This window comes from Lepidochelys kempii, chromosome 1, assembly GCF_965140285.1.
Source record: "Lepidochelys kempii isolate rLepKem1 chromosome 1, rLepKem1.hap1, whole genome shotgun sequence".
In the NCBI taxonomy this organism is placed as follows: Eukaryota; Metazoa; Chordata; order Testudines; family Cheloniidae; genus Lepidochelys; species Lepidochelys kempii.
Window position 1 is genome coordinate 326,032,409 of NC_136380.1, and position 144,179 is coordinate 326,176,587.

At 43.3% G+C, this 144,179-nt stretch overlaps 1 protein-coding gene across 4 annotated transcripts; it reads left to right on the forward strand.

The window, feature by feature from the left end:
* The first annotated feature begins 55,346 nt into the window (after positions 1-55,346).
* NAMPT (nicotinamide phosphoribosyltransferase) lies at positions 55,347-118,093 on the forward strand. 4 transcript variants are annotated; one of them, XM_073328476.2, is made up of 12 exons: positions 82,633-82,855; positions 82,977-83,079; positions 83,471-83,627; positions 85,303-85,406; positions 87,677-87,805; positions 88,456-88,614; positions 89,032-89,168; positions 92,460-92,685; positions 97,602-97,721; positions 109,818-109,958; positions 110,619-110,753; positions 115,120-118,090. In XM_073328476.2, exons 1-12 carry the CDS (start codon positions 82,839-82,841, stop codon positions 115,231-115,233), a joined length of 1,542 nt encoding a protein of 513 aa, XP_073184577.1. In that variant the 5' UTR covers positions 82,633-82,838; the 3' UTR covers positions 115,234-118,090. The 4 variants fall into 4 exon arrangements, with proteins under 4 accessions (XP_073184579.2, XP_078707276.1, XP_073184578.1 ...); XM_073328478.2 differs by lacking the exons at positions 82,633-82,855; positions 82,977-83,079 and adding an exon at positions 55,347-55,544; XM_073328477.2 differs by lacking the exons at positions 82,633-82,855; positions 82,977-83,079 and adding an exon at positions 74,646-74,804 and having other exon boundaries at positions 115,120-118,089.
* The last annotated feature ends 26,086 nt before the right edge of the window (positions 118,094-144,179 follow it).

Genomic DNA, 144,179 nt, shown 5'->3' on the forward strand with positions numbered 1-144,179 from the left:
GACCTAGCTCACCTCTACCTCCCTGGGCCTGAGTGCGAAGCCGCCGCTTGCTTCTCAGCCCCCCTGCCCCCCTCCAGCTTCCTGCGTGAACAGCTGATTTGCGGGAAGCCGGGGGGTGGGGCGGAGAAGCAGAGCAGGGAGGCGCGTTCAGGGGAGGAGGCGAAGCGGAGGTGAGCTGGGACTGAGCGCAGAGCAGGGCGGGGAGCTGCCAGTAGGTGCTCTGCACCCAACAAATTTTCCCTTTGGGTGCTCCAGCTCCGGAGCATCCACAGAGTCAGCGCCTAACGTGCCACTTTTGGCCAGTTGTTAAATTTAGAAGCCCTTTTAGAACCGGTTGTCCCTCGCAGGACAACCAGTTCTAAAAGGGCTTCTAAATTTAACAAGTTTCAGAGTAACAGCCATGTTAGTCTGTATTCGCAGAAAGAAAAGGAGTACTTGTGGCACCTTAGAGACTAACCAATTTATTTGAGCATAAGCTTTCGTGAGCTACAGCTCACTTCAGCGGATGCATACTGTGGAAAGTGTAGAAGATCTTTTTATACACACAAAACATGAAAAAATACCTCCCCCCACCCCACTCTCCTACTGGTAATCTTCATGATAACACCATCCTGGCCACTAGGGATGTAGAAGCCCTCTACACCAACATTCCACACAGAGATGGACTACAAGCCATCAAGAACACTATCCCCGATAATGTCATGGCTAACCTGGTGGCTGAACTTTGTGACTTTGTCCTTACCCATAACTATTTTACATTTGGGGACAATGTATACCTTCAAATCAGCGGCACTGCTATGGGTACCCGCATGGCCCCACAGTATGCCAACATTTTTATGGCTGACTTAGAACAACGCTTTCTCAGCTCTCGTCCCCTAATGCCCCTACTCTACTTGCGCTACATTGATGACATCTTCATCATCTGGACCCATGGAAAAGAAGCCCTTGAGGAATTCCACCATGATTTCAACAATTTCCATCCCACCATCAACCTCAGCCTGGTCCAGTCCACACAAGAGATCCACTTCCTGGACACTACAGTGCTAATAAACGATGGTCACATAAACACCACCCTATACCGGAAACCTACTGACCACTTTTCCTCACTACATGCCTCCAGCTTTCACCCTGACCACACCATACGTCTACAGCCAAGCTCTGTGATACAACTGCATTTGCTCCAACCCCTCAGACAGAAACAAACACCTACAAGATCTCTATCAAGCATTCTTACAACTACAATACCCACCTGCGGAAGTCAAGAAACAGATTGATAGAGCCAGAAGAGTTCCCAGAAGTCTCCTACTACAGGACAGGCCTAACAAAGAAAATAACAGAACGCCACTAGCCATCACCTTCAGCCCGCAACTAAAACCCCTCCAGCGCATTATTAAGGATCTACAACCTATCCTGAAGGATGACCCAACACTCTCACAAATCTTGGGAGACAGGCCAGTCCTTGCCTACAGACAGCCCCCCAACCTGAAGCAAATACTCACCAGCAACCACATACCACACAACAGAACCACTAACCCAGGAACCTCTCCTTGCAACAAAGCCCGTTGCCAACTGTGCCCACATATCTATTCAGGGGACACCATCACAGGGCCTAATAACATCCGCCACACTATCAGAGGCTTGTTCACCTGCACATCCACCAATGTGATATGTGCCATCCTGTGCCAGCAATGCCCCTCTGCCATGTACATTGGTCAAACTGGACAGTCTCTACGTAAAAGAATAAATGGACACAAATCAGATGTCAAGAATTATAACATTCATAAACCAGTCGGAGAACACTTCAATCTCTCTGGTCACGCAATTACAGACATGAAAGTTGTGATATTACAACAAAAAAACTTCAAATCCAGACTCCAGCGAGAAACTGCTGAATTGGAATTCATTTGCAAATTGGATACAATTAACTTAGGCTTGAATAGAGACTGGGAGTGGCTAAGTCATTATGCAAGGTAGCCTGTTTCCTCTTGTTTTTTCCTACCCCCCCCCCAGGATGTTCTGGTTTAACTTGGATTTAAACTTGAAGAGTGGTCAGTTTGGATGAGCTATTACCAGCAGGAGAGTGAGTTTGTGTGTGTATGGGGGTGGGGGGGATGTGAGAAAACCTGGATTTGTGCAGGAAATAGCCCAACTTGATTATCATGCACATTGTGTAAAGAGTTGTCACTTTGGATGGGCTATCACCAGCAGGAGAGTGAGTTTGTGTGGGGGGGTGGAGGGTGAGAAAACCTGGATTTGTGCTGGAAATGGCCCACCTGATGATCACTTTAGATAAGCTATTACCAGCAGGACAGTGGGTTGGGAGGAGGTATTGTTTCATATTCTCTGTGTGTATATAAAGTCTGCTGCAGTTTCCACAGTATGCATCCGATGAAGTGAGCTGTAGCTCCCGAAAGCTCATGCTCCAATAAATTGGTTAGTCTCTAAGGTGCCACAAGTACTCCTTTTCTTTCTGCGAATCCAGACTAACACGGCTGCTACTCTGCAACCTGGAATTATGATTATGTGTTGTACCTGCACAAGCAGCAGCAATCTAAGTCCTCGGACTTCTCAAAAGCGTAACTACTAGATGTGTGTTAGTTTTGTGGTATGAATACCACACGTGTGTATAATCAGTCCAGTTATGGTGTTGGCCTTATTTCTTTTGTGAAGCCTCTAAGACACACCAAAAGTGAGAGAGCAATGTGGAGAAAAAGTGGGGGGAGCCAAATAACTGGCAGGAGCAGCTGGCAAACAATCCTTCAGCCATAAAATTCCACCTGTTTTGTAAGGGTTTCATGCCCTGCAGGGTGAATTCCAATAAATATGTGGAAGAGGTGGAATTTCAAGGAAGCAGAAGTATGTGTGGCAGCCAGGCATATGAAAACCATCTACCACACTGTCAACAGCTATTCAGATTTTGTCCAAAACGGAGGTACAATCTTAGAGAATTAGGAAGAGGGCCAGAAATGCTGATAGGAGAAAATGCATTGATCCACTCATAAGCCAAGGTTCCTGCAGAATTTCTACATGGTGGTCATTTTTGAAGAAATAACTATGGCTTGTTATACCGTAGAGACCAATGTTGATTAGAGAAATTAACTCGTCTCTGCCCTGGGCACCCATTGATGATATAATTATTTAAATAGCAGGTGGTCATGTAATTAAAGACTGTATCATAATGCATATGACCAAAGGGGCCAAATAAAGATTTGCATGTGCACAAGAGGGCCACATTAAGGTTGCACAGACAACCTTAATTCTGCTATTTCCTAACTCTTGAGTGCTTGACTTTGCCACCTTAATAACGTTCTTTTAATGTAGTTTTGTGTGTAATTTCATAGGGTTTTTTTAAAATGAAAAAACAGAAATTCCATCATGCTACACATCATAGCTCAGTGGTTTGAACATTTGGCCTGTCAATCCGAGGGTTGTGAGTTCGATCCTTGAGGGGACCATTTAGGGATCTGGAGCAAAAATTGGGGATTGGTCCTGCTTTGAGCAGGGGGTTGGACTAGATGACCTCCTGAGGTGCCTTCCAATCCTGATAGTCTATGATTGACACCCACGTGGTTCATCAACAGGATTGGAAGCTTTAGACACTCTGCACAAACCTCTGCCACTTGAGAAAAGGGAGCAACTGATAGCAGTAGTAGTTGTTATCCTCTATGAAGGATCAGCAATAGAGGAGGATGGAACATTTTGCCAGTGGGTTTCACAGATATTTGTTGACAGCCCACTGAGCACAGGAATGTTGAGAATCAGAAATCTTGGGCTCCATTCAAGGCTCTGGAGAGCAGTGTGCTCAGGTGGGCACAGACTCTTTTGCCCATTTCCCACCCCTAAATATGACCTATTCTGCCCCACCCCTGGAACCTGTCCCTTTCCCAGTCCTGTCTCTTCTCCACCCCATGCCCATTGTCCCAGTCCTGTTCTCCTCATTGAGCCAGTCCTCAGATTTTTCATCCCAGTCACAGTCTCCTTGCACAGGTAGTCCCAGTTCCTCTCCTGCACTTCAGCTCCTCATCAGAGCTGTCTCCCCTTCCCCCTGCCCCACAGATTCTTGTCAATCTTCTTTCCCAGCCAGTCACAGTTGTCCCCCTGCTCCAGCTCTCAGTCCCACTGGTTCCTGGTCTCAGTATTATTGCCCAGCCAGTCTCCATCTCTGTCTCCACCCCTGGCTCCCAGTCCAGTCTCTGTCCCCACCACAACTCTCACTCCCAGTTTTCTTCTTTCATTCCCCAAACTGCCAGTCCCCAGTTTCACCCCAATCCAGGGAGCTCATTCACCCAGTCTACTGCTCCCAGGTCTGGCTTTTGTCCTCTTTGCACTTGTCTGGGCCAACCAAGGAGGACACAGAGTATAGGAGAGACAGGCTTCTTGCTCTCAATTTGCATGCGCCACCCTAGTCTGGAACTGCCAGTAGCAGCCCTGAATTGCAATTGTAGGGAAAGTCCTGCTCAGCTCCGGGCTGGCACATGCCCAGTGCAGATGGAGTCGTTGGGGAATTTAGCTGGAGCCTGCAAAGTTCCAGTAACTCTCTACTGAGCATGTGCCGATTGCAATTTTTTCCAAAGGCTTATAACCTGGCCGTATTTTGGCAGATTTTCACAGGGATAGCAAAAGGCACATCCCTGATACAAAGGTTACCCCCTTGCCAGATTTCAAGTCCAAGCTCCAAACCATGGGAGCATTAGAGCGTCTCAAAGAAAGGTCACCTGACCTTTAATGAGGGCAATACAAAATATTTTCCCCAAACCTTGTGTTTTGAAATTGCTGGACTATTTTGGCTGAAATAAAAAAACCTCACAAACCTCAGCCAGAGGCAGACACCCAGAATGGAAAACATCAGCCCAAATAGTTAAAGTTTGGTGAAGTTACAAATGACTGTAAACAATGGCTTATAATGGAAAGGAGTACTTGTGGCACCTTGTGTATTTTCCACTGCATGCATCTGATGAAGTGAGCTGTAACTCACGAAAGCTTATGCTCAAATAAATTGGTTAGTCTCTAAGGTGCCACAAGTCCTCCTTTTCTTTTTGCGAATACAGACTAACAGGGCTCCGACTCTGACACCTGTTATAAAGGAAAGTGTCGGGCATCCTTAATTGGCGGTGCCTCCATGCCTGCTGCCATGCCTGCCTATAAAAGCAATAAAGAGAGCGCTGAGAGCTTAAGCCCTGACTTTTGGTTTTGCCAGTGGGTGCTTTGAAGAAGTGTGTGTGTTTGGAGGGGAGGCACTCTGCCACTTTTGGGGGGAGGCTATTTTCAGCATATTTATACATTTCTTTCATATTCTAGTTATTGAATGTGTCTATCATTGGTATCTTTACTATTTTAATAATGATTCAGTTGTTATGAACTACATAATTACATTATCATGAAATACAGTATATTAAGATCACTGCAATCACCTACAGGCTATCTTCACTAACGCACCAGTTTAAAGACAGGTTTCAGAATAGCAGCCGTGTTAGTTTGTATCCACAAAAAGAAAAGGAGGACTTGTGGCACCTTAGAGACTAACCAATTTATTTGAGCATAAGCTTTCGTGAGCTACAGCTAACTTAATCGGAAACATTCAGTGGAAAATACAATGGGGAGATTTATATACACAGAGAACATGAAACAACGGGTGTCTCCATACACACTGTAAGGAGAGTGATCAGGTAAGGTGAGCTATTACCAGCAGGAGAGAGAGGGGGAAAAAAAAAACCTTTTGTAGTGATAATCAAGGTGGGCCATTTCCAGCAGTTGACAAGAACCTCTGAGGAAGCGCCGGGGAGGGGGGGGAGGAGGAATAAACATGGGGAAATAGTTTTACTTTGTGTAATGACCCATCTACTCCCAGTCTCTATTCAAGCCTAAGTTAATTGTATCCAGTTTGCAAATTAATTCCAATTAAGCAGTCTCTCATTGGAGCCTGTTTTGAAGTTCTTTTGTTGAAGAATTGCCACTTTTAGGTCTGTAATCGAGTAACCAAAGAAATTGAAGTGTTCTCCAACTGATTTTTGAATGTTATAATTCTTGACGTCTGATTTGTGTCCATTTATCCTTTTACGTAGAGATTGTTCAGTTTGGCCACTGTACATGGCAGAGGGGCATTGCTGGCACATGATGGCGTATATCACATTGGTAGATCTGCAGGTGAACAAGCCTGATAGTGTGGCTGATGTGATTAGGCCCTATGATGGTGTCCCCTGAATAGATATGTGGACACAGTTGGCAACGTGCTTTGTTGCAAGGAGAGGTTCCTGGGTTAGTGGTTCTGTTGTGTGGTGTGTGGTTGCTGGTGAGTATTTGCTTCAGGTTGGGGGGCTATCTGTAAGCAAGGACTGGCCTGTCTCCCAAGATCTGTGAGAGTGATGGGTCGTCCTTCAGGATAGGTTGTAGATCCTTGATGATGCGTTGGAGAGGTTTTAGTTGGGGGCTGAAGGTGATGGCTAGTGGTGTTCTTTATTTTCTTGGTTGTGCTTGTCCTGTAGTAGATGACTTCTGGGAACTCTTCGGGCTTTGTCAATCTGTTTCTTCACTTCAGCAGGTGGATACTGTAGTTGTAAGAACGCTTGATAGAGATCTTGTAGGTGTTTGTCTCTGTCTGAGGGGTTGGAGCAAATGCGGTTGTATCGTAGAACTTGGCCGTAGAAAACGGATCGTGTGGTATGGTCTGGATGAAAGCTGGAGGCATGAAGGTAGGCATAGTGGTCAGTATGTTTCCGGTGTAGGATGGTGTTTGTGACCATCGCTTATTAGCACCATAGTGTCCAGGAAGTGGATCTCTTGTGTGGACTGGACCAGGCTGAGGTTGATGGTGGGATGGAAATTGTTGAAATCATGGTGGAATACCTCAAGGGCTTCTTTTTCATGGGTCCAGATGATGAAGATGTCATCAATGTAGCGCAAGTAGAGTAGGGGCATTAGGGGACGAGAGCTGAGAAAGCATTGTTCTAAGTCAGCCATAAAAATGTTGGCATACTGTGGGGCCATGCGGGTACCCATAGCAGTGCTGCTGATTTGAAGGTATACATTGTCCCCAAACGTGAAACAGTTGTGGGTGAGGACAAAGTTCAGCCACCATGTTTGCCGTGACATTATCAGGGATAGTGTTCCTGACGGCTTGTAGTCCATCTTTGTGTGGAATGTTGGTGTAGAGGGCTTCTACATCCATAGTGGCCAGGATGGTGTTTTCAGGAAGATCACCGATGGACTGTAGTTTCCAGAAGGAAGTCAGTGGTGTCTCGAAGATAGCTGGGAGTGCTGGTAGCATAGGACCTGAGGAGGGAGTCTACATAGCCAGACAATCCTCCTGTAAGGGTGCCAATGCCTGAGATGATGGGGGCGTCCAGGATTTCCAGGTTTATGGAACAACTCTGACATCATAATGAAAGGCTGACAAAGGAGGTGCTGTCATCATCATGAATAGGTCGGAATATGAACAAGAGGCTGCTAGGCAGCTCTCCAACACCACTTTCTACAAGCCATTACCCTCTGATCCCACTGAGGGTTACCAAAAGGAACTACAGCATTTGCTCAAGAAACTCCCTGAAAAAGCACAAGATCAAATCTGCACAGACACACCCCTGGAACCCCGACCAGGGATATTCTATCTGCTACCCAAGATCCATAAACCTGGAAATCCTGGATGCCCCAACATTTCAGGCATTGGCACCCTGACAGCAGGATTGTCTGGCTATGTACACTACTAGCACTCCCAGCTATATTTGAGACACCACTGACCTCCTGAGGAAACTACAATCCATTGGTGATCTTCCTGAAAACACCATCCTAGCCACTATGGACGTAGAAGCCCTCTGCACCAACATTCCACACAAAGATGGACTACAAGCCGTCAGGAACACTATCCCTGATAATGTCACGGCAAACCTGGTGGCTGAACTTTGTCCTCACCCACAACTGTTTCACGTTTGGGGACAATGTATACCTTCAAGTCAGCGGCACTGCTATGGGTACCCGCATGGCCCCACAGTATGCCAACATTTTTATGGCTGACTTAGAACAACGCTTCCTCAGCTCTCGTCCCCTAATGCCCCTACTCTACTTGCGCTACATTGACGACATCTTCATCATCTGGACCCATGGAAAAAATTTGCAAACTGGGTACAATTAACTTAGGCTTGAGTAAAGACCTGGAAGTGGATGGGTCATTAACACAAAGTAAAACTATTTCCCCATGTTTATTCCTTCCCCTCCCGCCCTCCCTGCCCCTTCCCCGGTTCCTCAGACGTTCTTGTCAACTGCTGGAAATGGCCCACCTTGATTTTACGGTAAGAAAAGGAGTACTTGTGGCACCTTAGAGACTAACAAATTTTATTGGAGCATAAGCTTTCATGAGCTACAGCTCACTTCATCGGATGCTGTAGCTCATGAAAGCTTATGCTCAAATAACAGGTTTCAGAGTAGCAGCCATGTTAGTCTGCATTCGCAAAAAGAAAAGGAGGACTTGTGGCACCTTAGAGACTAACTAATTGATTTGAGCATAAGCTTTCGTGAGCTGTAGCTTATGCTCAAATAAATTGGTTAGTCTCTAAGGTGCCACAAGTACTCCTTTTCTTTTTGCGAATACAGAGTAACACGGCTGCTACTCTGAAACCTCTCCTTACAGTGTCTATGGTAACACCCATTGTTTCATGTTCTCTGTGTGTATAAATCTCCCCACTGTATTTTCCACTGAATGCATCCGATGAAGTGAGCTGTAGCCCACGAAATCTTATGCTCAAATAAATCTGTTAGTCTCAAAGGTGCCACAAGTCCTCCTTTTCTTTTTGCAGTTTAAAGACATTATGTCTGACTGTAGCTTTCTGGATGAAACTGTCAGTAATCTTATTTACATCTATGTTCCCTGGTATTGTTTTGATGCAGGTTAAGGACAGCTACATTATTCAGTTGTGTCTGTCCCATTGATGATTGGAGATAAGTTTTAAGTCTTCTGAAGCAGGAGAATGAGCATACCACAGTTCAGGATGATACAAGCACAGAGAGAAGGAATCTTATGAATTTGCAGTGCTGTGGAAACGTAGTGCTTCCAGAGTACTGCAAATGACTCCAAGATCTCTTTCTTGATTTAGGCACCATCATTTTGTATGTATAGTTGGGATTATATTTTGCCATGTGCATTACTTTGCATTTAACATTGAATTTCATCTCCCATTTGGTTGCCAAGTCACCCAGTTTTGTGAGATCCCTTTGTAACTCTTTGCAGTCTGTACTGGACTTAACTGTCTTGAATAATTTTGTATCATCTGCAGAATTTGCCACCTCACCGTTTACCCCATTTTGCAGATCATTTATGAATATGTTGAACTGCTCTGATCCCAGACCACTACAAGCCCCGCGGGGGACACCTCTATTTACTTCTCTCCATTCTGAAAATGGGCCATTTATTCCTACTCTTTGTTTCCTCTCTTAACTGGAGTGCCTGGGAATGCTTTCAGGATCATCTAACAATCCTTAATTTAATTTAATGAGAAGCCTTTTGTTATCTTAATCACCCTGCCTCTGTTCATAAACAAGTTTCAGAGTAACAGCTGTGTTAGTCTGTCTTTGCAAAAAGAAAAGGAGTACTTGTGGCACCTTAGAGACTAACCAATTCATTTGAGCATGAGCTTTCATGAGCTACAGCTCACTTCATCGGATGCATACCGTGGAAACTGCAGTAGACATTATACACACAGAGACCATGAAACAATACCCCCTCCCACCCCACTGTCCTGCTGGTAATAGCTTATCTAAAGTGATCATCAAGTTGGGCCATTTCCAGCACAAATCCAGGTTTTCTCACCCTCCGCCGCGCCCCCCCCCCAAACTCACTCTCCTGCTGGTAATAGCCCATCCAAAGTGACCACCCTCTTCACAATGTGCATGATAATCAAGTTGGGCCATTTCCTGCACAAACCCAGGTTCTCTCACCCCCTCACCCCCCTCCAAAAACCGCACACACAAACTCAATCTCCTGCTGGTAATAGTTTATCCAAAGTGACCACTCTCCCTACAATGTGTATGATAATCAAGGTGGGCCATTTCCAGCACAAATCCAGGGTTTAACAAGAACGTCTGGGGGGGGGGAGGGGAGGAGAATGTTAGGAAAACAAGGGGAAATAGGTTACTTTGCATAATGACTTAGCCACTCCCAGTCTCTATTCAAGCCTAAGTTAATTGTATCCAAGATCACCGATGGATTGTAGTTTCCTCAGGAGGTCAGTGGTGTCTCGAAGGTAGCTGGGAGTGCTGGTAGTGTACATAGCCAGACAATCCTGCTGTCAGGGTGCCAATGCCTGAGATGATAGGGCGCCCAGGATTTCCAGGTATATGGATCTTGGGTAGTAGATAGAATATCCCAGGTCAAGGTTCCAGGGGTGTGTCTGTGCAGATTTGATCTTGTGCTTTTTCAGGGAGACTCTTGAGCAAATGCTGTAGTTTCTTTTGGTAACTCTCAGTGGGATCATAGGGTAATGGCTTGTAGAAAGTGGTGTTGGAGAGCTGCCTAGCAGCCTCTTGTTCATATTCCGACCTATTCATGATGACAACAGCACCTCCTTTGTCAGCCTTTTTGATTATGATGTCAGAGTTGTTTCTGAGGCTGTGGATGGCATTGTGTTTTGCACGGCTGAGGTTGTAGGGAAAGAATAAGCTTTCGTGAGCTACAGCTATAGCTCATGAAAGCTTATGCTCAAATAAATTTGAGCGACACACATGGAGTCCCAAAATAATAATAATTTTAAGCCTGTATCTACACTACAAGAACTGAGAACTGCTAAAATTTTCTGAAACAAATCTTACATTTTGGGCCAAAACTACTTGACAATGCTGTCTAAGATTATAAATGTACAGGTGCTCTGCCATTTGTTGTGGATGAAAAAAGGGAATACGTATTATGCAGCTATAACGGGACAACGGGATGAATCCAACAGATGGCACAATGGTGAGGATTAGCCAGCTCCACTCTGAGGCACAAAATCCCATATGGCCAAGCGGAAATGCTTTCTACCATGAATCTATGTATAAAAAGCATTGTGGAGTTTGTGTGCTGTGATTAGTTTGGTTCAAAAATCTTGCAAAGTTTTAGCACCAAAATCAAGATATTGGCAATTAATCCATCCCTCTCCACTACAATCTATCTTCCTCTCAACCTCTGACCTCTTCCAGTGCTTAGTGGGGCTTCTGGGCACTGCATACATACTACAAAATTGAAAACTTTCTTATCTATGAAATGTTGAGCTGCAGTAGGGGGGACAGTGCTGTTGGCAGGTCTCTGCACATGTGCAAAACAGCACAGTGAAGTATCTCAATGCAGCAGGTCTGGTGGATGCTCCTAGCTGCTGCTGCTGAGGGGAGGCAGTGGTGGGTGGGTGCTGGTGGAGGGGCAGCATAATATCATCCCCATGCCACACATGCACCTGGACTCAGCTTGAGGGACTCTAAGCAGCTTCTTAGTCTTCCTGACACACCTGGTAAAGGGTTGGAGGTAAAGCACTGGGAAGGGATGGGGAAGAGGAAGAAAACAGGTCTGAAGTGGAAGGAGGAAAAAGGGAGGGGCAATGACAAAGTGAGAGGATGGGCCCTCTGGAGGCATGGGGGTGGGATTGAAAAAAACAACCCAAACAATACAAGTCCACTGCCCATGCTTGTCCCTGTGGTGAAGATGAGCAAACAAACACATGACAGACATTAGTCATATCACTTAATGCACTAGTGGAACATGCTGACATAGTACAGTGGTGAGTGTGCATAGCATAGAGTGCAGGGGGTGATGTGGGGCTGTGACAGAGCTCATGGAACCCAAGGTGCCCTGTTTCTACTTGTCCTGGGGCTGGTTTAAAAGGTATCCCAAAATGTTGCTGCCAATATAAGCCCAGGCCCTGGGTCAGGGTGGGCAGCAAGCAGCGGCAGAAGACCCACTACTGTGTCAGTGAGGATCCTGGCCGCAACACACTGACATTGACTCTGGCAATGATCAGCCAGACTAGGGTCAGCTGCTCCCAGGCTACTTCCAGACTCCCCCTTGTAGGGTTCCTGGGTCAGGGTGGTGTCCTCGGAGGGTTCCAGCACCATGGGTTCCTCCGGGTAGCTGGCAAGGGGTAGGCTTGGCAGCTCCTCTGGGTAGCTGGCGACAGGTAGGCTTGGCAGCTCCTCTGGGTAGCTGGCGATGCGTAAACTTGGCTGTTCCTCCATGCACTGGTCGGCATTAGGCGTTGGCTGGTCGGTTCAGCCAGTCCTCGGGTCGGCTGCGGATTGCCGGGGTCTCTCAAGCCAGAGCTAGGCCAGAGGCGTCTGGCGGCTGCGGCCCAAGTGAGCTCTGGGGTCGAGCTTTTATACTTCCTGTCCTGCGCCTTGACCTCTGGGGAGCGGGCGCAGGATCCACTGGCTCTGCCCACTTTGGTGTCTGGGGAGGTTCTTCCCTCTGCGAGGTGGTGGGACACCACACCGCCTCGCTACAGTCCCATTGTTTTTCTTTTCACACTCTCTGCTACACACTTTGTCATGCTGACCTTAGTACTTGGAACAATCTCCACTTCCATCTGCTAAGCCCTTCCCCTCATTCTGAAACCCCAGCTGCTAGCAATCCATCCTTCCTTCTCCTTCCCAGTAATCTCCCCTTCCTGCCCCACCTGTCAATTGTAGCCCTGTGTCTTGTCTTGTGATGTGTTTTTAGACTGCAAGCTCTTTGTGGACAAGAAAGGTGTTATAATTGGTTTGTAAAGTGCAGTATATCTGGGGTGACTGTAAATTATTTGTAATAATTTTTAAGTACCTTGAGGCAGGGACTGAGGTAGGTTGGGCTGAACACATGCCCAGCACTTGGATAATAATTACACTCACATTTCATAGCCAGTGATTTAGCACTTTGGGGAAACGACCCTCTGAGAGGGCCCAAGGACAAGAACTCAGCAGCTCCTTCTAATCCACAGACAAATGGTTCCTTCCCTTCCTGAAGCTAGTTCATCAGAAGCTGCTGCTGCTGCCACCTCAGTCTCTGCTACCCTTCAGGCTTGGATGACATCCCAAGGATCAAACTGTGATTCTGTGCATGCCAGGAAGAGGAAGTCTAATTTTAGTCTCTAAGACAGTAAAATGCTGAATCAAAAGTTCAGCAAACATTTGTGGATTTTGAAAGGGCATCCCATCAAGACATGAAATGAGATCCAGCAATATTTTTGTTGATAGGGATTTCTCACCCGGGAGGGGGGGGGGGGCAGAGGAGTGCTCCAGATAGTGTAAAACCAGCTAAGGCTAAACCATATGGAAGGGAACCATGACAAGGAGATGGGATTACACTAAGTTAAAGGAGATAAGTATTTAAGTATCTTTCTCTCATACACCACCTGCAGACAAATCTTCACTCCCTCTTAAAGCTATCTGATTATGTGTGGATACTGGAAAAAGAATAATACTGAAACCTAGATAGAAAAAACCCTCTATTTTTAGCAGTTTATGCTGATATCTTCCCATCTCAGCATAGCCTGCGGTGTCTGAAAAGCACTAAAAAGTAAATTGTCGCTCACACATTCCCTGTTCCTTTCCTAGTGGGGACATGAAGAAAAGTTATTCTGTGTGTGGTTTCAGACATGTATTCCACAAGTCTGCATGCATCCAGAGCAGTGAAGCTGGAGAACTTTGCCTAGCAGTAGTTGTAGGGGCAGTGCTCATACCCAGTGGCTCTAGTCCCTCCCCTGGTTATGTAAGGGCAATGCCCAGTTCACCAGAAGTCAGTCTCCCTCAGCTGGTATAGCCTTACACTGTATATAGAAGTTGCCCATCTCTCTGCTTCTTTTCTCTGAGCCCCATCTGACATTGTTCCCCCAATATACTGTCTCCAGTGAATGTTCCTGAAGTATGTTTAGAGCTTGTTCCATCTAGCCCCACTTGCTCAGGGAGTCATTCTGTGTACAAAACCTGTAGCTTTTCCCCTGGCAGGGCTTATACATATTATATTTCATCTTGATTCTAAGGCCTGGTCTACACCTCAAAATTAGGTTGACCTCATTACACTGCTTAGGACTATGAAAATTTTCATGTCTTGTGCGATATAGTTAGGTCAACCTAATCCTCACTATGGACACAAATAGGTCAGAAAAATTCTTCAATTGATCTAGCTACTGCCTCTCGAAGAGGTGGATTACCTATATCAGTGGAAATCCCCCTTACGTCAGTAATGGAAGTGTCTACACTACAGTGGTAGAGCAGCACAGTAGTATAGACATGGCCTAAAATGGTAGCAATGCTAAATGACCTGTTCAGGGATAGCCATTCATTATACGAGGTTAGCAAGAATGAACATAATTTAATAGTTGGACAAAATTCTTTTTCTGTTACTGCCAGAACCCAAAGAATATGGATGAGAGATTGTCAGGACTTAGAATGATCTAGCCTCAGTTCTATGTATAATAATAGACCAGATCTTAGGGGCATTACTGGAAAGAAAGATTGAAATATGATGGAGCACTATTTTTTTTTAGAGTTACTGTTATTTACTGAAACTTTTGGGTCAGACTCTCTGTTTTTATGCAAATAAAGAAAGCTCTTAGCTCAGACCCAATGTTACTAAACAGTTGAACAAAGTTGAACAAAGGCAAATAACACTGCAGCTTGTAATTATCGTCATATGTTAGCGTTACCTCTCTTGACTTGAGCAATGAGCTAAAGTTCAGTGCCCAGTGGGTTGTTCCTAATAGCAGGAGAAGTTGATGATGGGATCAGGTGTCTTTGGTGTAATCCTGTTTATTTATAGAGAATGTACGAAGTCCTGTTTCTCTAAACAGATCAGGAATCAAACCACAGGAGGCAGTCTCTTCACTTGCAGCTCCAAATCGCTTTTGCCCAGCACTCAGCCCAAAAGAACACTCTCTAGGCTTTTCTCAGTGCTTTTTCAGGCTGGGTCTGGCTTTCTGATGCTTCTCTGTATCTGTTTTGAGGGGTTTCACTCTCTCACTCACACACCTCTCTACTCAAAACAATACTCAGCAGAAACCCTCTTCCCACGTGTGCCTTTGGGCGCTCTCCTGAATGAATTGGCTCTGAGATAGCTTCCCTCTCCATACAGAACTGTGGAGGGACTATAGAATGCAATATTTGTTAACAAAAGTGTTCCTCTGAGGCAATCCTCAACAGATCTGCTCATCTGCTTGAATTTGGTGAGTTAAAAATAGTGGATGGCAAATGCTGTGGCAGAGCGATGCTTAGAAACACCTCAGGAGCTGAGGTTTAACTGCTACAGTGCTTGTAAACCAGGCAGGGACTTTTCTGTCCTGGGATGGAAGGGAGCCTCACTCCTGCAGCGCTCAAAAGATCTTCAGGAAGTCTCTCCTGCACTTTCCTGTGGAACTCGAGCTGACAAGGAGGGAGCCAAAATTTCACCCTACCTTACTTCTGAAAAAGAAATAAGCCCTGCATGATTCATCAAGAGTTTTGTGAGGTCAAAAATGCTTCCTCTGTTTACTGTAACTAACTGGTGTAGTGGAGACACCAGCTGCATTCCAACAAAGTACCAACATACCTGATTTAAATACATTGATTCATTTGGATTGCCAACTGTCAACATCAAAAGAAGCCTAAAGCTAACGTTAGTAATGTCAGAATAACTTAAAGACAAACATTTGATTATAAATTGGTCCTGTTGTTGCCGGCACAGAGTGCCCGAGGCAAGCAACAATTGGGTTTGTTGCCCGGTATGCGTCGTGCCAATGACCACAACACGGTGGAGAAGCAAAGAGATTTATTTGAAGCTTCAGATAGGGTACAGGGAGACTGAGCTGTCTCAAATCCTGCAGCCCCGCATGCAGATTCCAGTATACATTTTATACCTTTGCCTACTTCACTACACAAGCTTATGCAACCAATTACCTGTTGCCCCGTACAATACCGTAGCCAATCAGCTAAAGCAGCCGGTTGTGTTTTTCCTCAGTAGCATTGCCCGAGCCTTGCCTTATTTGGGTCTATTTGTTACTGGTTTTTGCTAAACATTTCTGCCTTATCTATACGTTTCCCAGGCCGAAGCTGGCCTTGGCTGGCGAGCCCTGTGCAAACCTGTCTGTTTGTGTGCTAGCTTCCCAATAGTCGTGCAGAGTCACAGAAAGTTCAAGGAGCAGAGAGGCTTTGTCTGGGCCTAGAGCAAGAGGGCTTCATCGACACTCGTGGTCTTCCACCTCACCGAGTTACCTAGAGTAGTGTCCAGTGTCACCAACACTGTGATACATGCTGCAGTTACAGACTAACCAATTTATTTGAGCATAAGCTTTCGTGAGCTGCAGCTCACTTCATCGGATGCATTCTGAATTGGAATTAATTATCAAATTGGATACAATTAACTTGGGCTTGAATAGAGACTGGGAGTGGTTGAGTCATTACACAAAATAAAACTATTTCCCCTTGTTTATTCCCCCCCACACACTGTTCCTCAGACATTCTTGTTAATTGCTGGAAATGGCCCACCTTGATTATCACTACAAAAGGTTTTCTTCCCCCCACCCCACTCTCCTGCTGGTCATAGCTCATCTTAAGTGATAACTCTCCTTACAGTGTGCATGATAAACACCCATTTTTTCATGTTCTGTGTGTATATAAATCTCCTCACTGTATTTTCCACTGAATGCATCCAATGAAGTGAGCTGTAGCTCACGAAAGCTTATGCTCAAATAAATTGGTTAGTCTCTAAGGTGCCACAAGTCCTCCTTTTCTTTTTGCGAATACAGACTAACACGGCTGCTACTCTGAAATGCTGCAGTTAGAGATTAGTGGCATAACTATGCCACTACGGATTATATCTGAGTAAATCAAAGGTTTGGCTAATTAACATAAATGTAATTTTAAGTGTGACAGTTTGGGAAATCGGTCTATGTACAATTTATGAATGGTTGATTGTATGAAACAGCTGTATCACGGAATGCCTCACGGCATGTGGAGTCAATCTCATGCTCCCCAGATTATATCAATATCTCTCAGACCAGGAACAATGGGGGGTTGTTAAACTTTGATGGCTCCCATTCAAGTGGCACCAATTTAAGACAGTCGAATGGCTGAGGTCTAGGGAAACCAGTTGATCCAGTTTGTCAGCAGGATTGGGGTTTAGAGCAGTGGAATTTCCCAGAAGCAGAACAAAGAGATCTGGTGTTCACAATGGGTCTTAAAATCCACAGAGCCCGGGAGACTCAAAGATACACAGAAAGCTTGGGCGCAGCAGGACTCAGAGAGCGGAAGAGAGGAGCATGCTTTCATAGCAGGGGGTTAATCCTGTTTAGCTGCTGGACCAGCCAAAGAAGAAGGAAATTGGCTGCCAGGTAGGGTTACCATACTTCAGGTTCCCCAAAAGAGGACTCTACTGGATGGGGGGATCTGGAGTGGGGAGGGAGAGCTGGAGGGGGGACATTTGGGGGTGCTGGAGAGGGTACCTGCAGCAGGAGTACTCACTAGTGGTGCAGAGCAGTGTTGCTCCCTGTCACAGTGACAGCTGTCAGTCTGTGTCTCCCTGCGGGACACCTTCCCCAAGGCTGAGAGCCAGACTCTGGGTGGGTAGGATCCTGTGGCTTGCAGGAGAATTGACCAATGAGCTGCAAATGCATGGGAGGAACCAATAAGGAAGTGGACCAATCAGGGCTCTTTCTGAGCCGCAACGTCTGCTCTGCAAAAACCCGGGACATTTGCTGTTATTTGAAAACTTCACCTGGATAGAGAAAAGAGGCTCAAAAAAGAAGCTGTGCCCAGAAAAACTGGACATATGGTAACCCTCTGCACAGACAGTGAGACACACTTCCTGATTTGGAGAAGCCATGTGCAGTGATGTGGAGATCCTGGTCTCCTTAGTGGATTATGACCTAAGCCCAAAGAATGCTCCAGGGTGGTGAGGACACTGAGGCAGGGAGAGGTCCACAGGTGCTTTTATTGTTTTGTCTAGATCTGTCTTTCTTGTGCTAGCTAAAGAGTGGTGGCTGGATTTTGGAACCCTTACATAGCCTGTGCATCTGTTTGCTTTCACTGTCCTATGTCTCTGAAGAGGTAAACTGTAAACCTAGAGTGCCCAGAAGGCTGGATTTCTGGGAAAGGGTGTTGCTTAAACTAGTGTGGAGACTGGAGGAGGAGGAGAGGGTCAGCACTGGTCCTGGGGCTTAGGGCAGCTGGGCCACAAGGTCTAATTTCTGTGAAGGGATAACAGATAGAGAACCTGTGTCCAGGAAGTGTGCCTCTTACTATTGACTGGTGGTTAACTCCATCCCACCCAAGGGGGTCAGAGCCCCCCCAAACTGCTATTGTTTGCCCCAACCAGGAGGCTCAGGGGCTATAGACCGCTTGTTTGCTCTGCCTCGCCCAGAGGGCTAGACCCCCCCGACCCAACAGCTATTGCTTGCTCCAGCCAGGAGGCTGAGCAGGGAATCTATCAATGCTGCACTGGGCCAATGGAGGCGACCCCTGCTGGACTGACTGAGCCCTCTGACATGTGGTGGAAATGCAGGCAACAGTCAGATCCTGATAAGAGAGCCAAAAGGGGAAGGTACAGACGATAAAGCTTTACGATTGGCATGGATACCAAAAGGGTACTAAAATGGATGCTGGAAAGCCAGCAGCAGCAGGCAGCTCAACAACAACAACAGGACCAGTTGCTGCAGCAAATGCCCATGCAACAATAGCAACAGATGTGCCAGCACCAAGAACAGCAACAGCAGCTGATCAGGGAGTTAGCAGCACAACATCAAGTCCAACAAGAGCGCGTGGTTCAGCATATGGCAGCATTCCTACAACCATCTGGATGACCTGGCACCGTTATGATGGGCTGGGGAACAGAGAACAACACCTCGATGGGGTCACCAGTGAGGCTTGCCAAGATGGCTCCCAGGGATGACTCAGAGGCCTTCTTGGTCATATTTGAGCAGGCCGCCACTGCGGCCCACTGGCCTCCAGAGCATTGGGCTACCATAGTGGCCCCATACGTGACTGTGCCTGGACAGACTACCTACTGGAACTTAGACCCCACTGGGACACTAGATTATGCCAAAGTGAAGGCAGCCATCTTTTAATCCTTAGATATTCCATCAGTGATTTCAATGACAGAGAGACCCATGGAGTCCAACCCTGAACAGTGGCTCAGCGACTCCAGGACTACTGCTTGCCATGATTGGACCCTGAGAAACTGACAGGAATATATGTGGCGGAGGCTGTTATATTAGAGCAGTTTATGCAAATCCTTTCCCCAGAGAGGAAGAAGTGGGTGCATCAACACCATCCAATGACTCTCATGGAGGAGGTATCTCTGATGGAAGATTACTTAGCCACAGAGGGTCCCAAACTACAGACACCTAAACCTGGGAGTCCCAGTAGCCATAGGCAGGACTCACCCAGGAGACAGTACAAATTCAAAGAAGGGGGACCCCAGATTAGATCCATACCATGTATAGTAGCCCCAGTACCGAAAGCTGCTGGAACTCCAGCATGAGATCCTGGGTGGGGGAAACCATAGAATCATAGAATAGAATATCAGGGTTGGAAGGGACCTCAGTAGGTCATCTAGTCCAACCCCCTGCTCAAAAGCAGGACCCATCCCCAATTAAATCATCCCAGCCAGGGCTTTGTCAAGCCTGATCTTAAAAGCTTCTAAGGAAGGAGATTCCACCACCTCCCTAGGCAACGCATTCCAGTGTTTCACCACCCTCCTAGTGAAAAAGTTTTTCCTAATATCCAACCTAAACCTCCCCCACTGCAACTTGAGACCATTACTCCTTGTCCTGTCCTCTTCCACCACTGAGAATAGTCTAGAACCATCCTCTCTGGAACCACCTCTTAGGTAGTTGAAAGCAGCTATCAAATCCCCCCTCATTCTTCTCTTCTGCAGACTAAACAATCCCAGTTCCCTCAGCCTCTCCTCATAAGTCATGTGTTCCAGACCCCTAATCATTTTTGTTGCCCTTCGCTGGACTCTCTCCAATTTATCCACATCCTTCTTGTAGTGTGGGGCCCAAAACTGGACACAGTACTCCAGATGAGGCCTCACCAATGTCGAATAGAGGGGAACGATCACGTCCCTCGATCTGCTCACTATGCCCCTACTTATACATCCCAAAATGCCATTTGCCTTCTTGGCAACAAGGGCACACTGCTGACTCATATCCAGCTTCTCGTCCACTGTCACCCCTAGGTCCTTTTCCGCAGAACTGCTGCCTAGCAATTCGGTCCCTAGTCTGTAGCTGTGCATTGGGTTCTTCCGTCCTAAGTGCAGGACCCTGCACTTATCCTTATTGAACCTCATCAGATTTCTTTTGGCCCAATCCTCCAATTTGTCTAGGTCGCTCTGTATCCTATCCCTGCCCTCCAGCGTATCTACCACTCCTCCCAATTTAGTATCATCTGCAAATTTGCTGAGAGTGCAATCCACACCATCCTCCAGATCATTTATGAAGATATTGAAGAAAACCGGCTGCAGGACCAACCCCTGGGGCACTCCACTTGACATCGGCTGCCAACTAGACATGGAGCCATTGATCAATACCCGTTGAGCCCAACAATCTAGCCAACTTTCTACCCACCTTATAGTGCATTCATCCAGCCCATACTTCCTTAACTTGCTGACAAGAATACTGTGGGAGACCGTGTCAAAAGCTTTGCTAAAGTCAAGATACAATACACCCACTGCTTTCCCTTCATCCACAGTACCAGTAATCTAATCATAGAAGGCGATTAGATTAGTCAGGCATGACCTTCCCTTGGTGAATCTATGCTGACTGTTCCTGATCACTTTCCTCTCATGTAAGTGCTTCAGGATTGATTCTTTGAGGACCTGCTCCATGATTTTTCCGGGGACTGAGGTGAGGCTGACTGGCCTGTAGTTCCCAGGATCCTCCTTCTTCCCTTTTTTAAAGATTGGCACTACATTAGCCTTTTTCCAGTCATCCGGGACTTCCACCGTTCGCCACGAGTTTTCAAAGATAATGTCCAATGGCTCTGCAATCACAGCCGCCAGTTCCTTTAGCACTCTCGGATGCAACTCGTCCGGCCCCATGGACTTGTGCACGTCCAGCTTTTCTAAATAGTCCCTAACCACCTCTTTCTCCACAGAGGGCTGGCCATCTAGTCCCCATGTTGTGATGCCCAGCACAGCAGTCTGGGAGCTGACCTTGTTCGTGAAGACAGAGGCAAAAAAAGCATTGAGTACATTAGCTTTTTCCACATCCTCTGTCACTAGGTTGCCTCCCTCATTCATTAAGGGGCCCACACTTTCCTTGGCTTTCTTCTTGTTGCCAACATACCTGAAGAAATCCTTCTTGTTACTCTTAACATCTCTCGCTAGCTGCAGCTCCAGGTGCGATTTGGCCCTCCTAATTTCATTCTTACATGCCCGAGCAATATTTTTATACTCTTCCCTGGTCATATGTCCAACCTTCCACTTCTTGTAAGCTTCTTTTTTATGCTTAAGATCCGCTAGGATTTCACCGTTAAGCCAAGCTGGTCGCCTGCCATATTTACTATTCTTTCGACACATCGGGATGGTTTGTCCCTGTAACCTCAACAGGGATTCCTTGAAATACAGCCAGCTCTCCTGGACTCCTTTCCCCTTCATGTTAGTCCCCCAGGGGATCCTACCCATCCGTTCCCTGAGGGAGTCGAAGTCTGCTTTCCTGAAGTCCAGGGTCCGTATCCTGCTGCTTACCTTTCTTCCCTGTGTCCGGATCCTGGACTTAACCAACTCATGATCCCTGCCTCCCAGATTCCCATCCACTTTTGCTTCCCCTACTAATTCTTCCCGGTTTGTGAGCAGCAGGTCAAGAAACTCCACCCAGCAGCCCTGCAACATAGACTCCATGGGGCAGATGTTATGAGTGTGGCCAAGAGGGGTACTTCAGATGATATTGCCCTTTTATGGATTGTAACTATAGCCAAGTGTGGGTGACAGGCCTACAGGCTTGGAAAAGGAGCCTGCCAAAACTCCTGATCACTTTACAGGTCAACAGTATAGAGATATGTTTATGAAAGATTGTAATTTGGTGATGCTCCCTCATAAGGGACAGTGTTGTGTGGGAATTTGGAGATGTGCCCTGGAGGTGAGGGTTGGGAACACTGCATGGCTGTGTGCAGCAACTCACTACAGAAGCGCTCCAGTTTGTTTTATTAAAGTTTTATTCCTTTCTTATTCACTGGTTTGTTATTTAATGAACCCCAAGATTGTTACAAATGGCATCCAAGTGACTACTCTGGTTGACTTGGGGTGCAGCCAGACACTTGTCCAGGTCACCCTTATGAAGTCACCAAATGGGACAGAGGCACCTACATATGTCCAGTGCATCCATGGGGATCTACAGCCATACCCAGTTGCCACAGTAAAGCTGGAGGTAGGCTGTCACAAGGAAACGTGCTGAGTCAGTTTGGCCAAGACACTAGTATACCCCATGATCCTGGGACTTGACTGGCAATGGTTTGGGGAGGTCATGCATGAGTGGGGAGACCAACTGACGATGGAAACAAATCTGAGACCATGTTTGAGTCAGCTCCTAAGTCAAAAGGAGGATGAAGGGCCAGAGGAAAAAGCTCCTGACCACTCAGAAGACCCTGAATCACACTCTGTAGAGACAGAGGCACCAGCCAAAGCCAGGCACGAGTGGCTAACAGTCAATGGAGATTTCACGAGAGAGAAGAGAGAAGACCCAGCATTGAGTCAGTCATTGGAATAAGTGACCAACACTGAGGAGGAGGGGGGCGCCAACCAATGGGTACCTTAGGGGACCTGCTTTGCCCATTTATACTGGGTAACCATGGATCCGCAAACCCAAGAGGTACTTCAACAACTGCTGGTGCCATGGGGGATCTGACGGGATCTGCTCTATCTAGCTCACTCAGTGCCCTGAGGTGGATACCTGGGATGAGAGAAGACTTAGTGGCACTTAGATTCTTATGGCCCAGCATTCACAAGGAAGTGAGTGATTTTTGTGCCCCATGTCCAGAATGTCAACATGCCAGCCCTAAAGGAAGATCCAAGGCTCCGCGATCTCCCTCCCAGTGGTGGGAATGCCTTTTGAGAGGATCAGTATGGACCTGGTGGGTCCCTTAGAGAAAAGCAGGTCAGGTTCCATCACATACTGGTAGGGGTAGACTATGTGATCCTCTATCCCGAAGTCGTTCTGCTGCATTTGTCTACCGCACCTGCCATAACAATGGAACTCCTGAAAATACTTACACAAGTTGGGATACCGAAGGAGATACTAATGGAATGGGGAACCAACTTTTCATCCCAAGTTGTGCAGACTGTTGAACAGTTATGCCCTAAAGACCTCAGTCTACCACCCACAAAATGACAGCCTATGATGGGGTGTATCAACCCCACATTGGGCCAACGGGGGCTGACCAATCACTGTGGATATCGATTTAGCAGGTCTAGTAAAGAAACGCTAAGTTGATGGGCAAGTGCTCTCTCATTGATGTGTGCACTCCGCTTCCCCAAGAGGCAGAAGTTATGTCAATGGGAGACCATCTCCCATTGATATAGCGCAGTGTAGACCCTGCTCTAAGTCAACCTAAGTTACATTGACTTCAGTTACATAACTTATGTAACTGACCTAGTGTAACTTAGATCGATGTACAGCGTTAATGTAGACCAGCCCTGACAGGGACACTGAGCCATTGCCAGCGAGATGCCCAAGATGGGCTTTATGGTAGGAAGTGAGCTCGTGCAGGGGTTCTCTACCTTTTTTTCAGAGCCCCCCTCAACATGCTATAAAAACTCCATGGCCCACCTGTGCCACAACAACTGGCTTTCTGCATATAAAAGTCAGGGCCGACCTTAGGGGGTGGCAAGACGGGCAATTGCCTAGGGCCCTCATGAAGCTACATTGCTCAGGCTTTGGCTTCAGCTCTGGGTGGCAGGGCTCAGGGCCCTGGGCTTCAGCCCCATGCAGTGGAGCTTCAGCTTTCTGCCCTGGGCCCCAGTGAGTCTAATGCTGGCCCTGCTTGGCGGCCCCCCTGAAACCTGCTTGCAGCCCCCCAGGGGACCCTGGTTGAGAACCACCAGGGAATGTGTTAGGAGCCAATGCTTGAACCCTTAGTAGGAAGTTTACTGGCTTCACAGGGCTCTGAGTTGGAACCTGGGGGAGTAGGGTGAGCCTATCCCAGCCCAGCACTTGCCCCTAGGCATGGCTGTCAGGGACTCTTGCTGTAGTCTGGTGGTTTACTCCGCCCCACCCAAGGGGGTCAGAGCCCCCAAACTGCTATTGTTTGCCCCAGCCAGGAGGCCCAGTGACTATAGACAGCTTGTTTGCTCTGCCCTACCCAGAGGGTTAGAGCCCCCCAAATGGCTATTGCTTGCCCCCACCAGGAGGCTGAGGGGCTATAGATTGATCGTTTGCTCTGCTCTACCCAGGGGTCCAGAGTTTCTGATTGTGATAACTTGACTCTGCAGGGAATCTTGATGACTGTGTGACTGGGTGTATCAACCCCGCACTGGGCCAATGGGGTTGACCCCTGCTGGACAGACCGAGCCCCCATGACACAGCTGCATTTGTACTTATCTAAATATATAAGGAACAATGTCAAACCTTACACTGCTTAAAAGCCACAAAATATACCGAGTTGTTACAGTATATAGCTATTATCCTTAGCTAGCTCATTGTGTAAAGTATGGGCTTGATTCAGAAGCTGCTTTTACAAAGAGAGATCTGTGGCAGCCTCTCACAGAATGCTGTTCGGAGGGAGTAGGGACTTAATTTTTAATGATCATCCCCTAATCCTACTTACAGTAAATCAAAATTAGAAATAAAGTTACACTAGTACATAATTGTGAAGACAGTTAATTCTGTTTTCAGCAGATGTGGCTAACGGTCCATTTAATCATAGACACACAATGTCTCAGCAACATGCTCAAGGACAAGAATACAAAACACAAATATGCACACAAATATTGGCATACCCATCACATAAAATGTACCTTTTGGCAGTTATTGGGTGGCATGGAAGAGGATTTGAGTGTTAAATACATATATGATAACTTTAGATGTTACAGAATGTGAATGTGACAATTCATCTGCAAGAAGATAACCGCTGCCAGGAAGAAATACCACTTAAAGGTCAATCCACGCTACAGCATTGTGCATCTGTTGACTATTATGGCAATTAGAACTCTGTTGAATCCCTGGGTCTACATCTAAACTGTTTCAGTACTGGCAGTTTGGCAGGTGGACAAATACAGTTTCATATATAGATCTTACTAGCTAGGGACAATCACAGGCTTCTGCAGTTGTGATCTCTCCCTAAAGGTTTCTCACACTGAACCACAAACCATTGAAATAGATATTGTATCCCTTTATCTGGGTAATTTCTGTTCCCCGAGTGCGCCTTTTATCCATTGGGTATGATGCATTAGGAAATATTCTGCCAGCTGAAGGGTTTATGCTTTTTACATTTCCTCTAAGAAGCTTCGCCAGTAACTATTCTTCTCAGATACTAAACAAAAGCAATATTCAGCAAAACTTCAACCTATTGCTGTATCTGCCGTCACAGGTTCAAGAGGGTGGATTTTCCCTGAGGATACATTAAGGTACTCTCTGAGCACAGATCCCTAGCTGCAGGATTTTGTAGAGGTCATGGGAAATCCTAGCACTACTAGGCACTAGGAACAAATCCAGCAACTGTTCTGAATTTGGATTTGACTTTGAACAAATTTGATTCAGAAACTCTATACAAGTACTGATACTTAAAATGGTATGAGGTCATTTTAAATATGGTCTGGCTTTCTCGCACCTCCCCAACACTGTGTTGATGTCTTCCTCCTTTATTCTGCCTTTGACTTTATATAGTCCCTATCACATGTTCTCTGCACAGTGTTACAGACTTAATCCAGAAACTAATGTGTTAACTAGTTTAAATGCATGCACATGGACAACACGGAAGTCCATGTGAGCTACTGTGTACCTGTTGATAAGACGTGCCTGGGGACACCAAAAGGTGACACACTTGCAACTTGTGTAAGGCTGCAGCTGTCTATTTAATTATTCTGAGTTTGGATTAGTCTGGAGACAGTTGTGCTGAGAAAATGCAAGAAAGTGGAGAGTGTTGGCTTCTTACCTAGTTACAATGTTCTATTATTGACCTCCAGCTACTTGGGATCTTCTAGGTTTTAAATAAAAGTTGAGCATTCTATTAAGGCTATCTAAGCAGGTGTCTTGTCATGCTGCAGTATGTAACACAGTGCAGTCTGGCTTCCATCTCTCTACTTCATTGCAAATTTCACAGAATTCCTGTCAGTTTCACAGGAATCCATATCTAGCCATATCCAGGATCATTCAGATACTGATGGTCAGTATTCGGTACCTGATAGATATAAACTACAGTATACAGATTGGTCGTATACCTATTAGACAGATATTTGCATCATGTCATCTAGTTAAATTTTTGCTGACTGCATAATTTAACCATCACAGAGAGAGATGTAGTTCAAAGCAGGCCTCTTAGACATTTTCAGATATCTCCAAGTTGTGGAGAACAAATACTATTCCAAATACAGCTGTCTCTCTCTGAGTTATTCTTCTAGCTGTCCATCTGGAATGGAGGTTAGGAGTAAGCAAAGTTAAATGCTGTAAATACCTGGATCGAGGACATGGCATGAAATTAATGGGAGTATTGCCATTGACTTCAATGGCATTAAGACTTCAGGTATGGTATACAACACAAGGTCTTTGGTGGAAATTATCTCTAAATGTTGACCCTGCACTGTCATCCTGTTGAGAAACATAGGATGTTGTGTCGAGACTATTTAGGAATAATGAAAATCGGGCTCACAGGGTCTCAAGTTGGGTTCTCAAAATCAAAGGACAATTTTGTAAACTTCTGACCTTAAATTCTCTGTGCCTTAGTTTCTCAGTTTTAAATGAGACTAACTTAACTACCTCATTCACTGATTTTACAGGTGTAGTGTATTGATATTTGTAAAGTGCCTTGAGATCTGAGGGGCGGTACTAGAGAAGTGCAAAAATATATTAAACAAGAAGATGATAATTAATACTAATTCCCATGTACGTACAGAATACTTTGTCCCCAAGTGAATTACAGTCCCTCTGAAACATTACACAACAGTTTAGCACAAGTGAAGAAAAAGTCATCCATTTGACATTGGAGGAGGAAAATTAGGTTGGCAGAAGGTAAATATCTTGGGCATTTGTCCAGAACACTGTGACTGAATGCTCAGTGGTTTGAGCATTGGCCTGCTAAACCCAGGGTTGTGAGTTCAATCCTTGAGGGGGGCATTTAGAGATCTGGGGCAAAAATTGGGGATTGGTCCTGCTTTGAGCAGGGGGTTGGACTAGATGACCTCCTGAGGTCCCTTCCACCCCTGATATTCTATGCAACTCCTACTCCTGTAAAAATTCCATGCATCCGATGAAGTGAGCTGTAGCTCACGAAAGCTCATACTCAAATAAATTGGTTAGTCTCTAAGGTGCCACAAGTACTCCTTTTCTTCATGGTATCTTTGTTGAACACAGATAATAAGTACCCTAGCTTTGTCTTATCTAAACTCTCTCTCTGACTTTGAGGCAGCAACAGCGATAGAGATATAAACAGTTACATGTGGGTCACTGAGGACACAAACTATTTTTAAAAAAATCTATGTTGAATATATTAAAAAAGGCATTCTTCAGAGACTGGGCATGTGTTCTGCTTTCTATTAAAGGAGGGTATATTTTCAAGTCCTAAATGTGCTGATAGTGTTCTTTAACATTAAAACCTTCCAACTATTTCTACCTTTTTGCTTTCTGATTTTGTGCCTGCAACTAGATCAAATTAAGTAAATAGAAAAGACTGTTTGCAATGGTGCATATGATGCCACTGTGCAAACACCAACATAAATCTCAAACATTTCCCCTTTAATCTTGATTAGAACCTGTAACATAAGAGAATTTAAAAACTCAAGTCAAACTACATAAAATGTGCAGCAAGTGGTTTCAGAGGATACACACTGAGAAAAATCAGTCATTTTCAGAAATAGGGGTCATGCTCTTATATACCAAAACATGGACTGTATCTGTTTGTCTGTATAGCGCCTAGCATAGTGGGGACTTACTGCCAATCAGGGTTTCTGAGCCCTACCATAATACAAGTGGTAAACAACAGTAGTCAAATGTTTATCCATTCCAATGTTTATCCAATGATACAATACTGCCAACCCCAAAATTGTGTCAGGCTCCAAAATATCATGAGAATGGCTTAAAAATCCTTGAGATTTTAAAATAGTACATTTGCAGTGTTTTTTTTTAAATGTGTCTTTGGGCTTTGAAACCTTTAGGGTCCATGTTCTCAAGCTTTTCTTGGAAACCATCAGGGCTAGAAACCTACTTAAAAAAATAAAAGAAAGCTGGCATGCTGGTGTGTTCACATGACACCAGGTTCTCAGGCTTTAAGAAAGTTTAATTATAACTGTGTTCTTGTAACAAGTCCCACTTGGGCTGAGACCTTCAATATTAAAAGCATGAGTCTTGACTGCTTGAGCTGAGGAGTAACATAACAGAGGCAGAATCACTAAAATTTACATAGAATTACAATTTGGTGAAATGTTATTACACCATCCTATTTGGTAATAAAAACACTTGATTGTATTCTACATTGGAGCCCTGTTTATAATGACATAAATAATGCCAGTGATTGGCAGTCTGTTATGTAAAGTAAAAATATAGTCTATTCTAATAAGAGAATGCATGTTTGTGCCCCTATAGTGACTAGCCCACAGAAGAGGATAAAAGTCTACAACAGCTGCATTCTAAAGGAGTTACTCCTGAGTTCAAGCAGTCAAGACTCATGCTTTTAATACTGAAGGTCCCATCCCAAGTTGGGCTTGTTACAAGAACATAGTTATACTCAAACAATTACAATGCAACATTAGAGGTTACACATTGACATAATGTACTGCAGCTTAATTAATTGCTCACATTTAACAGAAGACAATTTTTATCATTCAAATGTATAAACAAAAAAATTAATACTAGTGCTGTGATAATGGTACGGTTCTGTATTGATCTTTGCGACAGTAGATTGTGATTTCACCACCTCCTGTGTGAAGTTGATCACATGATCAGAGGAGCTTCTGGCATAATCGCAATAGCTCCTCCTGCAGCTGCCAAAATCCTGTGACTCAGGAGCAATTTGTTAGCGTTCCCTTGGATGCTCAGAGGTCACTCCCCTTCCACACCACTACCCTTAGGCTGGGGGAGCTGCTATCCTATCCCTTCCATCGCCTATCTTCTTCACCCTCCTCTGTCTCCCTCTTGCCCCCCATCCCTTTGGAACTCCTAAATCTGCCCCCGGCTCTCCCTCAACTCCCCATCAACTTTTGAGCGTCTCTGCTGCTCCTCCAGCTCCCTGAACCATGAGAGGAAGCCATTTTGCCTGTGGGCATGGCTTCAATCTAATTGAAAACAATGGGTAGTGGCAGCCAACTTTATTAAGGGCAACCTCATTGCCACATGTAGTTAAACTGTAGGGAAATGGTGGCCAGCTTGCTGGCTTCAGCCCCATTGACAGTAATAGGAGATGGTGGCCATTTTGAATATGGGAAAATTCATGAGTTGGCACCTTTCATAATGTTTTCATGGGACAGGCAAAAAAACTCCACCCCAAAATCACTCAAGTCACTATAAAACTGCAAGAGTTGGCACTACTGCATTAGTGTAAGTGAGACTGGAATAAAGCCCAGTGAGTTTTACTGGACTTTTCTTAACTCCCACTAGTTCACTCAACAAAAATGCATGTAATTATGGATGAGAGGAGTCAGGACCGGCTCTAGGCACCAGCAAAGCAAGCACGTTCTTGTAGCGGCACAGTTCCAGGGGTGGCATTCTGGCCACACGTTTTTTTGTTTTTTTTTTGCTTGGGCAGTTGCGCTCTTGGAGCTTGGGGCGGCAATTTTTTGCTTGGGGTGGCAAAAAACCTGGAGCCGGCCCTGAGAGGAGTAAGAGTTTATGCTTCAGAAGGGCCGTCATAAATTGAAAAGCCTGCGCTTGTATGATTTAGGGTTGCCAGGCGTCTGTTTTTTGACTGGAACGCCTGGTCAAAAGGGGACCCTGGTGGCTCCAAACGGCACTGCCGACCGGCCCATTAAAAGTCTGGTCGGTAGCGCAGCAGAGGCCTGAGGCTAAGGCAGGCTCCCTGCCTGCCCAGGCTCTGCACGACTCCTGGAAGTGGCCACCAGGTCCCTGTGGCTCCTAGGCGCATGGGCGGCCAGGGAGGCTCTGTGTGCTGCCCCTGCCCCGAGTTCAGGTAGCAAGCAAGCAATCCACACTTCAGGAGCCTCCTGGTAAATAGTTTCTAGTGTATTTGGTAAGGTCAGTAATTACCCTATACAATTACATAGTGCCAGGTTAAAGTGGCAACTATCCTTAACCCCTGTTAATTTTTCTGAGTTAAATCAGCCTCTTCCATGTGTTTTCCTTTTTAGTTTTATTCTTGTCCCATTCCCCCTCTTTCTTTCAGACTAGGAACTTGGCCCCGAGGACTCTGATCCCCCAACACTGCCCCACATCACAAGTCCCCACTGTAGGCCTGTCAGTGACACAGAACACACTAAAATAAAAAAAACCACCATCAGCTGATCAGATGAAACCCACAAAGGCTCCAATAGGGAAATCTTGACACTGTAGAAATCAATGAGAGTTTTGCCATTGACTTCAGTGGGTCCAGGACTTCACCCCAGGATTCCAGTCCACAGGCTGGTGTTCTCTTGCCCTTAGAGGCAGCTTCTCTCTGCTCCTTGGTAGCAGAAACAAAGGGAGTGTTGTCCTTTGTTCTCTGCAAACAGCATCTCCTCAGTGTAGAGACAAAAGCAAAATAAATATTTAAAATACTGTCAAAAGCAAAAACATTTACACATTCCCCCCATTAATTTTCTAGTCAAATATATAAAATATATTCCAGAATATCCCAGTGCAGACAGATGCCTTTCCCAAGCCTCCCTTTCAGTCTTTTGCATTCTAGTGTCCATGAACTGCTGTTTACCAAAGTGACTAATACCTGATTATGAAAAATGTTTTCGAAAAAATGGATCTGTTTCAAAATCAATAAAAGTACATGATAAAGTACTCTAACATAAAAGTCAAATCCATGGTTATGTTAAATGACTATGCTAATGCCATTTAATTTTGAAAGTCAATAGTTTATACTAGTTATCAAAGTTCAGGGTTGCTTAGGTACTATGGGAATGGGGCTCATGTAAGTACTTTAGATAGATAGTTGAAGGTCTATAGATTGAGAACTGGGATCCTAGATCTTTTTAAGTCTCTTGATATTGTTGTGAACAACTATTAATGAACAAGAGACCACATCATATTTTCCCATTTTATCTTTCAGAAAAGTGATGATTATATACAAACAAGCTACTGGAAAACCACAATGAACTACTCAACATATTTTCTAAGACTTGGATATAATTGTTTGTGGTAAACCTGGGCTTCAGTTAACATTTCAGTTAACATTCAGTTAACATAACACTCCAGCCCTCTGTGGAGATAGAGGTGGTTAGGGACTATTTAGAAAAGCTGGACGTGCACAAGTCCATGGGGCCGAACGAGTTGCATCCGAGAGTGCTGAAGGAATTTGCGGCTGTGATTGCAGAGCCATTGGCCATTATCTTTGAAAACTCGTGGCGAACGGGGGAAGTCCCGGATGACTGGAAAAAGGCTAATGTAGTGCCAATCTTTAAAAAAGGGAAGAAGGAGGATCCTGGGAACTACAGGCCAGTCAGCCTCACCTCAGTCCCTGGAAAAATCATGGAGCAGGTCCTCAAAGAATCAATCCTGAAGCACTTGCATGAGAGGAAAGTGATCAGGAACAGCCAGCATGGATTCACCAAGGGAAGGTCATGCCTGACTAATCTAATCGCCTTTTATGATGAGATTACTGGTTCTGTGGATGAAGGGAAAGCAGTGGATGTATTGTTTCTTGACTTTAGCAAAGCTTTTGACACGGTCTCCCACAGTATTCTTGTCAGCAAGTTAAGGAAGTATGGGCTGGATGAATGCACTATAAGGTGGGTAGAAAGCTGGCTAGATTGTCGGGCTCAACGGGTAGTGATCAATGGCTCCATGTCTAGTTGGCAGCCGGTGTCAAGTGGAGTGCCCCAGGGGTCGGTCCTGGGGCCGGTTTTGTTCAATATCTTCATAAATGATCTGGAGGATGGTGTGGATTGCACTCTCAGCAAATTTGCAGATGATACTAAACTGGGAGGAGTGGTAGATATGCTGGAGGGGAGGGATAGGATACAGAAGGACCTAGACAAATTGGAGGATTGGGCCAAAAGAAATCTGATGAGGTTCAATAAGGATAAGTGCAGAGTCCTGCACTTAGGATGGAAGAATCCAATGCACCGCTACAGACTAGGGGCCGAATGGCTAGGCAGCAGTTCTGCGGAAAAGGACCTAGGGGTGACAGTGGATGAGAAGCTGGATATGAGTCAGCAGTGTGCCCTTGTTGCCAAGAAGGCCAATGGCATTTTGGGATGTATAAGTAGGGCATAGCGAGCAGATCGAGGGACGTGATCGTTCCCCTCTATTCGACATTGGTGAGGCCTCATCTGGAGTACTGTGTCCAGTTTTGGGCCCCACACTACAAGAAGGATGTGGATAAATTGGAGAGAGTCCAGCGAAGGGCAACAAAAATGATTAGGGGTCTAGAACACATGACTTATGAGGAGAGGCTGAGGGAGCTGGGATTGTTTAGCCTGCAGAAGAGAAGAATGAGGGGGGATTTGATAGCTGCTTTCAACTACCTGAAAGGGGGTTCCAAAGAGGATGGCTCTAGACTGTTCTCAATGGTAGCAGATGACAGAACGAGGAGTAATGGTCTCAAGTTGCAGTGGGGGAGGTTTAGATTGGATATTAGGAAAAACTTTTTCACTATGAGGGTGGTGAAACACTGGAATGTGTTACCTAGGGAGGTGGTAGAATCTCCTTCCTTAGAGGTTTTTAAGGTCAGGCTTGACAAAGCCCTGGCTGGGATGATTTAACTGGGAATTGGTCCTGCTTCGAGCAGGGGGTTGGACTAGATGACCTTCTGGGGTCCCTTTCAACCCTGATATTCTATGATTTGCTGAGTAGTACTTAGAAGTTAGTGCAGATGCCGTTAGTGTGAAGTACAGTAGATCCCCAATTTTATGAACATCAGTCTTGTGAACCACCAGTTATATGCATGATTTTTCTGCTGCTGAAGTCATCTTTCTGCTTCCAAAAGTGACTTCAGTCCTTCAGCCAGCATTCAAGGGTCTGTCCAGGTTTGAAAAGACAGAGATTTGGTGACAAAGTCCTCTCAAACAAAGGAAAATCAGGCACATAGGAAATATGAGTTACCATTAGTTCTGTACACTATCATCGAATGATTAATAAATTCACTTATGCACCATATCTACTGTAATTTTGAAATGTTCAGTGTTATGAACTCCTGAATTCCCAATTAATTCATAAAATAGGGGTTCTACTGTACTTTAATCTACTACTATTCAAGTTTGTCTTAGGTCACCTGACACTCACTGGGAATCATACGAGGGTTGCCAGCTTTCTAATCTCACAAAACCGAACACCCCTGCCCCTCCCCCACCCCTTCTCCAAGGCCCGACCCTCCGCTCACTCCATCCCTCCCCCATTGCTCGCTCTCACCCACCCTCACTCACTTTCACCAGGCCGGGGCAGGGGGTTGAAGTGCGGGGGGAGGTATGAGCGTTGGGCTGGTGGTGTGGGCTCCGGGTGGAACCAGAAAAGAGGGATTAAGGGTGCGGGAGAGGGTTCTGGGCTGGGGAGGGCTCTGGGGTGTGTGTTGGGGGGTGAGGGCTCCACCTGGGGGTGTGGGTTCTGGGGTGGGACCGTGGATGAGGGGTTTGGAGTGCAGGAGGGGCCTCCAGGCTGGGGCGGGGGTTTGGGGTGCGGGAGGGTGCTCAAGGCACAATCAGCCTCAGCCCAGCACACCTGTAAGAGTCAATCGGGAACAGACGGAGGAATTGAAAGCCAAAGAAAAGCTGCTGGAAAGAAATCAGAAAAGCTGCCGCAGAGAGAGAGAAAAAAACTGGAGCAGAGCAAAGGTGACTGACCAGGAGCTAAACAGCAACAGTAATTTTAAAGAGATACCGATGAATTTATAAAGTAAGCCTGCCAGTTTTTAATGTAAAGGTGCACCCCATAAAGCTTTATGGAAATATACTTATGAATATATATATATGACATAACTGGAGTATGTTTTATGCTACATATGCCATGTAACATATGTCTGTAAAGGTTATGATCTACTGAATCTATTCCTCCTATTTGTATGCATGTATCATTTTTGTATTTGAAGTTATGGATATTGGCTGTGTACTTGCTTGATTTTTAAGTAGCCTTAGTAAAGCATTTGGTCAGCTTCTTGAGAAAGGAATGTGCAAATTAAGTGCCCAATCAAGAAAAACTTAACAAACAATGGTTTCAGAGTAGCAGCCGTGTTAGTCTGTATCCGCAAAAAGAAAAGGAGGACTTGTGGCACCTTAGCGACTAACAAATTTATTTGAGCATAAGCTTTCTGTAGCTCACGAAAGCTTATGCTCACATAAATTTGTTAGTCTCTAAGGTGCCCCAAGTCCTCCTTTTCTTTTAACAAACAATGGATCTTGCAAGGCTCCAGTCCACAGAAGAAGTCTTCCTGGAGACATTCAAGATAGCATGTGGGCGATGGCTGCTGCCTGTAAAAACTGAGTCATGCATGGACATGTGACTCCAAAACTCCATCTTGGAGCTGGACTTTGCATAGGAGAGAGGAGGGGGTCTCCACTCACAAGAGAAAGTATATTTAAGCATGTGGGAGACCCCTCCATTTTGTCTTCAGCTGGTTCAAGAGATAGCCTCTCCACCCCAAAGGATACCTGAAAGAAACTGGAACAAAAGACAGTAACCACAGGGGGTGTGAGTGACTGCTGGATCCAGACTAGAAGGAGACTAGTTTGTAAAAGGAAGCTTACTGGAACACCTCTGAGGGTGAGGTTTTATCTGTATTCAGTTTTCTTACTGTATTAGGCATAGACCTGCATGTTTTATTTTATTTAGTTTGGTAATTTACTTTGTTCTGTCTGTTACTCCTTGGAACCACTTAAATCCTATTTTCTGTATTTAATAAAATCACTTTTTACTTATTAATTAACCAGGAGTATGTATTAATACGGGGGCAGGGGGGGAGCAGCTGTGTACATCTCTCTATCAGTGTTATAGAGGGTGAACAATTTATGAATTTACCCTGTATAAGCTTTATACAGGGTAAAATGGATTTATTTGGGGTTTGGACCCCATTGGGAGTTGGGCATCTGAGTGTTAAAGACAGGAACACTTCTTAAGCTGCTTTCAATTAAGCTTGCAGTTTGTGGGATGTGGTTCAGACCTGGATCTGTGTTTGTGGCGAGTAAGCGTGTCTGGCACAGCCAGGCGGGGCTCTGGAGTCCCAAACTGGCAGGGAAACCAGGGGCAGAAGTAGTCTTGGCACATCAGTTGGCAGCCCCAAGGGGGTTTCTGTGATCCAACCCGTCACAGTATAGTTTAGCTTAAGTATTCTATATATGCTTGAAGTGTGCATGTGTGTTTTAATTGTATCTTACTTATGTAAAACTTAAATGAAAATTTAAGATCTGCTGTCAGTGATTTATTGCAAACTGGCCATTTGTAACAAATCATTTCGCTTAGAATCATTTAAAATATATGCCATAGTAGTTTGAATGCTCTTTAACTTGCAATAGGGATTTTTGACGGGAATGTTGTGTTTTGTTTAGGATTTTAGGATTAGTAAGGATTATTAGTTACAGTCATAAGATACTTTGTTTTGGAAAATAATACTGCCTGTGCCAGTTACTTTTTTGGAAGGTTATAGCTGTGTCCTTTAATGTTTCTTTAACAACCCTGGAAACTTATACCTCGGGAAGAATAGACTAGGGCGGAGTAGGCAGACTATTATAGTAGTGTCCCAAAATCCATTTTTCAGAGTAACACTAGCCCTCTGGTTTGTTATAAAGAGGACAGATCAATTGTTCTCCATGTCCACTGAAGGTAATACAAGAAGTTAGTGGCTACAAGCAAGGGAGATTTAGGTTTGATGTTGGGGTGGGGGAACTTGCTTAACTATCTTCATAGCTGAGAACTGGAATAGGCTTCCAAGGGAGGCTGTAGAATCCCTGTCACTGGAGGGTTTTAAGGACAGTTTAGACAAGCATCTCTTAGGGAGGTGCACAGGCAGCTGCACCAGATTACCTCTCAAGATCTCTGCCAACCCTACATTCCCATGATTGTCTCGCTGTCATTGGATTAATTGATCAAACTCGGACTATTTCAGAAATCTTGCCACAAGAGTTACTGTTAATGTCAAATTTCCCATTCTTAAATATGAAAACTCATTTGTTATGTTAAATAATCAAGCCCTGAGTCAGCATCCATTCAAAATAAACTGTGCTGACTATAGAGGGCATCTTTTTAATCTGAAAAGTTAATGTGAGTCAGGGTTTTTTCCAGAAGTATTAACAGAACTTGAGAATCACAAGGATTGTAATAATACAAAAGGTATATCACAGTAGTCAGACTTCTTACCAGAAGTTTCCCTCATGATTGAACATAATATCACGATGGCAGAGTCCTCCCTGAAGGTGATGATATCAACACCCTGGGAGAGATTGACACAGGAATCTGTATGCCTCATAAGTGCCGCTCACAATACAGGAAGACAGATGGAGGCAGAGCCATCAATCCTGTGAGAGAAAGTGGTGTGTGGTGGTATGAAAATGAAGCCTTGGAAAGCATGAGAAGTTGATAACACAGACCAAGATTAAAGAATTTTGGAGCCCTATGCACTATGGAAATAGGGACCTTCACTTTAAAGCAGCCCTGCCCCATACTTACCCCATCCCACACAGATCCCAGAATGTTCCTTTCTGCACCCCACACAATGACCCCTAAATGCCTCTTCCACCCCACATATACCCCAACAACCTTCCACCAGCCCCTACTTCTCCTGGTAGCCAGCACACACATACCAGCAGCCCTGACATATCCTAACCCCCAAACCAACCTCCCACGCTCACCCCATAAACCCCCAACAGCTCATCCACAGTCCCTCACCCATTGCCCCTGAAACCTTCCTGACCACTCACACACCCCCAGCCTAGCACTCTGCTCCTATCCTGGAGTAGCGCAACTCATCCCAATCCTGGATACCTAGCTCCATTTGTACCCCTTGCCTGCCTGTAGTGGGGCAGTCACCCCGCTCTGGTATGGAAGGGGTAAAAAACAGTCCTGGGAAAGGGCGGCCCCAGGGAGCCAATCAGCACCGGACTGGGAGTATAAGAAGGCCTAAGCTGGGTCACGGTCTCTCTCCAGCCTTGGAGGGAGAAAGACTTAGCTGCCTGGGAATAGGGTACTTGAAGCAGAGTAGGGTTGGGGAAAGGCAAGAAGAGTGGGGGAGCTCCAGCCTGGCAACTCCCCAGGCTGAGGCCTTTATAAAGGCCTGTGCAGGTACTGGGGCTGGGAGGTGCAGGCCGGGGTTAGGCAGAGATGACTGGTCCAATCCCCTTGCTGATGATGAGTGGCCATTACCGACTGCAGTTTGCCCCAGTGAGAGGAGGCTAGATGATGACTGGCACTAGCCACTGAGGCAAGGTGGGTGTAGAGGGTTTGGGGTTCCCTTGGGAGGGGAGACCCAGAGTGTGTGGGTACTGCTGGGGGCAGAACCCCGAGGAAAGGGGCACCAGGTCCAGGAGGGACATGGGGGCCTGAGGCAGGTGAGAAACTGGCCAGCAAAGGGTGCTCTGAGGCTGAAAAGAGCTAATTCCCAGAAGACCAGCAGGAGGCACCATGGCAGTGAGTGCTCGATCTGTTACACTGCCCCATATTCATGCAGCTCTGCACTGCTCAAGTTTGGCCTAGCCATCCCACTTTCCAAAAGAGCATACACATGCTAGGTCCCCATTCTGCAATAATTTACATGTATGCTTAACTTTAATCATGTTAGTAGCCCCTCTGAAGTTAACAGGACTCCTCCCATGGTTAAGTTTAAGCATATGAGTAAATGTTTGCTGGATCAGGGCCTACGTTAGCATCCAAAACGCATCCTCTTTACCTTTATTATGAATGTCGATAACAACAAAACATAACCTTGGCCTGAATCTCCTCCTGAGTTTGCTGTGTTGCTAGTCTCCTCTCCCTGCTGGGCCCTATTTTCCACCCCTCTAGAGAGGGCCTACGAATCCTCTCATATCCGGTGGGGGTTTAACATAACCCACCCATTTCTGAGTCCCTAGTCAGAGTTCTAGCAACTGAAAACAGGATGACTCTGCAGTACCACCCTCAATCCCTGTGAAGGATTGTAGCTCTTGTCACACTGTTACAAAGGCCGCTTGCTGAGTGACTAAAGGAGTTTGGCTTTGCAGGTTATGATTTTACTACATGGCAATGGGCATGATGCAGCACTACACATAAAGCTAAGGTTGCCAGTTTTGGTTGGACATATTCATGGAGGTTTCATCACGACATAATCTTTATTCCTAGAGACTCCGGAACAGTCCTGGAGGGTTGGCAACCCCATGTAAAGTCTTATCCTGCTTCCTGTGAAGGTAGTGGAAAAAATTTCATAATCTTCAATGTGAGCATTGTCTGATACACCTCTTGGCTCACTTTTAAATCTGGCACAATTGAAAATCAGACATTTCTTTAAACTTACATGGAGAGAAATGTTACAGCCCAATAACAGCTAACCCGAATACAATCTGTTCTAAATACTTCACCTCAGTACTGTTCCTGAGAAAACAGATGAAATAGTTCAGACTTTGCCTTTGTGAGGTACAATCCTGCAAGGTACTAAGCATCCTGAAGTCAATAGTAGCTCCGGCTGCTGAGCATGTATGTGGAGAGACTCAGGACCTTGCAGGACATAACATGCTCCAGCACTTTTGGCTACCATAGCTGCAGAGTAAATACAGTTCAAGGCTGCGGTTCATCTGAGGGGCTCTGCTGATTTCATAAACTATGAGACTGCAACTCAGAAAATTGGCAGGTACAAGCAAAATGCTGAGAGTCAAGGCCATGTACTGTTTTTTCAATATGCTGATGTAGTGTTTTATTTTTCCTTTAAAACCTTTTCCTGGGTAACATTGGTGGATGTTATAGGTCTGATCCATCACAAAATAATGAACGCCTTCCATATTACCAGGATGTTAAAACAAAGTTTCCGTCAGAAATCTGATGATTGTCTAGCAGTCCCCAGCCTGCTAGTGAAATTTATGTTTGCTTTGGAGGAGTTTCATTGAAGAGAACATGACAAATAGCCTAGCTTTCACTGGAAAGTGCCTCTGACTTACCATGAGTCCTACTATATGTTGCCTATGCTGAGCCTCAGGCTGGTGTATTTTTAATTTTGGGGGGTGGAGGGGTTCATTTGAGGCAAGGAAAGAGACAAATATTTCTGCTTTATTTCAAAGAGAAAATGCCAGCTGTGTGAAGCTGTTTATAAACTTGGGAATTTTAATTGCTGATGGGAGATGGATTAGGGGGCAAAGTGCAGGTGAGGCAAACAAAGGCTCATATTGGCTGCAGATGATCACATCTTCTACCTCATTATTATTAATTATTGTATTATGGTACAATCTAGATGCCCCAAACAGGGTTTGTATGCAAGACACATATTAGGGAATATATGTTGATGTAGTGTGGTGCAAAGCCATTATATCGAAACTCACCAACCAACCCCCCATTTCCACCCTCCTCCTGTTCTGTTCTAAAAAGCCAGTGAAGAAAGGACAGTTTTGTAGTGTGTCCAGAAGATTAACAAATCCACAGTCTGGCATGAATATATACATTTACATCTAAAGACAGAGGCTGGCTTTCAGACACTGTCCCTAGGAGGTAGACAGTCAAAGTGAGTTCTGATGATGGCTCAGGCTCTAGAGCTCTGTAGATATTCAGGCCTGTCTGCAAAGGCCTGTACTCTAAGAATTTAGGTGTATTCTTATCACTTGGCTAGTGATAGAGGTATAAAAGAAAGAATCAAAATCACTGTCTGCTGGTGTAAGGGCCTTCTCTTACTGTGACAGTCTGAGGCCCTGTTCTTAGGCTAAGGCCTTTGGCTAAGCAGCAGAGGCAGCCATAAGCTGGGAAGCGAACGGTCACATCCTCACATTCCAAACTAGTCACATTGAAATAAGGTGCTATTGGGCTGTTAGGCACTATCAGGACAGGATTGTATTCCTATCACCTCCAGAGAAAGGAAAGTGCCTAGAAAATGTAAAAGGAAACTTAGTTTGATAGCATCCTGTCTGGCAAGAACTCACTTATCAATAGCTGGGATGTGAAATCCTCACTTCTGTATTGTTTTGTCATTATAGTTCCCACTTTGCTGCTGTTTGTCTGTATAATCTCTGTCTGGTTCTGTGATTGTTCCTGTCTGCTGTATAATTAATTTTGCTGGCTGTAAACTAATTAAGGTGGTGGGATATAATTGGTTACATAATCATGTTACAATATGTTAGGATTGGTTAGTTAAATTTCAGGAAAATGATTGGTTAAGGTATAGCTAAGCAGAACTCAAGTTTTACTATATAATCTGTAGTCAATGAGGAAGTGACTGGGGTGGGGGTGTGGGGGTGTGAGATGGGAACAGGGGTAAGAAAATTGGAATCATGTTTTGCTAAAGGGGGAAATGGGAACAGGGAATGGGAGTAAGGAAGTTGGAATCATGTTTGGCTAAGGGCAGGAATGGGAACAGGGACACAGGTGTAAGGCTTTGTGGTGTCAGAGCTGGGAAGGAGGATACTAAGGAAGGAAACTGGAATCATGCTTGCTGGAAGTTCACCCCAATAAACATCGAATTGTTTGCACCTTTGGACTTCGGGTATTGTTGCTCTCTGTTCATGTGAGAAGGACCAGGGAAGTAAGTGGGTGAAGGAATAAGCCCCCTAACATCTTGGTGCCGGTGACTCGGATGCATCGCATTGGATAGGTGAGTGGCAGCCTGTAAGTCCCCCTCCCCAACAGTCCGCGCAGCTGCTTGGAGGGGGTATCGCGAACTCTCGTGATGGTAGTTGCGGGTTCTGGCAAGCCAGGGTAAAGGATTTTTTGGATAAATGGATAAGGAAGGACCAGGGCCCATACCAGGTACAGGGGTCAACCTGGGATAAGATTAAAAAGGAAATGGAGGAAGTGTTAGGGGACCCAGAGGTATGGGGGGTGGCTGAGGAGCCCACCCTCCTTGGTATATGGGTAGGGGAAGAAGGTCCCTGCCCATGGGGACTGAATGCCTCCCAGGGAAAAGAGGCACTTCAGTCTGCTTGAGAGGTTTGAAGTAAGGGCAGCATTATGGGAAGCTGCCAGAAATCTTTCAAGTTTGGTGCTGCTTCAGCAAGGGCTGCTGAAGGGTTGTAAATTAGTTAGGGGTAGTGAAAGATGATTTGGCACAAAAGGGTTTAAGGTCAAAAGCAGAGTTAACAGACCACCTTTAGAGACTGGATCTGAGACTTGGTCCTGGGGGAGTGGAGGAAAAAAATAAAATAAAATAAAAGTTTCAAAGTGCAACCTGCCTTTCCACACTCTTTTGTTTTTCTGAAGTTTTAATGGAGGGTACTTTGGATACTTATGTGAGATGTCAAGAAGGAAGTTTTTGTTTAATGATAAAACCCAGTTATATACATGTAACTGTATGTGCAACTCTGTGCAGTCACATTGGATGGAAGCTTGGTAATTAAATTATCCAAGGGGGTCAGGTAGAGTGGCTACTATCACCATTATGCTTCTGTCCACAGAAGCCTTTATAGCTATTCTGAGGGAAAATGGGCCCTTTTCCCACAGAAATGGTCTATAGGGACTGCTGCAGGCAGCAGGCAGAGAGAGAATCTGAGCAAAATTATTTGACTATTGGGTAATGTAATCAAAATCACTAAAGGATGGAAGAGGTTTCTTTTGGAACTTAACTTGGCTGCCCCTAGTTGTGTCTAGTTGTACAAGATGGAAGTGTAATCGGGGTACAGTTGTGTAAAAAAGAGTAATCACAGTGCAAGGGATGTTAGGCAAAACAGAATTTTGTGTGTGTGCGCACAGGTAAAAGAAAAGGAAAAGGGGAGGAATGATGGGAACACTGAGCCTTCAGATGGCTCTGGGGGATCAGATTGTTGCTTTGGTGGGTTCTGCATGAAAACTCTGTAGGCATGGGGGAGGCAGTTATACCTTGTGTAAAATTAATTTTGCTAATATGATGTTATGGAGGTTAAACTATATGGAAGGAATTTGCATTTTCCCAGGACATGTGCAGTGTATATTGGAAAAGGAGTAAAAGAAATGCAAATAAAACATGGTACTTCATTAAAATCCTAATAGGGCTCCAAAAGGAGCCACAATAGGTTGTGCTTTCTTTTTCAGATCGCTGTGTTTTGGAGCAGGAGATGAAAGTGGAAAGTGATCAGAACTCTGGTGGAAGTAAAATGCTTCCCTTTTAAGACAGTGTCTGAGCTGCTAACAGCTTTGGATCCAAAAGCAAGCTAGTAAGCCTCTGTGTGTAAATGCAAATTACCTAGCTGATGGGCACAAAGGAGCTGCAAATAACTGAATACATCTGGTCAGCAAACAAGCTACTAGAAGACTCCGATTATGGCCCTTCAGGAAAGGGAGGTGAAAAAAACAAGTCAAGCCTGAAAATAAGGGGGACAGGTTAACCTTAAGGGGTGTGTGTGTGTGTGTGTGTGTACAGTGCTAAAATCTGAAGCTGTGTCTCAGCTATTACCTGAGAATAAACTTAAAGCTTGGTACAGCAGAGAAACTATTGCAAACTTGGTCTGTTGTACAAGAGGGGAAACTGAGGTACACCATCTCATGAATTTCATAAATGACCAGTGAGTGAGGTAATTCACTAGCCTGACTATAGAACAAAATAAGGACAGTCTGGAGGTAATTCTTCTGTTTTTTCCTGCAAGTAGCAAGGACATTTGTAAAAGAAAGTGGTATTATTATTAAGCAATAATCTGTCCCCACCAGGGGGGTGGAAATTGTTTCTTTTGTTTTTCAGATACTCTACAAACAAGCTGGCGCCAGTGGAAAAATAACCCAGAATACGATGGATCTATGTTTTGTGTTGTTTGTCTGTGGTGTTTGTCTTGTTGCTAGCATTGTTGTGTTTTAATGAACAGAAAACCTCATGATGTGGGTGGGGGATGGCTTCCAAAGGCTGGCCTTGGGGGGGAAGATGTGTATGGGAATGCAAATTCTCAACTAGGAGGCCAGCACCTGTGTAATAGCTACCATGGTACCTGGAAATGGAATGGCAACTAAGGTGGCCCCCACAAGCCCTACGGAAATAATGAAAAGGGGAGGAGCTCACTGGGAGTTAATGGGGTGTGTGTAAAATAGTGTAAATTAATAGAAGATGTTTGGATGTGCCCCTCTCCTATGACTATAGAGGAGCGGGATCAATGGCCTATGCAAGGGGTGGACAATTGGGTGTACTGTGTATAAGGTGTTTTGCTGGGAATGTACATATTACTGGGGGCACAATTACACCAGCCCATAACCAAACTACACCCATCTACATGCTGCTATATGGACTTTGGTGCACAAATGGATCTGTGAATCTTATTGCTGTGAATAAGCCAGGGCTTACTGCCTGATTCCATACCAAGTGGTCAAGCTGGTTTGGACAATATCCCATTTCTCTGTGAACATTCAATGGACTTGTGATATGGACAAAAGCATACAAAACTTGAAGGAGCAGCTTGTTGCAACTGCCAGCAACTGGACACAAGATCGTGACCCCATCGAAGGAGGAGAGGCAGTATTTTGGGGGTGTCTCGGATGTTGGACCATACTGCAGTGGTCAGGACTCAGTGTTGCTGTGGATTTTGTATTGTTAACTGTACTTGTGTTACGTTGCATAGGGAGATAACCTATTAGGAATGTAATAAGCCCTCCAAACCCTGCAGTGTACTAGACAACCCGGACCCAACCTTCTCAGGCCCACTCTAATGGGAAGTCTGGAACACTAATTGGAATAGGTGTGGTATGCCCGTATGAGAGAAGGTGCAGGGCACGATACTACACAAGGGGCAGTGGGACAAATGGAATATCGACACCTTCCACCTTGATGCCTGGCCCTATCAGGAAATGTGTCGCCATATGTCCTATGCTTTTCCAGGGATACCTGGGCAGGAGGATCCCAAAAGAAAAAAAAGGGGTGGAGTGTTAGGATATAGATATTCAGGCCTGTCTGCAAAGGCCTGTACTCTAAGAATTTAGGTGTATTCTTATCACTTGGCTAGTGATAGAGGTATAAAAGAAAGAATCAAAATCACTGTCTGCTGGTGCAAGGGCCTTCTCTTACTGTGACAGTCTGAGGCCCTGTTCTTAGGCTAAGGCCTTTGGCTAAGCAGCAGAGGCAGCCATAAGCTGGGAAGCGAACGGTCACATCCTCACATTCCAAACTAGTCACATTGAAATAAGGTGCTATTGGGCTGTTAGGCACTATCAGGACAGGATTGTATTCCTATCACCTCCAGAGAAAGGGAAGTGCCTAGAAAATGTAAAAGGAAACTTAGTTTGATAGCATCCTGTCTGGCAAGAACTCACTTATCAATAGCTGGGATGTGAAATCCTCACTTCTGTATTGTTTTGTCATTATAGTTCCCACTTTGCTGCTGTTTGTCTGTATAATCTCTGTCTGGTTCTGTGATTGTTCCTGTCTGCTGTATAATTAATTTTGCTGGCTGTAAACTAATTAAGGTGGTGGGATATAATTGGTTACATAATCATGTTACAATATGTTAGGATTGGTTAGTTAAATTTCAGGAAAATGATTGGTTAAGGTATAGCTAAGCAGAACTCAAGTTTTACTATATAATCTGTAGTCAATGAGGAAGTGACTGGGGTGGGGGTGGGGGTGTGGGTGTGGGTGTGGGTGGGCATGTGGGTGTGTGAGATGGGAACAGGGAATGGGGGTAAGAAAATTGGAATCATGTTTTGCTAAAGGGGGAAATGGGAACAGGGAATGGGAGTAAGGAAGTTGGAATCATGTTTGGCTCAGGGCAGGAATGGGAACAGGGACACAGGTGTAAGGCTTTGTGGTGTCAGAGCTGGGAAGGAGGATACTAAGGAAGGAAACTGGAATCATGCTTGCTGGAAGTTCACCCCAATAAACATCGAATTGTTTGCACCTTTGGACTTCGGGTATTGTTGCTCTCTGTTCATGTGAGAAGGACCAGGGAAGTAAGTGGGTGAAGGAATAAGCCCCCTAACATAAAAAGCCAGTGAAGAAAGGACAGTTTTGTAGTGTGTCCAGAAGATTAACAAATCCACAGTCTGGCATGAATATATACATTTACATCTAAAGACAGAGGCTGGCTTTCAGACACTGTCCCTAGGAGGTAGACAGTCTAAGTGAGTTCTGATGATGGCTCAGGCTCTAGAGCTCTGGAGCCCTGCTGAATATCCATGGGCTAGCAGTAATGAAATCTGATTCCTGCTGGTTTGGATCCTACATACACAACATAAATAGATAGCCAGGGATATTGAAAGTAATACTGAATGATGTATAGAGCAGAAGGCTCAGTGGACAAGCAAACATGACACTATATGTTGGTAAAATATAAACTGAAATATCTCAATTATTAACTGCATATATTTTAACAATACCATTAGTATCTGGTATCTAGTCTTTTAGAAATAAAATCTTGTGCTGGGCTTGGCCTTTCCCTGGCTATTGTATGAACTAGGTCTTGATGTTTCATCTTCATTATATAGTGTATTCAGTTTCTTTTTACAACTGACATAACATCACTTTTAAACAACTTTTTGAGTTATGGTTTAAACAGCCATCTACACATTACTTTTAGAGGAACTAAACGAGAGAGCACACTGTTCAATTAAAAAAACAACACTCCTTTGTTCATTGAAGATGACTTAAAATGACATGTCAGGGATTTCTTGTTCATTTCCATGTAAGATGATCTCCTTCTCGCTGAGTTCATGCAAGTGTTTGGGATGCTGTTCAGCAGGAAGTCTGACTGAGGAGGTCATGCTCATGAATACCTCAGAAGTACCTTAGTTGATGAGAATGTAGACCCAAATCCCCAAAGGCATTTATCTGTCTCTTTAGGCACTTAAAGCCACCATTGAGGCACCACTGACATTTTCAAAACCACCACTATGCATGTGGCCAGCTAACCCTATAGGTCCTCTGAATTGCCTATGTTTCTGCAGGTTGGCATTCACAAAGCTGCCTAGTTCCTATTTGCCACCTCTCAGCTAATGAGCAGCTCAGAGCCCTAGCTCAAGCCAAAGTCCCAGGGGCTCCAAAGCAGGATTCTCAAATTAGGCAGGGGGATGCCAATCTTGCCAGCGGGGCCTGATCCTGTAGGCATGCTCTGAGCACTCTTGAGACCGGTCAGACCCTACAGCAGAAGAACTGGATGCAGACCACTGATATTGGGGTGGAGACAGCACAGCCTCTGCACAAAAGATAACAAGGGCACAGAGAAATGTGGGGTGAGCTTGAGAGAGGAATGGAGCATGAGCAGGAGAGTGAGGTGTTTTCAACTGCTAGGGTTGGGCTACCTAAGCACCTAAGCCAGGTCAGTCACTTAACTCTAGGAGAGGGTTTGTGGCTGAGGATCCCAAGCCAAGGGAGATGGCCCATTAGCCAGGCACAGCAAGTCAGCCACTTAGGAGCCAAAGCCCCTCTCCTCCCCACTTCCCCTTTCAGCATTTCATGCCTGGCTAGCTTAGGCCTCTCCCGACCCAACTTGCTGACTTCCATGGATCCCTTCCTCCAGCACCTAATTCTTCCCATGCATTGTATAGAGAGCCTTGGCAGCAGGCTGCCATGAGGAAAGGTTTTGCAATACTGAGCAGAGCACCCTTTAAGTACTGTTGAGAATCTGGGCCCCTAGTTCTCAAGTTCACCAAAATGTACATTTAGGTAATACTGAGGTCCTAAAATAATAAGTACATCCCATAGTCCTTACATACCCTGCAGCAGAATTGATGAGCTCCAGAGACTCATCTAGATGTCCTACCACAAGGAAGGCCACTGCAGCATTGAAATGGGGCTAGAACAGGTGCTGTAGGATGGTGCAGGGCAGGCGAGTTTTGAAATTTGGGGAGTACAGGAAACCTTGAGCAGTTGTGGGCCCTGTCCTATGGAGTATACAGAGGTTAATTTGGAATGACACTTTTTCTTAGTGGCTGCCATCTTGTGCTCAAAAATATAAGTTTTCTTTACATAAGTAGAATAATTGTCTCTACCCTTTGTGGTTCCAAAGGGAAACTTCTGCCTGAAATATTGTATACCAATGTAACAATATCTGCTTGGGTCTGCACACAGCTCATACCAGGGATGTATGGTTCCTATTTATTTCCACAAGGTATTGACTCTGAGGTCTAATAATGATCATTTAAATTATAGCATCACTAACTATTTCACTGCTGATCAAAGCACACAAAATAGAGGGATAATCGTATTATGGAGGCTGACATAATCTAATGCGAATCTGCACATCCCCTTTTGGTGTCACATACGGGTGTAGTATGGACAGTACTTAGGAGGATACCATGTAATGGGCTCTATAAACCCTGCACTAGCATGGAAGGAGTCAGGGGGCTGCTTTGGGTTGGAGAGGCTCTGCGCCTCCACACCTGCAAATCATGCAAAGACTGGAGGTCATTAAAGGAGAGAACTCCACTCAGAGGGGGGAAACCCTGCGAAGGGAACAGGCTGTTTGAGCTTCTCCAGCACAAAGAGGGGGCTGACAACCAGAGAAGTCTCTGCCATCATAGAAGGAGGGTGTGTATCCCCTGGGCTAAAAAGGGGGAAAAGACTGAGACTTGCACTAGAGACCCAGTGAACGCAGGGTCCTCTGAAGTAAGAGAGGCCTAGATGTTGGAGGGAGCTGCCTACAGCTTTTTCTTTTCCTTTAGGCCTTTTTATAACCTTGTTTACTGACTGTGAGCTGTCTTGTTGTTTCACTTGGGACCTCAAGAGGGGAAGAAACAGCCAGGAGGCCTTGACTGGAGGTTTAGGTGCTGGCCCACTAGTAAAATAGACCCCACAGCACCCACTGGGATGGGGATAATTGAACTCGCATACACTTGATGATCAGCATTAATATTGACTTAACAATAGGCTTCAGAGTCAACACAGAGATGAACAGGGCAGGACACATCTGAGTGATTGTTTCAGGCTGACAGTTGTATCTGTTTGTCCGTAGACAGACGTACAACCAGAACAATGTGAAACTTTCCAGATGAAACTTAAATTCTGCATGGTCTGTGCTGAAATTTCACTCAGATGAGTTTCCTGTGCTCCTGCAATGTCATTCCTGTGACTATGTAAAGTAAGTTTGGAGCTCTGATATATCTGGATTAGTGACCTGTATAGTGGAGAGATGGTTTCATTGTCTATCTTAGTTTGACTGTCCCTGGACAGCTCACAAGGCATTAGACTGAAAATATTTTTGTGGGATTCACTTTCTACAGTAAATTGTTAAATTCTACATGCAAAATGCTGATAGGACACTTCTGCTAAATAGAAAATCACTTGTTAGCAGAAGTCCCTGGAAAGCAAGGTGGTTCCTAGCCTAATTTGAATCCATTCATTACTGTCAGAGAGAGAGAGAGTTAAAGATACCTATAATGAACAAATTTTAAAATCTCTTACTTGCAAGAGTAAAATGCTAAAAGATGATCACTGACCAGCCCTGACCATGCCAAATAATGTTAGAAATAATGTATCTGCAATCATGTTTAAACTGACTATAAATAAATAAACCTTAACTTGGTTCCCTGCCTACTTTAGACAGAGATTCAGGCCTTGTCTGTGCTACAGATGCAACTTGATTACATCATAGTTGTCCCCTAACCAAGTTACAATCCTGATTCCAGTTTGTAGTGTAGACTGAAGTCTACTTATACCCACAATGGAGGCAATGACAGGTAATAATAGACTATCTGAGTGCATTTCTATACCTGAGTAGAGTTCTGTGTTCCTGGATTCACCCCTCTTCCCCCTTGTAAACATGCTCCCTCCAGTTACTTCTGCACCAGTGACTAGTATTTAATCTTTGCCACTGTTTAATCTTTGCCTTTTGTCCTTTTCCCCAGCAAACTGTAATTTAGCATAATTTCATTTACCCTGGTCCCATTTTCTATTAACGCTCCACAGTATGCTAACATTCCAATATTTCATTACTGATACAGTTTGATTCTTTCACCTAAACTAAATTAAGCCATTATTCAAGCTCTGACATGTTGTCAGATACGACTGAAGAGCTAAGAGGGGGAAAGATGCTGAGGATTAAAGATCTTGTGTGAACAAATCAGCATTAATCATACTACTGAAAGCTTGAAAATACATCAGCAGAGCCTTATACAGAGAAATGTCATGACTTTTTAAAAAACTGGACACTGAAGGATTTCTGCTCCCCCGTCTTCACTAATTAAATAGCTAGTTTGCAAATTTTCTGCAACTGTGGTTTCAGGCAAAGGATTTTTCATCATTCAGTCATTTAACTATTAGTAACTCTTGTTTCTGATAATGGCTGCACTATAATGTGCATTTTCCAAACACAAAAACAGATACAGACCCTGCCTCAAAGAGCTGGCATTCTAAAAGAAAATAGAGGAGCAGGACAGGGGAAAGAAGAACTGCAAACAAGCCAGACAGTGATTGGGCCCCATCCTGATAATACAAAGTTTGAAGGACATACTACTTTAAAATGATGATATATCAAGTAAAAATTATCCCAATTTACCCTACAACTATACTGTTATAGTTACTGAATGCATCACAGTAGAAGTAGATCTTCAGAAGGGGGTTGAGGTTACAGTCCAGACCAGCTCAGGAAAGCCATTCCATGCTTGGGGGTGATGGGCAGAAGGTGCAGAAAAGTTCACTGGAAAAGTAGGCAAATGGTATTTGGAAACTGGCATTGTTGGAGGAGCAGAGTGGGTGGGTGGGGGAGGCACAACAAGGACAGATAAGCAGGAAGCTAGGTTCCCTGTAAGCTGCACGGCCACGCAGCAGCCTATTTAGTGCCATGCAGGCGCTCAGAGAACCCGCCCGGGGACCTGCCGTGGCCAGGACGCCCCTCCCCTGGTCCTCACCTAGCCCGGCCCCAAACTGCTGCAGCCGCGGATGCCCCTACCCTGGTCCCAACTCCGCTGCAGTGCAGTCTGGGCCGGCCCCATGCGCGGTCCTCCTCTGGCCTGGACCTGCTTGGGCTGGGGGAGGGGTGCCTCTCCCTCCCAGCCCAGGTGCTGCTGTGGGGAGAGAGCTGGGGGGAGTCCTCTCTCCCCGCTGTAGCCCCTGAGTACCCTCCTGCACCCCAAACCCCTCACCCCTTGCCCCACCCCAGAACCTGCACCCCCAGCCCCTCCACACTCCAAAACCTTTGGCCCCACCACACATCACCTCCATATTGGTGCACATAACAAAATTTCTTCCACACATAGGTGGGAAAAATTAAGAGGGAACACTAGGAAGGCGGCAGAGTTATGCAGTACTGGCTTGAAAATAAGGGCAAGATCATTGAACTTCATGTTGTGGAAGAGGGCGAGCCAGTGAAAGCATTCAAGGCAGCGAGAAAGGTGACTTTATCAACAGTGATATGGACTGGAGGAAAGCGGGTGGGAAACTTCAATGTCAGTCACAGGGGAGGAGGATGTCAGAGGTCATGGCAAATTAATCCTACATTCAGCTCCTTGATCCTCAAATGGCAGCAGCCACTTGAGTTTGGTTGGTTCTCATAACTGCTGCTGCCAGGTGTTCTGTTTGCTAAGTGGCACATATACTGCCTAAAAAAAAAAAGAAATGTGTAGGAATCTCTGCTCTACAATTTATTTTAACCCTATCCAGCTGCTACCACTCTGTCAAAGAGCTTCCTCCTGTTATGGAATGCTAAGCTGTATTATGCTGTCCTATCACTAGATACTGCCATATGTAACATACCTTCTCTCACTTACTCCAGTGTACCTTTATTGACTTCAGTGCAGTTATTCCTGATTTACACCAATTTAAGCAAGAGGACAATCAGGCCCTAAGTTTAGTAATGTCTTTCACTCATTAATTCTAAACAGAAGCAAAACATTGACACTCACGAAGAATAATCAAGTTATATGAAACCATTTCGTGAGAAGACAAAGGATTCCCTAGTATAGGAGGTGTCATGGATACCTTGTATACAATAGGTTGCAGGATTGCTACAAGTAGGTCAGGCTTTTCTGCAAGATATGAACTGGCTACAGAGCTTGCTTCCAAGAAAGTATAGCAGGTTTGTTCACTAGATCCTTTAACGTACTGCCAAGAATGGCTGTTGTATGCTCAGCTAATCAGGCCTATTGTGTGATTACGGAATTAACAGGACTACTGTACTTGCATGAGTTCTATAGGATTAGGCCCTAAATATTTAATTCATGATGTTACAAGAAAAAGGATCTATGTATTGATTACCTCAGTTGATTACTTTGTGTAATTTACTCAGTCTTTTCACATATTTAATAGTATTAGTAAAGTGTGGAAACCAAGATTCCAGCTGCTATGGCTCATTTTCTTAAGCAGTAACCATTTGTGAAACTTTCTTTTAGATACGTATATTGGACGGTGAACACTTATACCAGGTATTAGTTCATACAAGGTCCTTGTTTTATGAAAAGGCTTGTTTTTTTTATCACTTGTTTATATAGAGAGTAACCGTTTTTTCCTGTACTATTCATTGGTAGGCTGGTCAATAGTTAAATGATGGACTCCTTTCTGCACATCCTATGGTTTACCCTAACTTATGTTTGTGTAAATGAAATCAAGGATTTCTCAGTTGCAGTTTACCCCAGGGATCAAAAAGGACTTCTCACAGCCATATCTGTCTCCTGCTTCAAGGTGCATATGGTTCCACAAAACGGTATTTTGACCAGCATGATTCATTGTGTACACTAGAGAACTGCATACTTGAAACTTGCACTGGTGAACTGAAGCAAAATTAGCCGTTCTGTATACATGGTGCACCACATCCCCACACAGCACTCCCTGCAAACATTGCTACACCTGTCACCTAATTCCAGGCATATTGTCCCCCGCCCCACTCACTGGAGCAGAGTCATACTATGTATGGTGCACACTATATCTTTGCACTGGTTCACATTTGTTTCAATGGAGGATTTGTTCTCCCATGTGTGAGGATTTGCCTATATACCATGAATTGGTGGGGCTATAACTTTACTTTATGTACTCAGCTGCAATGGTGAAGGATCACCATTTTCCCCTACAGCCTTGCTGGATAGTCCCTGGGCATGCTGGCCCACAGGTACTCTGATGAGCACTGTCAGCTTTGGCTGGTGGTATTTCTGGAGGATTTTGTTCTTGTGTATTATTCAATAACTAGTACCTGAAAGCCTGTGTTGTTGTATAGATGTAGCAGTTCAGCCAAGTTCTACCATCTGTGTAATCTCCCTCATACTCTACACTAATATGCATACAACAGTTTCATTGTAAGGGTGTAATTTGTAAAGTCAAAATGGCAGAGATCCCAAAAATTCGACAATAATAGTCTGAATCACAGTGACTGAACGTGGTGATATTTTAGTGAAAAAAGGCTCCCTACTATGCTTGTAGCTGTTTCTCCCTCTTTACACTGACTAAAGCCATCCTAGGATTGAGAGTGACAAGCCTATATAACTGGAAACCTATACAGAACAGAGTAACATTTAGTATTTTAATGTTCAAGGCAGAGGAGGAATCTTCCCAAGTGGAGGCCATTGCCTCCTGCATATTAAAAGCTAGTGGCTAAAAGCCCATGCTCTCACACAGATTACTCCTGGGGGCATTCTGCACCAAAAAAAAAAAAAAAAAAAAAAAAATCTGCAAATTTTGTCAAAATAACAATACATAATCACAACAGTTTCAATTATTTTTGTAATTTATTTCAAAATACCTGTCAGCAAGTATGTCTGTAACAATACAGACACACACAAAAATTCCTCCAGGAGTAGAGAGTTAAAGAAACTCCTATGACAACCCAGTTCCTGTTTTTCTGCCCCCTTTCCCCACCCCCAGATCCCAGCTGGGGGCCAGACACCTGCACCCCCCCCAGCCCAGCCACAGAGCCTCCCTCCCCCTTGCCCAGCCACCCGCCCCCTCCTCCCTCAGAGATCCAGAGGGAGAAACAGCCTGATGCTTGGTCCCAGGCTTGCAGAGTTTCCTGCACCGCACCTTCTCCTTCCCTCAGGGCATGTTGGGAACTGCAGCTGCCAGGTACCCTCTAGCTCAGAGCTGGGCAATCTATGGCCCACATCTGGCCCGCAGGAACGTCCTGCCTGGCCCCTGAGCTCCTAGCTGGGGAGGCTAGTCCCCGGCCCCTCCCCTGCTGTTCCCTCTTCCCTGCAGTGATGCTGCCACGTGGGTAGCAGGGCTGCAAGCTCCTGCTGCTCTGAGCGGCATGGTAAGGGGGCAGCAGCAGGGTAGGGGGTTCCAGGGGCAGTCAGGGGACAGGGAGCGGTCGGATGGGGCAGAGGTTCTGGGGGTGGTCGGGGAACAGGGTGGGTTAGATGGGGGTAGGGTCCCGGGGGGCCTGTCAGGGGGTGGATAGGGGTGGGGAGGCAGTCGGGGACAGGGGGGTTAGATGGGTTGGGGGTTCTGAGGGGGGCAGTCAGGGGGCAGGAAGTGGGTGGGGGCAGATAGGGGGTGGGGGCCAGGCTGTTTGGGGGGCACAGTCTTCCCTACCCGGCCCTCCATACAGTTTCACACTATGATGTGGCCCAGGGGCCAAAAAGTTTGCCCACCCCTGCTCTAGCTCCCTTCCACTCCCCCCAGCAGTGTCTTATGTGCAAACTGGGCTCTGCTGGGTCCAGTGGCCCCTAGTGGTAACTAGCACCACTGCAGCCCATTTCTGTAGGGGAAAGTAAATTCTGAACCCACATTAATTTCTGCAAAATTCTGCATTACACAGTGGCACAGAATTCCCACAGGAGTAACAGACATAATTTGTACAGTTGTGTGTGTGGAAAAAAAAATTAAAAGCTAAACAGTAGACAGTGAATACCAGTGAAGATTGAATCTGGTGATATTCAATACAAAACGACCTCTCACCCATGCCTGTAGGTGTTCCTATTGCTTCACACTGACTCAGACTTTCCAGACTTCAGAGTGAAGCTTGGGGTTAGTGTGTGTGTGCTGGCTGTGGTGTCTGTACTGACCATCTCCCACTCTGTCAAAGAGGCTCCTGTTTACATCCCAAAAGCTCCTGATTTATCTCCTGGAGAAGGGGCAGCTGGGCTAACTCTGAACGCCACATGCCAGGCAGGCCAATCACGCAAATTTGGCCTGGCTGCCATGACGAAGGAGCTCTACAGAGCATTTGCCCCTCAGGAGGTAAACCAGCGAGGGGGGCGCAGAGGAGTTGGTCGTGCTAGGCTTGTGTGTGCAGAACTCAGCCCCACCGCTCAGGAGAGATGTGGCAGCAGCTGCCTCCCCTGGGGAAGAGAGACCACCCTGCAGGGACCGCTCCGGAGTAGGAGCAGTGTCCCAGGCGTAGCTGGGGGGCGGGCCGGGGCACGTAGGCTCTGTCCCGCGGCGGTGCAGGAGCCGTGGCGTTCTTGACGAGGGATGAGCCGAAGTGTCTCCAAACAACTTTCTCCTGCAGGCCGTCGTAGAGGACCAGTAACTTCTGCGGCAGCCCTGAGCCCTCTTCATGCGGGGTTCAGACGGGATTCCGGGCCGGCCTGCGCGCCCTGCTCCCCTTCGGCAAGCCCCAGCCAGCCCGGCAGCTACCGCGGGGCTCCCAGCAGCGCTGAGGGGAGCTGGTGCTGCTGCTCTACAGAGCGGGGCTCTCGGCCGCGCTGGCCCCACAGACGATCCGGACCCACCCCTGCTCCGGACACTCCTCCGCTGCGAAACAGCTGTCCTCGGGGCCGGCCTCCCGCCGTGGGCGGGAACCCCGGAGCGGCCCAGCGCACGGGGCTTCCGCGGCCCCGCAGCCAAGGGCGGGGCGGGCTTAGCAGAAACCGGCCAGGGCCAGGCCTGAGCCACTTCCCCGCACCCACCGCAGCTCCGGAGAATCGAAAGCAGCGAGCTCTGCGCCAGCGCGCATGCGCAAACACTCCTTCTCCTCTCCCCGCTAGGTCACCGGCTCTCCTGACTGAGCATCTTTCCCTCTCCGGCCGCCCAGCTCAGGGGACCGACTCCAGCCAATAGAAAGAGAGAGTAGAGCGGCTACCCTTGTGGCGTCACCGCCTCGGCTCCGCCTCCTTCCTGCAGCCGGGCGATCGAGTCCTACGACAGAGAACGTGAAGTGCTGACTCCGCCCCGCTCACTTCGAGAATGCGTGGACGCGCAGGCCCCGCCCTCCTCTGCGTGACGTCATAGCCCCGCCTCCTCCCGTCGCAGGTCGAAATCTAATGGGGGGGAGGTGGAGCAGTAGCTCCACCCCTCAGGGAGGCTCTTGGCAGCGAGGGGAGGCGGCGGCGGCGGCACAGCCCGTTGGTGATTGTCCCTGCTCGCGGCGGCTCGTGCTCGGCAAGATGGAACGTGCAGCGGCAGGCGCAGAGTTCAACATCCTGCTCGCCACCGACTCCTACAAGGTAGGGGGGCGGCGGGCCGGGCCGGGGTCACCTCTGCGTGCGTGGGCTCGGCCGGCGCATGGCGCGCAGGGCACCGGGCTCCCGACGACGCCCGGCCAGGGGCTAGCGGGGCACGGGGGGCGCCGCGCACGGCACCGGCGGGACCTGCGGCCGCTGCCTGTCGGGCTGGGCAGGGGCCGCAGAGCGGCACGGGGCCGGGACTGGAGGGGAGCTGCCCCGGGGGGAGGCTGGCGGAGGGTCCCGCTGGTGGCATGAGGCCGGGATACCCAGTGGAGGGGGTTGGGTTTCCCCCGGGGCTCCCCCGAGCTGCAGGGAGGGCTGGGAGGCTGCCCTGTGGTCCCGGTGGCATGAGAGCGGGGTGCCCGGTGGAGGGGCTGGGCGAGCGGGCTGGGGGCTGCGCCGGGCCGGGCCGGGCCTGGCAGGGTATCCCGGGTGCGGGGGTGGTGACCTCTTTAAGCGGGGGGGGGGGGGGGGCTGCCGGGAACCGGAGAGTGGAAGCGAGCTGGAAAGTGAAACCGGCGCCGGGGGACGCTCAGCGCTGGCGGGCGTTGGCGGCGCCCGCGGCAGGTTTGTGGGGGCCTGAGGCCCGAGAGGGTCAGTGGTACCGCGGGGCCCGCTGGCTGCGCACGGGCAGTTGCCAAGCGCTCAGCGGCAGAGTCTCACTTGGGGCGTACTGAGAAAAAACCTCGCGTTTGGAGAGCGACTCCCCGGGTGGTGTGGCAGCAAAGGGGAGATGCTGCTGCCTGGCTCGCCTTGCTCTTAAAAAAAATCCTCTTGCCACCTATAACGATGGTGTTTTGAGGGATCCCAAAGAAGGGTGGGGCGGGTTGTGTTGAGAAAATTGTAAAGTGAATGTTGTTGAAAACCCCTTGTCCCTGTTTCTTTCAGTTGTTTTTAAGAAGCTGTTAATATGTTCCATGTCTAGCGTTCCTCAATGAGGGCTCCCCCGCCCCCCCACCCCCCCACTCAACTTTGGACAGTGAAGCTGTGCTGGTTGGCGTCACGTTTGTTTCGTTTTAGTTGTGACTTCACAGTGCTGTAAAGGGAACAATCAATGCTAATATTGGGTGTCAGATCCTCCAGGTAAAACTTCCAGATCCGCTCCTTAGCTGCTCACCTTCCACGGAAATGAATCGGAGTTATGACTAAATCCCCTAATTGGCTTTGAATATTCCAACCTTTGTGTATTTTCCCTCCCAAATCCAAATTGGGAGTGTAAGTTAGTTTAACAGTGCCCTTAAATTTTACTATTCTTGCTAATATGTTTGTAATTTATAATATACTTACCATATTATTTTTTCTAAAGCTTTGTTCAGTCTCACTGTAGAAGTTGTTTGAGAAATGTATTGCTTAGGATCTGGAGGGAAGGGTCTCATTCTAGGGTAGTGAAGAAAAAAAGTATTTTTAATGGTTAAACTATGTTTAGGCCTGGTCTCCACTAGAAAATTAGATCAGTTTAACCAAGTCAGTCAGGGGTTAGGGCTGGTCTACCCTTAAAGTGCTGCTGGAGTGCTTCAGTATAGACATCTACACCAACAGAAGGGGTTCTTTCGTCAGCATAGGTAATCCACTTCCCCGAGAGGCGGTAGTCAGGTCGACGGGAGAATTCTTCAGTCAACTGAGTGCTGTCTACATGGGGACTTAGGTCGGTTTAATTACTCCACTCGGGTATGGATTTTTCTCATCTTTGATGGATGTAGTTAAACCTACCTAATTTTATAATGTAGACCAGTCCTTAGTGAAACTGCTTTCAAAACTGGTTTAACCCATGTACATTACCCTTTTAGGAACTATGTCAATGAATTTACCATGGCTCTTTTGGGGAGAGGAGAGGGTGTAAGTAGGGTGTCCAGATGTCCCGATTTTATAGGGACAGTCCCAATATTCGGAGCTTTTTCTTATATAGGTGCCTATTACCCCTCACACCCTGTCCCAATTTTTCATACTTGCTGTCTGGACATCCTAAGTGTAAGTGAACCTTCCAAGTTGGAACCATGTTTAAGGTTAACCACCAGCAGGTCTCAAATACTGCTCTGTAATAAATTTAAAATACTGTTCAGAATCTTCGTGGTATGGATGTAAATTGTGCTGCATGTTCTTAAACTCAATCTATACTAAATGTTTTTTCTTAGATTTCCACTAGTGTAGCTCCACTGGTGGTAGCAATAGTAGGAGTGCCAGTATAATAGATCAGTTTGCCAGTGTTTAACTGCTGCTGTGTTTAAAACGCTGCCGACTGCCTAGGGATTCCACTGCAAACTCTCAGAAAAGGCTAGAGTAGGCCTGATACTCCTTAAGATTGTCCAAACTACCAGCTTTAAACTGAGTTAATGCTACGGTTAGTTTCCTTCAGTGTATGCTAGATACAATTGGAAACCTCTACTTTTTTTTTAATGTGATGTAAGTTTTACTTCTCGTTATATGCCTATCTCTAATAATAAAAAATCCTGTAAGAGCTGTTGCACACATATATAACGTCCTTTACCGTATGGACACCTTATAAAAACAGATGCATAATTCAGCCTCTGAGGAAGAAGCCACCTCTGGTTTAAGCTGCTTACTTAGTGTTCCAGTCCCAGTGGATGACTTCCAAGCAACCATTGTCAGTGACACATGATTATTTAGCAAAATCCAGCATGAACAGAATTTATAATCTGTCCTAAGTGGGGCAAGACTGTTACTGAACTCCTTTCTAGTGGAGAGCAGACTTGGCAACTATCAGCCCTCCACAAGTACTCCTGTTGTTTTTGCAGATACAGACTAACACGGCTGCTACTCCTGACAGCCCTCCGCTCTACCCACCCATGAATTTGAATCTGAGTTTCATTAGCTTTAGTGTCATTGCCGAATGTAATGTGAAGGGGTTGGGGAGGGAGGGAGAGGGACTTAGTAGCTGGCCCTCTGCCCATGTAGGACTTTAAAAATAAGTACTGTGAACTGGACTCTGATCTTTTGGTTAAGGAATACCATGTGAACAATCAGCATGTTGTCACCATTTCCTCGAAAAACATCTCCCTATCTCATACAGTATGGCAAGAAAGTCCTGTTGGGTCACTGGGCCAATCTATCAAAAACTAGGGGTGGCAGGGTATTAAAAAGCTTGTTTTGGCATTCCTTTTCTAGATAAGAGTTAATATTTGATGGATGGATTTCAGAGCTTTGCTGCAGGCTAGGCACAATTTTCTGCAGTGCTGAGTTGCAAGGTCAATTTAGCATTATAAATTGGACCCCCCAGAATTATGCAGCAAGTGCTTCTAGTTTTTTGAAGCAGGAAACTAAGTTATACTGTCCTTTTTCTGGACCAATACTAAGGTAAATATTTTTATAACACTTTACACTGTATGACACTAAAAACAATTATCAGAAATAAATTAAATTTTACTTTTACAAATTGTTTCCTTGCACACCTATATGTGTTTTGCCTTCTTGCAGTTAGTCTAGTGTATAGTCCAGCTCTGCCTGCGTCATTCTCAGTATTGGGCAACCTGTTAGATGAACTGTGGAGACATGCACTGTGTACAGGGACCAAGATCAAGAAGGTAGCACATGCAGGCTTATAGGAAAGTGGGTTTTATTATTTATTTATTTATTTATTTTTGTATAAGGTATCACGTTTGGTTCCTGTCAGTAATTGCTATTTCACTAAATGAGATGTTTAGTTAATGTTGGGGCATATGTGTCTTGCAGAGTGAAAATATGCCCTTTTAGTCCTTGGTTTATCATTGTTAAATAAAGCTTTCAATAGTTATTAAGGTGGTATTATTTTTTAAACATCTCTAAACGAATCTTTGGTGTAGGGAAGAAATCTTAATTTGACAAACTGAATAAACAAATTCATATCTGGGAAAGCCAAAAGCAGTTTCTGAAAACTAAACTTTTTAGTTAGCTAGTGTTCTCATGGATGTGCTAAAGCATTTTGTAATATCTTAAAGGTGAAGATACATTGCTATGGTTTTACTAGGAAACAACATAGCTGAAAAAGGGAAAAGTTCTTCTGATTTAAAATGCTAGCAGTTTTTAACTAGAGGGTCACATACCCTGTTGCTTTCTCTAGGCTGACCACAATGTATGGAGCCGCTGGTGTGTGTCCATTCCTCCATTCTACCTCACAAACTCTCTGTGCCTCCCTCCTTCCCCTTTTTATTTCAAGGACTCCCTGCAGCTCCCTCTAATCTGTGCCTGGGGCTCTGTGCCCCTTTGTTTTCCCCATGCTCACCGTGGCAGAGGCTCTGTGTGACTGTAATTGTAATATATCAGGGACTATTGTTGGGGGGCCCACAGAACCCTTGTGTGGCACTCTGGAACCTGCATATTCACCACTGTCATATAATTGATATGTTTCATACAAAGTATGCCTTGTGAGGTATTATTTTAAAAGTCTTGATCTGTTGAACACTAATATCCTCCTGTTGGGTTGTATGTACTGTCTTTGTATGTGAAGTTATGAAATTTTGTTGTGTGTTACTGAAATATGTTGTGAGGCTGGGAACACCCACAACTAGCCTTTCAGGTACAAAAGTGGAGTAGCAAGACCCACTGATGGCCCATTGAAGGGAATCCACTCTCCCAACAACCATCTTAGAGCATGTATACAATAGAGACAGCTTGACTCACCTCATATCAAAAGATTTTTTCAGCAAGTTGGAAGAAACTGTAAAAGAAGGGGAAGTGACCTCATGACTTGCTCTCACTCCCCTCACAACTCAACGCCTGGAAACATGTCTGAAGGACAAAGATTTTGAACTGGGAGGGTGGTCCTGGGCTGGAAGGCAGTTCCAGTCTGTGCCTTGAAGATCTGTAGTCTGTTTGCACCATCTATCAGGGTGAGATACTGATTGATTCAAATCCTGTTTAATTTATAGAACTCAGACTGCAAATTTAGTTTTATTTTTTAGGTAACCTACTTTGACCGTTATGCTTACTACCTATAATCACTTAAAGTCTATTTTTCTGTAGTTAATAAATCTGTTTTATATTTTACCTAAACTAACGTGTTTTGATTAAAGTGCTTGGGAAATCTCAGGTCAGTTTACAAAGGCTAGTGCGTGTCCTCGTCACATCGAGGTGGGGGTGGACTGGGTAATGAACTTACACTGGCCAGGCTTCTAACCAGGGCAAGACGGTATACTAGGGTGCAAGGCTGGGGAGATGGGGGGAATTGGCCGGAGCCTCTCCATTGTTCATTAGTGGCTGGGAGAAGCATTCATGTAACTCAGTTGGATGTGTCCCTGCCTGTGGATGTCTGTGTAAGGGCAGTACCTGCCAGTGATTTGTAGCTTGCCAACAGCATCACAGTGTGAGAGGGAGACCCCCCAGGTTGGTGGGACAGTTAGCTCAGCAGTCCTACGTCCAGGTTGCACTCTGGGAACTCCTTAGTGGGCAGATTAATGGGGGAAGACCGAACTCCTGACATGGGTGTGTCAGAACCCCTAGCATAGAGGTGGGGGTAGGATGAGGACATGGAATGGAGACCCCTAGTTTAACATGTTACTTCAAAGGTGTATTGCCTTGCATTTGGTAACAGTGAATTGCACTGCTAGGCATTGTTGCCTGCTCACCTGGCTTTGTTAGACCATCTGAAGTTTGTCTTATCTGTTCTTAATTATTCAAAATAACTTTTGTCATCAGTAAATTTTTCTACCTTGCTGCTTATCTCCTTTTCCAGATTGTTAATATATTAACACTACTAATTCTTGTACACAACTATGGCCATGTATACACTACAAACTTAGACAAACATAAAGTATGTTGGCATAAAGCCACTGCAGTTAGTGTATCACTCATGCGTGTGCATACTTGGCTTCTTGTGTCAGTGCTGCACATGCTCACCAGGATTGCTTGTGTCAATGCACAGTGTGATACAGCGTGAGTAGGTATCCTAGTGTACCAATCACCTTCTTTGGGTCATTGGCTTTTGGGACATTTTGACAATGGAGGGAGCAGCAGAACAAATCGTGATTGGGAGCAAGGGGATCAAATCCCCATAATGCCATCCATATCCCATATTTTTTCATCTTTAAAATCCCACACACCCTGCAGCATTTTTCAGTATCTACATGGGCTCCATGCTTCTGTCAGAGATAGCAGATATGCACTGTGGTCATAAGTGTTGGAAACACAGGACGCACACTCCTTCAGTATGTGTAGAGCCTTAGGAAGAACAGCATTGGGGGACATGATAATTTTGTGGAGGACCATTTCCTGTGGGACACATCGTGAAAACCAATTCAAGGCTTTTGGTGGCATTCATTGAGCAGCAGAAGATGGTGGAGTGATGCTTTTGGGTCTAAGAAACAAGCACTGATTGGTTGGATCACATTACTCATTGTCCCAAACCTACATTATAGTAGGTGCCAAACTTTCAGATGCAAAAGGCCACATTCCTGCATCTGTGTGCTGAGCTCACACCAGCCCGCCAGCTCAGACGCCAGAATGAGAGTTTCGCTGACAGTTGAGAAACGAATGGTGATCGTATTGTGGAAGCTTGCAGTGCCGGCTTGCTGCCAGTCAGTGGGCAGTCATGGAAAATCCACAATGGGGGCTGTTGTCATGCAGAGCTATTAGTTGTCATCTGCTTTGTAGGCCTGTGACTTGGTAACAAGCAGGATGTAGTAGATAGCTTTGCAGTAGTGGAGTTCCTGGACTGCAGTGGGGGATAGATGGCATGCGTATTCCTATTTTGGCCCCAGCTTATTTTGCCACATAGTACATCAACGGAAGAGGCTAGTTTTCTGTGATTATAAAAATGTTGGTGGATCACTAGGGACTCTTCGCCAGTAACGTTATGGGTTGTCAGTGAAGGTGCATGACATGCATCTTTAAGAACACAGGATTGCTCAGAAAGCTGAAGCAGGTACTCTCTTCTCCCCCCCCCCCACCAGCAGTGGATTACCACTGGTGAGGTCGAAATGCCAATAATGATGCTGGGGAATCCTGCATACCCCTTGCTCCCCTAGCTAATGAAGCTGTACACTGGCCACCTTTCAGAGTAACAGCTGTGTTAGTCTGTATTCGCAAAAAGAAAAGGAGTACTTGTGGCACCTTAGAGACTAACCAATTTATTAGAGCATAAGCTTTCGTGAGCTACAGCTCACTTCCTCAGATGCATATCGTGGAAACTGCAGCAGACTTTATATATACACAGAGAATATGAAACAATACCTCCTCCCACCCCACTGTCCTGCTGACAGCACCAAGGAGAAATTCAGCTACCAGCTCAGCAGGTGTAGAATGACAGTTGAATGTGCTTTTGGTAGATTGAAGAGATGCTGGTGGCAGTGTTTACTTACAGGATTGGATCTCAGTGGGGAAAAATATCCCAATGGCTTTAGCTTGTTGTGTCCTGCATAATATCTGTGAAACAATGGGGGAAAATGGCTGCTGTGATGGAGAGAGAAGTGGCAGTCATCTGAATTTGAACAGCCAGACACAAGGGCTATTAGAAGAGCTCAAGGCGGAGCTGTGTGGCTGAGGAATGCATTGAAAGAGCACTTTAACAGTCAACCACAGTAATGTGGTGTGTTGGTGCTCTACCTGGCCCTGAAGTTTCAGGGTCTGTAAGGGATTGTGTAGTACTTGGTGTACACTTACAATTATTACAGTGTTTGTCACTGATCCTATGAGTGCTGTCACCCTGTACAATAAACAAGTTGTGGGTGTTTTGAGTAGTGCTAGGCATTCTACAACACATCTCCTGAAATAACACATTAACTTCCAAAAAAAATTTGTTCATACCAAAACTGAAAAATACAATAAAAACCTCTGAAAAAAATTAATGGAACAGAACTTAACAAGGGGAAAGAACATTTGTCTATTTTACCCCACTTTGGCTACCATACACTGATCTGTGAAAGCCACTGTTGGTTCATCTGAAGCTGTGGTGTCCTTACTAACCTCGGTGTGAAATGGGAAGTATAGAGATGTGGCCCATCATGGCACGTGGAATTTTGAGGGGTGTAGGAAGCTGTTGAAATGGATTTCTCCATTGACTGCAACAGGAGGGGAACCTGTGTTTGTTGAACTTGTAGGTCAACGAGAATCATAGAATATCAGGGTTGGAAGGGACCTCAGGAGGTCATCTAGTCCAACCCCCTGCTCAAAGCAGGACCAATCCCCAATTAAATCATCCCAGCCAGGGCTTTTACAGGGAGAGTCTGTAGCATTTGTGTTTGCTGCTGGATAAGCCCCATTATGTCCTGGTACAGCTCCCTCTCTGTTTCCTGCTGTGACTCTTGGGCCTTTCTCCTGTACGCTTTTTCCTTCTCCATATTGTCTGAAATATTCACCATCTAGCTCCCTCTGTTCGTGATTTGGTGTAACGCTGACTTGCAAGGTCTCGGTAAACATATCCTCCTGAGTCCTGTTCGTTCTCTTCCTTATCATGGTCAAGTGTTCAAAGCAGCAACAGGAGCAGCTACAGATAAAACAGAGTTATCATTTATAGTAACAACAGAAAGCAAAAGTTAAGGGTCAGAACTCCTTCCCTTGCTCCCCTAAAATTTTAAATAAGACATGCTTATGAGATTTCCGCTTTGGAGCACCTCAACACTGCACTGCTGTCCAGTCCCATGTCCCGGTCCAGTCCCATGCCCAGTCTCAGTATGGCTGAGGAAGGAATTGTTCAGTCACATGAAGCAGTACAATTTCTGCCTGTTTCCATTGGGTTGAGTACATGGACATGTCACGGAGTACTGGCACTGTTTTCCACGTGCATTGGTAATTTTTCTGATCTCTTGCTCCCAAGGGTATCACAGGCAGAAAATGCATAGCTGCTGCTGGTGTTCTGGAGCCACCTGGGCCTGTATGCTGCTAGCTTGTTTACTGCAGTGGTGCCTGCTGAAGTCAGCACAGACTGGCATGGAAAAGTGCCCTATCATGGAGGAAGAAATAAGGCTGCCATTCCTAGAAACTGGGAGAGGACTTTCTGTGAAAGTTTCATTGAGATCTCTCAGGCAGATACAAGGTACCTCAATATGCACATAAGTTGTTCTGCAAGTCCTGTCCCATCCCCCAACCCCCCAGTCCAGTCTCGCCCAACAAGGGTATGAATAGCGGATGCTAACTCTACCTATTTGTTTTACGACCTCTTCTCGTACAAATAAAATCATGAAAAATCGATACCTGTGTCCTGCTAAGTTGGGCGGGGTAGCATCTGTACATTTAAATATAGTAATGAAAAACAGATTCTCACGCTTACCCAAGATTCCTTCCCCTGCATCAAGCTCAGCCGGTGGGACTGATTAGAGTGCAGTGGAGTCTCAAATGGTCCTAGCTCGTGGCATAGGTGGACCCCACCAGTTGCATGTGCCCCATCTTTCTCCTCTTTGCTGTTCACAGAAGGGGTCTTTTGGCTCTGGCTCCTCCAAGGTATCCATAGTGCTCTGCAGAGCGTTGGTGGAGTCTGTCAACTATGGCATTTAGCTCTTGTAAAAGCAGTAGGCCTGCGGCTCGGGAGCAGATCTGTTGGTCTCCCTTTGTAGTTTAGACCAGGCCAGTGAGGGACCCATATGTTAATTTCTTTACCATAATAAAGATCAGCCATTTATTCCTATTGTTTTTAATCTCTTAACCAGTTTCTGATTCATGATGGTGTATAACTTCCCACCCGATGGCTACTCTAGTTTCCTTAATAGCCTCTTGTGAGAATCACTGTGAAAGCTTATCTGGAATTTCAAAAAAAATTATCTGTTCTTTTATTTAGCCATTATTTTGACAATTTTTAAAAGAATTCTAATCCATTGAAAGAGAAGAAAAAAATCATTGTTACAGAAGCTTGGTTTGTCCCTATCATCACATTAAATACTAAAATTTAATTCTTAATGATTATTCCAACCAATTTACATGATACTGAAGTAAAACTCACTAAATTAACTGTAACTACTCAGAAAAGCCTGATCTCAAACAATAAACAAAAAAACATGAGGAGTGATCCTGGGAATTAAAGATTCACATTTGCCTCACTTGTCCTCCAGTGTAGTAAAAGGTTTTGATTGGGAAATTGAGGGAGAAGTCCGGGCTCTGTTGAAATCAGTGATAAAATTCTTACTGACTTCAGTGTGGCCAGGATTTCTCTCTGAATATTTTTCTTTAGCAGTTTAGCCACATCATTTTTAAGTCCTTTTGGAATGGTGGTCCTGGTGACTTGGCTTTTAATGTGTTACTTTGTTCTAGCACCTTTTTTACACCTCAATTTCTGCCAGTATCCCGTCTTCATTATATAGAAAGAGTTAGGTGTCTCCCAACTAGAGCTGGGTGAAATTTTCTCAAGAAATAGATTTTTTTCACACAATTATTTATTTTTGATGCACCAAAACTATGTGTCAAATTTGACAAATAGTTTCACCCAACAAAAAAGCTGGAGGGAAAACTTCAGTCAAAATGTTTCTTTTCTAAATGATGTTTTAGTTCAAAATTGACCAATTAAAAATGAGAGAGAGGGAGAACCTGAAAATGTCTTGTTTGAAATCTTAAGTTTTTCATCTAAACAAAACATTTAAGGAAAAAAATTGGTTTTGTTTAGAATCCAGAATCCAAGCCAGATTTTTTTCTGGATTTTTCCATTTGGTCCCTGAATGATAAAATCCATTATTAGCTCAGATCTACTTCCGGCATCTTTACTTAGTGTCTATGCAATGTCCTTATCCTCAATCTTCCTTAACTGTACACTTTATGCTGTTAGTCTACCAGTCCTGCTGACTCTTTTTCAGGCTACCTGTTTTCTTATGTACTTGGAGATTTCTGTTTACTTCTGTGTCCTTGGCTACTTGATCTTCAAACTCTGTAAACCCTATTAGGCTTCCTAATTTTCATCTTACACTCTATCTGCCAGAGGTGCTGGAACAGTTTTTATAGCGGGTGTGTTTAGAGCCATTGAACCAAACTGTAAACCCCATAAATAATGGAAACCTTTTCAAGCCATGGGGTGCTACAGCACCTCCTCCTCCCCCCCCGCACCCGTAGTTCCAGCACCTGTGTTACCTGTTGTAGTTTGATGCTGTTGTCTATTGACTTCACAAGAATTGGATCCCCTTTTCTGAAGGATTCCTGTTTGGCTCAAATAACTTCTTAAAACCTTGTCACTTAACCTTATTGGCTTTTTCCCCCTTAACTTCCTGTTTCCATTTAACGATGAGTTATTAACCATTGGAACAATTCACCAAGGGCCGGGCCTGCCGCCCGGAGGTGGGGGGATGGCACAAAGGGGTTAATTGCCCAGGGGCCTGGTGATTTAAAAGGGCCCAGGATGGGCTAGATACTTTTAAAAATTAAAAAAAAACCCAGTTTCCTGCTGCTCTGTACAGAGCGCCATCCCTCATTGTGACAGTAACAGTTTGCCAGAACGCTGCTGCACCCTGCTTGCCTGGCAGAGCATCAGCAACAGCAACCTGGGAACTGCGGAGCTTGCTGCCCCCTCTGGCTGCTTGGGAGCCGCTGTGCCTGCTGTGCTGGCTCTCAGGCTGCAGGGCTGATGACAGGGAGACGTTGAAGAGGAACAAGGTCCCTCTGCGGTACCAGATTTTCTCCCCCAGGGCTGCAGCTCCTGACCAAGCACAAGCCAGCAAGTTCAGCCACCCAATCCAGCTGTCCTAAGTTTACCAAGAGGCAGCCGGGGCTAGTTTCCCCTTCACTGCCGCTAGCACTGGCTCACGAGCTGCTATCATGAACCCAGGATGATGGACCACCTCTGCAGCTCAGCCAGGGAACGAGGTGCAGGTTTTCCCTCGGCCTTTGCCTCAGATCGCCGCCTCTAAGATCTCTGGGTAGATTTGGCACACCATGCTTGCTGTCTCCTCATTGCTCTAGGTGTTGATGTCCCGCAGCACAAGTATTGTATATTTTAACTTTGGTCCTGTTCAGTTACATCTTGTATATCAGTTTTTTCCTTGTCTTTAGATTACACATGAATCACAATTAGGCGTTTAATTAGCCTACTTGATACTTTAGGTTTTTCTTACTTTGTGCTTCTTTAAATGTTTTTTTATATATTTCATTCCATAATGTATGTATTTAATATAAATGTATAATTCAAAACAACAAATTCTACATCTTATAGTTAGGCTCACAATTTGTTTAACACTGGTGCTGTAACTGGCAGGGGGGAAAGGGAAGGTTAACTAGAGCAAGCAACACCATGACTTACGCATAATGGGTTCTAATGTGTTATCAATAGGATAAAAAGTAGTCATAAACCTCAGCCATCCATTTTTAGGGGGGGCAATTGACTGTTCTGCCCTGGGGCCCGAAATTGCTGATGGCGGGCCTGCCAAGGGTTGTGGTGGATTTTCTATCACTGACAATTTTTAAATCAAGATAGGATTTATTTTCTAAGAATTATTTTGGGGAAGTTCTGTAGCCTGCGATATACAGACTAGTTGACCATAATGGTCCTTTCTGGCCTTAGAATCTATGAATCTGTGTTCAGCAGCTTAAGTAGCCTCCATGCTGAATCTAACTGCTTGTTTTTGGCACACACTCTTTCCCTAGTTATTACTGTTACTTATATTTCCACTGCACACGGGTCATTTTGCAAAGATTTCCCGCTGTTGCTAACATTGCTAAATCATGGTTAGGAGACCTAGTGTAGACAGGCCTCATCATTTTAAAATGCCTTGTTGATTAGATCTGTTAACCTGCAGGGTTAGATAATACAGTGCTCAAAATGGCGACAGCTTTTTCATACAGGGCCTCCCAATGTTTACTTTGGTGCTGAAATAGTATTGGTAACAGTGGGGAGAATTCTACATGATATTTCTAGTGTAGACAGGATCTATTGTAATTTTAGAGTTGTACAAGGGCTAATTCAAGAGCTGTTACTCAAGACAAAGTAGAGAAGAGCCTCCTCTGTGTGTTCTAGAATTTGCTGGTTCAAGAAGACATCTGAAGAAACTGCCTCTATAAACCTTTCCCCTTGATAATGTTTGACCAGTTTGTTCCGAGTAGTGGTATTAAGTCAATTTTTAGACAAGTTTGAGAGGATTATATCCCTTTCACTGTTGACAAAGCTCAGTGTGATACAAACTGCAATCTATAAATTACACTACAAACATCATAGGCACCAGCCATGCTAGCAAGGAAATTGTTTTAGCTATCTTGTAACCATTTGTGACTTAATACCTTATTACTTCTCTCTTTGTAGTTAAACTTTTTTTGTTCTTTAATTAAATTTAATTAAATGTTGTGACTTGTGTGGGTAACTCTATTTAAGGTGGCAAGTTGTATATTTTTCCCTTACGAGGACAACAGACCTGAAATATCTGAACAGTCCAGGAGAGGGCTAGAATACACTTTGTCCAGAATACACTTTTGGGGGAGGGCGGGAATTCAGGACTGGGAATGTGTTGGCGTCGCCCTGCAAGTAATTAAAGCTAATGGGAGACTGAGACTGGTTTTGCTGACAAGCTGCTGGGTTCAGCATTTACTACTGGGGGAATTCTGCATCACTGTGCACACGCATATTTAATGAGCTCCACATACTTCTAATTTTTTGCACAGAAAAAAGCGTCTGCCAAATGTTGCTGCAGTTCTGCCTTTTGCCCACCAGAGGGTGCTGTGGCAATAGAGCAAAGTTGCAGCTCCCTGCCAGCAAGGGGAAGAGAGCTTCCTTCGCAGCGCTTGTCAGGCCAGGTCAGGAGATAGACTGTGAGGTTCTGGGGGGGGTGTGTCACATGGGCTCATAAGGGCTAGTGGGGGAGGACAGACTGGGGCAGGGGCTGAATTGGAGTGGAGGCACAGTGGGAGGGAGATGCAGAGACACATGGGGAGGTGGGGCAGAGTTACACAGCAACAGGGCAGTGTCTAGGTGAGGGCACAGACACATGGGGGCAAGGGGAGGGAGTACAGGGAGACCTAGGGACCGGGGAATGGCTGGGAGGGGACACAGACACAGGAGGAAGTGGGGCAGAGCTACATAGGGACAGGGCAGTGGCTGGGTGAGGGCACAGACACATGGATGGGGCAGATGTGCCAGACTGAATGGGAGAGGCTAGGGGTCAGCCAGGGTCTGCATGGGGGAAGTTCCCGAACAATCCCCCCCCTCCCCCCAAAAAAGAAACCACAACCAAACCCTGTTCCATACTTGTCCCACCCACACCCAACAGCCCTCCAAAGTTCACACCCAGGCTCCTTCCCAGCAATTTACTTCCCTTTCCCTCAGCTCCTCCGTTACCCCTGACTCCCCCAAGCCTTTGCACTGCTTCTGAGGGGTGGGGGGAATTATTACTCCGAGTTCTGTATTAATATGCCTAATAAGGAATCTATTTGTCAAAAAAGATTTCCTGAATCTTCTTTGTCGTCTGTCTTGTTGCAGACATACTTGCTGACAGGTATTTTGAAATGACCAAAAAGAATTGAAACTGGTATGATTATATTGTTGTTTTTACAAAATATGCAGTATTTTTAAATAGTGCACAGAATTTTTAATTTTGTTGCAGAATTTTTAGGCACAGAATTCCACCAGGAATAAGAGTTGCTAAACCAGAGTTGTGGCCATATGCAGACACTCAGGGTGTGACCTTCATGCTGGCAGGCTGCTTATGAGTGGCCCAGGTAGGAGTTACAGCAGCAAGGTATTGTAAGACACCCTGCAACTTTGGGTGTCTTACAATACTCCCACAGTGGTCTGGATTGCACCCTAAAATGTCATAGTGGTGTAAGCACTGGTATTAGTTTTAGGTGAGTCTCAAGTATGATGGCTCAGGAACAGTCCAAGAAAGGTTACAGTTTTCTGTTTGCTTATTTGGGGTGAGAGATGGAGAACAGAAGCAGGGGCCAGATAAGTAAAGAAACACATGCCCCAAAACAACAAAAAACAGAAGAATTGTGCGCTAATCACTGCATATTCCATGGTGGAAAAAAGACAGGAATTGAGAAAACCTCTTCATGTATTATAACAAAGCCAACAGAGGGCAGGCAGTTTACCAGGACTTATCTGAGGCTGCAGGGTCTACAGCATTGGAAGGAAACAGATCCCCCAGCTAACAAGGAAGCCTAGAATGCATGTGGTTGGAGAGAAGGGGAGGGAGGGGGAGAGAAACTGCAGCAGGAAACCTTCCAAATCCAATGTGAATGGGAAGAGAATGAAAAGGAACAGAGACAAAGCGCGTGAGCATCAAAAGTGGCAAGCAGAGATGAGCGCTAAGGAGAGGGAGGCAGAAGGGCAGCAACAGGAAGAAGCACACCCTCAGAGAGAGGAGCTAGAAGCAGCTGCCTATCAACATAAAACAGATGTACAAAATAAATCAAACTGGGGGACGGACGGACCGACTGACCCACAAGCCATGAAGCCCATCAACAAAGCTAAAGAAGAGGGAGAGATGGTATAATCTGGACATGATGGCAAGGCATGGACAGATCCCACTGTCTCCAATCACTCCTTTCATCCAAGGAACGCTCAGCTGGGACAAGTTGTGCCCTGCATACAAGGAATTGCACTGGATTGAAGAATACCTTACTACTTTTGAAAGGCTATGTGAGGTTCATAATGTTCCAGAGGACAAGAAAGTCCACACACTGATTGCAAAACACTCTGGTGAAGCTTTAAATGTATTAAAAGAAATGCCAATTGATGGAGCTTTGAAATATCCTGACTTTTTACAAGCTCTTTTGCAAAGATTCAAATCGCCCCTGAAGTGTATAGGTTGAAATTTAGGTATGAGTCATTGTGAACATGCCTATAAAATATTTGACCTAATGAGAAAATGGGTAAAAAGGGGAAGAGGGCTGAGGAATATGACCAATTGTTTGAGCTCTTTGTGCAAGAACATTTCTGAAGGATATGTACTGAGGAGGTCAGAAAATGTAATTTGTAGGGCTGTCAAGTGATTAAAAAAATTAATAGCACTCTTTAATAATAGAATACCATTTATTTAAATATTTTGATGTTTTCTACGTTTTCAATTAGAACACAGAATACAAAGTGTACAGTACTCATCAAAAATAAATATTTGCACTGTAATAAAACAAAAGAAATAGTATTTTTAATTCTCCTAATACAAGTACTGTAGTGCAATCTCTTTATCATGAAAGTTGAACTTACAAATGTAGAATTATGTACAAAAAACGGCATTAAAAATAAAACAAAGTAAGATTTTTAGAGTCTGCAAGTCCACTCAGTCCTCCTTCTTGTTCAGCCAATTGCTCAGACAAACAAGTTTGTTTACTTTTGCAGGCAATAATGCTGCCCGCTTCTTGTTTGCAGGGTCACCGGAAAGTGAGAACGGGTGTTCACACAGCACTGTTTTAGCTGGCATTGCAAGATATTTACATGCCAGCTGCGCTAAAGATTCATATGTCCCTTCATGCTTCAGCCACTGTGCCAGGAGACGTGTGTCCATGCTGATGATGGGTTCTGCACAATAACAGTCCAAAGCAGTACGGGCCGATGCATGTTCATTTTCATTGTCTGAATCAGATGCCACCAGCAGAAGGTTGATTTTTTGGTAGTTCAGGTTCTGTAGTTTCTGCGTTGGAGCATTGCTCTTTTAAGTCTTCTGAAAGCATGCTCTACACCTCATCCCTCTCAGATTTTGGAATGCATTTCAGATTCTTAGGCCTTGGGTGGAGTGCTATAGCTATCTTTAGAAATCTCACATTGGTACTTTCTTTGCGTTTTGAGAAATCTGCATTGAAAATATTCTTAAAACGAACATGTGCTGGATCAACATCCAAGACTGCTGTGAACATGAAATATATGGCAGAATGCTGGTAAAACAGCAGGGGGCATACAGTTCTCCCCCAAGGAGTTCAGTCACAAATTTAACAAAAACATAATAAAATAATAAAAACAAAAAAACCTCATCAGATGGAAACTTGTCCTCTGGAATGGTGGCCGAAGCATGAAAGGGCATACAAATGTTTAGCATATCTGGCATGTCAATACCTTACAATGCTGGCTACCAATGTATCATGTAAATGCCTGTTCTCACTTTCTGGTGACACTGTAAATAAGAAGAGGGCAGCATTATCTCCTGTAAATAATGTAATGTAAACAAAGTTGTTTGTCTTAGCGATTGGCTGAACAAGAAGTAGGACTGAGTGGACTTGTAGGCTCTAAAGTTTTTTACATTTTTTTTTAGTGCAGTACTGTAACCAAAAAAATTCTACATTTGTAAGTTGCACTTTCACGACAAAGCGACTGCGCTACAGTACTTGTATGAGCTGAATTTTGTCTCAATTTTACAGTGCAAATATTCATCAAAAATATACACTTTGGTTTCAGTTACAACACAATACAATATATATGAAAATGTAGAAAAACATCCAAAATATTTAATAAATTTCAGTTGGTATTCTATTGTTAACAGTGTGATTAAGACTGCAATTTTTTTAGTTAATCACGTGAGTTAACCGATTAATTGACAGCCCTAGTATTATGGGATGAGTCTTTATATTTTGTACAGGAGTGGCCATTCTGACAGATTCCTTTTGTGTGAGCCAAAATATGTAATGAGTGCAAGACAAAGAAGGAGGGATGCAAACCTGGTGTAAAGGGGGAACCTCATTTTACCTCTGGGAAGGAGAAGGGTGGTTGGGAGAACACAGGTCCTTAAGAGGTATCTGTAGGTCCTCTGTAGTTTTTGTGAGGTTTGACCCTATGAAGGTAGATATGGAATTTATTGAAGTCGCCAATTAATGGTAAAAAATGCATAGGGTGGAGATACTCTGGTGCACAGATCTCTCTAGTCAGGGAGAGTGTGGTCCAAAAGACTGACATGTTACCTGGACAGAAGGTAGAGCTTCTGAGGGAAACCTAAAATTCCTGTGCCTTTGGCTAAGGTTCATTTGGAATGGGAAGGTTTAAAGGATGACTTCACTGTGGGTATGCTGAATAGTATGCCTGTGGAAATACTTGTGGGAATGATTTTGCATATGACTAAGGCTTTTAATGTTAGGTTTCAGAGTACTAGCCGTGTTAGTCTGTATCTGTAAAAAGAACAGGAGTACTTGTGGCACCTTGGAGACTAACAAATTTATTAGAACATAAGCTTTCGAAAACTTTGCTCTAATAAATTTGTTAGTCTTTAAGATGCCACAAGTACTCCTTTGCTTTTAATGTTGTAACTTGTAGGAAAAGGGAATATTGTGCTTCGATTCCAGAGGAAAATGGTAAAGTCCCAGAAACTGCTGCGAGGAGATGAAGGTGCTTCCTAGTCCACTGTCACAGAAGAAGGGAAAAAAAAGTCAACATATTCCCAGATGCGGGAGGGGTTGAGACCTGCTCCTGCATGGCGGAGAAAAGTAGTATGCCCTATGGGGGAAAGAAATTGACCTGTGTTACAGAAGAAGCTGTCCCAGTTGCCAGCATTTTGAAGATGAACAAAGGGGAGACCCCACTCCAGAGAGCGTAAGAGGATGTCTCCTAGAGAGCCCCAGAAAGGGGGAAATAGGAAAGGTTTTTTTGAAGAAGGGAGACACAACAGGGAAGCTCCTATGGGAGAAAACCCCTTGAAAACACTACAAGCAAGTAATTGTGCCTGGCCAGGACTGTGGGGAATTAATGTTTCTAGCCTGTGATTTTTCCTTTTGCCAATCATTTGGGGGCAAGAGAATCTCTGAGAGGTTTAAAATTTTTTTTTTCTCTCTACTGGCCAGGGATACAGAATGAAGAATTATTGCAGGTCTTGTGAATTATGACAAAAAAAGGGAAGGACCTTTCAGACAACAGAAAGTTCCCATATGCTGCTGGCCTGTAAAAGAAGAGGCATTTTATAGGGTATCAGTGGACCTTGTGGGTCCTGTGCCTATCCAAAAGGGAAAGAACTATATCCTGTTGGTAGTGGACTTTGTCACTAGATATCCTGAAGCAGTTGCTCTGACTAACATAGAAGCTGATTCTGTGACTCAAGTCCGGTTTACTATTTTTAGCAGAGTGGGTTTCCTTAAAGGGATTTTATCTGACCGTGAGTCCTATTTCATGTCTCGGCTATTCAGTGAGCTATGGAAGTTATGTGGGGTGAAACAACTGAAGGCATCCCCATATCATCCAGAGGCAAATGGTCTTGTGAAGAGATTCAATGGAACTCTTCAATCTGTGCTGGGAATGTAGGCAAAGAAGAGAGTTCAAGACTGGGACGAATTGTTGCATTATTTGCTATTCTCTTACAGAGAGGTACCCCAAAAATCAACGAGGTTCTCCCCCATTTGATCTTCATGGAAGGAATGTTAGAGGACCTTTAGATTTCAGACTCCTGGGAATTGGACACTGAGGCAAAAGAAGAGCAGTACTAGAATATGTACAAAGATTCAGAAAAGAGTTAAGACATGGTGGGTATTGTTCAAACAAACCTCAGTGACAGGCCAAACGAAAGGTGTGGTATGATTAACTTACATGTAAATGCTCTTTTGAAATAGGAGATTTGGTGTTAGTCTTAAGCCCTGTGGAAAAAATACAAAATTCTTAGGAACGATCTTTTGAGGTATCAGGAGAGGTGAATGAAGATACATATGTTAAAAAGCCTCATGGTAAGGTAAACAGACCCCAGGCTGCAGGGCTGGGGTGACACAGCCTCACTGATTGCACTCTAAAATATCATAGATTCCAGTCAGCCTAATTTCAGTCAACTTAATTTCAATAGCTGGAAAGATAATGGAACAAATTTATTAAACTATGCATTTATAAGCATCTAGAGGATCATAGGGAATAGTCAATAAATCATGCCAAGTCAACCTAATTTCTGTCTTTAAGAGGGTTAGTGGATGGGGGGAAGCTGTGGATGTGGTTCCTTGATTTTAGTAAGGCTTTTGACACAGTTCCACATGATGTCATAAACCAACTAGGGAAATAAACTGGTTGAAACACTGTAAGTAGTTATCAATGGCTTACTGTCAAACTGGGAGGATGTATCTAGTGGGGTCTGGTACCAGTCAAAATTTACATTAGTGACATAGTTAATGGAATGGAGACTATGCTTATGAAATATGTGGCTACACCAAGCTGGGAGAGATTGCTAGCACTTTGAAGAGTAAGATTACAATTCAAAAGGACCTTGACAAATTGGAGAATTGGTCAGAAATCAACAAGACATAATTCAGTAAAAACAAGTGCAAAGTGCTATACTTAGGATGGAAAAATCAAATCCTCAAGTACAAAATGAGGAAACACTGGCTAGGTGGGTACTGCTGGAAAGGATATGGAGGTTATAATGGATCACAAATTGAATGAGTCAACAGTTACAATTGTGAAAATGGCTTTAGTAATCTGGGGTACATTAACAGGAACATCATGTTAGATGCAGAATGTAATTGTCATCCTCTTCTTGGCGCTGGTGAGGCCTCATCTGGAATACTATCCATTTCTGGGTGCCACTTTAAGAAAGATGTCCAGAGGAGAGCAACAAAAATGATAGGAGGTTTAGCAAATGTGACTTATGAGGAAAGGCTTAAAAAGCTAGTCGTCATTAGTCTTGAGAAAAGACTATGAAGGAGGGATCTGATAAATCTTCAGATATGTTAAGTGTTATAAAGAGGGTGGTGATCAGTTGGTCTTCATGTCCACTGAAGGCAGGACAAGAAATAATTACCTTAATCTGCAGCATAGGAGATTTTGGTTAGATGCTAGGAAAAACTTTCTAACTATAAGGATAATTAATCTCCCTGGCTACTGGACTCAGGCCTAATTGTTTAGCAAACCAATTTACAACGTTATAATTAAGGTTAAAAAAAAAAAAATCCTGTTCTAAAACTTTCGATAAAGCTGTTAGGCCAAACCAAACTGACCTCTTGTGTTCCCAGAGAAAGTGATTGTTAGCCAAATCATTTTTAAACATTGTTTCAAACTGGCTAGGTCTATAGCTGAAAATCCTGCCAAATGTGGCTACGCTTTCTTCTCCTCCTCCCTGCCCCAACTGCTGTTGAAACTGGTCACATCAGTAAGACGGTATATTCTAGCATCCATTGAAATAAGGTACCTATCGTGCTAGCTTATGCCAGACGTCAAATTCATAGGCCTTGTTGGTGCTGGAGAAATTTTCAATTAACTACAGCAGGGTCTGATGCGAGTTTAGTTGAACTTTTGGGAGTTCCATTGTAAACAAATTTCTGCTGACCAGATATATCTTTAGTGTACACAGAGGCAACCATTTTTATCATCTGACTCACCTTCTGTTAACATGTTTGAACCTTGCTAGGCACCAGGAATGATCCTGAATCTAGTTCTGCCTGGGTGTCTCTCCTCTTGAGGATGTGTTAAAACAATTCTGGAATGGTTAAAGTGGATGGGCTATATAGTTTTGAAAGCAGTTTCATTAACAGGCTTAAAGTCTGTTGGGTTCCTCTAGATGATGCTAGAGTAGCATTAGCGGGTAGATAGCATTAGTTTTTTGGGGTTTTTTCTTTTTCAAAGAAAACATTGCTTTCTTTCTAAGGCCAGGTCTACACTACCACTTACTTCGCTATAACTTATGTCACTCAGGTCTGAATAAGTCAGCCCCTGAGCAACATAAGTTACACAGACCTAAGCGCTGGTGTGGACAGTACTATGTTGATGGGAGAGTTTCTCCTGCCGACGTACTATTGCCTTTTGCGGAGGTGGATTTATTATGTTGACAGGAGAGCTCACTAGACACATTACAGCAGCGCAGCTGCACCAATTTAGCACTTCAGGTGTAGACTAGTCCTTAGTCTGTGTGACTGTAGTATTTACTTCAGTATCGTTCGCTTTGATTTATGGTGAACATCTGTCTGTGTATTTCATCTCAAAGTTGTATTTAGCTGCTTCTCGGAGCTGGTTTGCCCACAATTTGAGCTTCAATTTAACAATCTAGTTTAGTTAAATTGGGTATTGCATCAGTCTTTGCTCAAGTGGCATGCAGACAAAATCTAAACTATCACCATGTCACAGGGTGGGTATACCCTTAGGGTAGGCAAGGAAGGGTTTTGTAGCCCTGCGGCTGAGTCCTAATGACCACCCTAAGCCTCAGGGCTGCATGGCCTAGTGGCTGGCGTCACTATGGCAGCCCGCCTCTGCGGAGCCTATTGGCCAGGGCTAATATGGCAGCCCTCTGTGGGGTTGAGGGGGAAATGGGCCGCCACGCAGGAGTGGGTGGTGGCCAGGGTAGGGGGACCTGGGCCCTCCCTGTTCCACCCATGGCCCTGATAGCGGCAAACTGATTCCTCGCTTGGTCATCAGGGATCCGTCCAAAACATGCTGCCTTTGTCCCAGTTTAACCACTGGACCAATATCTAGTTCCCCATGGCTACTTCCAACCCTATTTTCCAGCACTGCTATCCACAGGTCTCCTGGGTCTCTGGGATCATCGGCCGGCGAAGCTCCCAATGGTTCTGTCTACTCTTGGGCTTCTGTGGGCAGCTGGGCATGCTCCTGGATCTGTTTGTTTGTTTGACATCTGGGGCTCCAGCAGCACCCGAGAAGGAGCCTGCAATGTGCAAACTCCTTCAGTGATCAGGGGAGACTGAGCTAGGCTGCTCCCTTTTATACTGAGGCTCCAGTTGGAGCATGCCCAGCAGTGGTGAGGCGGCGTGTCTACCTCTACCTACAATAGGGGGTTAACCTTTTCTCATCTAGTATGGGCTGGTACACCCCGTCACACACCACCAGTCTGATTTAATAGTGTGAGATCATTGAGATATATTTTTCTTTTGAAGGTCCTTGCCCTCATTACCTTGCGTTTTTCTATTGAACTGCATAGTTACTTTTGTTATCAAAAGTCTGTTGTCTTAGGTCATTTTAAATTTGAGTGCTCTGTCCCTTTGTATCAACACATCTTCATCCCTAATCAGTCACCTGCAAAGTCTCTACCATTTGCAGTGAGCTGTAGCTCACGAAAGCTTATGCTCAAATAAATTGGTTAGTCTCTAAGGTGCCACAAGTACTCCTTTTCTTTTTGCGAATACAGACTAACACGGCTGTTACTCTGAAACCTGTCAAAATGTATCAAGTTACTCCTGGAAGACAGAATAGTCAACAGTAATTTTTTCCTAAACTGGTCTGTAGCACATGGAAACTCAGGTGAGATGTTCTTCACATCTCACTCAGTTGTTCTGATTGTAGGTTTTTTTCAGTGTCTTGCATTTTCTCTTGTCTACCTGGCCATGGAAAAAAGTGATTGTAACATTCTTTTGACATTTTTATAGTCATAAGTGCCTTATGATGCTGATTTTTATCGCTTTCTTTGTTGTCTGTATCCTTTCTGCAGTGTGTTTATTCACTAATGTTTTGTCCTTCTCAAAGCTGTTTTTTCTACTAAACACAACCCCTGTATCATGCTTGCTGATTGTCACAATGGTGGTTTGTATATACTTGTATCATGGTAAAGTCTACAGGTCCTAACGAGATTGAGGCTCTGTTATGTTGGGTATTGTACAGACACTTAGGGTATGTCTACACTGTGAAGTTGTCGACAAAACTTTTATCTTTCATGGGTACTTAGAAAAAGCCCCTCCTCCCCCCCGCAAAAGACACAAGTTTTGCCATCACAAGTGGCAGCATGAACACGGCTTTGCTGGCAGGAGCGCTCTCCTGCTGACAAAGCTAAGACCATTCGCAAAGCTGGAAGTATTTTGTCAGCAAAAGTGCCGACAGAGTGTTTACACACGCTGACTTTTAGCGATAAGGCTGTCGTGTAGACAAGCCCTTAGTAGGATACAGTCCCTATCCCAAGAAGCTCACCGTGGAATATATGAGGCTGAAAGGGTGCGATAAAGGAAGTACTAATGTCCTCATTTTACAGATGAGGAACAAAATGATTTAGAGATTTGCCCAATTTCACACAGGCAGAGCTTAAAACTGAACCAGATCTCCTGAGATCCAGTTCCACATCTTAACCACAAGACCAGCCTTTCCCTCTGCTTAGCTTCTAACATGTTAATATAGTTTGACTGTAATAAACAGTTAGCAGTTCAAGGCTATGCAGTTCTATACTTTCCATTTTTCTGAACAGTGAAGTGTGCTAGGCGCCTTACAAGGACACATTCTATACTCTGAAGATCTTTCAATCTTCAAATAAGACAAAGCAAGTGAGAACAATGAACAACGTGAGTTTTAATATGTGGGAGGGAGCATACATTGAGTAAGTTGTGCTACAAATATAATGCAAAGATTACTTAAGTATACTGACAGGTTTCAGAGTAGCAGCTGTGTTCGTCTGTATCCACAAAAAGAAGAGGCGTACTTGTGGCACCTTAGAGACGAACAAATTTATTTGAGCATAAGCTTTCTTGGGCTATAGCCCACTTCATCAGATGCATAGAATGGAACATCTAGTAAGAAGATATTTATACACTAATTGAATCTATTTCCCCATGTTAAGTATCCTCACACCTTCGTGTCAACTGTCCGAAATGGGCCATCTTGATTATTACTTCAAAGGGCTTTTTTTTTCCCCTGCTGATAATAGCTCCTCTTAATTAATTAGCCTTTTAGAGCTGGTATGGGTACTTCCACCTTTTCATGTTCCCTGTATGTATAAATATCTTCTTACTATATGTTCCATTCTGTGGATCCGATGGAGTGGGCTGTAGCCCATGAAAGCTTAATGCTCAAATAAATTTGTTAGCCTCTAAGGTGCCACATGTACTCCTGTTTTTATTGAAGAATAATGTGTCTTAAAATTAGAAAGACATATATACCTTGTTCAATCCATTTAAATTATTTCTCAGTACCCAGTGATCAATTACATTTCTAAGGCTAAAATTCTTATCTTGAACTTGAAATCTGTCAATGACTTTTTAAATATGAGGTAATGTAATTGACTATTATATTACACAGCATTTCTCTGACTGTAACTCTCCAAGGTTTTAAAACTAAATGAAAAGGTTTTCTTTGGGAAGCAGTTTGGTATATATCTTCAGGTAAGGGAATATTTTTCCCAAAGAAACTTGAGAGGGGAAAATCTATTAAATTTGATTGATATTTTTGAATAAAGAACTAATCTGGTTATTAGTAATCCTGTCTGACTTCAGCCTGCAAACTGTAGTTTACACTTCTCGCACCTTATACTGTGATCACATTGCATATTTCAAGCTAAGCAGCATTGTGCCAGTTTAGTATTTCTTTGGGAAACCTCCAAAGAACACTTTCTGTAGATGGAGCAGGAAGTAGTGTTGCCGAATCATTATGACCCTGTTCTCACTAAGGCTGTGTATATACTGCGCAGCTTACAGTGGCACAGCTGTGCTGCTAAAGCCTTACCGCTGTAAGGCACATGTTGTAGCCACTCTCTCTCATCCAAAGAGAGCTCTCCTGCCGACAAAAGAAAACCATCCCCAATGAGGGGGAGTAGCGTTGTCGGCGGGAGAGCGTCTCCTATTGACAAAGCGCTGTCCATACCGGCGCTTGTCATCGGTAAAACTTTTGTCAGTCTGGGTGTTTTTTTTTTTCACACCCTGGAGCAACAAAAGTTTTACAGACGAAAGTGTAGTGTAGATATAGAAGCAGCTTGGGATTTTTCAGGTTGCTGTACAAAATCTAGGTACCAGTAGGTACTGGATCAGAGCCCAGAATAACTATAGTTAAAATAGTAGATGCAAATACTAAATTTTAGTATGCAGACAAACTTAATAACCGTCACATTACGGTGATGTAAATCAACAAAACTAGAAAAATGCCTAATGAAGGATCTAATCCTGCAAATTTACACACACTAGAAAGTTAATCACATGATTAGTCCAGTTCACTTCAGTGTGAAACTATCTGGCACAGAATATCAAACATCCAATATCTTGTAATAGCCCAAACCTGTTGTTGGTTCCATGCATCCTCTTTTCTTAAAGATCAAGTAATATAATTTTAGTGATCAAACATACTTGTATATAAACATTAAGTGGAAGTAAGTGTTCAATATACCTTAATTTTATCAAATCCGTCCAATTGTAGCACTTTTTCTTCCATACAGATATAATTATGCTGGAAGAATTGCTCGGTAAAAGTGGCAATGTCTTTAAATTTTATATAGAATTTTCTGACTTCCCAGATTAAAACATATCATTTTCCTTGGCTGAATCTAAAAATCTAGTTGTTTCTTGTTCTGACATCTCAGATAATACACATTTTGCATTTGGAGCAATTGTGTTTGATGTTTGAGCCAGTTTATGATCCTTTAGCTGTATTGGTTCTGCAGTACTTTCATTATTTGAAGTAAATCCAGACACTTAAAAATACTCTGCCACACTGTCCATGCTTAAAACTTGGGGTTTGAATTTTCCATGGCCAAAGATGAATAAAAACTTTCATTTTTTACGCCCTTTATGATTTATTAAACATTCCCTTACAGCATTGGATACCCAAACACAACAGCATTGTGCTGGTATATGAAAACCAGAAAGTGAAACTGGCTAGTCTAGTTCACTGTCCAAGCTAAGTGAAATGCAAAAAATAGAACAGCATAAGTGATGAAAAGGAAAATAGGATTTTTAAAATCTTTTAATCTACAGTTTTAGTAATACAGGTAAGGGAAAAATTAAATATTTAATCTTGAAAGTGTCAGATACTTATTGTAAAATAAGATGGGAAACACTTTTATAAAAAAAAATAACAAAACAGAAAAATACTTAGGAATTATCACTTCAGTGTCTTAAAATCCTCTTAATTTGGAAGTAGTAGCAGGGAAAAATTATTTTTAATACCTTGTTCAAACCTAGAAATATCTTAGTCTTCAAAGAGATATCCAAACACATCTTGCACTTTTCCTCCAATTTTCTGTCCTGAGCGGTGATGACACCTCTCCTTTCTTATATATTTTTTTTCTGCTGTAAAGCGTGTAGGTGTATATTAGTGTATGGTGTATACGTATATATTCTGACAGAGCAAAAAATTGTGAAAATTAGCTGACTTCTTATGACATTTAGATGGTAGAATTTGTAAACCAGCCCAAACTTTCCAATTTACACCATCATATACCCTTCTTATCTCACATGCAGCTGTGGGTTGTATGTGTAATTTTAACACTTTAAGAGGAATACCAGCTTTGCAAGTTAAAGGCTAAAATGGCCCGTCTATGGGAAAGGAAGATGTAGTTACACTTGGAGTATAATAGATCTGTATAATGTACATGCTAAGATAGTTCCCATCAGTATCTGATCGACTGCTAGGTACGTTTATAACCTTTTGTGTTCACATGCTCAGCTCTCACTAAACATTCACTGTTGGAGTGGAAGATAAGCTTTTATGAAAAGTTTGAGCAAAATCCCTTTAGTAATTCCAGTGGGAAAATACAACTCTTCCATTGAAGAAGAAAATCAACCCACTTATTTAACACAACTAGCAGCAATAACTGTGGCTAGAGAGCTGGCATGGACATAATCAGAGCTAGAAAAATCTACTCCTCTGTTCACCCAGGATAGATGGGAAGCTTTTTTGGGTAAGTGCCATCAGCTTCTTCAGAATCTGAACTGCTTAAAGAACTGTTTCTAGCCTTATGACTATGATAACCTGCAAATGTGAATTGAGCATAAACCGAAGCAGTGCTAACTTCTCAACAGGCAAACATCTTCCGTTCCACTGCTGCTACCAGGTTTGCAAAGGCACAGCAGAACGAAAACTGACCAGTCTTGTCACTTTTCATTGCTGCTATTCAAAACCCAGGTCAGTTTCACTCTGCTGATATAGGGAAACCTACTGTATGAGTAGAAGCAGAGGTGGGCACTAAAGCTATTTACTAGACAGACAGATTGTAAAACAGATGGGGGAAGGAGTAAAATAGGAGAAATTGGGTTGAGCAATCAGAAATCCGAGGGAGGGGTAAACCGATAGAGAGATCCCACAATCATCCTCCCAGCTACTAGTATGGATGTAGTGGGGAAATGAGAGAATGTTCCTCATTTCTAGCCTGAAAGCGTTGGGGTCATTCCAAAGTCACATGTAGAGATGGAACTCTGCTGAAAACTCTAACAAGTCTTGTTTATTTGTGATCTCTTGTTGTCTGTTCTGTAGTGATATATATTTTGAGCTCTTACTGAGGTTTTTCTTAATGTAGGTTACACATTATAAGCAATATCCACCTAATACAAGCAAAGTTTATTCCTACTTTGAATGTCGTGAAAAGAAGACTGAGAACTCCAGATTAAAGAAGGTGAAATATGAGGAAACAGTTTTTTACGGGTTGCAGTACATTCTAAATAAGTACTTAAAAGGTATTTGTCTCATAATTTCAGCAAAAACATAAATCTCCATATTTTTCTCCAAACTTCTTGAATTCTGATAGTTGAAGCAGTTTTTGGATTATTTTAGCTCAGTGTTTGTTTTTTAAATTTGAAGTCTCATTTTATTCTCATGACTCTCAAAAATGAGATGTCATCTTTCGTAAAATGGTCTTCTACATTCAGTGCCTTCTATTTTTGTTAGGTATCAATCAATGAGATATTCAGCAAACTAAAAACTACAAAAAAGAATAACAAGTATTTTTATCTGTGGAGCTGTTACAATGTTTTAGATAAATGGTCATCTGAAACATCAAAACTTAAAGATCAGAACCAAAGATAAGTTACTTGGAATCATTAAAAAAAGGTAGCAACACCACTCTCTTTGAGAGTCAATTAAGATTTGGAGGAAAATAAGTTTTATGTTCAAAACTTGAAAAATGTACAATCTGTATTTGCTAATCAGTTATATGCATGTATTAGTAACTTGTGTTTAAGTGTATTTTCCTTTAAATCTAGTAATGATCTATAACAATTTTAATTGAGTGTGGTAGCTAAGTGTGCATTTTTCCCCCAGCCCATTTAAAAGTGTACATCTTAAAACTTCACATTGCATTATAAACTCATTTTGGAGGTACAATTATTTGTTTTTTGCACTTCAAGTAAATACCATGTGTTGTGCTTCTTCCTCTCATTTCGTTTCCGGTTATACCAAAAAATACTTTTCCTACATCATTGGTCTCAGACTGTGTGCAAATCCTAACCAAGACTCCACCAATGCCAATCTCAGTTCTTGCCAAATGTTGGCACTCCAGTAAAAAAATCATTTGGTGGCAATCCCATATCCTACACTGTGAAAAGCGTAGGACCTGAACTTTCTCTTTTTTTACCTCCTTGAATTAGGAAAACTGTCCCAAAATAATCACAGCATGATCAGTATACTTAGTCTCCAAAATCTCATTCTGGGGTGGGCTGTCAGTCTAGTTGACATTACTATAACAGCTTCTATAGAGATCTAAAGGATTACAGGACAATATTAAACTTAATTCATTTTAGCATTTATGGAATGTGCCAGGTTAGTAGTCCTGTAGATTGAAGTCCCCTATTTAGCCACAAAAAGAGTATGACCGAGGCAATAGCATTGCAAGCTTCCTCAGAGTGTCCTGCTAAGGTGCCTCAATCCTGTTTTGAAGGGATCATCAGTGTGGAGGAACGTAGCTTCTTATCCACGCTAATTTAGACTTTGCGTGCTTTGAGTGTTGTGACTCCTTCTCTGGGAACAGTGTTGAGGGCATCAAATCATTTCATGTAGATGCTGACCAGCCATCAGTTGATAATGTCCTCAAATTATTACCAACCTGAGCTGAATTTGAACGACTGATCTATAAGTGAAAGGTCTTCTATTCCAATACCAATTTTCTTAGCCATCCTGTCTCTCTTACAATACAACTTTAAAGCCAAAAATGATGCTTGTAAGCATAGCATTCGCTATTACATATTTGCCCTCCGAAAGCTCTTTGGACACAAAGTAACTTTTTCATGTCTGGGAGGAGACTTTGATAATGAAAGCCTCATCTTTTATTTATTCATCAAGAGTTGCTTAATAATGCTTGGCGTTAAAAAATTATCGCATTGTCTGAACTTACTTTTAAACTATTTTTCATTGCAGGCAAAGTGATAACCAAAGAGAAAATCCAGGAAGCCAAAGAGGTGTATAGGGAGCATTTTCAAGATGATGTCTTCAATGAAAAGGGATGGAGCTATATTCTTGAGGTAAAAAATATTCTTGAGGTATATTTTAATTCAAGGTAATTCTAGGTAGGATTTGTGAATCAGGGATTAGTTACTTCCATCTTTAGGATCACTGCTGTAGTCTGCAAGGACTAGCAGCTGTCACAGAATAATCAAATAATTGTAAATGCATGAAGCAAAGTAGTTTTCATCCTTACAAATGCCAAATATGGCTTTCTGGGTAGTAGGGATTTATTGCTGCTGTCACCTGCTAGTATGAGTTGGGGCTTGTTAGCAAATTTCAATATGTAATACAATATTTAGTGTCTGGTTATGTCATTTAAATCACTTTCTCTAATCATAGTAGCTTTTCTTCTAATGCAGAAAGCACTGCAACTTTTTGCATGAGTAAATAGTAAATGGAGAAAATACATTTTAATTGGTATATGAAAATATAAATTTTATATCTAAAATTTTATATCTAAAATGTGTCTAAATTTTGTAGTGCTACTTCAAATAAGTTTTTTGTTATGAGATATAGAGAACAGTTAGAAATTTTTCTGAGACAAAATCTCCAAAATAACTATATTCGAAAACGTTACTTTCGTAGCGTATAATTTTTTTTCAAAGAAATGAGGGCATTTCCCCTTTAAGTGTGGGCAGATTTGTTCCGGTCTTTCCACTCCCTGAAGCTTGCTGCATTTCCAATTTTTATGATAGACTAAACTATTTCTTCGAAAGCATTGCATATTGCATTAGTGATCATGACTGAGGTAATTGATGGCATGTGGATATGAACATATTGGCATGTCTGGTTGTCCTTTAGCAACCAAAATGGACAATAAGAATGGAAATTCTCCACTTTCACAAAGTGTAACACTAGTGACCAGATGAATCAAACTATTTTTCTCTATTCTACCATTAACTCAAGAAAGCTAAAGGGGTATGGGTATGGGTGTGTGTGTGTGTGTGTCTACTTCTGTTCATAGATCCTTTGAGTACATTACTAAGATTTTTGCATATTACTTCTCCTGAAGAGAACCAGACTTATTTTACTGTTTAATCACTTGGTTTCTTTTTTCCTCTTTAGGTTGTCCCTTTTTAACACCATTATCTCACCAATAAATAATTTAAAGCCTTATTGTCAGACAGTCTTTACTAGGCTTCTGTCTTGGGAGGTTTTAATAGGCATGGCCATCTTTGGTCAGTCTGGTTAACTGGTTCCTTGCAGTATATAAATGTGATAAGACTCTTAAACAGGAAAGGACTGAGATGAAACTCTAGTGATTTCTTGGAAATACTTGGATTTCTTGGATGCATCTCCATGAGAAAGTGCTTCTGAAATTCTGAATGGAAGTGTTTTAATTTAAAAAAAGTTATACTGATTAATCTTTGACAACTGGAGCTGTTGAAGCAGCGTTTTGACATGCATTGGGATATCGCTGGCGAATATGTTTTGATACTAGCTATAAAACTGCACCATTTTTCTAAAGTAGCACCATTTTGGTACATATGTTCATTTTAACACTTTTTGTACACTTTATGGAAAAACTCCTAAGGCACGTTCCTTTGGGTCTACGCAAGCTGCTACTTATCAGTTTAGTTCGTCGTGCTATTTCAGTAGCTTATAATAGTTATTTTACAGTTGCTGTCTCATAATTTATTCATTGCAAACAGGCTGCTACATCTCATATTCCAGAGTGTTGAATATTTCGAACATGAATGTTAATGTTGACAATTGTTTTTTGAAATTGAAAGAACAAAAATTTGGGAGGCTGGATTCCATGGTCAGTGGATAGAGTAGATAAAACTTTTTAGAAAGGATGTACACTGAATCCCATTTAAAGATATTAGTTCTCTTAAAACAAATGTCAGCACCAAAACATAATGAGACCATTTAAAAAAATAGATGCCAGATGGCGCAACCGTCAAGGTAAAACACCACAGAAAACTGAACGGCAAAGATCTGTTACATAAACATTTCTGTGGATCAAACCTTTTTTTTTGTTCTTTTTTTTTTTAAACAGCAGGGTCTCCTTAAATGAGTGTGTTCAAAGAATAACCTTGTTAAATATCCTTTGGTGAACCATGGTTATTCATTTTGTGGAATTGGTGCCTTTTTAAATGTATAGGTTTTGGCATATTTGAGTGGGTGGTTTGTGTGTTTTTTTTTTTTTAAATATTTAGTTTTTCACTGTAAAGGCTTTCTTTTTAGCAAATATAAAGCCTGACTTCGCTCCACTGAAGTCAATGGAAGCAGGGCTGGCTCAGCTGTTCCTACTATCTAATGCTGCTATTAATTTCTCTTACAGAAGTATGAAGGGCATCTTCCGATAGAAGTAAAGGCTGTTCCTGAAGGCTCAGTCATTCCCAGAGGAAATGTACTATTCACAGTAGAAAACACGGATCCAGAGTGCTATTGGCTCACCAACTGGATTGAGGTCAGTCTTCAAAAATGAAGCTTTCATTAAAAATGAAGAATGGGTTCACAATCATTCTACTTGGGTTTAGGGTGAGATCTCTGGAACCAGCTGGTTTCTGCTTTCAAAAGATCTGTCTCTTTCTTGAAGCCTGCTGCAGAAGTGTTGTGTAATAAGCTTATTTAATAAATAGGGGAAATTCACAACAGTACTCAGACATGTTGTGGGAATTGACTTTTGTGTGCATTGGTCTGCAGCTCAGGAAGTTTGACTCCTGCAGTGAGTAGCTGCTTGGCCCACCTCACAATAAAAAGGAGTTATTAAATTAAATATGACTCTTAGGCAAACTATTTTGGACACAGCCAATATTTCTTGCATCACTTCTAAAAATGAGGAACACCTCTTGGACGAGTGTAGTTGTAAGTTAACAGACAGTAGAATTGGGGAGTGATGTGATGGTACTTCCCAATAAGTTACTTGTGCATATGTTGACACCATTTGCCGTACCTAATTTTGCTAAGTCTTTGCACTGCCCATATAGATTTCCCCTTGGTTTATTGCCAGTAGCCTCAGTTGTGCATGGCTCATTGCCAAGTGGGGATTTTTGAGTCTTGATCAAACATATTTCATTTATGTGCACCTGATAACAATGGGTTTTTTTGTTGTTGTAGACTATTCTTGTTCAGTCATGGTATCCAATCACAGTAGCCACAAATTCCAGGGAGCAGAAGAAAATTTTGGCAAAGTATTTGCTAGAGACATCTGGCAGCTTAGAAGGACTGGAGTACAAACTGCATGACTTTGGCTACAGAGGAGTTTCTTCACAAGAGGTAACACTAATTTGCCCAATAGCTTGAAGTTTAATTCTATTTAAAGAAATATAGTACAGCCAGGAATTTATAGCATTTTGGCACAAATATCTTTTGACTATTTCTGACACTTTGGTGTCTTGTAATGTTATGAAAGTCTGGATTATTGGAGCAGTGTGAGTTGGGAGTACTTTATTGAGAACTCTTTCCTTCTCTTTGTACCTTCAGGTACAAAATTAAAGAAATATCAAGACCTGGAGAACTTTTCTCTTTATGGAAATTATCTTCTGGATAGTATGAGACTGTGTTTAAACTAAATACAGGAGAAACTAGAATTAAACAAGAGCTTTGCTGTAACAGAACTAACCCTGTACAATACTTGATGATTAGGCTTCATGATTTGGCACTGTACTTTAAAGTCATGTCTCTTTTTCTCAGACAGCAGGAATAGGAGCATCTGCTCACTTGGTAAACTTTAAAGGAACTGACACAGTAGCAGGAATTGCTTTAATTAAAAAGTACTATGGAACGAAAGACCCTGTTCCAGGATATTCTATTCCAGCTGCTGAACACAGGTAAAATCCCCCCCACCCCCAGTTGTTTGAAACCTTTGCTGAATTTCGTTATTTCTAGTGTTAACACAACTATTTTTCCATGTCCTTTCTTTGCATGTGGAAATGCTTGCTTCACTCCACATAACGAGGCAGATAAAACCTCTTCAGTCTTTTTGTGTGGCACACTGTATGAGTAGATGCTAGTCCAGCTGTTAAGGCAGAAGTGAACCTTGCCAGCTGATGCATGATGAAGCTTGCCAGCTAATGTACTGATCTGTTTTTTAAGAAACTTATTTAGGTTCAAAATGAGACTAACTTGGGGGGTTATTTGAGTCAAGTTGTAAAGTCATAGCTAAAACATCTTGAACATTTGTATTCTTAATGGGCAACAATTTGATACTGGGGCCCAATTCTTTAGTACAGGTATTTAAAAATACATGAGAAGTCATGAAAGTTGCCAGTGTCAGCACTCCCAACTCAAGACTTCTTTCCCAAGAAGAGGTAGTTATGGTATAATAAGCTTCCCATCATGTCAGGACCCTGGCTGAAGAATTAGTCCTATCTGTGTGATCAATCCTTGATCTCTACTGACCCTGCCAAGAAGGATGAGAATTGTGACAGTGGTTGTTATATTCTGAACACTCCTATGAGATTGACACTCATTCATTTCAAACATTGTATCACAGTCGTTAGCTGGTAACTTTCAGCCACTCCTGACCTGTACTGGATTTTGATAGAGATGAAAGTCTCTGAATCTCATTACCTTGTGCTATCCAGTCTACCTTCTTAAATGGATAAAAGCTTTGCACCACTCCTTATTATTCTTAGTGGATAAAAGTCTAGTGTTTAGTTTAATAAATATTCTAATCTGGTAAACTGGGGTACATGATTCCAATTTGAACACTGGATTTACTTCGTATAGTGGTCATCTCTGAGCAGTAAATGTCTGTCCAGGTCAGTGTTTCTGGAGCAATCTAAGTATGGGATTTAATGACTAATTGGAAATCTAGAGAACTATTGTATAAGTTAGTGGAAGTTCAACAGGTTGCCCAGTGCTTTTGACCTTTTTTTTAGGCTTGGCAGAAATAACTGTAAATTTAAAGCGTAACTTAAGAAAATATGCTGAACAGCTGTAATAAATGTTCTGTGCAGTTCAGTGGCATGGTGACATTAAAGTGAACAGTTTTAGTCCCAGTTGAGATTGTTTGGTACATGCATATTGCAGCCATTGTCTCCAAGCCACTAATGAGTGTGAGAGGCTCATGCAAGCCACTTCTCAAATTGTTCCCAATTCTCCGGGATTGGAGTGCTGTCAGCGCTGTGCTTGTAGCTGGCACCTTGCCGTGCATGTTCCCATTATTGCCACAGCTCCTCTTGGAAAAGGAACTTCCTTTTTGCATCTATTTGCCAACATTGCTGAGGGTGCCTGTGGGGGGAGAGAGCCACCAGAGTGGATAAATGCTTTTAGTTTTTTAAAAAAATCTATTTTAAATTTTAATCAGGACTGTTTGTGGTGCTAGTTCGTACCATGTTATAGTCTTTAAATCACTAAATGGGATGTTTCATACTTGTTTTAGCTTCCTAATTGTTAGTAGAATTTCAGATTTTACATGCTCTTTTCTATTGGGAAATTTCACAATTAACGTGCTCATCTGTTGCTGAAAAAGGCAAGTCCAAGGCCTCATTAACATCCTTTATATGATAACAGAAACACAAATTTACAAAACAAATAGCTCGTGCTGTCTTTGTAGTCAACACCATCTTCTAAATATTGAGCTTCCAAAAGTCGTGAAAGCAGAAATGCTTTGACCTGGCTATACTCCTACATTAGTTTCACAGTTTGAAGTCAATAGGATTATTGCTCCTAGGTCACTTGATTGCTTTTGAAAATCCTGACCCTTAAAGGATCTAAATATGGGTCAAGGAGCTTTAACCATAGGCTTTTATTTTTGAAAATTTTGGCCTGTTTGTATGCAAGTTAACAATGATTTTGTTAATGCTGTGGAAAATCTAACACCCTGATCCTGCAAATACTTACACATCTGCTTAATTTAACTATCATGAATCATCTCAATTCATTTGTAACTGCACAATCAGGGCTGACATAGTGATGCATTGCTAACACTAAAGCAGTTTTGTTCTGAAGTGACAGATTTTGTGCTACCAAGAGAAGTTTTTACTGATATATAATTTTAGTGCCAAGTGCTGCAAACATATAAGCACATTGCTTAACTTCAAGCACGAGTAGCTTCATTGTAGTCAATAGGACTACTGATGTAAGTAGTTCTGTACCTGGTTTAGTGTTAGAAGTATTTAAGGCCTTGATGCTGCGGAGTTTTACAAAACTGCACAGGTAAAAAATAAGATTCCCATCCTGTATCAGCATTTTTAAGAAAAACAACCCCGCATTTATAGGTAAATCCCTTCACCCTGGCATGCATTACACCCACCCACACCCCCCAGCTAGGGTGCTCCTGCAGGAGGAGGAGATGGAGCTGAGCTGCTGCTGAACTGCGAATCTGTCAGGTTGGAGGTTGAAGGAGCTGGTCCTGAGAGGAAGCCAGGTGCACGCCCCCCTGCTAGCAAAGTACTTACTATCTCATTCACTCCCCAGGATTAGAGGACTCTCTCCTTACTCCTCCTCTTTTTCCCCTCTTCCCCCCACCACCACACACACAGGCCAGAGTGCTGCTCCCTATTCAACCTCGTTCCATAGTTTTATGGATGCCTGCTCCCCACTCTGCTGCCTCCACAAGGGCTCTTCCTTCACTCACTCCACCACTATCTGCAAAAGGGGGGACGGGACATAGAACCTCAAGCACCACCGCCAGCAAGAGGGATCTCTTCCATCATATCCTGTACCCAGTTTTGGGAAATCAGCTTGCTTGCAGCCAAGTAGAGGGAGATTTTATTTATTCTACCCTACTTTAATCTACAGAGTGATTAACCAGCCACCAGTTAGGCTTGGTCTCCAAGTTGGGAAATGCAGACAGGAGCCCTCTACAAAGTACGATAGACCTCAGATTGAAGGGGATGGGTGAAGTTTGTTGGGTCACTGCCTGAGAAGATAGTAAGATGCCAAGGCAGAACATTTTTGAGAGATTTCCTTCTAAAACTATTAGCAGCAATACATTGATTCAGCCTCTTTTATAGTTCATATAAACTACTTGAAGATATTTCAAGGACTGCGTCAGTTTGCATTATAGTTGGCTTTAGTTATAGGGTACCTTTTACGTACAGAAAAATACAAAATATGTGATTTGGCTGACTCATGAACTTCAGTCTAATGCAGATCTTCAACTGATTTTCCAGTACCATAACCGCTTGGGGGAAAGACCATGAGAAAGATGCTTTTGAACACATAGTGACACAATTTTCTTCAGTGCCTGTATCTGTGGTCAGTGACAGCTATGACATCTACAATGCGTGTGAGAAAATATGGGGTGAGGACTTAAGGCATTTAATTGTATCCAGAAGTCCAAAGGCACCACTGATTATTAGACCAGATTCTGGAAATCCTCTTGACACAGTGTTAAAGGTAATACTTTTAAAATAATGCTTCGTATGTAGAATTTTGAAATGGCTGTCTAACACATTTGGGAAATTTTATTACTGATGATCTAAAACTATTGCTGCACTAGAGTATTTCATGTGTGATAAATCAAAAAATGTCCCTAGTTAACCTTATCTGAGGAAACTCTGTTCCACATTCCAAATAGCTTGGTTTTTACCAAGCCAGTTACTCAACTGATTATAGTTCTTAAAGCCATTTTTGGGTCCCTTTTAGAACTCTGCAAGATTAGTCAGTGTATGTAATGAAATTCTCAGTTGTGATGCAGAAAGATTCGGGGATAATACAACATATATTATTGTCTCAGCACTTTCCAATAAGGAGTGAAATAGGAGGCTGACTAAACATTAATCAAATGCCAAGCTAAAGTGACATTTCTCACCACTTAAGAAAAGCCTGAAAATCCAGAGTCACTTAACATTGAAGCAATAAATTACACGTGCTGCACGTACAAGAAAAGCTCCAAACCCTGTCAGACTTGCATTTAAACCAGAGACACTTGCTCTTGAACAACCAAAGAACCACTTCATCATACAGAACTGTAGAATAAGAATGCCATGCTGGGTCAGACCAAAGGTCCACCTAGCCCAGTATCCTGTCTTCCGACAGTGGCCAATGCCAGGTGCCCCAGAGGGAATGAACAGAACAGGTAATCATCAAATGATTCATTCCCTGTCTTTCATTCCCAGCTTCTGGCAAACAGAAGCTAGGGACACCATCCCTGCTCATCCTGGCTAATAGCCATTGATGGACCTATCCTTCATGAATTTATCTAGTTCTTTTTTTGAACCCTGTTATGGCCTTCACAACATCTTCTGGCATTGAGTTCCACAGGTTGACTGGGCATTGTGTGAAGAAATACTACCTTTTGTTTGTTTTTAAACTTGCTGCCTATTAATTTCATTTGGTGACCCCTAGTTCTTGTGTTATGAGAAGGAGTAAATAACACTTCCTTATTTACTTTCTCCATGCCAGTCATGATTTTATAGACCTCAATCATATCCCCCCCCCCCTTAGTAGTCTCTTTTCCAAGCTGAAAAGTTCCAGTCTTATTAGTCTCTCCTCATACGGAAGCTGTTTCATCCCCTAATCATGTTTGTTTGCCCTTTCCTAAACCTTTTCCAATTCATCTTTTTTCTTTTTTTTGAGATTGGGGCAGTCACATCCGCACGCAGTATTCAAAATGTGGGCATACCATAGATTTATATAGAGGCAATATGATATTTTCTGTCTAATTATCTGTCCCTTTCCTAATGATTCCCAACATTGTGTTAGCTTTTTTGACTGCTGCTTTACATTGAGTGGATGTTTTCAAAGAACTATCCACAATGACTCCAAGATGTTTCTTGAGTGGTAACAGCTAATTTAATCCCCATCATTTTATATGTATAATTGGGATAATGTTTTCCAATGTGTATTACTTTGCATTTATCAACATTGAATTTCATTTGCCATTTTGTTGCCCGGTCACCCAGTTTTGAGAGCATTTTGTAGCTCTTCGAAGTCTGCCCCTGGAACTTAATTATCTTGAGTAGTTTTGTATCATCTGCAAATTTTGTCACCTCACTGTTTACCCCTTTTTTCAGATCATTAATTAATATGTTGAATAGGACTGGTCCCAGTATCGACCCCTGGGGGACATCGCTATTTACCTCTCTCTAATCTGAAAACTGTCCGTTTATTCCTACCCTTTGTTTCCTACCTTTTAACCAGTTACCAATCCATGAGAGGACCTTCCCTCTTATCCCATGACCGCTTACTTTGCTTAAGACCCTTTGGTGAGGGACCTTGTTAATGGTGTTCTGAAAATCTAAATACACTATATCCACTGAATCCCCCTCTCCACATGCTTGTTGACCCCTGAAAGAATTCTAGCAGATTGGTGAGGCATGCTTTCCCTTTACAAAAACCATGTTGACTCTTCCCCAACAAATTATGTTCATCTATGTGTCTGTCAATTTTGTTCTTGACTATAGTTTCAATCAGTTTGCCTGGTAGTGAAGTCAGGGTTACCAGAATCTGTAATTGCCTGGATCACCTCTGGAGCCCTGTATAAAAATTGGCATCACATTAGCTATCCTCCAGTCATTTGGTACAGAAGCTGATTTAAATGATAGGTTACAGACTACAGTTCTTCAATTTCACATTTGAGTTCCTTCAGAACTCTTGGGTGATACCATCTGGTCCTGGTGACTTATTACTGTTTAGTTTTATCAGTTTGTTCCAAAACCTCCTCTAATGACACCTCAATCTGGGACTGTTCCTCAGATTTGTCACCTAAAAAGAAGGTCTCAGATTTGGGAATCCCGCTCATATCCTCAGCTATGAAGACCGATGCAAAGAGCTCATTTAGTTTCTCAGCAATGGCCTTATCATCCTTGAGTGCTCCTTTAGCATCTCAGTCATCCAGTAGCCCCACTAGTTGTTTAGCAGGCTTTCTGCTTCTGATGTGCTTAAATTTTTTGCTGTTGCTTTGTCTTTTAGCTAGCTGTTCTTCACATTCGTTTTTGGCCTTCCTAATTATATTTTTACACTTCATTTGCCAGAGTTTATGCTCCTTTTTATTTTCGTCACTAGGATTTAACTTCCACTTTTTAAAGGATGCCTTTTTACCTCACTGCTTCTTTTACTTCGTTGCTTAGCCACAGTGGCACTTTTTTGTTTCTCTTACTATGTTTTTAATTTGGGGTGTACATTTAAGTTGAACCTCTCTTATGGTGTCTTTTAAAAAGTTTTCATGCTGCTTGCAGGGATTTTACTTTTGGTGCTGTACCTTGTAGTTTCTGTTTAACTAACCTCATTTTTTTGTGTAGTTCCCCTTTCTGAAATTAAATGCTACAATGTTGGATGCTGTGGTGTGTTCCCCACGACAGGGATGTTAAATTTAATTATATTATGGTCCCTATTACCAAGGGGTCCAGCTATATTCACTTCTTGGACCAGATACTTTGCTCCACTTAGGACTAAATCAAGAATTGCCTCTCCTCTTGTGGATTACAGGACTAGCTGCTCCAAGAATCAGTCATTTAAAGTGTCAAACTATCTCCCGTCCTGAGGTGACATGTACCCAATCAATATGGGGATAGTTGAAATCCCCCATTATTGTTGAGTTTTTAATTTTAATAGCCTCTCTCATCTCCCTGAGCATTTCAGTCACTATAGCCATCCTGGTCAGGTGGTCAGTAATATATCCCTACTGCTATGCTCTTATTATTAGAGCATGGAATTACTATCCATAGAGATTCTATGGTACGGTTTGGTTCATTTAAGATTTTTACTTCATTTGATTCTACGCTTTCTTTCACATTTAGTGCCACTCCCCCACCAGCATGACCTGTTCTGTCCTTCTGACATATTTCGTACCCTGGTATTACTGTGTCCCATTGATTATCCTCATTCCACCAAGTTTCTGTGATGCCTGTTATATCAATACCTTCATTTAATACACGGCACTATAGTTCACCCATCTTATTATTTAGATTCTAGCATTTGTATATAAGCACTTTAAAAACTTGTCACTTTTTAGCTGTCTGCCATTACATGATGTGATTGAATGGTACTTTTTTTTCATTTAACTGTTTCTCATCAGATCCTACCTGTATTTTTTCTTCTTCCATCCTCTCCTCCTTACTAGGACATAACGAATCTCCATTAATAGATCCTCCCCTAAAGGATATCTCTGTCCGAACCACATGCTCCTCTGCACCTGTCGGCTTTTCCCCAGCCCTTAGTTCAGAAACTGCTCTACGACCTTCTTAATTTTAAGTGTCAGCAGTCTGGTTCCAATCTGGTTTAGCTATCCTTCCTGTATAGGCTCCCCCTTTCCCAAAAGTTTTCCCAGTTCCCTCCTCCCTACGCCATCGTCTCATTCATGCATTTAGACCCTGAAGTTCTGCCTGTCTAACTGGCCCTACACGTGGAACCGGAAGCACTTCAGAGAACGCTACCAGGGAGGTCCTGGACTTCAATCTCTTACCTAGCAGCCTAAATTCGTCCTCCAGGACCTCTCTCCTATCCTTCCCTATGTCATACCATGACCACTGGCTCCTCCCCAGTGCTACACATAAGTCTATCTAGATGCCTCGAGAGATGTGTAACTTTTTCCCCAGGCAGGCAAGTCACCATGCGGTTTTCCAGGTCGTCGCATTATGCCACACAAGAAGTGTAAAGCTATTTAGAACACACACTCTTGAATGTAAAAATCATATCATAAAAGCTAACAATACCATTCCATTAGAGTAACTCTCAGTGCTATTATATGTTGGCTGTCTACTAGGACAAATACAGATTTAACCTGTCTGGGTACTTTTTTTTCTAGGGCAAGTGCTAGATCACCATAGGAACTTTGCTTACTTTCTCTTTCTCAGAACCATGAAAAAGTCAGTGTGGATCAGGATCTAAATTTTGAGTATTGCTAGTTTAAACTGAGACCTCGGACAGCAATCCTTACTCCATGAGGCGTATGGTGCTAACAGAGCTGAGCAACGTGAAGGGCACATCCACTGTTTGCATTGTGTAAAGTAAAGAAATGTTTTAAAAAAAAAAAAAAAGAGAGAGAGAGAGAGAAAATAATATGCTGGGTCGACCTACTAAGGAGAGTCTAGCTGCCAATTTGTGGTTATGCAGCAAGAAGTGGGGATTGGGTGTGATTAGTTCTCTTTAGTCATGTGACTATACAGACCCTATTGTCTCCTAAGCCATTTTCTTCTAAACCACCCTCTGCACAATGACTGGAGTATTTAAAGTACAGCATGGCTTTGCTCTGAGCCATGTACTCAAAATGCTAACAAAAATTAATTCTATTAAGTTTAATGGATTTGGTGTTTAACTTTGCTAGAGTGAGAGATGTAGAAACAGAATTGCTTCCATTTTGTTTTCTACAGGTTTTGGAGATCTTAGGAAAGAAGTTCCCTGTTGTAGAAAATGCAAAAGGCTACAAGGTGTTGCCCCCTTATATCAGAGTTATTCAGGGAGATGGTGTGGATATCAACACGCTGCAAGAGGTATGAAGTTTCTTAATATATCAGGTGAAATTGGCAGTGTCCTCCTTTAATCTGGAGTCTATTACAATTAGTCAGATGTTAATGGTTCTTTACTGACCCATTCCTAGCTTTCATTCTGGGCACTGCTTACAAACCCGAACGCATAAATTAATTTTATTAAAACCACAAGGAATTTTTTAAAAAAAGCATAACCTAAAATACATTTTCTAATCTCATGGTTGTAATTTTTATTCTCCTCCGTCGCCTCATTGTTTCCTTTATCCCTCCCATGTTGAAACTAATTAGGATTAAACTCAGAGCAAAGATCTATCCTTTTATTTGTGTCTAGTGTGCCAGTCATGACTTGTGCTGTGACAACAGTAGTAATTAACTAGTTTGGATTGTTAGGTTGTAAATTTAAATGTCTGCATTCAAACTTTCAAGGTGTACTTGTGCTTTTTGAAGGAGATACTTTTGAAAGCAAATGCAAAAGTGTCTACAAACCATTGTTAGTATTAAATGTGGTGGGGGTGGCATCTTTAAAATCCCAGCCAATAAGAATAATTGAACAATCCATGTTTTATGCAAAATTATACCACATTAAACTGCTGGTGCCTGATAGTCTGAGAGATGGGCACATCATTTCTTACTGTTAAAATTAAAAAGTACAATTTCAGCGAAATAGAAACCGAAGTTTTTATTACCTCCTGGAAACTCTAGTGACAAACTTGCAAGTATCTGATGAAAGGAAGTGCAGAACAGGATTGGTTAATCTTATTTCTGCACTTCATCAGTTACTTGATATTAAGAGTCAGGCCATCACAAGATTAATGCCTTTTGCTTTGAAAATGAATAGCAGCATTGCATAGGGCATTCATCGTTTTCACCTGAGTAAATACTGCTGCAGTGCTGCAAAATAAATTAGGAAATACTCAGTTCAGTGAAACCTCTTAGATATTGGAAAGAACCCACAGGAACTCCAGTTCACCAGGTCTGAGCAGCTTTGCATTCTTTTGAATTAAGGACTAGAGAAACTAGACCACAGAAGTGGCAGTAAAGCAGTGGCACACTGGTGGGAGTCATGCATCTGTTCAGTTTGATAAACCATGTATAATCTGAGATCCACGAACATGAGCCCAAACAACAAAGCTACAAAGGTATTTACATGTCACTGACAAATCCTCAGAGAGCATGCTAGTTGGGATATTAAGTAACAGAGTCATTGGTGGGAAGATTGCCTTGTAATGGAAAACAGCTAACAAATTCATGCTATGACAACCCTGAAAAGCAAATCTGATTTTCTTGGTTTGTTTGACAGAAACAGTGATTTGACGAGAATAGTCTTGCTGTATCATGCACAACTGTGATAACAGCAAGCATGAAATAACTGAATCTGGATATTCTACTCCTGATGGCTTTCTGCGCCAAAAAAATAGAAATTCTGCACACAGTATTTCAAAATTCTGCAGGTTTTATTTGTCAAATACATGTGGACGCTCCAGCGTCGCATTGGGGAATACAGGCCACTGGTGCACAGAGGTAGGATATCACTCTGCAGCTCTCAACCAGGGACATGGCTCAGCAGTGAGGCTGCACTTAACCCTGACACAGCGCAAGGACCGAGCCTGTCCCAGAAACACCCCAGGGCCCTGCCCTTGTGTGCCAAGTGCATCAGGTGTAGGAAGGCAGGCTCAGCCCAGCAGGATCCAAGTATGGAGCGGCTTAGTGTGGGGGGATCCAGGTGTGGGTTGAGAGGGTTCTGTGTGGGGTAATCTGGATGCACATGGGCTTGTTGGGGAGTTCTGGGTGCAATGGTAATGGGATTCTGCAAGGGGGTCCAGGCGAAGGTGGTTGGGGCTCAGAAGGGGGTTTAGGTGTGGGGGTTCAGTGAGGGGTCCAGATGTGGGGGAGGGAGGCTCTATGGGGTATGGGGATCCAGGTGCAGCTGGTTGGGGCTTAGTAGAGTGGGGATCTGGGTGTGGGTGGCTTGTTGGGGTGGTCCAGATGCAGGGGGAGTGGGGCTCGGTGGGGGATCTGGGGGGGTCTGGATGCATGGGGGTTGGGCGGATGGGGGAGCATCTCCCAATACAGTGATCCCTCCCTCTGCAGCTAAGGAATGATGGGTGAGGCGTTTGCAGAACTTCCTGCAGCCTTTGGAGAAATCTGGGGATGGGTCTGACCTGGCTCTGGATCCTGTGCAGGGGAAGAGGAAGTCCCATTCTCCCCAGCCAGGGCTAGCGGCCGAACCCGGCGCAGGATAGGAGCCACCAGCCGGGTCTTCCCCAGTCCCACCCCTTACCCCACAGTGATTTACCTCTGTACTGGCTGCCCTGGACACCCAAAACATACTGCTGGGGAGGGTCGCATGACTGCTCTTGTGGCTTCCCTTTGCTTTCCTATCAGAAAGCTATTTTTCGGTGGGGAAGCAAAAAAATCTGGGGGGGACATGAATTCTGTGCATGCGCAGTGGCGCAGAATTCCCCTAGGCGTGTTCTTCTCTTTAATACATAATTATGTCTGATTGTTAAACTTTTCCAGCATCTGTTCTTGGAGACCATAAACTACATTTAACAACTGTTAAACAGAATTCAGTTGTGAGTTAGAATATATTGGGCCATATTCATTGCTGGTTTGACTCCACTGACCTCTGATGGTGCTACACCAGTGATGAATTTGGCCCACTAAATTCAGTCTTTCCAGAAGAAAGCCAGTGAGCTTCTGGTAAGACTTTTTTTCCTTAACCTGACAAAATTCTAGGAGGCAACAATTAGTGTCATACTAGTCTATCACAAAATCATAACTAGTCTTTTAAAATATATATTTATGCGGGAAAGGAGGTGGAACCTTGTTCTTCAGGATATGGAGATTCAGTGCTGTTCTGCAAGGTGTAAATAGGACAGGGAAAAACTGTTTCTGATACCTAATGTGAGAGGAAATGGACACAAGGGATAAGTCTGTATTTAAATTACTTTCCTATTCAGATCCCAAAAATGTAGGATATAAAAATATATATATTAATTCTCCCCTCCTCCCCCAAGCCTTTTAGCAGCATAGCATTACCTGCGAGAATAAAAACAGTCATAACGCTTGGTATAAGAGAACCAAGTTTATACTTATTTAAACTGCAAAGGCATTCTTACTCCTGTTTTAAATAACACCGCATCTCCCATGCTGATGTATAGGATATCAATGCTGGGATTGCTTTAAAGAGGCACTTTCAATTATTTTACATATAGCACTGTAGGTTTCATGTAGAATAAAACATTTTTAAATAGTTTTACAGGATTTTATCTGTATATACATATTCATAGTGATTACTTTTCTTTTCTTTTAAACTTCTTGAAAGTTTGTTTTAACTTTAAACATTCCACATCAGTGTTGGAATCTCAAATGTAACTACAGTGTCATGTACCAGGTACAGTACTGTGGTGATGGGCATGCTATGAAAACCTAGAATGAGAAATTAACTGATCAGTCTAGTTCACTGTCCAAACTAGTTGAAGCGAACAAAAACAGCAGGAAGAATGTAAACTGGATTTTTAAAATTCTTTGTTTTAATAGGGGGTACTGGTAGCACAGGTAAGGAACCTTCTGTTTGACTTCTTATTTTGATGTTTTCACTTTTAAGTCATTCCAATCTGCTAACTGCAAAATATACTAGATCTTCAAGAGATTATCTTTTGAGCATTCGATTTCCAGACATATTTAAATTCTCATACTAGAGAATCCTCTAGTTTGGGATCATGACTGATAGACTAACAATGCCTACAATGGAAATGGTTAGCTCAGCAGCTCTCAGAGAGTCAGGACCCAAAGTGGGTTGCGACCCCATTTTAATGGGGTTGCCAGGGCTTCCATTAGCCTTGCTGGGGCCCAGTGCTGAAGCCAAAGCCCAAGCCCCACTACTTGGAGCCAAAGCCTTCAACTCTGGGTGATGGGGCTCAGGTTCAGGCCCTGCAACTGGGGCTGAAGCCCTTGAGCTTTGGCTTTGGCCCCTTGCCTGGGGCTTGGACTTTGGGTTTCCCCACCCAGGGTGGCAGGGCTTGGGGGAGCTCAGGCTTTGGTGTCCGTGTGTTGTTCCTTCCCCCCACCCCCCCCGGGGGCCAGGTAGTAATTTTTTATTGTCAGAAGCGGGTCATGTTAGAATGAAGTTTTGAGAACCCCTGGGTTAGCTGGTCAAAATCTAGACACCTGAATTGCTCCCTCTGTATGAGCTGAAAAGTACAACGTGCCCTCTGTCTTGCTGCCTTCACCACAATGAGAAACTCTTCTGTGTGGCGTTGTTCTGAGGAAAGGCTGCAGACCTTTGAGGTTTTTGGTGTAATTCCTTCCTCTTCTATTTGCTTCTCCTTCTGCTCCTCCTCTGGAAGCACCAAATGTGGATCTCAGCAGAAGGGTCAGTGGTAGAATCAGAACTTTTTGCCATAGCGTTAGCCAGGGTCATACTATTCCTCCCCTCCCTCCCCCCCACCCCAGATCATTCTGACTAATGAAGATCCCTCATGATGGGAGTGTGGATGGGCTGAAGCCAACTTTTCATCCAAATGTGTTTGCTCATCAGCTGAGGTAATCGAGAATGTGTCCACAGCATAAGGCGGCCAACTGTCCAGGGATGCCATGGACAGAACGGGGTGAAGCATGTGGCTGGATGCTGGCTGAAGGGGACCAACCCTGTAGTTGTGATTTCTTGCCCCACTCTACTACACCAGTCAAACAGAGCCCAGTTATGCCACACTCTGCACTGGTAATGCCTGTTAACCTGGGAGTGTCCCCCCAGAATGACTGGTCCTCCCAAGCAGCTTCATGTTCCTGAATGAGATGTTGCTCATGGCCATCTTCTAACAATTTTTTGGAGGTTGTGCTTGAAAGGAGTCTGCACAAACAGTTCTTCTTCCTACCCCTTCCTTATCTCCTTCAGTTATTCCAGAGGCTCTTGGAGAATCTCCCTCATTCAGACCTAATTAACAACTCTGAGTCATTTGCCGTCCTCTGGTTCCCCTTCTGCAAATGGCTTCTAGGAAAGCCTCTAATCCTCCAAGGAAGGAGAGTCCCTTCCTGCTCATGCTCCTCTCTAGGAAGTAGTGTCCAAATCAGAGTCCCCTAGTCATTGGCACCAGAGGAGTGAAGTTCATTGTTAAAACCAATACGATTTTTAGAGATTTAGAAGAGAAATTTTCAGGATGCCTCAAGAAGATTCCATTAAAAGGAAGTACTACAGGGAGGTCTGACGTTCCTGTCTCCTTGTCAGGTTGAGTAATCTGTATATGCTGGAACTGAGGCAGGGGAAATTCTCTAAAGAGGTGTGTGTTAGAGGGAGATGTTGCCCCTAAAGACCTGGTGGGAGGAAGTCTGGAGCATGACCTTGAGACGTTATGTCTCAGCCGCTGTGCTGTGTGTGTTGCCTTTTCCTATACCACTACCTGTTGGCTTCCCTGTCATGGCTTTAGGCTTTAAACCATATCCTGTAAGGGTAAGTCTAGAACTTTAGTGCTCCTCTATGTGGATGGTCCACTTGTAAATTGAGGCCATGTCTATACTACCTACTTACGTTGACTCAAGTTAAGTCAGCATACAGCTGCCACAGTTAGTACGTTGCTTATGCACATGCGTAGATGGCTCCTTGTGTCAGTGGTGTGCATACTCACCAGGAGCCCTTGTATCGATGCAGAATGTGGTGTATCATGGGTAGGTATCCCATCTTCCAGTGCACTGTCTTTTGGGAATTTTGGCAATGCATGATGAAGCCGAAACAAGTTGGGCAGGGGTGACTAGGAACATGGGTCAACTTCCCATAATGCATTATTCTCATCCCATAATTTCATCTGTCCCATAATTTTTGCACCGTCTTTTCAAAATCCCACAAACCCTCATGGGCATCCTTGGTTTTGGCCATCTCTGATAGAAACATGGAGCCTGTACAGCTCTGCACTGTTGTCATGAATGTTGCAAGCATGGGGGACATCATCCTGCAGTATTTGCAGAGTTACAAGAAGAAACACAGGGAACATGACGATTCCTTGGAGAGCATATTGCTGTGGGACCAGTGCGAAACAATTCAAGGTGGTTGGTGGTGGTCATGGAGCAGCTGCAGATGCTGGAGCACTGGTTCTGGGCAAGAGAAACAAGCAGTGACTGGTGGGATCTCCTCATCATGCAGATTGGGACGATGAGCTATGGCTTTAGAACTTTTAGAAGCGCAAGGCCACGTACCTGGATCTCAGAGTAACAGCCGTGTTAGTCTGTATTCGCAAAAAGAAAAGGAGTACTTGTGGCACCTTAGAGACTAACCAGTTTATTTGAGCATGAGCTTTCGTGAGCTACACGTAAGCTTGCCTTAGCCCTCCAGTACAGGAACACCAAAATGAGAGCTGCAGGGACAGTGGAGGAGTGAGTGGCAATTGCACTGTGGAAACTTGCAGTGCCAGGTTGCTACCAGTCAGTCAGTAATCAATTTGGAGTCAGGAAATCCACCATGGGGGCTACTGTCACAGAAATGTGCAGGACCCTCAAGTGCCTCCTGCTGTGCAGGACTCTGACTCTCTGCAATATGCAGGACGTAGTAATGGATTTGCAGCCGTGGGGATCCAGAACTACAGTCGGGTAGATGGCATGCAGGTCCCTATTTTGGCTTCAGACCACCTTGCCACAGAGTATGTCAAAGAAAGGGCTACTTTTCTATGGTAATGCAAGCACTGGTGGATCACTGAGGATGCTTTACCAATATCATTATGGGCTGGTCAAGGAGGGTGCATGATGCTCACATCTTTAAGAACACAGATTACCATTGGCAATGTTGAAATGCCAGTAATGATCCTTGGGAACTCAGCCTTCCTTTTGCTCCCATGGCTCATGAAGCGAGACAACTCAACAGCACCACGAAACACTTTGGTTACCAGCTCAGCAGGTGTAGAATAACAGTTGAATGTGTCTTTGGTCATTTGAAGAGTTGCTGGTGGTGGTTACTCAGACGATTGGACCTTGGTGAGAAAAATATCCCAATGGTTAGCTGCCTGCTGTGTAATATCTGTGAAGCAAAGGGGAAAAAGTTTTCACCAAGCAGCAGGTGGAGTGGCTGTCTGCTGAATTTGAACAGCCAGGTATGAGGGCTATTAGAGGAGCTCAGTGCAGAGCTATACAGCTAAGGGGGGCATTGAAATAGCATTTTAATACTGAACCAGAGCAGTGTGTTGGTGTACTGTGCTCTAGCTGGCCCTCCTGTTTGCAGACTGGTATGAATTGTGTGGCAACAGCTTTATATGTAGGAACAGTGCATTGTCAATGCACTTATTAATATTGCTTGTGAATGATCTTTTTGAGTTGAGACACTGCGCAGTAACAGGTAACTGGTCGCTTTCAGAACTTCTCAGCACCAGCCAGTGTATGTTGTGAACTAAAAACGACAAATAAGGCTAAGAGTTTGTCATGGATATTTTTAGTAAAAGTCACAGACAGGTCACGAGCAATAAAGAAAAATTCACAGAAGACTGTGACCTGTCTGCGACTTTTACTAAAAATATCCATGACAAAATGGGGAGCTCAGCTGCAGGGTCCCCACACCGCCCACAGCAGGGGGTCTGCTGGAAGCGCTGCCTCTGGGGGCTCAGAGCTCCAAGGTCCCCACAGTGGCCGGGAGCTGTGGGGGGCCCCACCACAGTTGCTGTCATCCGGGAGAGGCAGGGGGACCCTGCAACTCCCAGTTGCTGTGGGCTGAAGTCAGAGGTCTCTGGAAGTTACAGATTCTGTGACCTCCGCCATCTCCATGGAAAAATCGTAGCCCTAATGATAAATTGAATTATGTTACAAAAAACAGAATTTAATTCTGACCAAAATCTGTGAAAAAAACAAACAGGCAATTAAACATTTAAAACTTAAGTAATTAAGAGAACAGAACGTATGAAGAGGAAGGACATTCATGTCCGTTTCAGCTACACACACGGATCTGTGAAAGCCACAGATGATGTATATCTGATTGTCTTCAGTGTCCCAGGGTGGAGTGGTAGGAGTACTTTAGCGAGCTGTGATACCATGTGAAATGTTGAGTGGGGTATAGGGAGGTCTCAATATTGAGTTTGCCATGGGCTGCAGAGGGAGGCGAGCATAGAATTGTTGAACCCGCTGGTCCACTAGAGTCTGCAGCATCTTTGTTTCCTGAGAAGTCCCAGTATGTCCTGTTGCATGTCCCTCTCCTTTTCCTGCATCTTTCTCCTCTCTACTCCATCCTTCCCCAGGCTATCGGCAATGGTGATCCTCCAGGCCCTGAGCTCAGTGTTCAGTTCCCCCCTGGCTTGCAGGATCTCCTGGAATGTGTCACCCTGAGACCTCTTCTTTCTCCTGCTTGTCTGACTCAGGCATTCTGCAGGTGTGGAGGGGGAGAACCTGAAGGCCACAATGGCAGCAGCTGTAGATAAAACAAAAAGGTACTATTGTTAGTGTGTTCATTAGGGAAAGCAAAACTTAAAATGCTGAACACTCCCTTTACTCCCAAAAAGTTGTAAGCACTCCATTCTCACTTCTGCTTGCGATTGTTTGTGCTTTTGCTCGGCACCAGCCAGGGTGAGTATGGCCCACCGGGGAAGGGGAAATGAGGTAGTAATAGCTCGGTTGCATGATTCTGGTAGTATAGGGCAATGACACTGAATACTGGCACTGTTTTCCACAGGCAGTGGTGATTTTAGCTGATACCTCAGTCCTGAGGGTAACGGAGGCAGAGACCGTGCAGCTGCTGCTGGTGACCTGATGCTGCCCAGGCCCATATCCTGCTAGCTTGTGCCAGCTGAATTTATTGCTGGGTGCTGTGGGAAAATGTCCTACCGCAATGGAAGAAATAAGGCAGCCCTCACTAGAAACATTTGTCAGAGGATTGCAGAGTACCTCCATGAAAGTTTCACTGAGATCTTTCCGGAGGATTTATGGGACATCCCTGTGCATATACTGCTCCGCATGGACCACCCTGCCTAAATCTAGAGGAGAATGAAAAGCAGATAGCAACTCTTCCTTTCTTGGTTGTACCACTCTCTCTTCTAGCATGAGTAAATTTAATGAGATGTCAAAAGATGTGTTCTGCTACTTTGGAGGGGGGGAAGCATTCCTGTAATTTTAAAATCAAACTACACGTTTGCTCAAAGTTCCTTCCCCTGCATTGGGCTTGCCTGTGCTCAACTGGTGGGACTGGCTGGACTGCGGTGGAGTCAAAAACAGATCCTGGCTTGCTGTGCACCTGGATCCTCCCAATCTCCTGTCCCCCATACTCTTCCTCTTCTACCTCTGCCTCCTTGCAGTTCACAGCAGGGGCCTCTGACTGGGACTCCTCTGAGGCAGCCACAGTGCTGGTGGGGGGGGGGGGTGTCTCCGTGGAGGATATAATGCAACTCCTTGTGAAAGTGGTAGGTCTGCAGCTCGGCACCAGATCAGTTGTTGGCCTTCTGGTATGCATGCTATGGCTCCTTGGCTCTCATGTGGCGCTGCTGCTCCTTGCTGTAGCCCTTCTCCCGCTCCCTAGAGCAGTCTACTCAGAGATGTCCACGTTTCTATGACTGGTTCAGCTGCGCCTGCACTGCCTCCTCTCCCCGCAGGCCCAGGAGGCCCAGTTCTTCCCGCCTGTTCCAGCAGCTGGAGGCAAGTAATGGTTGATGTAAGTAACGCAGTGTCTACCCTCGCACTGCGTCAACCTAAGTACATCACCCTTGGCTCTGGGCCTCTCGGGGAGGTGGGGGTATTAAGTTGGTGTAACAGGGCAGTTGTGTCGGCAGTAGCCCAATTTAAGAGAGGACGCATGCACAGCTAGGTGAAAGTACTCTGCCTTGCATCGACCTAACTTTGTAGTGTAGACCAGGCCTGAGACTGGCTGGCAAAGTCTACCATAGTCTGAATGTTATCCCGTGGACAGGGTGTCCCTTTTTTGTAGGTTTCAGAGTGGTAGCCGTGTTAGTCTGTATCAGCAAAAAAAGCGAGGAGTACTTGTGGCACCTTAGAGACTAACAAATTTATTTGGGCATAAGCTTTCGTGGGCTAAAACCACCTTCGTCGGATGCATTCAGTGGAAAATACAGTAGGAAGATATATGCACACAGAACATGAAAAAATGGGTGTTGCCATACTAACTATAACAAGACTAATCAATTAAGGTGGGCTAACTTTTGTAGTGATAATCAGGATGGCCCATTTCAAACAGTTGACAAGAAGGTGTGAATAACAGTGTGTGTGTGTGTGGGGGGGGAATAGCATGGGGAAATAATTTTTACTTTGTGTAATGACCCTTCATCCTGCTAGACCCTCTCGTTTTAAAGGAGCCTCTGCAACTCTGCAAACAGTCATGTTCAGTGTCACTACCTTCAAGCTTCCCTGTCATAGGTTAAGGCCCTGAACAAATCATGCAAGGGAAAAGTTTGGCATGTTAAATATCCTGGAAAGGCTGCTGAAGATCTTGCCGCTTTGGACTGCTAGATCTTTTAGTTAGCCATTCTCCCCTAATTAGAGAGACAAAGTGGCTAAGGTAATACCTTTTTATTGGACCAAAATCTGTTGGTGAGAGACAAGCTTACACTGAGCTCTTCTTCAGGTCTGGGAAACATGCTCAAAGTGTCACCCTTAAATACAAAGTTGTTGAGCATAAGTTGTTAACACACACATTTCAAGGACCATTCAACACTCTATAACCCACTAAACACCCTCCCCCCCCCACCCCCAGTTACTTCCCTCCTTCATTTCTCCCCCTGTGACTGGAGGGGTGTTAACTGGCCACTTCACCTTGAATGGCCCATTGAAATACTGTATGTGTTAATTAATGCTAAACAACCTGTTCCACCTGGTAATTAGCTATGACACTTGGAGCATGTTTCCCAAACCTAAAGAAGAGCTCAGTGTAAGCTGGAAAGCTTGTCTCACCAACAAAAATTGGTCCAATAAAAGCTATTAACTCACCTGCCTTGTGTCTCTAATATCCTGGGACCAACATGGCTACAAGAACACCGCATATTCTCCCCCAGTCTCTTTTTTCATTTAGCTCTTCCCCTTCTCTTTCTCTGGATGGCCTGGTTGTCACTTCTCATCAGTCATGACTACAGGCTAGGGATTGTCTGTGTGAGAGAGTAAAATAATTTTAATGTAGTGTAATTTAAGTGTAAACTGTCCCTTCATAACAGAAGAATCCTCTCATCTGGGACTTTCAGACTCTGGTTAGTAGTATGTTTATAGGTGGTTCCAAACACTGAAAGTTTCTTGACCTGGGTTGTGACATGCTTTCCAAGCTCATATAGGGGAGCAGTTCAGGAAAACAGAACTTTGACCAATCAGCTTCTCTGGCCATTGTGGGTAGGGCTAATACAGCAATCATGACTCTAGACTAGAGGATTCTTGTGTTATGAGAAGACATATTTATGGTAAGTTTTTAAATTGTCTGATGGGATTGCATTTAACTTTTTTTCTGATAACTCTCAGAAAAGATGGCAAAACAGCTGAATATGCCAAACAAGAATCGCTCGAGAACTTTGGTTGAAGAAGAGGGTAAACCAAATGCTCTACCACGTGAATACCATCCTAGAAATCTCTAATACAACTAATTCTAGGCTGCATATCCTTAGGAAGAATTGCTCTATTGCAGTTCCGGGTAGAGGCAAGCAAAGCCCCTCTCTTGGTGTTGGTGGGTGAAATGATCACTTTGTTTCAGAACACATCCTATAACTTGAGCTTCTTTGGAATCTAGAGTTGGCCCACAATTTTGACAACCATCAGAAGGCTCTTGAATGCCACCATGAAGGATTAATTTGAGCAAAGAAATAATATGCTTTAGGGCTCTATGGCTGGGTGTTGCATTACTGTACTATTCTTGTCTTGGGAAGGGAGGGGGTGGTGTTTTATGTTGCATGTTACAGTGCAGATAACAGTTCTCCAGCAGTAACATTTTATAATGATCTCAGACTAAAGTATTAAAAATTTGAACAGCATGCCAGGTATTGACAATATTTTACATATATCTTCTTGATATATGAATGCTAGCTGGCTTAATTGTCTGTAAAAGAGCATCTTCTCAAAATGTGCAATAAAATATTATGAAAAATGACATTTATCAACCCAGCTCTTAAAGTACATTCCTTTATCACTGTTTCTTTTTCTTATCAGATTGTGGAGGGAATGAAGAAGAATAAATGGAGTATTGAAAATGTTTCCTTTGGATCTGGTGGCGCTTTGCTGCAGAAATTAACTAGGGATCTCTTGAATTGTTCCTTCAAATGCAGTTATGTGGTGACCAATGGCCTTGGGGTATGACCTCTAATTTTTTCACTCATTTTATCACATATAAACTACAGTGGAAACCCCGAGTTATGGACATCTCGGGAATGGAGATTGTCCATAACTCTGAAAGGTTCGTAACTCCGAACGCAGCTCTGGCTCCAGCAGTTCACACTCCGGGCCAGGTTCCAGATGCAGCTACGCAGCTTTCTTGCAGGCAGCTTCTTTCTGGGAAAGCTTGTCCCCCTCCCGATTGGCCAATGGAGGGGAAGTGAAAACAACACCCAGGGCTTATAGGAAAGCAGTGCAGACCCCAGTGCTGCTCCTGCTTTGGCTGGCAGTGGGGGCTCGCAGCTTTGCCTGTGAATCACAGCATCTTCAACTCCTAGCTGTAAGTGGGTGCCTCGCACATGGTGGTGGGGACAGGGAGCCCACATGTGCCCACCTTTAACATGCAATACAGACACACTACAGTATTTTCTTTTGCTTCCGCCTGGTTGGTTACTTCCAGTTTCACATGGTGTCTGGTTGACCAGTCAGTCCGTAATTCTGGTTTTCACATCTTTGAGGTTTTACTATATTTGTATTGCTTCACATTTCAATCACATATTGGCACCATCTGCATGATGTGCATGAGCACTCATTTGAATATCTCCTCTTATACTAACTTCTTCTCACTGTGATTTCCAGGTGAATGTCTTTAAGGATCCAGTAGCAGACCCTAACAAAAGGTCAAAGAAAGGTCGACTCTCTTTACATAGGACACCCAATGGAGATTTTGTTACATTAGAGGAAGGCAAGGGGGATCTTGAAGAATATGGTCATGTATGTATTCTGACTTATGACTTCCTCAGAAGTAGATGACTCTGTTCCCAATGCTAACCCAAACTGAGAGAAAGTAGCTTAGATAGTTAAGCTTGATTTTGAGATTTGTTTTCAGTCTTCTTCATATTCAACCAATAACCTCTACCAAATAATCCCAGAAGCTCCATCTATAGCAAAATCAGTATAACCTGCACTGTAGATATCACTTAGTTTTACTCTCTAGTATTTTCAGTTGGGATTATAGGAAAGGAATGGGGAAAATTGCCTTCCTTTTTCCAGATCTGAACAGTCTGTTGATGAAATGTAGAATGCTCTTACAGTGCAACCTCTGTAATACTCCCTCAATATTTAAATGGCTTTTGTCAGCTGGAGTCTACCAGAAACTGGATTTTTAAAAATCCATTTAAAAAAGAACCCTCTAGAGAACATGTCCTCATTAATTTCCTTTTTAAAAAATTAAGGCTTTCTGGTATGTTCATAAAAGCCAAGCTGCTGTTCTTGTCCTGTTCTCAAGCCCTTTTTAGCTCCATTCAGTCTACGATGCCATATCTGCTGTGTGGCATTATATACTGTATCGCTGAGCATAGCCTTCAAAACTGCATTAAAGTCATCTAAAAATTTAAACTCAAGACTTTAATTGTGCCATAAACTTCGATTAATCCCTTGACACTGTACTCTGGAGGCCACAGAATATCTCAGTAAATGCATCTTATTTCACCAATTTCCCCCCGCCCCCTTTACAATATAAATCCAGTGTGTTCTCCAAGATGTACCTGGGACGTCAGTGACCAGTGTTACCATTAGGATGACTGCAGGCCTCCTCAGTGAATTGATCTGAATCACTGAGCATTAGCACACTCCTACTAGATATTTTGGAGGCAAAAGGGGCTCGGGCAGGATGTTTTCAACCTCTCTCAACAGAAGGACTCTTCTCATCTTCCCGTTTTCAAAATGATCCCATCCCCAGTAGGGTGTTGTACACCTGCACTGACTTACACCTGCCCACTCTTTCTTATCTTTCTACTTCAGCACCCCAGTATATGCTTTACCCTTCCTGCTTCTTATCTAATTTGAGGGGAGGAGGCAAGATCCAGCTGTAGGGAGAAGTGGGGTACATTGGAAGGCCTCATACAGCCACATCACACACCTAGTAGCCCCAAAATAACCAAGGAAATTGGCCAGATATCAAGTGACATCTGATAACTGCCTAACTTGCTACAGGTTAAATATTACATTTTGGATGATTATGCAAATTGTGGTTTTGTGTGGAATTTTTAAAAGCAATTGGCGTAGGCCTAATTCTGTTCATGTTGAGATCTGAGATAAAACTTCCTTTAACTTCAAAGGGAAGAGAGTTAGGCCAGTTGTGAGCACTTAAGAAAATGCCACCCTTAGAGACTTCCAGACAAGGATTTACAAACTAGCCTTGCAGTGCTTCTGCCAGTTGATATTTCTCCACTTTTCAGATGGAGAAAAGCAGAAATTAAATGACTTGCCCCAAAGTGTTGAGCTAAATCTGAGGCAAATTGGAGAGTAAATCCAGCCCTCCTGGCTTCTAGCCATTTCATTGCATGGCATGTATTCATAATACCTGGTGAGGATTTAAAAGTTCACTGCCTTTTGGAATGCTGAGTCATGTTCAGATAGACACTAAACATTTGGGTGCAAGAGTGAGAACAGGCAAGCTGTAGTTGATCAGTAGTGCCAGGCTCAGTAGATTTGAAGGAGAGGAAGGAGGTGACTTACTGCATAGGCCAAGAGAAGCAATTTCAAATGTAGAGCTCAGCAAAGAGGGGAGATACAAAGTCAAAAGTGGGTGATAGGATATGAGTTGAATGCAGGACAAAACAACTACTGAGAGCTCTGCATTGGCTTGACATTTAAAATGGGCTCTTGAATTTGGTATAGAAGGGATGTATGCAGGGGCTGTGATATGCATGCTAAGACAGGAAGAGGAAACATTTGGTTGCAGTCTTTTAAATTGAAGAGCGAGGTGGTGAGAAATGTGTATGCTGTCAGCTGTTGCCCAGGCTTTCTGAATAGCCACAGTGCTTGATTGGCAAAGAAACATCAGATTACTGGATTTTGATTTCTTACTGAGGAAAGGACTTTTTCTTGGAGGGGGAGTGACCATTCCTATCTTTTGCAGCCACTTTGCCCAGTAGCCACTTTCTTCTGAATGTTAACCCTACTTCTTTGAGGAAGCAGTTAAGACATGAGTTACCAGACGTGTTACGCTTGGTGCAGGTGATCACAACAGTTACTAGCGTGTTCTAAAGAAACCCCTTACAGGCAGTTGTGTGCAAATAGTAGGGGCCCTTATAAAGGGATCAAATGTGTGAATTGTCAGCCGCATATGGCAGGACAGTACAATGGCAGGGCAGTTTTTGGGGAGAGTGTCAGGGAGAGATTGGAGAAGTCATGCAATCCTTTGGTCTTTTTGGATCAACTAACTGTCTCCAGGTAAAGAAGTGGCTGTATACAGGAAATTTCCTAAGTAGTATTTATGCACAGATTTTTAGAATCTTTGTTCTCCAGGTTAAACTAACATACAAGTGAGGGCAGAGGCAGCTATATAACACCTCTTCACTGCAGAACAGTTGGTCATAGAAGCCACCTGATGTATATTGAAGAAGAAGAGAAAGGTGCAGTCATATAGACTTGCCTGTTCACAAGCAAGGAAGGCACAGACAACAAGAGTCTTTATCAATAAAGCAAAACAATAGGCAGTAGCAATATTTGGAAACCTACGCAGAAGTTTGAATATTGTTGTATTGCGGGCAATTTCTGCCACTCTAGGTATTTATTGGCTTCTAGTAAATATATATCACTTTTGCCTTTAGATTTCTCAAACAGATCTATAATTGCTAGGGCTGTCGAATAATCTCAGTTAACTCATGCAATTAACTAAAAAAATTGATTAAAAATTAATCGCAATTAATAGCAATGTTAATAGAATACCAATTGAAAATTATTAAATATTTTGGATGTTTTTCTACATTTTCCTATATATTCTGTGTTGTAATTGAAATCAAAGTGTATATTTTTTGACAAATGATAGTATTTTTCAATTCACCTCATACAAGTACTGTAGTGCAATCTTTTTGTTGTGAAAGTGCAACTTACAAATGTAGACTTTTTTTTTTGGTTATAACTGCACTCAAAAACAAAACCATGTAAAACTTCAGAGCCTACAAGTTCGCTCAGTCCTACTTCTTGTTTAGCCAATCCTTAAGATAAACAAGTTTTACGTTTATGGGAGATAATGCTGCCCTCTTCTTATTTACAGTGCCACCAGAAAGTGAGAAAAGGCATTTGCATGGCACTTTTGTAGGAGGTGGTATATTTTGGTAACGCTTTGAGTAACACGCTTGTCCATCCTGGAGGTATCTAGCTTTCAATCATAGGAGGTAGGCCTTATCACAACACAATTCAGGACCCGCAAAGCTTTGAGTCTGTTCAAAATCAGGCAAAATATGGTCCTCCATCTCTAGCAAGTACAACGGGTAAGGAAGAAAGATTTGCTGCCTACTGCGTTGAAGTGGCTTATTCATTAATGTCACTAAATGGAAGCGGAATACAAAATACTCACTGCTCCCCAGGCCTGGTTGACTAAAATTGCAGGTCTGTGTGATGGCAGCTACACTTGTCCACATTAACACTATACAGAGTTGGCTTTTGTTACACTTCTAACTCACAGCTTCTCTTTGGTGGTGATCTGTTTAATACAAGGATATATGCAAAGGAGATTTCTGCCAGGTGCTACAAACAGCTTTTCCAGTAGCTATTCCAGAGGGGAAAAGTGTGTTGGTCCTTCTACGCACTGAGGGAAGTGAATGTTGGATCGCACTCTTAGTTCTAATATCAGAATTTTCGTCAGGTGTTGGTCAAGTGAGCTTCACCTTTCCTATTAATAGCTCTAGCAGAGTGTATGAAATATCTTCCCCACTCTTAGTTTGTGCTTTCAGCAGTGGCCTGGCACAAGAGGTTGATGTCTTAATTTATTTTGAGATTGTGTATACTAATTCTTTGTACTATAAACACTACACATGCATAATATGGCTAAAATATTTATAAGATTTTAAGAATGTTAGAGTTGCAAATAGAAACACAAAAGCTAGTCTCTTAGCAACTAAGGCCCCAATCTCACAAACACTTTATGTGGGTGCTCATTTTTACGTATCAGTAAGTCCCACTGATGTCTACAGGGCTACTCATATGTAAAGTTGAGCAGTGCATAAGTGTTTTGCAGGATCATATAAAAGTTTATATCTGACAGTGTAACTAGTATACATGTGTGTTCAGCACCTCTTCTTGAAAGAGATCTTATTTCACGTTCACTGAAACAAAGTGGTGTCTGTTACAGGATCTCCTTCATACGGTCTTCAAGAACGGAAAGGTAATGAAGTCTTACTCGTTTGACGAAGTAAGGAAAAATGCCAGCCTGAGGGACAGTGAACTAGAAGTGGCACCTCATTAAGTTTAATTCCATGTCTCTCTGTGTAATGAGTATGTACTGCATAGCTAACGAGTTTGTTGTACAGATCTCTGTGTTTGTGTGTTATGATGCATTATAGCCAAATTATTTGTTGGTTTATGGACATACTGCCTTTTTTCTTTCCTTTTTGGCACCAGTCTTTAGAAAAGAGGAAATTAGGAAATGGTTCTTACAATGTAAAGTCTGTTTAATGCTGAAGTGTGCTTTTTAGGGCCCTTTGCCAGTAGTGATTCAATCTGGTATTGATCTTTTCACAAATGAGACAGAGCAGAGAAACATTTTTATATGGAACAGAATATCACAAAATGGATTTACATGAAATTATCATGATTACTTTGTTTATATTTAACTTGTATTTTTGTACAAACAAGATTGTGTAAAATATATTTAAAGTTTCAATAATTAAGTCTTTCCAACTTTTCATGATTTTTATGAGCACAGACTTTCAAGAAAATATTTTGGAGGAAAAATCATTGCCTTTTGTCCATTAATCAGCAAATAAGAATGGCCTTAAAGTTTCTTGTGACATTGTACCATTTGAAGGTTAAATCAGGACTTGTATGTACTTAAGACCCATAGAATTGCTGACCTCACTGTTCCTTGTAGTTATCTGTAGTAGTCATTCTACATTAAAGAAAATTACTGTTCTTGCTGGAATCTTTAGGTACTATAAACGTATAGGCCTTGCTAGCAGTGTATGGTATGTAAATGGAATGCCAAATTTGAAAGAATTCTCTACTGCAACTTGTCTCTTGTCAAGTATAGTCCACTTGGCATATGCACCTCAATATTTTAAGAGTAAAGTTTTTAAGAGATATCCTCTTCCACTACAGAATATACGTGTAAAATACTGATAAATATGGAAGCGGTGTATTTTAAAGTAATTATACTTCTGGGTTTATTTTTCATATATTGTAAGTGACATGACTTTAAAGTGAAATACTGGACTGGGTAGTGCACTTTTTTTACTTTTTGTATTTTTTTCATTAATTTACCTTTTAGCAGACTGGATGTTAAATTGTATAAATATGTTTAACTATTTTTTGTTAAACAACTTTAATAAAATATTACGCTAGACAAACTCCTTTTACATGAACCCCCCAGGGGGGACATGATACAGAGGGATAATTATGAAAACAAAAGATATGAAAGGTACTTTTTAGTCCACTGCGCTTGATTTTATTCACTCTCTGCATATGCTTGTTTGAACACCTGCTGGAGAACAAAACTGTCAATGATTTTTAGACAAACCATAGCAAGTTTTCAGATGTTTGACTCTACTGTAGAGTGGCTCTTATGAGAAAATGAATCTCTCCTTTTTTAGAAAAGCAATGGTTTCTGTAACGTTATCCATGCTAAAGAGCAACTAAGTCACTGATCATTGAACAGGTGTTGCATTTGGTTCTGGCTCTAATGTATTAGCAAGCGATGTTACAGGACAAATGGTTTAGAAGAGATCAAACAATTTAGACCAATTGAGATAATACAAAATATAGTTTTATTTGAAGGAAGGTTAAAAAGCCATACTTTATTGTTCTTATTGTCACACCAAAAAGGGCCACAAAGAACTTGTCATATTTCTAGGATGTTTCCGGGATTTGAAGTTAAAACACTTAAGCCCAGTTGCAATAGTTTGTTTTATTTGTTTAAAAAAATGTTTTCACTCTTACTGTATGTGATTATACACTTCAGTGATGTAGAGTTTTAGTAAGATGATAAACACTGACCTTTTCACACCCTGGATCTGCATTCTATTGCTGTTACCCATATTGTTCATATTTGGTCAGTAAAGACTTTAACTCCAGAGATAGGATTAGTAACAGTTCAATAGAATAGAGACTTTCACTCCTCCATATGATACGTATTAGAGAATTTTATGATGTATGGTTTAAAAAAAAAATATAACTGTTTTCATCCTGTACCAATAAAGATTTTGATAACTATTGACTACCCATAACTGATATTTTTGTAATTAAGAGCTGGGGATATGCTATGAAAGCACTGTTTTCTTTTTGTCTACCATGAAGTACACAAGTGACGGTTTGATATTATATCTAGATTTCAGTTTATTTCCTAAGCTGTGCATGTCACTTTCAGAAAGTCGTGTCTTTCATTTTAAAATAATGTTAGTACTTTAACCACCTGGTGCTAGTCAATCCTCAACTCTTGCCACCACGCGTTTGGCAGTTTGACATGTCGGACACCAAAGGGTTGATAGTGATGTGAAATATAACCTACTACAGTGCTTGAACCTTACAATATCATAATTCTTCCATACTGAAGCAAACAGCATGTTTGGGTTTGCTTTAAATAATTAGATTTGTAGCTATTGAGACATTTTAAGTATCCCCATTTAATTATAGTACAGTGCTTGTATTTAAAAATCGGAGTTGGACGTTTTGTGTTAATACTCTAAATAATTTATTTAGTACTTCGCATAAGAAATTGATTTTATAGGACTTCTTTTTTTCCTGAGATGCATGGCTATGAAACTGATGCTAAATCTTTTTGTAACAAGATCTATCTTAGAAGATCTGAGGAGAAAATAGAAAAGTATTTGTTTTATTTGCCAAAATTCAAAACGTAAAGTTTAAACTGTTTTTTCTAGTTTTACATTCCTCCTTAACTCGTTTAGTGGAGAGTAAATATTCTTCACTTAAATCTTGTGTTAAATGTACTCAACATCAAATACAAATATGTAATAAAATGGAAATAAAGTTTAGTTCTGGTAGTGAAACACTAATATCCATTTGACTTTGTTTTAAACCTGTGCTGTTGGACGTCAGAGTTCTTCCAATGCACCCATTGCCAGCAGTTTGGACAGAGTGAAATTGAAGTGCCATGATCTTCTATATAGGATAACCATACAAAGTGAACAGTTTACATAAGTGATACTCAAACTGAGGCTAACAAGCCACAAATGGCTCTTCAATGCGTCTCCTTCAGCTCTTTGCAGCACACAATATTAAAACACTGTGATTTTAATTATTAACCAATCAGGATGCTTTTACTATGTTAACCAATTGTAATTGATAAAATACTTGGTCAGTCATTTTGCTGTGAGAATTGTATGTGTATATATATATATATATAATATATATATAATATATATAGAGAGAGAGAGAGAGAGAGAGTATATATATATATGAAACCATGAATTTGCAGTACTCTGGCTCTTTTGGGTAATGTTTATTACTAATTTGGCTCGTGAACCACTGAAGTCTGAGTATCACTGGTTTACGTTTATTTATTTAGACTTAAAACACATTCTGGAAGGAGGTGGAGCAGGTTACACGTATCCCATGTTTGTTACAGGACTTGAGCAAATCCCTACTCTAACACCTTATTCCACTTACAGGTTTTATATGTACTTGAAGGTGGACCACTCTTCTATGATCTTGATATACAGTCGCCAGAACACTTAGGTATGAAAACCCCAAGGGCTTATCGCCCTTTATATTTCACACAATTCTAAGTCAAGTGAATGTCCTCAGACTTGACAGTTTCAGGATAAAGCTGCTGAAAACTTGTTCAGAAGCCCATTAACCAGCCCCATTAAAGATGTAATGTAAACGCTTATGGGGCAAAATGCTTATTGCCAGACCCAAAAATTAAATGAGTTAAGCATAACAATGAAAGAAAATTTCACTTTGAAATCCCCTGTGCACTAGCTGCAGAAGCTTAAAGAACTGATGAGCATGCCCTGTCAATACAAAATACAAGCTCTCTCAATGAGGCTGTACAGAATTTTGAAACAGGGCAGCCCTGATCTTAGTGACTTCTCTGGCCTACAATAACAGGCTGCTTATGATTAGACATTTCAGTCTTCTGAGCATGGTTTCTCAAGAGTATATGTACTATATACTGTAGCTAGGACCACACAGCTGACTGTACAGCCGACTGTCTTGGTAAGTTAGTTAAACCATCCCATTACAATGCTCCAGGCTTCTTATTCCATCATAGTCCCACTTTTTGTGAGTTAAGTTATTACTTGTTCTCAGGTATGTAAAGTGTTCTTTGTGTTTTCATAGACAAGTTTCAGAGTAGCAGCCGTGTTAGTCTGTATCCACAAAAAGAAAAGGAGGACTTGTGGCACCTTAGAGACTAACAAATTTATTTGAGCATAAATTTTCGTGAGCTACAGCTCACTTCATCACATGCATGCAGTGGAAAATACAGTGGGGAGATGTTATATACATAGAGAACATGAAACAATGGGTGTTTCCGTACACACTGTAACGAGAGTAATCAGGTAAGGTGAGCTATTACCAGCAGGAGAGCTTGTATCTGTATGAAGGAGGCTCTCGGAAAACTTCCAACCTAAAATAGCCCTAAAAATAGATGTGCTTTTTCCCTGCTTCCCCTGTCCCCCAGCTCTGACATAAAATACTACCTGGATTGAGCTGCTTAAGGTAGGAACCTTGCCTATTTGTCAGTGTCCATTACATACTATATTAATGGTTAAGAATAATAGTGTCATACATGCCTGGGGTATAAATGGTCTATTTCTGATTTATACCCTACCTTTTTTGGGATGAGGTAATAAGGGAGTGGGTCAATTGAAATATAGGGGCATTAAACCAATTTTAAAGTGAAGCTATAAAGAGCATAATGAATGCACAGTTTAAGAATGGAGGTGGTTGGCTGGTTTGTTTCTAGCCCGTGTTTGAGTCCTCCAGAGCCAGAAAGGCTCATGTAAATGTATGTACAGATGCAACAGTGAGTTAAGAACCAAAACTTAGACCACCAAAGCCTTCAAATTGGAGCACTTTGTGGCTTCAGTGCTATAGCAACAAGAGCTCACCTCTTCAGGGTATGAGTCAAGCCGGGTGTATTTTTTTCAAGAGGAGCAAGGCTGATGCGAAGGCAGCTGTGGAAGCTCCTGCGGAAATGAGATGGCTCAGCTGCTGTTCTCAGCTTATCCATTGCAAGCCCCAGGCTGTGCTGTTAACAAAAGCAAACAAAGAGCCTCTGTTGCCTGGGAAGACTTTGAGGAAAACACCAGGCCAGAGACCACCTGTGATACCCAAAAGGGGAGATCAGAACATAAGAACCTGCGTGACCTTTTACCTCTGGGAAGCACCTGGCTTGTCACTTTAGCCAAGAAGAAGGAAATAAGTGGATCTGGGTAACAGCTTATGACTGTCTAAAGCTGTATGGCCTTCTTAGCACATATTTCCTGAAAGATCTCCACCCTATTCCTGTTTCATGTCCCCTTGCTTGAGTCCCACATCTGTAGCAACAGGCTCTACCGTTTACAAGTCTGTTAGCATTTTTAGACTCAGAATTGAGTCCATTGTAATGCTAGCTAACAAATAGGTATTGGAATTATTCTCTGTGCAAGGAGGCTCCATTCCATGGAGGTGTTTGGGGGTCAGAGAGATGTGTGTGGATTGTGGAGTTTTATATTAGTGTCATTGCAATGGGGTTATTTAACCAGCTTCCCCCCCTTCCCTTCCTATTTTCAGTTTTTTGCCTCTTGTTTATTTAAACTTATTCAGGGTGAACTGCCTGCTGGGGGGGGGGGAAGGGTTGCTGACTCCGTTACACTGTAACTGTTGCTCCAGTTAGCGTGTGTGGGCTACTCTTGGTTTCCCTGTGACGTTTCTTGGGGGCTAGAAAAGCTGTATTCAAGTTGTGAAGGTTTCATCTCCAGGTAGGTACAATGCATTCTTCAGTCCTGAAGAACCACCACAGAGTCCTATAGACCCAACTCTCCTGCCTGAAGATTGTCTCCTGAAAGACCATGGCCTTGCACAGAGAATGGATAGAATCCCTATGAGGGAGACTTTGCACTTAGTTATCCATCTCCACTGTCTCCCAAGGCACATAATGACAAACTCATGACCTCTTTAGCCTCATTCCTCCTTACAAAGGAATATGAATCAGATTTACTGTAATAGCAGTTGTGGGCTCTAAGCATTCTGTTCAGTCAGTTTTTCTTCCCTTACTGATAGCACCGTTAACCTCTGTTAGTAGTTTTTTAATGGACCATCAGCCCTGGTGTCTGAGGTTCTCAGACACTGTCTGTTCTTTTTATAATATATGCTTTTCTCTGCCTTATTTGTAAGGGAAGAGTATTTCAATCTGCGACAGTCTTCTGTTGAAGGGCACCCTGGGTGGTGTAGCATATGAGTCCTGAGCAGCTTAAAATAACTAGGAATGCAGTTAGGGAGGCTTCTTTTGAGCAGAAGGGCTTGTTAGATTTAATCTACAGTGTTGATCTTTCATTTAAATATTCAATAGCTGGTTTTTAAATATACTTTTTATTGTCTCAGATCATAGTGTCAAAAGTGCTGGTCTCCCATTTGTCTGGAGTGTGGAGTTTATGAATCCAGTCTCTGATCAGTGGGGAAAGCAGCATCTCCTCTCTCTCCTCCAGAAGTATTTTAATGTTATCCTCCCTTCCCCATCCCCCTTGCCCCTAAAAGAAGAATTGGATCTGTTGCTGGTCTCTCTTTGGGTCAAACTGAGAAATGTATGAGTGGGTGTAATTTGCACTTTCTAGCCCCTACAATTTGTGTGGGAGAGATGTATTTATTCTAATTTATTCACACCCATTTACTAATGTGTAATTAATTGCATTCCCTTAAGTATCATTGGTTTTGGCCCATTAAATCTGAAGTTACTCTGTTCCTGTGCTCGGGTCAAACGTGGAATGGAGAAAGCAAACATTCCCTAGGTCCTGCCTGACCCTTTGCTGTAAGTGAGAGCAGCCTCAGTGAAACGTAGTGGATGCCCTCCTTGAAGACTTGTTGCTGTAGTTTGGTGCACCCTAGTGAAATGTATACAACACATTTTATAGCACTTGAGCAATTGGCCCCTATATGGATACCTCAGGTGGAAAAGCTCTTCTGTTAAATTAGCAGGTAAGAATGCTAAACAAACAATGAAAGCAATTTTTAAATTTAGAGCAAGAAAATGAAGTCCTTTTTCAGGAGTTGCTGTCCCAGTAACAGAAGCATCTTTGTGTGCACCAGTGCCCCAGAAATGAACACCCACAAGGCTTATTAGCACTGGAGTATGTTTTTAAAATCCCAAGTGTTTGGACTATTACCGGGATTTTAATTGTGAAGCAGAGTGTATGCTAAAAGAAGTTGCTATGGGCATGGTGCTTTTAATAGTTAGCAAAGTTAAAAATTGGATTTTGCCAGATATTTGACAAGCTATGAAAATATTTTCAGTCTTCCACAACTGGTGGCACTTGAGTAATACAAGAGGAAAGATTATGGGAGGGATTTGATGTCTCAGAGGATGGACTGATGAAATATGAAAATTTTCACCTAGTGGGTCACCAATTTAAATCTAGAATGTTAAGGTAATTATTAGAAGTTTTCATGGGCCAGCTGTTTGGTTGCCTGTATGAAAGGGGATGTGGTCTTGGTCCATTTCATCATGGATGAGTGTTCATGCAAACTCATACCACAGTTAGCAAAACTTGGAAAATAAGCTACTGTCATATCTGGAGGTGGTCCTTCCAGAACATGGATAAACCATTTCGGCTGGGTGATGTGAGGAAACTTCTGCTGCTGCTAACACCATCTCTCTTGCTGATGAAGAATATCAGTCTCTCACATTTTCATTTTCTCTCCCTCCTCCCCCCCCACCAACATTAAATTTTCTTTTAAGAAGCAAGTATTTTCCTTAAACAAGGATGTGTGTGTGTCAGGGAATTCCAGGTTACAGTTTTCTAGGTTTGCCCCTTGGAAAGAATAGTGCTGAAGTGTTCTTTTCTCCAACGGGGAAGTTCTCCAGTCTGCAGAAGATGCCACCTTAGTTTAAGCATAAGATATTGTTGCTTAGTGTAAAATGTGTCAGAAAAATTGTTAATTTCCAAATTTTCCAGGAGGTTAAATTGCTGGTCTGAAAAACCTTGTGAGTACATGTGCCTCTACGCTAGAAAAGAGGGCTGAGAGGAGGTCAGGGTGTTTAACTAACCTTGAACTAGTCGGGGCCTTTTCCCTAACATTGGATGTATTCCTATGCCTTTTACCTCAATTGAGCTGGTTGAAGTCCACCCTAAACTTTCCCCTAGAATATGTTTGGACCTGCTCAACTGATGTCAAAGGTGTTTTAATGTTCCCACACTAGAAAAAAGGTGTTAACTGGTTAACGCACCCTGATCTAAACTTGACCCATTTTTTTCAAGCCCTCTGTGGGTACTCATTTGTTTAAAAAAAAAAAAAAAAAACCACACAGTGCTAAACTGCATCAATAATACCATTCTTCCCAAATATTTTAGTTGCCCCTGAATTAGTTAACCTCTCTCACTGATTAGCCTTCTGAACAATGTTACTTCAGGACAATCATCTGTCTTTATGGCAGTAATAATTCTCCACAGGGCAAAGAGGAAAGTTGCACATATATGTATAAGATTCTACAGTCTTTTCTTCTGCAGACAAAAGCAAATATTTAAATAAGTTAAAATGAAAGAGAGAGCTGACCCCTTGCCCTGCTAAGGGGCAGGTGAGTGTGAGAGGCTGGAGATACCAAGAGGAGTTTGCTGTCTTTATATAAACTCATTCATCCTCTGTGTAAAATAACTTTTAAAACAATGTTAAATTTACAGCCATTCTAGTATATGACAAAACTTCCCTGAAGACTCCTGCATTCGTTTCCTAAGTGGGCACTTCCCAAGTTACAAGATCTGAGCCTGATCCTGCAAACCTTACACAGACACACAATCCCATTAGACTGAGGGATGCTTGTGTGAGTAAATACGTAAAGGCTGCAGGATTGGGCCTTCTGTGAAGAGAGAAAGTATTAAAATGTCTGCTGGGCACTGTATGTTAAATAGCTGTTCTCACTGAAGCCAATGTTAAAACTTGCCTTGTCTTCATTTGGTGCTCATTGAGCCCACAATGATACCAACTCTATTCACAGTGATGGAGACTACAATTGTGAAAGTTGTATCTTAAGACAAGTTATGCGTATTCAGCTTTTGACCCATTCTTTACAGTAAATATTGTGACAAAGCTCTGTCCTTGCCTCTGTGGGTCCCGCGTTTTCTGGTGGATTTCACTAGCCTCAGAGGCTCACTGTAACCCTCCACGTAACTCTTCTCTCTCTCTAGAGACAAGGGTTAGTCTACTGAGCCATTTTCATCATAAGCCAGCGGGGGAGGTGAGGAGAAGTTATCCTTCCTTGCACAGGCTCTGTCTCCCAGTCTCAGTGATTAATCAGGGGCCAAAGATGCGGGGGGGGAAGCCCAGGCCCACACTCTATTTAGGCTCCAGACCAGGGACCCTAATAGTATCAGCTATGGTAGCTGACCTTTTAGAAACATGACATGTACAGTTCCCTAGGCTACTTCCCCCACAGCAGCCCTCATTTCCTCAAGCTCCACTTCACCCTTACCTCAGGGCCTCCTTCCTTGTGCCTGATATGGTGTGTACTACTCAGTCTCTCCAACAGCGCAACTTCCTCCCACAGCTCCTGACATGCACACCCACCTGCCTAACTGGGAGGCTTTTGACTAGTTTCAGCCAGCCCCTGATTGGCTTCAGGTGTCCCAATCAACCTAACATTCTCCCTGCCTTCTGGAAAGTTCTTAATTGGCCCCAAATGTCTTAACTGACCTGGAGCAGCTGCCATTTCACTTAACCTGGTACCAGGGATTTGTTTAGCCTGGAGCTAATATATCTATCTCCCACTACTTTTCTATAGCCATCTGGCCTTGCCCCGTCACAATATTTAATTATCTCACGTACTGGCATTAATTCCAGGAGTTTTCCTTTGTTACAATGGGTTCCTGATTACAAACAGGTTAAGACAACACCCTGCAGTAAGCCAATGGAAATCTATTTTCCAATGAATACAGAAGGTGACTGCACAGTTTGTAATGCTGTTATTCTGCTTCCATTGCCCATAATCACAATGCTTCTGTTAAAAGATAATCGTGGTGATGCGGAGCATTCTGTATGACTGCAGTAGAGGAAAGCCTGTCAAGGTCAGGGCCGGCTCCAGGCACCCGCAAAGGAAGCGGGTGCCTGGGGCGGCCAATAGAAAGTGGTAGCACTCCATGTGTTATTGGGGTGGTACGTCCGGGTCTTCGGCTGCAGTTCGGGGACAAGTGCTCCATTCCCTCTCTCCCTCTTCAGCGGCAGCTCAATCGGTTTTTTGTTTTTGTTTTTTTTTCCCTTCGCCACTTGGGGTGGCAAAAAAGCTGGAGCCGGCCCTGGTCAAGGTCAAGGTGTGTATTGACCTAAGATTATCAACACCTCTGCTGGAATCTGGTATTTTCTTGTACCTGACTTTTCCTTTGGTCACTAGCCTCTTACAATATCCTAAAGTCCTTATGATCTCCTCGCATCCAAGTTTGATTTGCCCTCACAAAGATTTTAGAAATCTTTCTTTAAATCAAGAAAACACTGGATGATGTTGACCGTCTGATCTTGCCATCATCTTTTAGTGCTTTGAATGGCAGATGTTGTTGCAGCGTGATTGGCACTGAATTTTGGGAGTTGGAGGAGGGAATCTTATAAAATGTCTCATTTAAAATATTGCACAACTCAATATGCTGCCAATCCACGCTCAGAATCTTGTCTTTCTTTGCATTTGCAGTAGGGCTATGTAAACATTTGTGAACTCCATTATGTTTCAGGGGCTCTACTTTGTATTATAATCTTCAATTGGGGGTGTGAATGTCATGTTGTGTTGCAACATCCTTTGTCAATGCTATGTTTAAAAAATGTCCATGGTTATCCACTGCATCTAATGATGTTCCCAGGCCCCGTGACCTTTCATGCCACTGGTCTTCAACTTCAGCAGCCAAGAGAGTAAGAGTGCCCCTGCACAATGGTTGCCTCACTTAAAAAAAACCAAAAAAACAAAAAAAAAACCCACCACCTTGCTTACTGGCATTCAGGCATCACTAAGACAGACAGTTCTGTGGCAATAGGCAAGTGCTGAAGTGACAAGTATAGCTGAATACCGGGGGTCATAGTCATAAACCTCCAGGCAGGGGCCCTGGGACTCCGATTGCTCAGACTTGAATCCTGGCCAGCAAGGATGTTTGGCAACCCCCAGGTGACTGAGCAGCCCTTGTTCAGACCAGCACTGCTCACCCAAGTAAGGGAAGTGGTTAGAGAAAGTGCCCTAAACGTTGCCTCCCACCTTTAATCGGGCCAGTTCACTGCAACTAGTGGATCATCCACACAGAGGTCATTCTCTAAAAAAGCAAAAGCCCTCATGTTGGGTCATGGAACATATGGATCCTAACGGACAGAGCAACCCATCAACCTGAAAAATATACATAGTTAACTGCAAGGGCCTGTGCTAGATACAGCATTGATATAGCTGCCCTCAGTAAAACCAGACTTGCAAATGAAGGCTCTGTAAAGGAACACCTACTTTTGGAAAAGGAAATCAGCCGAGGAAGACAGAATTTATGGCATTGGTTTGCCATTAAAACAGTTTCCTAAAATCACTGAAGGACTTACCTGTGGGCAAAAATGAACACCTAATGATTATAAGACTTCCCCTTGGAAATTCACACTTTGAGACTCTCATCCGGACTTATGCACCAACCATGAACAGTACAGAAGAAATAAAAGAACTGTTTTGTTCTGATTTGGATGACATAATGAAATCTACATTGTAGCCTTATCTATAGTTAGGGGTTACTTTAACCAGTTACCCACCCCATGGTGAGGGTTTACACCTATGTTAATCTGTGATAGTTCAGCCCCCCAACTTGACTACAGTAGAGAAGTTTATCAATAGAAGGGGAACCCCATGGTGCACAACAGGGGCTATGTGGTGCTCTTTCTAGAATCATTACTTTTATTAGCCAGCCAACCAATACACACACAGACTATCAAATTATCTATCTATCCTGGCGTCTCTCCCTGCCCTCCCACACAGGCATGCAGTTTGGGATACAGCTTTTGTAATGTGTTACGCTGACAGCCCCTGGGCTTCGTACATATTTATGAAAGTTTTAACCCCTTTTCTTTAACTGAACTTCCATACCCCACTACTTTTGGAGTGCTCTATTTTTCATAGGCCAATTTGTTAGTTCCCCTTATACTCATTCATCTTTGTCACCTAATCAACATAGTAACAGGAAGTCTCTGACGTTTCACCCCAGCTACCAACTGTCATCTTCTGGTGTCTGCTGATCTTTTGCAGACATTATTATGCAAACTCAGCAGCTATTTTCAAAACATCAGCATATCACAAACATAGACACAAGCTTAGCAGGTTTATTAACTTACTTATCTTTGTAATACAGCTAACTTCTTCTAAGCTCATAGGACTAATTTGGCTAAGTTAAATATTTTACAAGCCTGTAGGCCTTGTTACACCATGAATTAATACTTATATTTCATCTCTATATTCTAAATATACCTAATATATTTTATCCTTGGCTACACCATCCAATGAAGACAAACTCATGCTTCTGGGAGACTTTGGGTATGTTTACAGTTAAAACACTATGGTGGCACTGCCGTAGCACTTCAGTGTAGACACTACGTATGCCAATGGGAGGGCTTCTCCCATCAGCCTAGGTAATCACTCTCTCTCAGGCAGTAGCTGGGTTGACTGAAGAATTCTTCTGTTGACCTAGCACAGTCTACACTGGGGTTAGGTAGGTATACATACGTCTCGCAGAGCTGTAGATTTTTCTCAGCCCTGAGAGACACAGGTATATCAATGTAAGCGCCTAGTGTCGGCCTGGCCTGGAATGCCGGAGTTGGAAAAGACAGTGAGGCTTGGAGTGGTGTGAGAAAGAACAATGAAGTCAGAAAAGTGAACAGCACTGGTGTTGTACCAATAAAATAAAAACCAGCAGGATCTTATTAAAGGGAAAAAGGCAAAATACCACATTTATTGTGAATACAGAAAGAATCATAGTAAGCAGTTAGTTATAGCTATAACATTCCATTCAATCTCATATTTATTCTCACATTCATTCATACAAACACACACATACACATACCCACACACACAGGTTCTGCAAGGTTGTTATCATAGTTACCAGCCTTAGAGTTGCTCATGCCAAGTCACTGGCCAGGTGGCCTGGACATGAGGAGGGAGCAGGGCCTTGTCAGATGCTCATCTGATGCTCCTGGAAGTTGGTTTGCAGAATCAGACCCCCAAAGTTCTCACTTTTTAGAGTCTATTTTTATAGGAATTTCTTCCTATGCCAGTCTATGGGAATTGCTTCATCATGCTGTTGCTGAATCAATCAGCAGATAGCACATTCCTGACGGCTCCAAGATGTTATCTTGTTCTTTGGTTCTCCCATCCTTGAGGCTGTTGGGTGGATTCCAGTCTGCCCTCCGGGGGGTCCTCTGGTTATTTCCACTTGACGCCTTCTTCAGCTGATGGACACTGGATTCTTAGGCTGGCACCTCCCTGATCATTCAGTTATTATCCACACCAAGCATCCATCCACATACATCCTCTATCTCTATTTTAATCACAATTGTTAATACAACAAAAGGGCAGGGAGTCTCTGGGTGCTGTTTCTGTTGTTAGAGTATTGCTTTGAGTCTCTCTCTCTGTGAATTGCTTTGAGAACAGACTCTGTCTTAGAATGTACTAACACAATTAGCAGCGTGCAAGTTTCACACATAGAGGGAGAGAAACAGTACCAAAAACCAAGAGACCTCTTAATTAGTAATACCCTGGAATTTAAACTCTGGGGAATCAAACTCATTTGTGATTTTAATACAGAACTTCTTTAATATGATCCAACACTGGTCTTCTAATCAGCAAATGTGATGAACATGAGCTCATTATTACTAACACACTCTACAGGCAAGCCAACAAATACAAAACTTCATGGATGAACCCAACATCGTCGCTTTGCCACCTGATTGACTATATCATTATACGACAAAGAGAGTAATGTGAGGAGCAAACTGTTGGACTGACTACAGGATGATCAGAGCCATTTTCAGTTTACATGTTGATACCCCTCAGCAAAACAATGCTGAACAGTGTAAACCAAAACTGACCATAGCAAAGTTGAGACATCCATTTCATAAACAGAAACTGTGGGAAAACTTAAAGGAAAAAATTGATAGCATTACGTCATCACCCCAATAACGCACTTGAAAAGCAGAATATATTCCAAGCAGCCATCTTTCAAGTCCCTGAATAATCTAAGGTTTCAGAGTAGCAGCCGTGTTAGTCTGTCTTTGCAAAAAGAAAGGGAGTACTAGTGGCACCTTAGAGACTAACCAATTTATTTGAGCATAAGCTTTCGTGAGCTACAGCTCACTTCATCGGATGCATATGCTTATGCTCAAATAAATTGGTTAGTCTCTAAGGTGCCCCTAGTACTCCTTTTCTTTTTGAATAATCTAAGGCTTTGGACCACGCTACAAAGTTAGAGTGATGTAAGTCAGCCTGTGTTGATTTATTTGTACATGTGGCTACGCTCAAATTTGTCTCCCACCAAAGTATGCACACCATTATGGTGAGGCAATAAAACCACCTCCCCAAATGCCATTGAACTATGCTGACCTACTGAGATTGATGCAGTGTGAGTGTAGACACTGCATGATCTATGTTGACCCTAACATCCCTTCAGCAGCTGTCCCACAATGCCTCATTCCCTACAACTGTGATTTCTCTGGCCACAATTGTGAACTCCACAGCCCAGGTGCACAGACACTGGAAGCCATCTCCTCTGCCTTAAAACACCCTGCATATTTTTGAAATGCCTTTTCCTGATTGCCTTGATGAGCACACCTAGCAGCACTCCCTGGTTGTGTGCAACTGCCCACGCTAGCTCCACACACTCACTGCACGTGTGAGGGTGCTTGAGACACCCGGTGCTAGCAACAGTGACCTGTCACTACCTATCCCAGACCCAGGCCTAGAAGCACGTGGGAATCCAGCAGTTAGGCCCACACGCAACAGAGTGGTGTCTGAGAATGAAACAGGGCCAACATGTGACAGGTTGTGAAAACCTTTTTCATGGAGCCCCTTTTCCCCCCATCAGGTGTACTGTTACAGTTGGGCTGCTTCTGTTTGCGTATCCTTAACCCCATCCCTTAACCTCCCCATCCATCCAGGTAGTTTGTTATTTGCTCTCCCCTACCCCCTGACCAAGTTGTGTTGGCCACAGACCTACCAAAAAAACAGCCTGTTCTGTGTCAGAGAGTGGCTATTTGGTATCCTCCTAAAGAATAATGCGGGCTACCTGGCCCCATACAAAATGTGCTCAGCAGAAACTGGGGCACACATTCTGTATGGAGCCATGTCCTGCTATTTATTTTACTTTGGTAACACTTGTCAATAAAAAAAGTCTGAACTTTATTGACATGGACAGCCACCCTCTGCATTCAGCTTGGAGCAAGGAGGACTGCAGTCCATATCCCAGCCTCTTCCCAATTCCCCATTTAAGACAAGGAATATGTTTAGGCTGAGTACCTGGGAGCGAGAGCCATTCGACTGTGGCATAATCTCCTAGAGGGTGCTGGAAGCTACCTGGCAGCTAGGAAATGTAAAGCTGCAGTGGACAACTCCAGCAAGAATGGTCTATAGGGAGGACTGCTGCTCTGGCCTAACGTCCTTTTCTGCCCTAGTTTGTGACTGTTCAGTCAGAGGGAAGATGGCAGCAAGAATCTATGCAGTGCCATAGTAATGAGGAGGCCTCATTGGTTTGCCCAGGTCCTAAGAGCCTGGGGATCCCTCATCTGAATGAATCAAATGTATAGTTGGTGAGGGAAAGCAGGAGGAAGGTAGACGATGGCTACTGTGAGTCTACTTCTCATTTCCACTGAGCAGTCTTTACAATGCTCTGGCAATGTTTATAGGGCCTTAAACTGGATGTAAATATAATCAGTGTTGCCAACCCCAAATGTTCAAAAATCATGCGTCAGGCTCACCCAAAATCATGATTGGCTTTAAAATCATGAGATTATGTAAAAGTAATTAATAGAGTTTGGAGTTGTTTTTATTTGCCTTCTGCTTTTTGAGCATCTAAGGTGTGCTGGCGTCACGTTTTGAAGCTTTCTCCACAGCCACAAGGGAGAGAGACTTACTTTTTCTTTAAGAATGAAGGCTGAAATCATCACACCTCCACTTGACTCCAGGAGCTGGGGCTTTAAGGAAAACAATAATTATCATGAGATGCATGACAAAATCATGAGTGTTGGCAACACTGCAATAACGCGCACGCACACACAGTATGGTCCCTTATGCTGTCGGAGTGGGGTAAAGAGCTCTTAGTGTAAATGAGAATCCGGTCCAGTGACCTCTTGGTTGTTTGTGACCGAGTTCCAGGCTCAATACTCCTTCTGCACCCAGATTGTGCTAATACATTATATGAAGCCAAGTGGAAGAGCAAGCTGAGATAGACCTTCTGAATAATAATCACTACCGATTTAGGCCTTTTATTTTCCTCTCACCCATTGGGTGCCTATTAACACCTTCAGAACCCACTGCACCCTCAATCGCTACAGTGCTGTCTATCTTGAACTTCACCAGCTATTATCTTCACTGTGGGTCAAATCTTCACCCATCTACCCACCTTGCATCCCCCACACACTCCCTCCTGTATCCTTGTTCTGGTGGCTCATGAGGATGTCAGATAAAGGTAGGGACATCCTGGCTGGGTAGAAAGTAGCATACGATGCTGGATAGGCAGGGAGAAGGTGTTCAGGACATGTAACTACTGAGCAGGTTATGGTAGGGGATGTACAAACACATGGGAAGAGACAGTCCCTGCCCTGAATAGACAGAATCCTTCAGCTAAGCCCTGACAGAGGTAAAAGTAAATCAAGCATGCAAGGTAGCATTAGGATTCCACTCCAGAAGTATTATACTCCTGTTACCCTTTCACAGAGATCACTTGTTACCAAACTTGATCAGTGTTCTGCCAATGCAGCAGTAGATATTAATGGAGCTGGGTCCTTTTTACCTCTTACTTCTATGTTTCTGAATAGATTCTGCTGTGCTTCACCACTTGGGGTGCTGGGTATGTACTGTCAGATAAATTGCCCATGTTAAATGTGTTGAATTCCTGCATACTTCAATTACACACACTTCTAACAAAGATTTATTTTCTTTTATTACAGTTTTTCTCATAGATTGACAATAAGCGATACAGGACTGAATACAAACTATGTCACCACCACTGACTTAACGAAGGGAAAATTAATTTCACAACTGGCAGAAACTAGGAATCTCATCTTATAAACCAGCAGGCCAGAGTGTTTTTGTAACTAAACCCTTCACAATATTTTTAGCAACTGATCTATGAGACCATTTTGCTATTTTCTGTTTGTGACTCAGTGTTCCAAAAGAAGTGCCCTGAATTGGAAAGAAATATGCACTGCAGGCTTCCAGCCTAGGCATGGCCAGAAGCTAAGCACCACATGCATTCTCCTCCTTTTCTGATCCATGTTATCCTGTGCTATTCAATTGATAAAATCAGAGCATCAGCAACAGCTTTAGAAGACGCCACCTATTGTTCTTCTGAGACAACTAGAGAGCAGATGGCAGCAATAAGGAAGATGAAAACCGGAAGAACAATATGCTACATCCATCTTTCCTGCCCTCAAATCAATGTTCCTATCACAGGTAGTTTATTGGGACTGGTGTATGGGGTGCTAGACCATACAGTAATGTGGTAGGAATGTAAATGGATTCGTTGCACCGTAATAGTCAAGAGACCGTGAGGATGATCTTCAAAGCTTATAGGGCATTTTTGGTGGAGGGACCACAGCTATGGAACTCACTACAGCTTGAGATCATGCTGAGTTAGGGTGACCAGATGTCGCAATTTTATAGGGACAGTCCTGATATTTGGGGCTTTTTTTTTTTATATGGGCTCCTATTACCCCCACACACACCCTACCCCCATCCCGATTTTTCACACTTGCTATCTGGTCACCCTGTGCTGAGTCCAAGTGTATTTCCACATTTAGAGCAAGGTGGAATGCTCACCTCTTTGGCATTTCCTAATTGGCTATGACATAAGTTGCCCTGCCTAGGCTCTCGTGGAAGCTGGCTGCTGGGATCTGACTACTTTAACTGACCACTGGCTGTAACTGTCAGAGAGGAAAGGAGCTTTCCCATTTAGTGGGTTAACAGTGTGTCTGAGTTTTGTAGGCTAAATAGGGAAAACTAACAAACCTAAAGAGCCCAGCACGTTTATATTTATTTTAGGAGATTGTTATTGTATACAGATGCATCACACAGTGAAATGTACAGTGACAGTCAGACTGGTGGACAAAATGCTCCTACTCCAGATGAGCAGAGATAGCGGGATATCAGCATTCTAAAATGGTATAGTGCAGGGCTTCTCAAACTTCATTGCACCGTGAACCCCTTCTGACAACAAAAATTACTTCATGACCCCTGGAGGGGGGACCAAAGCCTAAGCCTGCCCGAGGCCCACTGCCCCGGGTTGGGGGGGGCCAAAGCCCGAGCCCCACTGCCCCGGGTGGCGGGACCAAAGCCTGAGCCCCACAGCTTTGGGCAGGAGGGCTTCAGCCCCAGGCAGGGGGCCTGCAACCTGAGCCCCACCACCCAGGACTGAAGCTCTCAGGCTTTGGTTTTGGCTTCGGCCCTAGGCAATCAGGCTTGCACTTCAGCCCCAGGCCACAGCAAGTCTAAGCCAGCCCTGGCAACCCCATTCAAAGGGGGTTGTGACCCACTTTGGGGTCCCAACCCAATGTTTGAGAACTGCTGGCATAGTGGTTTGAGTGACCTAAATAGTTGCTAAACTAGAACACACAGCACTGCAAATGAATGAAAACTTGAAACAACTCAATGACACTTGTGTGATGGTTCCTGGAGTACCAAGGACGGAGAGTCACCTTGTTACCCCTGCCACCACTGTGAAGGAGTCTTGCTTGTTCTTGGCTGTGTGTCAGCTCCCTGCCACCACCAGCCTGTTGGCTGCTCAAATCCTGTCCTCTGGGCAATGCCAGCCCTTACTTTGCCTTCCAGGTTAACAGCAGGTGCACTTGAGTCCCGTTGAAGCTTTCCACTGTGGTATCCAGCCCCTGTCACTGGCTACTCGCAGAATGATCAGGTCTGCTGTTCCCAAGGGTACAGTGAACGTACCAACCTGTATGATCTAATTCAGGGTTAGCACTTTGCTTAATATCACAGTACTTAGACATATTTATAGAGAGAACAAAAATAAGTTTATTATCAAAGACTAAAGATACAGGAAATAGTGAATAAGGATAATGGAAACAAACGGTTACATCTAAAACAAAAATCAGAACATTTTTTCTATCGATTAAACTTAACAAACAAGTTCCTCTCTTGTCTAAAGAAACTTATCTCACCCAAAGGTTTCTGCAGTGCCTTCAACCAAGGCTGGTTGAGATCCCATTTTCATGAATGTAAATACATTGCCCATTTACTTTCTTCATTTACTTTTGCACACAGCCAGGACAACCACCCATGACTTGTTCCTGTGTGCTGTTTCCCTGTTGACTTCATATCTCCTTGCTAGCTTCTGATTTTATATGTCAAGGGGACTCCGTTGAGTTACATCCTGACAATGAGATCTACATTTCTTGTCTAGAAGAAAACTTGTTTTTCACTCTGCCTGGACACAGACTTTAACATGTATTTTTTGGTATATATACATAACTCCTTACATAGCATCTGTACGTAGCTGTCACGATGCTATTAATGACCAGTGTGACCTTTGGCTTTCATTTAAGACCTCACATGACATTCTTTGGTTAACCCTTGCGCCAGCGGGCATTAATGCATTCTTGGATCACAATTCTGTCTGACTTTTTAGACTTGCATGATTAGCATGACTAAATACCAGTATAAATAATTCATTCAGTGATATGAGAAGCTTCTTAGCCTCTGACTACTTTACTTTGGCTATGATCCCGTGGTGTTAAATCACAATTTGTATACTTTTGCTTGTCTGGGAATTTTACTTTATGTTTGTACAGAACAATGGGGCCCTGCTCCTGGCTGATACCTCTGGGGATTCCTGTAATATAAACAAAGAACAGTAATAATTAATTGGACAACAGTTAAGTAGAGTTTGTATCTATCTATAAAAGCCCAGGGCTTTTCTCAGCCAGTTTAACATGTTAAAACCACAATTTCCCTTGTCTACACTTGGATTTTAACTCATGGCACTTGGCAACCTGTTACAATAGTAACTAACTCCCACTGCTAAAAATGTGTCCCTTAGTTTAAGCTTGAATTTTTCTATCATCATCTTCCAGCCATATGATCTTGTTAAGCCCTTGTCTGCCAGATTAAGGACCTCTCTCTAGTATCAGATATCTTCTCTCTGTGTAGTTACTTCTAAACCATGATCCAGTTGTTTCATAACCCAGTTGAGCTCCTTCAATCTCCCATTGTAAGGAGTTTGTCACAACTTGAATTATTCTTGTAAATCTTCACAGAACCATCTCCTGTTTTCAACATCCTTTTAAAAATGTGACCATCTGAACTGGACATAGTATTTTAATAGTGGGTCTCCAGTGTCATGTATACCTCTTTACTTCTGTTCAGTATTCCCCTGTTGATATATCCCAGGATTGTGCTAGTCCCCTTCTCCAAAGTATCACACTGGGAGCATGTGTTTAGTTGGTCATCTCCCATTACCCTTAAATCCTTTTCAGGGACACTGTTTTCCAGAATACAGTTCTACGATGAAAATTTACTTCTTACCCTGAAAATTAACTATAAAATGGGGAGTGGGGGGGGAAGAGATTACTTTCCTTTACACACCAATAACTGAGTTAAAGGTAAGCTTCAATTCATGAACGTGAACTCATACCCTATGATACAGAGTCTAACTTATTTCCAGAAAGATCAACTTCCTTTGGCAGATTGTTAGATAAACTATAACACTCCAGTAACCCTTTATAAGCAGTACAGTATAAAACCTCATAAGAATCTTGAGCTGCAGTACAATCTTAAAAATCAAAGGGATCTGGTTTACTCACCATTCAGAGACCATCCAGTTATGGTATTTTTAAATCTGCTTATGTACCGTTGTACAGTGCTTCAAAGGTATAAAGTTTTACAAAAGTGCTCAGTATTTTTACCACAGAAAAAAGGTGAGTTTTTTGTTTGTTTTTGTTTTAATTTCTAGTGGCAAGAGAAAGGTGGTAGGGAAAGACTAAACTGTTTTCTCTCCAGGGAAACTAAACCGATTTTTTTGGGTGCTATAAAAGTTGTTATAAAATAATTTAGGCAGTGAGTAGCACTGGTCAGGAATTTTCTAACCAAACTATTTTTTACCAAAAAAAAAAAAAATAAAAATCATGATTTGTCAAAAACAGAACTGTTGCAATTTTGACAAATCTCCTAATTTAAATAACAATATATTTAGAAATTTTAGTTCACTTACATTTAAAAAGGTTAAAAAAATGGTCAAAATCAAAATGAAACATTTTGCAATTATCAAAATAAAATGTTTTAATTGACCTAATCTGAATTTTTTTTTTGTTTTGAATTATTAGTTGGTGACATTTTTTGAAAGTTTGTCGTCTTGGCCCAATTTGGGACAAGAAAAAGTTTCAAAACCTCTAATACTCATGGGATGGGAAACCTGTTTCCCATCCAGCTCTAGCAGTGAGATTGTAACAGGGCCAGTATTTATGTTGATGGTACATCTTCATCTGCACGTTCCAGAATAGATTGGTAAATTATGCCTTAATAGTTATTTATTCCTGTAGACTTGATTATCTGATTCTTGCCTATGGTTGGTTTAAACAATTGATGATGATGATTGTGTTCAGTCACTGTGGAAAGGCATGGATCTTGACTGTCTTTTGGGGGAAGTAATGTCTGCATATTAGCTTCCCCATTAGATATGTGTGTGATGGGGCGCCTGCCCCAGATTGGGCTCTAAGAGGTTAATAGAGACCTTGGGAGGCTGCACAGGAGGCAGCCAGAGAGGGGCTGTGAGGAGCAGCCAGTCAGGGCTGGGCTGGCCCATGTAAGAAGAGCTGCAGAGCAGCAGAGTTTGTCACACCCTGGAGCTTAATATCAGAGGGGTAGCCGTGTTCGTCTGGATCTGTAAAAGCGGCAAAAAGTCCTGTGGCACCTTGTAAACTAACAGACGTATTGGAGCATAAGTTTCCATGGGTGAATACCCACTTCGACAGATGCATCCGACGAAGTGGGTATTCAGCCATGAAAGCTCATGCTCCAGTACGTCTGTTAGTCTATAAGGTGCCACAGGACTCTTTGTCCCTGGAGCTTGAGGAGGGAGGTAGACTGGCTGTCTTTCAGGCAGAAGGTAGCAAGCACCCTGGACAGAGCTGCAGGCAGAGACCCAGGGAGCTAAAGGTAGCACCTTGCAGGCTGCAGGGATCTGCAGGTTGAGGCCCGGAGGTAAGGGCAAAGAGGGTGCTGGGACCATGGGGAAGTGGCCCAGGGAAATCTACCGGGGAGTTGGAGGGGGCGCCGCAAGCAGCAGCCATCTTACAGGGTCCCTGGGCTGGGACCCTGAGTAGTGAGCGATCCTGGGTCCCCCCACCCCCATTCCCTCTCACCACTGGGGAAGTGCCTGGACTAAGGGACTGTGACATTCCCCTGGAATAGGGGGAGCACAGAGTGGGGCACAGCCACGGTGTTGTGTCACTGAAGAGGACGCCGTGATCCTGGGAGTGACGTGGGTCCCAGAGCAGAAGTGATGGTGGCGAGGTACCACAAGAAGAGGGCGCACTGGAGAGAAGCGCTACTTCCTATGACAACTGGCAGGAGGCGCCAGAATGGTGAGTTCTACCCCGTCACAATGTGATAGACATAAGTATTCATATATAAGTAGAAATAGTGAAGTACATGACGTAGATGTGACTAGCTGTCTACCACCACTAGAAATAGTGAAATAAAATTACTAATGAAAAGTCTCATTTCCAACTCAGTTTGATTTATTTTTTCCCTCAAGCATTTTAATGTGTAGCACAGATATTGCATGTTCTTGTATCTTCTTGGAGCCTAAATCCAACAGGGCTTTTTCATTCATTTTCAGATTTTCTAACTCTTCTCCTCTTGCTCTGGAAACTTCTCCAATCTTCTCACACTTCAGTGCTTCTGCATTCACTTTTTAATTAAAATTAAACCACCTAAATCAGCAGCTGTTTGAAGTTTCCATTTAAATGTGTTTCCTTATAAAAAGCAAGAATTCAAAGTGACACATGAATCACTATTAAAAACTCTGCTGCTTCCAGAAAACAGTGGACAATCCAAAAAGCCTAAAGAATTGGGAGAATAAATACTACTAAGGGTAGGCCACAGGCCCATCACTCTCCTGCTACTGATGTCAGCCTAAGCAGGGGATGTTCTGGACTGAATAATTAGTAACACACTTGCTAGACCTAGGCACGTCCTTTAAAGAGCCAGCACACCCTGATACAACTAAACATTAAAATGAAGGCGGGTGGTAGGGGTAGAGAAGGCAATAAAAATAGGAGAGGAAAGGTTTAGCCATCACCTTTTCTCACTACATTTTTCTGCCCTTTATTATGAACTGATTTTCACACCAGAAAAACACACACAAACACTTACATCGAACTAATATTGAAAAATATGTTTTTCTAAAATACCAAAGGATTCCTCTTGTAATAAGGCTCTCCAGAGCCGGCAAAGTTAAGCCGCTAATGCATGTCTCAGCTGGTTGATCTCACTTGCCTTTGCCTTGGAATCAATGGTTCATTAAAGCACCCTTTCTTGTATCTTATGGCCACAAAGACAATGACAATGACTCACATTTACCTTTCATCCCCTATCAGAAGTTATAAAAGAGCAGGTTGTATGCAGGTGGGCCCTTCAATTCAAATTTGTAAGTAACAAATTAACTTGCTGGGGCTTTGGCTGTTGGAGAAAACACTAAATGGTCCACACACACACCCGCTCATGATAAGACTTTCTTTTGTTATTGTTTCTGAGAGCTGCTGGTGTCAATTTTTGTTCTCCTCTGGCTGCAATGACATTTTAAAACTAGAGAGACAGGGTGGGTGAGGTCATATCTTTTACTGAACCAATTTCTGTTGGTGAGAGAGACAAGCTTTCGAGTTTACACAGAGCTGTTCTTCAGGTCTGGGAAACTACATGTTTACTACAACACTGCATATTTTTAAACTAGCCAGCCAGTATATAATCAGTGCAACCTTGTCCTGGATCTGTTCTCTGGATGGATCAAGAGATTTATTTTTCTGAAACCAGAAAACACAAAAATTACTCTCTCTCCTATGTGATCAGTTCCAGGCTGCCCTTGCAGACATTATTATGTTTGGACCTTTGACTGGAATTTATGGCTTCTCTTTAGAAAGTAACTGTTTGGGTTTTTTTCACCCTTCTAACCTGGCACAAAGTTTCGAAGAATGTTGGGCCAGCCCCTCAGCTGACATAATGGTCCAGAGGCTCAGCTGCTGTTGCTTTGTTTAAAAACCTCTAATAACGCTAGTGTGTAGAAAAAGGTCTTCAGGCTCTCCTGCACCTCAAACACATAATTGAAATGTCAAAATAATTACAAATGGAATACAGGGAGCTGAAAACAGCAACCAAGTTATGGTGTAAAATAACATCAAGGCTGTCCTCAAGCCCAGTGGGAGATCTGAGCTGGCTCTAGTGTTTATTTTAAATATCTCAAGGGCCACAACATTACCACTATATTTTAAAAATATTAATAAATAATAAAACAAAAACCATGGAATCAACAAGAAATGTGCCAAGCTAAACAATCCAAACTACGTGGTATCGCTTCCCGCTTTCCTTTGCCTGTATATCTGTTCTTTTGTTTTATTTATTTATTGTGAGGAGGTACTTATTCTACCCAGATACATTCTTATGCTATTCTACATAGGTTCTGTACTGCCCTCATCAATGTAGTGTCTGAGCATATCATGAAGCACTTAGTGTGTTGTATAAATAATAATACTTAGCACTTGCTTAGTGTTTTTTATCCATAGATCCTGACAGTTCCTGCATATTTGTTCAGGGATTTCACTTATTCAGTGTTGCTAACTCTTGTGGCTTTTATTGTCAATCTTGCAATATTTGGTGTTTTTCTGAAAAAAAAAACCATTATGTACCTTCTAGTCACTGTGGTTCTTTGAGATCCATGTGGACCCCGCTCCAAGTGTACATATGCCTCATGCAGGAGCTCAGAATATTGTGACTAGCCGTGTCCTTTGGGAACACACCAATGCAGAGCTTGTCCTTGTGCCTCTGCTCTGTGGGTCTAAAGGCAGGACAGCCGCAACTGCCCTCCAGTTCCCTTGCTAATGCTGAACCCCAGATGTAAAGGACTCTGGGAGGTGGGAATGCAGGGCAGGTTGTGGGAGCCACACTCTAGGTGATAGACAATCAGTGTTCTATCTGGAAGGTGGGACTGAGCGGTCCTGATTGTCTTAATTGAACAGTGATTGCAATACCACTGTCCTGAAGCTAGCATCTCACCTCGCAGCTAGACTACAAGCATCGTGTTTAATGAAAGTCACTGGTGTACTCCAGTATGGTTGCCTGGCATAGCTTTAAAATAGAAACGTTATTGAAACAGACAGAAGACACAGCTTGCACTCTTGTGAAGTGAGCTTTCTCATTTTGGGGAAGTGGTGCATCAGCCATCTGGCAGCAAAGCCGAATGTGCTGTGTGATCCGTTCAGGTGTTCTTGGAGGTTTGACACTTTGAAAGCCTCTCCATGTGCAGAATGAGGTTTTGGGGCGGGAACCAACACAGCTAATAGACCAATTTAAGTGGAATTCCAAAATCTTCTTAGGAATAAACTCTTGTCCCTGTGAAATGTTGTGTAAGAGGGATCAGCCATACAAGCTTGAAGCTTGCTAAGCCTCCTGGCCGATGCAATGGCAACTAAAACTGTATTAAAAGTAAGGTGGTGTAAGCAGAACGCTGCAAGAGGCTTGAATCAGAACTCCATGAGGTTCACCAGGACAATGGTTAGAACCCACACAGGGTTCCTTAACTGGTAGGTAAGCATGAAGCACCCTTCAGAAATCAATATAGCCTAGGATGTGAAAAATTGAGCAGGATTGGAGAGGGGGGTGACATGCTCATGAAATAAATGCCAGATGAAATTTGATGGAATTGAATGACAGTCCAGACTGTATTAAATGTAGGGATTATTTCAGGATCTCCACTGGGTCGACTGCATTGGATTCGCCCATATTGAAAATCTTTTTGCACTTGGAGGAATAAATCTTCCTTGTGGAAAGCATCCTGCATTATAGGAGAATTTCTCACATCTGATGTGAGCAGTCTTTGCTGGTAGCACTCAAATAGCCAATATTCAGGCTTTCAGATATAGTGACTTAGGTCTGAATGAAGTATCTGATCTCAGTTTTTTGATTTTATGTCTGGACAGTCTGGAAGTGAAACAGGAAGCTTTATGGACATCTGGAGAAGGTCCAACAGCCAGAATTGTCTCTGATAATACAGATCTATTAACAAAATTGACCAGAGGATGACAATTCTGTTTCACAGAAATTTTCAGGTTTCTAAATTTATTTTCATTCCACACTGGAACAAAAACAAAACTATTGGCTTGGGGTACTTGGAGCCATAGGCTGAAGTGACAGCTCTGCCTGATTCAGAGCACAGTGTTTCATCCCAGATCACTCTAAATCAAGCAGAGCAGGGATTTGAACCTGGGGTTTTTAACTTGGGTCTCCCATAGCCCAGGCCAGTATCCTTACCACCTAACTCTAGTACATCTTTTTCTCCCCACAATTCCCCCAAACCTTCCAAATGAAAGTTCTGTGAAAACCAATATATCTCTGCTAAATATTTCAATTAAAATTTTCCAACCTGTTCTAGCCATAAAGATTATCTTGGCTTTGTCCTGCCTAGACTTGTATGTTATTCTGGGAAACAGGGGAATCAGTGCGAGGGTGTGCATGAGTCTGGGGATCCACAGTATGAAAAAGGCATCTTGTAGCGAGACTGGGCTCGTGCTTCCCCTGAAACAAAATGCTGGATGTTTCTTAGTGTCCTTCGGGGAAAACAAATGCCCTTCATTGGAATATCAGATCTGTGATGGACCACCACAGTGACCATTTGTGGCTGAAGATAGATCATCTGCTTAAAATATGTGTTGGATTATTGCTGACTCCTGGAAGGTGGAGAGGTGTTGGGATTATCTCATGATGATAACACCATGTCCATACTTTAAGAGACCCTTGACACAGGAGTGATGAGCAAGTCCCTCCTTGTTTATTTATGTGGCATTGCAGATGTGTTGTCCGTCAGAATCTGCATGGTGAAATGTTGTAGAACAGTACTGAATGCCATATAGGCTAGTATGATCACTCCAAGCTGCAACACATTTATGTGAAGGGTCATGTCTTTCTGGGACAAGATTCCTTGTAGTTGTAGGTATCCTAGGTGAGGGCTCCCTGACCTGTGCCTGATGCATACATGATGACAGCTTTTGTTGGAGTGAGAGTAGAGACAAGAACCCCTCTTTGAATGTTCTTGTGCTAATAGGAGGTACTGTGTGACCACTACTGTCTTGCTCATATGATGTTTTGTAGGAGAATATGCTGACCTTAGCCAAGCTTGTAGGGACTGCAGATTAAGTCTAGCTAGCAGTGTCCTATAGATACAGGCTGATATGTGGTCTAAAAATGCAAGGCAATTTCAAACAGTCATGGTTGGGTTCAATTTGATGGTTAGTACAGATTGTAGTGACCAGAACTTGTCTTCTGGAAGATGTGCTTTCACTGACTTGGAACTGATCAAAGCTTATAAATTATCTTGTCTGTGATGGGATGATAGATGATTTTTCATTGTTTACCAGGATACCTCCCTGGTTGAACAGCTGGAGGATGTAGTCTCATGCTGCAGAGACTACCTGTTGGGATCTGCTCTTGATCAGTCAATTGTTTGACATGGGTAGACATGGATGCCCTGTCTCCTCAGATGAGCTACCACCATAGCTAGGCATTTCATCGAGACCCTTGGTGTGGTGGAGAGACTGAACAGTAGAGCCTTGTGTTGGTAATTATTAGGCCCCACCATAACCTGGCAGTACTTCAGTTGGCCAGGTGGTTGGCTGTGTGAAAGTACACATCCTACATGTGGACAGCCACAAACTAATCTTGAGCCTGAAAAGACAGAATGATGGAGGCAAGCGTTGCCATCTGGAATCTGAGGAAGTATATGAATTTGTTCAGTCTCCTCAGGTCTAGGATAGGACAAAGACCCCTTCTCTTTTTTGGGAAAAGGAAATACTGGAAATAGAAACCTCTTGCCTTGTACTCTGAGGTAGTTTCTCTATAACTCCTAGATGCAATAAAGAGGCCGCCACTTTTTTCAGGTGGCTCCTGTGAGAAGGGTCCCTGAAGAGGGATGGGGAAAGGCATAGGTAGTGGGTAAGGATAGGAATGGGATTCGGTAGCCATGGGTGACTACATCTAAGACCCATCTGTCAAATGTGATGGCAGACCAAGCTGGGTGGAAAGGGGCAGGCAGCTTCTGAAGGAGGTGTTTGGTTCTGGAAAGGCTCTGCTGTTGCTCTCAACAGTCCCATCAAACCTGCTGTCTCAGATCAGGTGCAGAATGGGTTACAGATGAGGCTGATGATAGGTCCCTAATAGAGTACCTAAACTTTTTCCTAAAAGGGTAATCAGGTTGTCTACTTTGAGAATAGCTAGGGGCATCTGTTTTTGCTTTAGTTGGTATCTGTAGGGCTTACAGTAAGGAGCTGGTGTATGTGTGTGTATATATATATATTCCCAGAAAATGTTGTGGCCCTAGAGTTCTTGAAGGTATGCAATTAATCATAGAAACATAAGGCTGGAAGAGACTTTGAGAATTCATCTAGGCCTTTCCCCACATTGACGTAGTAACCCTAGATCATCCCTGACAGATGTTTGTCTAACCTGTTCTTAGAAGCCTCCTATGACAGGGATTCCACAACCTCTCTTCGAAGCCTATTGCAGTATTTAACTATGTAATTAGAAAACTTTTTCATAATATCTAACCGAGATGGGATAGA

What these genes read in the sequence shown, in the direction of transcription:
- NAMPT (XM_073328478.2), top strand. Translation starts at nt 55,362, where the DNA reads ATGGGGGGGAGGTGGAGCAGTAGCTCCACCCCTCAGGGAGGCTCTTGG. An exon ending in GGCTCACCAACTGGATTGAG is followed by an intron (nt 87,806 to 88,455) that starts GTCAGTCTTCAA and finishes TTGTTGTTGTAG; the next exon opens with ACTATTCTTGTTCAGTCATG. An exon ending in ATCTTGAAGAATATGGTCAT is followed by an intron (nt 110,754 to 115,119) that starts GTATGTATTCTG and finishes TGTCTGTTACAG; the next exon opens with GATCTCCTTCATACGGTCTT.